The following is a 117,752-nucleotide window of genomic DNA, read 5'->3' as shown; positions in this document are numbered from 1 at the left end:
TGCAGGTTTTTCACAATGTCATGATCTTTTTATATATTTATGAGAAATAGATTGTTTGATTATATATTTGCACAAGATCATATTTATTTATTTAATTATGAACAGTTTGGGGCTCCATACTCTTCAGCCGCTGTTTATGGAAAAAAAGGGGTTATGCAGACACTGTTTTTTAAATTACTTTACATGCCACATGAAGGGATGTGGATGCTGCACCACCTCCAATACTTTTTGATACTTTTTGAGAGCAGAAGAAAATCTTGGCTGACACGGAACTGTGCAAAACATCCTCATTATGTAAAACCAAAACTGCAAAATACAAATAAGAAAGAAATGTACCTATTTATAAATAATAAATGTGAATAATAATTTGAGTATAAATGGAAATATAAGAATTTATACACTTCTTATTCTATTATTTTGTATGTTCATAATTTTAAAATGAGTACATTTATTTTATTTGTCATTAATAAATTAGAACCTTTATTTCCTATGTATTTGGCAGTTTTGATTCTCCATATTTCATGCCAATGCAAGATTTTAAGACACATTGTTGAAAAAGTCAGACTACCAGACTGTCTATAACAGATAAACAGCAGTTTCTATACTGACATAAACCGGAAAATGCAGAACGCACTAAATATGTGTTAGCAAAACAATTAAACAATACAATAACGTGAGTTAAACATTTATCAGCCATCACCGTTGTCGTTATTTAATCTTCTCTTCGCCGTTTTGGAAGGTCCTGTCTGACCTCATCCAGGAAACTTGGGTATCAGAATTATTTCAGAGTTTTCCATTGGAAATTACGACAAACAGGGTCGTTTATGTGCAAACTTCACCTGTCTTTCTAACTTTACCGAACTTCGGATCAATTAGTAAATCGCGAATGCACAGAAATACTGGATAATGTAAAAAATATGGCCCCATCATCCTCCAAACTTACCTGGTGATTGATGCTGAAGTTGTTCATCTTTTTTCAGCTCCTGATGGTTAAAGTCTATGTGGCATGAAGTGCTCTTGTTGTCGCTTTGATCAGCGTGACAAAATGCGCTCGTTTTTTTTCTTTTCTCAACTTTATTGAAACAAAATGCGCTCGTAAATGCACACTGTGCCAGGATCAGATGCAGTGATGTTGACCAATCGTTGCTGAGAGTGGCGTAACGTCATTATTTGGGTTGCCAGATTGGTTCAGGTGTGTTGACGGGGGGATCACAAAAGTGCAGGCAATATTCTTTTGCACAACATTCACAGCTATGAAAAAGGTTGCCAGATTTGGGTCTTTTTTTAATTTTATTTTTTCGCCACTTCGGGGCCCTGGTGGTGACGGGGGCCCTACGCGGCTGCGTAATTCGCGTATAGGGAGGGCCGGCCATGTTTGCCAGCAAGTCTTCTTGCTGTCTAAAGATGCGTTCACTCCTTTAGAATTCTTCCATTTGCCTCATCTTCTAGGAGCGCAAGATCAGCCATTGTGCATCATTACGCATTGTGATGGGGCATTTTATTTCCATCCATTTAATTACATCTGACAAGCTACAATTGTCGGTAATAATCGACGTGGAAAAGGGAAATTGATCAGCGCAAATGTAATTTCTTGTTGCTTTCTGAATGGTTGAGACATACACCATGCATTGTTTTATTAAAAATACAACAAACTAAAGGCATATGCATGAATACCATAATTCCGTGGCTTATGAAGAAATGTTTTAATATGTAAACATCTTTCCCCAGTGGACAATTAATGCATATCTCTCTATCTATCCATCTGTCTGTCTAATTGCACCTTTATCTGCTCCGCCAGACGGACACATCGACGGGAATGTCAGTTTTGTACATTATTTCGTTCTGTTAACTATATTATTTGTGAGGATGAATTGCACAACATGCCAATATTGCAGAACATGTTTCACTTTTCTTTTTGCAAATATGTGTTCATTTGAATTTCTGTTGTAATTTTCGTTTGATTTTTTTTGTTTGTTTCACTGCTGATGGATCAAACGGGTGTTTGTGTAGGCTGGTAATTGTAAGACTTGCTTTGTGAAGTCTTCATGTTATTTCTGAGAGGCAGTATCTTCATTTTCACTTTCACGTGTTTCTTCCATCTGCCGACGGCGTCGCCGTTTCTCATTTCACCCGTTTTTGTGCGTACGCCTGGGTCAGAGCTTGCGCGAAGGACCGCACATTTTCCCGTCAAGTTTGCTTTTTATAAATCTCAATTATTGCGTAGAGAGTGGCGTACGCCTTCTTTTGTGCGTACGCAACGTTTATAAATGAGGCCCCAGGGGCTTTACATCAGGGGTGTCAAACTCATTTTCACCGAGGGCCACATCAATATAGTGGTTGTCCCCAAAGGGCCAGATATAACTTATACATGTAACTAAATGTAATGAAAAATAAATATACCTACTCCTGAATGTTAAATTACTCATTTATTTATTTATTAGAACGTTTTAAAGTGACAATTACAGTTCCATAGAAAACATCTGTTTGCTTGTTACTCTAGCATAAATCCCTCTAAATTTGATTCTGTCAGGCTAAGTTATATGGACAGTGTTTAAGTCCAATCCGATATTTCAAGTGAGATTCCCCCAATATATGAATAAATACACACCAATTTAAATTTTTATTGTAAGAAATTAAAAACTTTTATGCTCTCACAGGCCACATAAAATGACATGGCGGGCCACATTTGGCCCACGGGCCTTGAGTTTGACATGTGCTTTACATGCTGATGTTTATTAATTATGCTTCTTCCAGTATTCTTGTTGTATGTTATAAATCACATAGTATCCACGTAGGTGGAAACTATAGTGATATTTTTAAAATGAACAAACAGTCAAAAGGCTTTTACCAAAACTTTACAAGGGGGATCCTTTATATCAGATGCGCTGCAAGAATCTCAGGAAAACTTCATTCTGCTTTAATACAACATTTAATCTATTATTGTATTTTATATTTTTTTTAGGAATTATTTAGCACATGAAAATTGTTTGATACAAAATTTAATGAATTTTACTTCAGAAAGAACAACAAAAAACAATTTGATATTACATTTTCCACTCCAAATGAATTGATTGTAGAACCATTCCATATTTTTAATGGCAAAAAAAAGATCAGTGACTCAGAAAAGTTAACGTTGATAAAGGTAATTTAACGCAGTAGAGTTCTGCATACCATATTTTTTGTGCCTTATGACCAAAAATACAGGAAATACTTTACACAGAAATATCACAGATGTGATTCCAAAAAGGATCAAAAAATTTCTTTTATCTCTTCTTTTAAAGGCTTTGACTGAAATGCAGTCTGGATAATGAGGTCTGCAAGCTTAACACGCTTATTGATGTGAGAAAAAAGAACCATATAGTCCAAGCATTAAATAGAGGAAAAAGTGCAAATCACCAAAGTGCAATTTAAAAGTATTGGCCTATTGTCCTAAAAATGTATTATTATTAACATAATTAAAATCTAAATTAGCTGAAAAAACTGTGAAACCTCAAAAACTGAGGAGACAATGTCTGTTGTATTTACTTGGGATTATGTATTTCCGACACAAATCAGAGATGATTTCATGAACAAGAAATTTCAAAAGGTAAATATTTTCACTCCACTGTCTTGTATTGAAGGGGATTGGCACCATAGAAGAAGAAAAAAGTTAAGAGCAATTATATTTTTTTTTTTTCATTTTTATTCTTCAAAGAACTCTGACCTTGTTCTTTGATCTCTGAATTAAAAAATATCTGAATTCTGAGAATAAAGTCAGAATTCTCACTTTGTTATTTGTTTAGATTGTTTATTTATTTTGTACTTTGTGGATATGGAGTCCTATACTGTTCATAATTAAATAAATAAATATTTAATTCAATAAATAAATATGACGTCATGCAAATACACAATCAACCAATAAATCTCTTATAAATATATAAAAAGATCATGAAATTGTGAAAAACCTGCACACTGATTTTAAATTAACCATTGTATTATTCAATATATTTCATTTTGCTTTAAAAACATGTTCATTATTTTAAAACAGCATTTTAAAAATATTCATTTTAATCATGTGGAATATATTATAATTTTACGTCTTTTTTCAGAACCTCGGATTTCAAAATCAATATTTTCCAAAGTAGCTTTGTTTTTATTTAATGTTGCTGTTTTTCACAATGGCTGATTTATTTCATGAAGAGCTTTTTCAGGAGAATGAGTCTATCTGTCAATCAAACTAGACAAGGCGGAGACACTTTTGTGATTGGCTAATCCTTTACCCAGACATGAGCAGCAGCACCCTAACTCCCCTGACTATATCGATCGAAGATGCGTCAGCAAACGTGATGGCGCAATGCACACCCCTCAACACTAGGGGGAGTATGCACCTCAACACATCCACAGTGTTACAAGAAATTGGGCAGTTTTGGTTCTAAATTTGCGGATAAAAGTGGCTTTGGGCGAGTGTGCATAATTCAGGTGATTTTGTGGTCGGTTTGGCAATTTTCATCTTCTCATGAACGTATAGTAGTGGTCTAAGTTAGGCTGAGTGGTTGTTGGAGTTCCACTAAGCTTCTATGAACTGGAGTTTCCATGAACGCACCATGCCGCGTGTGGGAGGGGCAACAAGCTAATGTTTTTAGCCTTATAGCCACATGGAGCGGTTGCTTGTGCTTATCTCAGTAACAATGCATGGAAGCACAATGAACATGGAGTGTGTTAAGATGTCAGAAACGTCATCGCAGGAAAGGTTAAACATTTTTCTTGAGAGGGAAAAATAAAACCAGAGGACCTGATTATAATCATTGTCTCATTGAAAATAGAAAAATATCATAAGGTTCAGGAGGCCCGAGCAGGCTTGTCCCGCTTTGCACAGCTGCCTGGTCTCACTCTGTCGATCCTCCTGCGAGCCGACATATGTCACGATGTGAGCTGTGAGTGAATGGCGTAAGAATGAGGAGTGTGAAAGATGTTGACGACCGGAGCTCCTTTGTGGTTTGGTCCACACAAACCCTCAAACTACAAAAACAGAGTTGTGGATGTTTGCATCTTCTGCAGCAGACAGATAGTTTGTCTCTATTTGATCCTCTAATGTCGGCAAAGCCTCGCGGATATCGCTGAAATGTGTCATCTCTCTGACTGGCACACCGCTGAGCGGGTATCGAGGAATATGAGTCGATTTCCATGGATCAGCCAATGAGCGTTTAGATCCCGCCCACTTTCACTGATTGACAGAAGGACCCATTCTGCTGAAAAAGCTCTTCATGAAATAAATACGCCATTGTGAAAAACAGCAACATGAAATAAAAACAAAGCTACTTTGGAAAATATTCGATTTTGAAATATCAGCTTCTGAAAAAAGACAGAATTATAGTAAAATTCAACATGATTAAAAATGAATATTTTAAAATGCTGTTTTAAAATAATGAACATGTTTTTAAAGCAAAATGAAATATATTGAATAATACAATGGCTAATTTAAAATCAGTGTGCTGGTTTTTCACAATTTCATGATCTTTTTATGTATTTATGAGAGATTTATTGGTTGATTGTGTATTTGCATGGGGTCATATTTATTTATTGAATTAAATATTTATTTATTTAATTATGAACAGTATAGGACTCCATATGTGGATGACTGGAGGAAAAGGAAATGTTTAGAGCAAGAAGACACAAAAAACTTTGGGGACAATGGAAAAGAAAAAATGAAGAAGGCAGCGGGAAATACTGTTTGACACTCCATTCCACTTGGTGGCGGTAATGAGCCACTTACTATTTACCAACACCAAACCCACCACAGATAAAAGAAATAGACCAATCAGATGTCTCAGAAAGAAAACAACAAGGAAGGCGCCAATTTAACTTTCGGTTGGTGTAGACATTTTTGTATTTTCTTTTTCCGGAGGTTTGCAAATTGTTTTGGGAATTTTATCTGAACTGCGACGATGACTGAAAACACTTTTCCGGTTTGCAACGCGGAGGCCATCGTGAACTTTTATCGAACAGAGATTCTAACCGGCCAGGAGGCGAAACAGTTGACTAAAGGAGACCTGACTCCGGTTCCCAAGGTATCCTCCTGCTGCAAAACTACAACAATGTCCTCGGATGGGAAACAGAATACCACAACACATATGTTACATTCAAATAAGTCATGGAATTTAGCAAGCCAAGTTTTTCAACACTTCCATGTATTAAAGAGCGTTGAATTGACAAAATAAGCCCCTCATGAATTTCTGACATTGACAAGACAAGAGACGAGGAAAACTAATCAAAATATTTCCCGATTTTAGTTTAGTACGATATCAAAAATCCGGATTTGTCTTCAGATTAAAGGTGTGCTTTTGCTTGTTGTCTTTAGAAAAAAAATTATGTAGCACATTTTGCTACGAGTCGACATAAGTTTTTTTAAAACTTATTTTCTGTTTCCCTTGTGTTGTAATGTAAGGAAAAACATTACCATATTGCACATTTAATTGCATTTTTAAAAACTTAAACTCTATGTTTCCTATTTTTTCATACTAAGTGAGACCCTGTTTTAATTAAATTCTGCACATTTATGTAATGTAAGCTTGTTATGGTCACTTTGTACACTAAGGTGCTTTTAAATGCCATAAATTTAACCTATTAAACAGGGGGGAAAAACTGTTAAAACTGCATGGTTTACTTGTGTAAACCCAAACACTTTAATGTTCAACAGGTTTATAAAAGCTTTAAACGGTTTATGTGACCAAATATTCTCTGCAAAGCATCATGTGACCCAGTCAGTAGTTATTGACCTACAGTCTTTTCAGACAATCCGGGTCTTTTCCTGTGCTGCTCATAAAAAGCCTTTTAAACCACACATATTTGTCAGGGTCATCTCTAAACCTCCTTTAAAGAATAATTCATGATTTATTCATATTTTTAAGAAAACACAAATCTCCTTTGTCACATTAGATGTAAAATTGAAGCATTTTTCTCTTTTCTTCAGTTAGCTAAAGCGATGAGCTAAATTCAGAAGTTTTGGAGTCGGCTGTGATTTCCAAATGATTTAATTATATATATAAAAAAGTCTGTTTAAACAATAAACAGCAGAATATGATTTGTTAGTTGAAGTTAACTTTTATCATTAGGCTGATATTAAAGAATTTCAGTATAAGATGTCTTGCACCCTAATATGGTTCTTTAATGTAGTCATTATATAAAGACTGTTTTTACAACTATATGAAATTCTCTTTGAGCTAATAATGTATTGATAATAAACCACATTGGGAATTTTTTAGACAAGTTTATGAATTTGGGAATCCTTATGATCTTTAAATTAAAAATGTCTTTAAAAGAGGATCTTTTAACGAAGGAAATGACTTTCAAAAGACAGCAGCTCTTTCTCCTTACAAACTAAAAATAATAATAATAATAATAATAGGACATAGTTGCATACTTATACTGACTCAGACTAAAGACCTTTTGCTTTTGTTTCTTTCAGCCAGAAACAGTCCAGACTTTATACATGAGAGTTCTGCACCTGCTGTACCGTTTCAGGCCCGAGTGTCATTCCATGGTAAGGTCACATCTTTCCCTGTTTTGGACTTCCATCTTTCATCCTTTGGAAACATGAATGACTAATAAACAGCATAAACCCTGCGCTGTTTCTTCCATTTGTATTCAGCCTCCTTAAGTTGATGACACATGTGTCAAACTCAAGGCCCGGGGGCCACATGCGGCCCGCCATGCTATTTTTATGTGGCCCGCGAGAGCATAAAAGTTTTTAATCTCTTAAAATAAAAATTTTCTTACGTTGATTACATATTATTCATGTGTAGTTGCTGTAATTATTCAATATTTGCAGCTCTTATGTCTTTATGCAGACAAAATGTTACGTTTAATACATTTTCTTTCTAGCTCATTTTAATGTTATTTTTCTTTATTCACTTGGACAGTTTGATCTTTCATTAATGGAGTTATGTGGGTTTTAATAAGCGGACAAAATTTAACATGATTTATGCTAGAGTAACAAGCAAACATGTTTTCTATGCAACTGTAATTCTCACTTTAAAACATTCTAATGAATAAATAATGAGTTGTTTAACATTAAGGAGTAGTTACATTTGTTTTTCATTACATCTAGTTTTAATGTATAAGTAATGTATAAGCCCTTTGAGGACAGCCATTATGCTGATCCCGTGGCCCTCTGTGAAAATGAGTTTGACACCCCTGGTTTATGATCAGGACAATGTTCAGATCGTCTTGTTTTGCACGTGGTGTTGTTTTTCCTCAGGATGTTTCAAAACCTGCATGAAAATAACACATTCAGTTACAAACTTAAACATTATACTAAGGGGAAGACAATTTTCTGAAAAATACAAATAAAATGTAAAAAATGAAAAATTTGTTGCTTTTGGGCTTTAAAACCTTTCAGAAGAAGCATCTGAACAGTTTCTTAAATTAATTAAGTACCTCAATGTTCTTGAATTTGGATTTCAGATACTATTGTGTAAATACGGTGGCCCTGAAGTGCAAAGCATTCAACAAATCACTCGATACAAAAACATTTTTAAGATCACAACAACAATTAAAAAAAAAAAAAAATTTAAAAAGCAGCATTACATTTTAGAAAACAAAACAAAATTTCAGAAACCAAAACTTGAAAAACAAAAATGACAACAAAAAAGATTTCAGAAAAAAATATTAATTTCCAGGAAAAAAAAGAAATATTAAAAAATGAAAACATTTCAGAAAAAAAAAATCCAGAAAAAAATGAAATATTAAAAAATGAAAAACATTTCAGAAAAAAAAAATTCCAGAAAAAAAATGAAATATTAAAAAATGAAAAACATTTCAGAAAAAAAATGAAATATTAAAAAATGAAAAACATTTCAGAAAAAAAATGAAATATTAAAAAATGAAAAACATTTCAGAACACAGAATGAATTTCCAGAAAACAAAACGAAATCTTCAAAAATGAAAAACATTTCCAAACCGGAAGAGGCAGGTACTATGGGACAACGCTGATTGGATGATGATTTTTGTCAATCATTTGAACTGAAAAGTATTTTAAATGAAGCGATGACGGATTTTATCGTCCAAACAACAATGTACTATAATAATCCACGTATTTCCCATTTATATATCAAATAAAAAATGCAGCAAACTGTTAATGAACTTTAAAATTATTTTTTTAACATTTCGCCTGACACACGGTCACCCGGAAGTAGTTTGTGAGCACTTTTACTTTGAACGCTGTGCGCTAATGTCTACGGCTGCGAGGTTCACGCTGTCAATCATCTTTAGGTAAGAATCAATTCTGTGATCTTTTCTTTTGTCAGTCACATGTCTCTAGGGATGTTAATTTTAGGATGTTAAAGTGCTGCTTTGAAAAGATAATTTCTTTTTATCTTGCGCATGCGCAAAAAGAACCCGATGGAGACGAATCGTCTTCACATGATAGCCGTTCCCGTTTTCGGTGACAACATGAGAGAAAAAGCTCCGAGCCAGCCTGATTCTGTGATTTATACAGTAATTATATGGCATCAGTGTTGCTAAAAATCGACTTTAAGACTGAAATCAGTAAACAAGTTCTTATGGTAAATAATATTAAAGTGCATTGTATATTTTTGAACCATGCATGTACACATATACTGAAACTTAAAAATGAACTTTAAAAGTTTATAAAATACTTAATTGAATTAACATGTGATATTTCTGCAGGTGAAGTTTCTCAAAGCGAAGTTCCAGAAAGGTTTGTGCTGCAGAAGAACAGATGGCAGCTCTACATGGGAATACAAGAAGACTAAAGTCATTCATATCATTGTGCAGTGTACAGGCAAGTCACCATGATTTATGTGAAATGTAATCAATAAATATTATTTAACCTTAATATCTATTTTTTTTTTTTTTTAAATTGCAGGTCCTTTAAAAAACGTCTTTAACCTGCTGCATAAGCCTGATTAGTTGTAAATGATGCAGTGGGGAGTGAAAAACGAAGCACAATTCCTGGCTTTAGCGTCGGGCTGATGATCTGGAAATCACATCTATGAGGAATCGCATCAAACACTTGTACAACTCCAAACAACTTAATGTTCCTTTAAGCAAAACTCCAGTTTAAAATGTTCATATTAGGCTTGCTTCATTTAGGAGTTTTTCCATGTTTACCATTTTAGGTTTTAAAGCTTTATTAACAAAGATGATGTTTGATTTTCAAAGCTGTTGTTTAGAAATGTTTTTTTGTCAATGAAAAAACTGAATGCTGACGTGAGGATTGTAATAATGGATATGAAAATAAACAAATCTGTTTCATAGCAATGCAGTATATTTATTGAAAACTTAACATGAATACGTCATTCAATAACAGAAACAAAGAAACAGTTGTGGATTTTCCTTTATGGGCTTCTTCATGCAGTCAATCAAATGTTGTGCTTACAATCAGCATTTACTCAGCGTACCTGTCAGTCACATTTATTAGAGGAAAAGATGCATCTGGGAAAAGTCTGTTTGTGCTTAACAACTATATCAAAAAGAGTCATGTCAGGGAAGTTTTGTCCACATTGCTGCTCAGCATCACATCCAGAGGAAGATGCACAGGTAAAGGACCCCAGTTCCTGCTCGTACATGCTTGCAGCTTCCTCTGCACTGGACTCCAGCTCCAGCTCTTGAAATCCCTGACAGAAATAAATTAATAAATTAAAAATCCCTGACAGAAAAACATCGGCTGCCGTTCATCTTTCATTCAGGAAAAAGTTGAGTTCATCAAAATGAGGAGAAAATGGGTTAAACCAGAAATTCATTAGGGAGGGGTCAAAACACCAAACTCAGAATAAAATACATTATTTCAGTCTTATAAAAAATACATTCTAAAACAATTTGGTATTCCTCCTCTGCCTGAAAGACTAAAACGTTTTTTTTAAAGATTTATTTTACACTACAGACTTTGCCACCTTTAGTTACACACCTGGACGTGTCTGATGATGAGCACATCCAGTCATTTACTGTCATGTTTCTGTGCACTGACACACTCTAAAGTCACAGATCTTAATAGTGTGAATGAGACGCATTCATAAATGTTATTCTGAGACACAAACTGCTGCAGTTTACCTGACAGCTTTGCTGATTTATGCGGCTGGTACACCTGTCTGAGAATCCTGCCCACGTGACCCCCCCCCCCCCCCCCTCTCCAGCTGATGAGGTAACCTGTCATTAACGTATGACTGAAGGATCTTGGATCTGTCTGTAAACACCCACCTAGAAATCACGTTTAACGCTACATTTATTAGATCAAATAAATGTGCCTCCATACCTTATCTGTGGATGGCGGGACTGCATTTCCTGAAGTGCGCCGTCTTTAACGCCCGTTTCTTCGCAGCTGCTGCTTTAGACAGAATCCTCTCACGACATTTTGAAACATTTGTAAACCTGGTTGGTGTTGATATTTCTGCGTGCGTTCTGTCATCACATCCGCTAAATATTCAAAGATTAACGTTTATGTTAACGTTTTACCGTCCCTTTCTTTGTTTACCTGCAGAACGGACGTCATCCACACAAACTACTTCCGGGTGACCGTTCTGCTTCAGACGAAATATTCAAAAAATAATTTAAACCTTCATTATCTGTTTGCTGCATTTTTGATTTAATATGTAAATGGGAAATACGGGAATTATCATGGTACATTGTTGTTTGGACGATAAAATCCGTCGTCGCTTCATTTAAAATACTTTTCAGTTCAAATGATTGACAAACTTCATCATCCAATCAGCGTTGTCCCATAGTACCTGCTTCTTCCGGTTTGGAAATGTTTTTCATTTTTGAAGATTTCGTTTTGTTTTCTGGAAATTCATTTTGTGTTCTGAAATGTTTTTCATTTTTTAATATTTTATTTTTTTTCTGAAATGTTTTTCATTTTTTAATATTTCATTTTGTTTTTCTGAAATGTTTTCATTTTTTTTATTTCATTTTGTTTTCTGGAAATTATTTTTTTTTCTGAAATGTTTTCATTTTGTAATATTTCTTTTTTTTCTGGAAATTAATTTTGTTTTCTGAAATCTTTTTTTCTTTTTTTTCTTTTTTCTTTTTTATGTTTTGGTTTCTGAAATTTTGTTTTGTTTTCTAAAATGTAATACGCTTTTTAAATTGTTGCTGTGATCTTAAAAATGTTTTTGTATCGAGTGATTTGTTGAATGGTTTGCACTTCAGGGCCACCGTATGTAAATGTTCTTTAAAAAAACATGAAGGAACTCGAACATAAAAATAAAAAGCAAATAAAAATGATTTCAAAAGGTCATAAATTTGAATTTTACTCAGCAAAGAGAATAAGACATTTTACCAACTAAGGAAAAATGTCTGTATGTTATGAAGTTGAAGTACAGTAATGGCAGCTGAGCAGTCTGAAGAGGTGGCGTGTTTAGCTGCTGGAAGCGGCGATCTGTGAGCAACGATGAGAGCTCCGTCTCTCTCAGCTTCAGCCCTTTTGTCTTGAACAGGTTCCAATGTTGGAGAACATTCAGTATCCAGAGTACCATGAAGGCGCCACCGTCATCATGAGCGTGTACACACGCATGTGAGTCTCTGCTTCTCATTTTGTCAGGCTGTGGGAGCGTGAACGTTCATGTGGTTCTTCTGTGTGTGTTCTCAGGCGACAGTTCCTGCCCGTGTGCCTGGTGTACGATTTCTCTCTGAATGACCTGCTGGCTCCCAGTAAGTCTGGTTGATGGGATCTCAGCTCTCACAGCTAAGTTCTTTGGCTCTCATCGTGTTTGTTCAGCGCGCTGAGGGGTTTGAAAAAGAACATTCAATTTTCCAACCCATGGATTGATTTTATTTGAATTTTTTTTTCTTTTTTCTTTTCTTTTTTAAAGAACTGATCCTTTTCATCAAGAAAAGTTTCACCTTTGTTCAATGCAAACTCATGTAAAACAAGCATTTATTGATTCTTAAAAGACATTTTAAAATGATAAAGATTCTACATAATAAATAGTAAAAAGAGTGTCTGTTCCTTTCTCTCAAAGAGGGTTTCTTTGGAAAGTTTCCACGGTTAAAAATATTCTTAGACAATTAGTTCGTTTTTTTAAATGAGCCTTTGTTTTCAGTTTTTTGTTTTTTCTTTGATAAAAGGCCATCTGTTGTTTTTACAGAAAAGCAGAGGACCCTGACCATCCTAAGTGCCATCATGAACTTTCTGCACTTCAGGAAGCAGCGGATGGAGATGATCATGGAGAAACAAGCCAAGTTTGTACGTCATTTTCAGAATCATTTGATTTTATGTGCAACTCAATCCTGGAAAAGTGGGTCAACTGTTTAAATTTCAATAGGAACGCAAACTAAAAGACTTTTTAACTATGTTTGGCAATCATTAATTCACTAGAATGGGTATGCCAGTACAAACGTTTAGTTTTCTCCATAATTAAAGGGGGGTGGTGCTGTGTCTCTCAGTATTTGGACATTAGCACGGTGCAGCATCTTGTCTGTTTTTCCTAACGCTCAGAAGAAATTTTGGGTGTCAAGCTTCTTGGTTTCCTTGGAAACCCTTTTTTTCAGTCTTGTTTGTTTTTGTGTAAAAGTTTGTCCCATGCTTGTCTGTTTTGGGTTTGTGACGTATTTTTGTCTTTAATATTTGATGTACACACATAGTCACAGGGCCCCAGTTGAGCAGAATGAACTACTGTGGTAATATAACCCATAGTGTGATGTCCACACACGTGGACACCAGGTCTTATGAGGTTAAAGAAGCTATAAATCTTCTACATAGCTCTCACTGCAGGAGAACACTGACAACATGCTGGAAGGTCTCTGCCTTTTAGCCCAGAGTACACAATGTCCCAAATAACAAACAAGAACATCACTTTTGGATTCGTCGCATCACAGAACAAAGTTTTGCTTTGAAACAGTCTATTTTATGTGAGGCTGGGTCTCAGAACCCTTTTCTTTTGCTTGTTGCCTGTTTTTATTTATTTATTTATTTTTGCAGTGGCTTTTCCAGGTACATGAGAGCTGCTTCTCAATTAGGTTTTCTGGATAAATGTTCATTTCTGTTTTTTTCAAATAAATCATGTTCTGCAGGCACGTTTGTAAAGTGCTAAACTCTGTTCAATTCTGATTGTTTTATAAAGGAGAATAATCGTTTAAACAAATGTTGTTGTTTCCTCATCAGAGGGCAGACTTGGACAAACTGCAGACTTACACCAAAGGCAACCTGGAAGCTGAGAAGAAGATTGAGATGTTGACGTAAGCCTTTGATGAGTTTCTTTCAAATCAGTGCTGGAGTTAAACACACGGCTTCAAAGGCTCACAGGTTCCTCGCCTGCTCCTACAGGACCATTCCACCCGAGCAGCAGGCTGAGGCTGACGAGTTGGCGGCCGCTCTGTCCGAACTGCAGACCACCACCATGCACGAGTATCAGGAAGTGGTAGGTGGCGAGGAATCGCTGTCAGAACCATGAAGCCTGTGCTTGTCAGACCAAGCAAATACTGGTTTCCTTTTCAGAACGCTAAAAATGACAGCATCACAGAGTGGAAATCCAAGATTGCAGAGAAGACGCAGAAGCTGGTACGTGAAACTAGAACATCTCTGGTATGTGCGTCTCTGTCCTCATCCTGTTTTCATCCGTGTTTGCGTGTGATCAGGCTCAGGTGAAGGTGGAAATCACCAACCTGAAGGAAGACATCAGCAGCCTGAAGTCTCAGATTGTGGAGTCTCCGGAGGAGCTGAAGAGCCAGATGGAGAAGATGAAGGAGAACGTGAAAAACATAAAGAACAGCATTGTGAGTCACAAAGAAGATGCGCCCCCTTCAGGCTGACGTGGGGAAGGGTGACGCATAGTTTTGTGCGTGCAGGAAGAGACGGATGAGCGCATTGTCGAGCTGCAGAACATGATGCAAGGTGTGACCCAGACCGAGGCTGAGATCCAGCAGATGCTGAGCCTCCTTCAGGACCTGGAAACCAGCATGAACAACACCAAGCAGCGGCAGGAGGAGGTACAATACAGACCAATCGTAATGACCTTCATCACTTTGCTCTGGCGTTCATTAAGTTTTGACGACTGAAACCCAGGGCCAGGAGCTGATGGCTCAGTATGAGAAAAAGCAGAAGGAGCTGAAAAACCTCTGCGTGGAGGAGAGCCAGCTAAAGCGAGCTCATGCCATGAAGCTGGATAAAGAACACAAGCAGAACATTAGGAGGCAGAAGAAGAGGGAGATGAAGGAGCAGCACGTTCAAGAAGTGTTGGGGTACAACTTCAACATCTTTGCATGCAGGAACCATACAAGTAATTGCTATGTTCATGTATTTGGATCTGAAATAATTGAAATGTTCTCCAGGGAGTGCAACCAGATCCACCAGAAGCGCGAGGAGATGGCTGACAAAATCCAGGAAATTTCCGGAGAAACACAGCAGCTGAAGGCCAAGATGAAGAGCCTGAGAGACGTGTGCAGCAAGGAGACCGAGAAAGCTCAGGTGAGCGATCAAAATGCTCCCCACTGTGAGCGCCTTCCTAGATCCTGGCTGACATGTGTGTGCATGCAGGCGCTGTACGACACGCTGTCCACCTCCATGGAGGAGCTGCACAGGAGGATTGAGGTGCACATCGCAGAGCTGAAGCTGAACGCCACCAACATCTCTGCAGATTTCTAACCGTCTTGTTTGCCCACGTTTTACCTGTATTGTTCTTTATATTCGTCAACCTTCATAGTATGTGGAAAAAGTTCTAATAAAGTTGTAACTAAAGTGTGGTTTGTCATGTGTCAGTCCTCTGTGCATATGAAGTCCCATATATCTGTATACATTTGTCTTTTTTTCTAAATGAATCACCATGCAGTTTGGGTGTATGTAAAACAAATCGCATTGTTTAGGAAGCTTTAATCATACACACACACACACGTGTTCTGGTTACTTTAAGAAAATTTTTAGAGCCATGTCATTTTGTTTCATTAAAAAACATTGGTCTTCACGGTGTTAATTATGGAAACTTAAAATTGCAGCTCTCTTCAAGTTTTGACTGAATTTGTTCTGGTCCGAACAGCCTTCTGTGAGCTTTCACAAACCTAAACACACCTTCATCTTTTTAAATTGAAAAAGTTTTGCTTTCAAAGCAGGACACCAGACGCACTTATGTATTTCACTGAGTGAATACTGATACCTAACCCAGATGTTAAGTCATTTGAGAGAGACACTGTAGCAAGGTCATACTCAGAAACCCGGATAACTTTAAGAACAGTGAGAGATTTAAATTGAAAACATTCTTTTTCTGTTCTTTGACTAAACCCTGAGAGTTAAAATGTTACAGGTTTAGGTTTTGAGGATTGTGGAGGTGGAGACTCGGGTAGGAGGTTGTGTTTCCATGATCACTTGTCCAGTCAGACGGAACCTCAATGGTCTGTGTTTGAATCGGAGAGGAAGGTAAAGTGCAACTCAGTAATGGGTGACTTATTACGTAGATATGAATTGTCAGAGGTCAGAGAGAACCGCTAGCTCTCCTGTCCAGCTACAGGAAACAGCAAGTTCACCAGGAAATCAACATCTCCAGCAATCACAACCACCTCCAATATCTGTTCTGTCCTCATTCTGAGAGATGAAAAAAGGCGGTTCTGAATAAACGCCTTAGACTGAGCCCAGGAAAGTGGAGCAGAGGGGAAAGACGGCGGGAAGGTCAGCCCGGGTGAGTGTTGAACAACAGAAACATGGGAATCCAGGTGCATGTGTGGTTTCTGGTCTGGTGGTTCTGCAGTTCAAATAATCTTAATATTACCCACATGACTGAGAAGATGAATTCAGTTACAGGGAAGTTGAAGGTTTAAAACTTTCCAGCTGTGATCCTTCAGGGGTTCTGTTTGTTTTGGCCAATACCTGTCCTTTACATATATTTGGATCATAAATTGTCTACAAATATGAGCACAGAACCCATTTTTTTATCGGTACAAGTGGATCGTGGTTTGGTTATGTAGAAAGCTGAAAGCAGCTGTTGGGAGTTTTTCATGCCTTTCCTTAGCTGTCTTACCCATTAAAGACAAGTTAACTAATATGCGATGGGACTGTGACTGGTTCCAGTTAGTGTCTGTGAAGATCAGGATCTGAGGTTGTTGGGTTTTCTGGTTTAAAGGATTAAATGAGATGCAGAACTGAAAGTGGCTTTAAAGATTTTTGTTGTCAGAACGCAGGAATCAAGGGTTTCTCATTGATGTTTGCTCTGGTTCCCATCCAAACCAGCCTCTTCTCCTCGGGTTCCACTGATTCTGTTGGGCCGTCATGTTGGGAAGAACAGGAACCTCCAGGAAACGCTGCAGATTCAAATTCCAGCAGCACCAATCCCTTTCCTCCTCTCCTATTCTTCCCAAACTTCCCAGTCTGCAATTCCCAGCAGGCACTGGGAGCAGGTGGTCTCAGGTGAGGCAGGAGGCAGGGCAGATGAGTTCAGCTCAGATCAATAGAATCTTAAAGGTAAGACTAATGCAAATTTCAGAATTTCTACATTTCAGCCACAGATGACATGATGCTCCATGTATCCCCAGGCCAATGAGTACAGTCATACCTTCCCTAAAGGCCCCGCCTCTCATGGAGTCCTCAGCTTCCATAGTAACATGCTGCCATCTAACAACCCTTGCGAAGACAGTCGAAGCAGCGCCACCTTTCTGCCGGCTCCGGGCGGCACTCTTTTTGCCGTGTTTGACGGTCACGCGGGGCCAGCTTGTGCACAGGCCATCAGCCAGCGACTTTTCTACTACATCACCATGGCAATGCTGCCACTGAAGATGCTGGAAGAGCTGGAGTGGGCAGTGGAGAATGAGCGGGCCGTGCCACAGCTGCTGGAGTGGCATAAGCACCCTCAGGACCACAGCTTCCAAGACGGAGGCTCAATTTCCTTCCACAGTCTTAGAAACTTCTGGCAGGAGAGGCTGGAGGATGGCGAGGACCAGGAGGTAATCAGGCATAGAGCTCCCAGAACAAAGACAACAAAGTGTGTAAAAGACACACCGTCAGTAAACCTAAACACTAAAGAGAGCTTTTTTATGTCTGTACCAGTTACTTTCTTAAGCACAGCTGCCCAACTTAAGCACCTCGGCTTAACAATCCTTGTTTTCCAGTTGTCTTTGCTCTCCTACTGGTGGTTTTAAATAGTTTTGTTTTCTCCTGATTCAGGGGAAGTCGATCTAAGAGTCCAGGGATAGGCAGTCCCTGTCAAATGTTTCCATTCGCAGCAAACTGAATACAGGAGGACATCAATGCCAGTTCCTTAGGTGTCTATTGTTCAAACACTATCACTCGAAGTGTCCAACGATGGCATTGTGCTAAAACTTGCAAACACTAACAAAGGCATGTTCAAAGTCCGGCATGTGGGTCCAATGCGGCCCGTATTCAAATTTTTACCGTCCCGCAGGCTTCAGTATTAAAATCAACAAGAACCCCCCCCCACACACACACACAGACACCACCACTTTCTAAGAACTATGATTTCTTCATTGTGGTTGGCTGAATCCTGTTAGAAGCCAATGTAAACCTGTGGTAGCAACCTGTGGCTACTCAACCTTCAGAGCCTGGGGCCAAACGAGAAGACCAAATGTATTTGTTTCTGTAATTTTGAAAAAGATAACTGTGTTATTTTCCTGTTTACATGACTGAAATTGAGAAGTTTACAGTGAGCATTTAATATTGAATATGTATTTCGTCAGTGACTAACAAGATACTCTGCTTTAGTACCAGATAAAGGTGTCACAGCACATAGAGCCTCTGCCTGCTCAGCTTCAAATATTCTCTCTGGTAATGACACACTTTCATCTATCATCTGATTGAATACAGGATGAAGGCAAAGTGACATCGGCTTTGTTCAGCGCTTTCCGTCGCCTTGACTATGATCTGTCTGTAGAGGCCCAGGTGCACTTATCCCTCTCCTCACCCAGGTGATCCTTCCGTTCTCTCTTCTGAGGTTAGGCTCCAACTTAAGTCCTGGTTCTCTTTCAACCACCACTGCCCTCGCACCATCTGGTTGGAGGTAATCATCCTTTGGTAGGAAAAAAGCAGTGGACAACAGCCTTCAGAAACTGTAAACCCTTCTGATCTCAGGCGCTCATGTGGTAACCTGGTACACACAACCCCAAAGGGATCAAACCCTTAGCCTTCACAAGCAGTGCAACTTAAAAAACTTGAGCTCATAACCTGGAGCAGAAAGGCAAGTTGGTAAATTTTTCCTGAAATGCAGCCTTTTAATGTCTCACTGTCTGTTCGCAGACGGGTGTCTGTCCCGGGAGAAGGACTGTCTTCGTCTTCCCCCCTCCGGGTGGCGCTGTCTGGTTCTACTGCGTGTGTTGTCCACGTCTCTAATGGTGTCCTGCATGTGGCCAACCTGGGTGATAGTCGGGCTGTTCTGGGTGTCCTGGATGAAGATGGGCGCTGGTCTGCAGTCAGCCTCACAAATGACCACAATGCCCAAAACCCAGATGAACTGCAAAGGATTCTGGAAGAGCATCCGCCCTCGGAGCATAAAACTGTGATCCGGCATGACCGCCTACTGGGTCTGCTGCTGCCCTTCAGGGCGTTTGGCGATGTTCGCTTCAAATGGAGCGCAGAGATGCTGAGACAAGTCTACAAGAGTCGGCCGGATGTCATGTCTGCAGTCGACGATGCCGTCCGAACTCTACCCCAACACTACATGACTCCACCCTACCTGAGCGCCCTCCCAGAGGTCACCCAACACCACATCAGACCTACAGACAAGTTCCTGGTCTTGGCGACGGATGGACTCTGGGAGCTGATGCACCGACAAACCGTCATCCAGCGGGTGGCAGAACAACTGACAGGTAAATAAAGCTACTTTTCCTCATTATTTTAAATGATCCACTTTAGTCCAAATTACTTTGTGTCTGTGTATCTCACATCATGTCACGAGGTACTCTGGTGACATCCACTATACCAGCTTTGGTCCTGGTTTAATCCAGAGCTGGTTTCTTCCATTAGTTTAACCATTCCATTAGGTTAAACCCTTGTGCTATCCTAAGCACTTCAACATTGGGAGTTGGGTCATCTAGACCCACTAGACAGTGCGCTGAACCTTTTTTCTTCAATGATTTGTGATCTTCACTGGTGTCCATGGATTACATGAAATCTTTCCACCTTTATCCACCTTTGTCATGGTAGGGAGAACACGTCAATGTAAGGGTGGGGTCATTTAAGATAGCACAAGGGTTAATGGATGTGAAAGCTCACCTGATCTCTGGTTTGGATCAGACCAGAGAACTTTGGTCCTCATTCAAATGAACAATTTCTTTCAGTGTGAAGGTAGATGGACTTTCCATTGAATGCAGAGAAGAAAAAAAACAGGAAAGTAAGCTCTTTGTGTCAGAAGGAAATGCATTTTCCTGTCTGGTCAAACCTCCTTCCAGGCAAAACTGTACCTGAATGATCAGTCGTCGTTGGTGCTGCATGAATTTGGATTAGGTTCACTTTAATGTTTGTTATTTCCTGAGAGTGCTGTGAAACATTTAAAATCATATTTGATGAAGATGAGTTTTGTCTCATTCTATTAGGAGTACTGCCTGCGTGGCTTTTAGATTTCTCTGCAGGGTTGATGAAAGGAATTATGTCACACATCAATATCGACATTAAACAGGATGTAGAAAGTCCTCATGACATCTAACCAAACTTGTCTCCATTTCCTCCCATTATTAGAGTAGGCAGGTGGGAAGTGCAACACCCGCGTCTCTGAGGGAGATTTGAGTGTATTTTGTGAATCTGCTGCTGTTACAGCATTGTTTCTTTGTCCTGCAGGTCTTCAACAGCAGAGGCCCATTGTTCCCAGTGAAAACATGACGCTGGGCAGCCTGCAGCGCCTCCTTCTGGAGAGGAAGGGCAAAGTACTGTCTGTGCTGGAGGACCAGAATGCTGCCACTCATCTGCTTCGGCATGCTCTGGGGGACGATGGCTATGGGAGCGTGTCCCCAAACCGCCTGGCCAAGATGCTCAGCCTGCCGACAGAGCTGGCTCGCAGGTACCGTGATGACATCACCATCACCGTCATCCACCTGAACGAGCTCTAACAACTGCTGAGCAGCATGTGAGCTGCAAAAAGCATCAAGGGTCCGCACTGAGGTCTTTTACCCTTCAGGCATTCTCCCTACAACATCTTCAGCGTATTTGAAGCCGAGGCAGGAGTCTCCAGAGGTCAAGGTTTCATCCTGATGCCTTCAAGGGCTTTAGGCTTTACTTTGAGACATTCAGTAGCATTGATGCCCCTGCTAGGACACTTTGATGGATTTGAAGGCATATGTTGAAGTAATTTTTTACATTATGTCGTTTTATTTCCACACTGACACGTGGATCTTCTGTTTTTAAAGAGTTAAATCCAAAATGATAAATCTTTCAAGAAGACTGAGCTCTCACAGAAGTGTGACTATCTGAAGAGTAATATACTGTTCTACATTACAGAATGTCATTATTAGGAACTCAAGTCACGACATTGAATCCATCAAATTCTGGCTAGTTACTGAATTATACCAACTTAAAGACACACTCCAATAAAAGTTGTGTTTTGGGTGTTTTTAACATAGTCTTGTGGCATTTTTCTGATGATGGAGGACATGTATACGGTATATATAAAGAAATTTAACCTCAAAAATTGCATTTCTGAGTATTTCTTCAATTGTTGTGAAACATGAGCAAATGAAAAATATAATTATGTAAAAAGATGTTTAAAGAAATACGTAAGCCGGGCCACAAGCTCCCTTTTCCGATCTCTCAGCAACGGGGAGGAGAAGAGGGGGTGGAGTTACTTTGTGCAAACAGTCCTGCCCGACAAATTTCGAATGAACTACAGCCACTCTGTAACTAACTGAAACTATGTCCTATAAAAGGGCCCAGGCATCTTTTATTTTGGCAAAAAACTGCAAATTGTGATAAAAAGACCATTTTTAAAATGGATCAAAAGATGATTAAAGTGAGTTACAGTTTGAAGTCCAACAGGCTGAACAGTTTCGATATTTTAAATGCTTGAACAGTTAATACTTTTAGTATTAAAAAAAGTGAGAATCAAATCTGTGCTCATCTTTTCATGATTAATTCTGCACCCTACCGTTTTTTTCTAAACCTCAGAGCTGCCAGGTAAAAATCTGCAGAAGAAACTAAACAAACAGTCCCATCCTGGCAGCTTCTGAGTGGGAAACCCACCTGACCTAGAAAAACATCATTAGATAGAGTAGGGTCATCCAAATCTTTTTTATAAGAAGCGGGAAATTGACTTTTGCTCTAGCAGTTCTAAAAACAACACCTCACTAAGATAGCTTTTCTCTTTTTTTGTGTCATTTTTTTAAAATACAAAATCTATCTCTAAAACACAGCTGACATTGGCCATGAAGTTTCACTTTTAAAGTTTGAACATGTTACACATTTTAGCTGATATCAACTGTGAATCTACATACATGACAACTAGTTAGGTGAAGGATGGATCTTGGGTATGAGGCCCTTTTGGAGTCAGATTTACAACTTCAAGCTCTAAAACACAACAACTCTACAACTATAATTGGCAGAAGTGGCGATGTGATTCCGTCCCTTCCAGTTTGCCTAAGTAAAGTTTTTTTATTTTATTTAAAGTTTGAAACTCAAATGAATTAGTTCCACAAGTAAGTAACAAAAAGACATAAATTACTTATGGTCAAATATTTTTTCAGATACCCGATTTAAAAAAAAATGTCCAGTTTTTTAAAAAATGTATAAAAATGTTCTCGATATGAACACTAGTCACATTTAACATGGATTAAAGTGTTAACACGCATGCATCATGTGATTTCCATTTGGAGAAGATGCCTCACATGACTGATGTTATGACTTGGGGGTTTTGAACAGAAATTAAAAACGAAGATAGAATTTTCCAGATAACCCAGTTAAACTTATTCTTGACTCAGGAATCACTGGAGCTTAATTCAGTTACCATGGAGATTTGTCTTGTGATTGTGTCTTAGATTATTTTCAGCTCAGATTTTCACAAAAGGAGATTGAATCAAAACTATGTGAAGTATTTAAGTTCCTATGAAGATAAATCAATTCCAATTGACGGTCACTTTACTGGATACAATCAACGTTGAAGAACGACAATCTGCAGACATGTTACTAAAAACGTATTTCATTTTACCCTGTTCAAAAGAGGGGTGCTGGTCAGAATTACTGTGCTTGATGCAGCCAATGAGAAACAGACGCAGAGACTCGCATGAAAATAAAATTTAATCATCAGTTTTACAAAATCAAATCTGTTTACAAAAACAGTTAAATACCAAACACCCCTAAATTAACCAATCAGATGACAGCCTCCCATCAGTCCCCCCCCCTCCCTCCCACAGCTCACAGAGCTCATCATTGGACAAAAGTCAGATGGTGTAGGCCTCTCTGAAACCACGCGCAAAAGCTCGAAGACAGGAAGCATGGTGATCACATGACCAAAGGATCATGAAATAACACCAGCAAGAGGGCGTGGCCTTTGAGTCCAGCAGAAGAAAACAAAACAGAAAAAATCTGAACTGGCTGAACTGACTCACTGGTTGACCAATAGGAGAAAAGAAAACTGAAAGAGTCGACGGGCTCTAATGTTCAGTCACAGAAGAATATTGTTGAGTCATCGTCGCAAAGGAGGGACCAGCAGCTGTGTGGCAGTGACCGACTCCGGGAAGAGTTTGTGGTAGGTGGGAAGGGGTACATACGCTGCCGTGATCATCTTACCTGAAAACACAGGTGAGGAAGTGAAGGCTGCGCTACCATTGGTGCAGAACAACACAGCTGTAAGGAAACACGACTCACCACCAAAGAATCTTCCGTGCAGGGCATTGACTGCAGACATGGCAGCAGGGATTGACGGACACTTGACATAAACGTTTCCCTGAAATGTAACACAAGTAAGACATCCTCTATGCAGGTAGTTGAGTCACTACATGCAGCAATTACAGTTACAGAGCTCTCTCTGTCAGACACACCAACAGCTACACTTAGATTTTAGAAAAGCTTGAAAGAATTTTACTGATTTGCTGTTGTAAAAAATGTTCTGCCAAAACCCATGCCCTGTTGAGGATCTGCTATGTTGTACATCTGTGTGTTGACAGTGCTCTTGGAAAAGGTGTACCTCTGCAGAGTTCTTGTCAACATAGATGTGAACCACTCCTCCATGCTTGTTGCACTCCTCAATCACATCACGCTGGATGTCCACCTCCCAGCCAAATGTGTTCTCACTGAAACACACACACACACACATTCAGATGAGCGACGTGAAGCCAAGTCTGGAGATCTGCCTTTTCAGACACTCTTTACCTGCTGGGGTTGAACATGTTTGACAGCTGGAAGCAGTGAGTGGCGAGCGGTTGAGAAGGAAGATTCAGAGCGCCAGAGTTCATGTTGACGTTGAGTGAGGGATTCATGGCAGCTGAAAAGCAGGACACCAGCTAAATTACAGATTTACACAGAGACAACCACACATAGGTGTGTGCATGTGTAAGTGCCAATCTGACACACACACACAATCTAAGAGTCACCATTATCAGCAGAAGCACTTTTGGAAACCAGTACTTGCTTTTACTTCAAACCTAAAGGTTCATTCCTAACTATATCATTACCGGAGACGGCAGCCATGGCCCCAATAGCGATGGCACCACTCATCTGGAGAGCTTGCTGAGCTGCAGGAGGGATCTGCAGGCCGGTGCCTGAAGACACACACACACAAATGAGGTCACTTGTGGTTGATGATGTACTCAAATAGATACCAGGAAATGTACCCTCACCCTCTGCCAGCCGGGCCATGAGCTGCAGCCTCCCCGTGGTTCCCAGGTCGATGCCGCTGCGCTCCAGTTCGTCGTTGTCCAGGATGGACGGAGCCGAGGAGGGGTCTGTCCGTTCGGTCACGTGACCAACCTTCATAGGCCGACCTGCCAGCTCAAAGCCGTTCAGTTGCTCCAGAGCTTTTTTGGCGCATTCTGCGTCTGAAAACTAACATTACAACATTTAGGCTTCTGTGTTGATGGGACCAGTTTCAGGCTGCAGCTCAACTGATGAACGATCAGAAAAAGTCCCAATGAGAAACTCACTGTGATGAAGCCGTAGCCTTTAGAGCGCCCGGTCTCACTGTCCATCATCAGCTGGATGTTCTCAATCTGACAAAAACAACAGCTGTCACACACAAGTCCGGGTCTGTGTGTGTGCACAAGAATGAGAGTAAATTACCCGTCCAAATGGTTCAAAGATTCCTCGCAGCATATCCTCTGTGATGTTGAAGTGCAGCGAGCCCACGTACAGCCTCATAGGTCCAGTCAAGCCCCGCTGCAGGTTATTAGCTGCAGCAGCAGCAGCAGCTCTGTTCTTTTCTGCCTGTAAATATGCACACACATTAATTCAACTATTTAACTACTTGTGTGAAATGTGTGGAAAAAGCTGTACCTGGGAAGCCTGAACGATAATGGGGACTCCCAGCAGCCTTTGCCCGGTCAGTCCAATGGCCAAAGGAACGGAGCTGGCCTCTACAAACTCAATGTAAGCGATTCCCTTCGACCTGCGGGAGTTTCTGTCAGAGATCATTCGCACATCCCGCACCTGCAGGATGTTGCAGCTGTTACCAGAGTAGCAAACGAATGGAATGACCAACATCAACAGAAATCTGCAGTACTTTTCCCACTGCCGAAAAAAACTCCTCCAGGTCCCGTGGTCGGATCCGTGCCGCCAGCTGCATGCAGAAGACGGTTCGGCCATCGCGCTCCTCTGGGGTTAAGTTGTCGTTTGGCATCCTGCAAACAACAACCAGGTTCAAACCGGTTGTCAAAGTCCACAGAAAAGACATAACCCTTGGTGCGCCTACCTGATTGGACTTTTTTCCTTCTTGACTGGACTCTTACTCTTTGACCACCTACGGCTTAAACACAAACAGTCATTAGTGTGGTTTAAACTCTCAAACATCAGTGTAGCAATTCCGCTACACAAACAGTCACTGTAAACTTTTATTCTGAAAACAGGAGGAAGCGAGTCACTCACTGCTTGTGATGGTCCTTGTAGCGGCCCCCCCGCTCTCTGCTGCGCCGGCGCTCTCGGCTGCGGCTTCTTCTCCTGTCTTTGCTCCGGCTGCGTTTGCGCTCCCGGCTGCGACTCCTTTTCCTTTCTCGGCTGCGGCTCCGCTTCTTGTCCCGGCTGCGACTGCGGCTGCGCCTTTTCTTCTCTGGCCTGCAAGGGACAATAAGGTAAAGCTCCAGCTGCAGGAAAATTATTTCAAACAATAATACAAACTTTCTGTAAAAAGCTCAGATCAGCTGATGCGGAAACTGTGAAAAGTGATCTTCTACTAACTGAAATTGTTGAGTTTATCTATCTTTATTCTTACTTTTCTCTGTGGATCTTTCTTCTATATATTTATCCGTGCATGTAGTCTGGAAAGTTGCATGCCGTACATCAGTGGTACTGAAGCTCATTTAAACTGTTTCCCTCTGTTTGACCAGCAGCAGAAATAAGTCTTTAAGTAGGAACTGCAGGTTGTGATCGTGTCAAGTCCTGCAGTATTAACTTCAAAGGAACATGGAAGGATGTAAAGCTGTTTTGGTCTGATGACCAAAGTGACTCATCAGTAGAAGATTCAATACATTTTTTTCTACCGAGTTCCTAACCAACCCACTTTAACAGCAACTAACTAGCTGATATTGGAAGCTGCAGGTATCTAATCTCACAAAAAGAGAATTTTCTAAACATAATTTTGCAGCATCCCTGCTTATTTTTTAATCGCCATTAAAGATTTTCCATCATGGTTTAATATGATCCAGCAATAACGTGCAAAGAGTGGGGTGGGTTTACCTCTTGCTACGATCCTCCTGTCCATTGGGACTCTGGCTCTTGTCCTCCTAAGCAGGTCGACAGAGAAGAGCGTGAGGATGCAGAGGCATCATTCAGGGAGGGGCAAAGAGAATACAACAGTTAATGTTTAATGAGACAAAAAAAGCAGTTCTGTTGGCACGGGGCAGTCTGAGTCAATCTTTGGTTGCTTGGGCAGCTTAAAGACAAGCCAGAGCGAGTTCTAATCTTCAAGGAAAGGGGGTCACTCGACTGTCTATGTGCTGTTCTTTGTGTGGCCTCCTCTGAAGAACCACACAGCAAACAGGAACCCTTCTTGGAGCCCAGAATCCATCCAAATCCATCACAAACCCAGGGTCCATACTTTTACCCGGGTTTAGAACTGTTATGGAGTTTAAGTTAGTTCTAATCATGTTCTAGAGTTCCTGCAGGAGTCCAGACCTCAGCAGGATCTGTGTTACAGCAGATTATCACCACCATCAACCTAATTTAACCTAATCCCCATTATGTTCACTAGGGCTGCACGATATGAGGAAAACTCGCGATATGCGATATTGGTAATTAATATTGCGATAACGATATAAATTGCGGTATATAAACAAATAGCAAAAAAACCCAAAAACATAATTTCCATTTCACTGCAACAGTTTAAAAATTATACTCCAAATGACCCTTGTCGACGTAGGAGGCAAACATCAAAACATAAAAAATCTGATTGGTCAAAAACGTAAACGGGTCCTTCTGATTGGTTAAATGCATAAAGGGATTTATTTTATTTGTTCAATATTTCAAGCTGCCATGAGATTGTTTTAGCACATTTAAGGTAACCATTTATTGCGATTTTCGCCGTCTTTTGCGGTAAGCATATTGCACAGCTTGATGTCGCGATAACGATAAATTTGCGGTATATTGTGCAGGCCTAATGTTCACAAATTTTAACCCCAAATCTTGCAGTTCCTTAAATGACCTACAGAGGCTGGTTTCAGACGGAAGCAATTTTCCATAAACTCCATCTTAAAAAGTCAAACTTTGCACTAAGAAAAACAAACATATAAATATAGACAGGTTTGGTATGTTTGTTTTCATGAATATCCAGTGATTTCTTTTGTGGACATTTTTTGGTGTATCAGCATATTTGACTCTATAAAAGCTCAAATATCTGTATAATTAAGGATGTGTTTTTTTATTGTCAGCTCGGTGGGCCTGTATGCATTCTGGTACTTTGTCTTGCCCATTTCTGGTGCTTTATTGACCTGGGTGCAGTATGCCTGACCCACTTCAGGCTTCACATTCAGAATCCAATAAGTGACATCATAGATTAAGCATCTAGTTAATCTATGTGAGTGGTTTAGACAAATAAACTTGAACAAGTTACCTCTTTTAACCTGATCAATATTTCCCGATTGGCAAACTGTTACTGGGCATACAAACCTGCCTTGTACCTACCTCAGGAATGTCTCACCTTCAAGAGCTTAACTCGACTACAATACTCAGCCTAGGTAAGCCTCCGCTACAGCTTTGAACTCAGAACTCACCTGGACCCAGACTGACCAAAACAAACTCACAGTTCCCACTTGTCCTCTAATCTTTGACCAGTCCCTCATGTCTCAATTAACCCACCCACAACTCTCAGCTCTTCTTGATTATGGCGGAAGGGGTTGGCCGGGGCCTATGTGACATTACCCAGGGAACTACAGTCATGTTACCATGGGGACCACAGAACAGCAAAGCATAATGGGGCTTTTTGTTTTACTACCTTGGTGTCTGTGACAGATCACACTGGCATTCAGGGGAGTACAGATGAGAAATCGTTAGGCAAGTCTAAAAGAGAGATACATGTGCATTTATTTATGACAGTCTGACAGGGTGCCACCGCCCCCACAGCATCATCATCACGTGTCAGCCCCACCCTACTGCTCACAGGAACCACTCAGGGAAAAGTTTAGAACGTCTGATCTGACATTGTTTCTAGTCCAATGTTACTCTATTCAGCAACAGATGAGCACAGAGTGAGCTTTGGATGAAACTTGACCATGTCTTTGCTCCTTTTCAGGGCACAATTAAAACATTGATCATGAAAACATTGTAACCATCTCTGGAAGTTGCAGATATGAAGCAGGGTGTCTCTGCTGACAGTGTTTGGGCCAAAAAGATCTGACAATCCCATAGGGTCTGTTGGCATAAGTGGAAATTCTGAAAAATATGCCCTGTTCATCTTGTTTAGATTTGCTTTCACACGCGACACACTCTGGAAATAACTAAAAACAGACGTGGATCAATCTAGCAGGAAAAGACAACAATTCTATTTGGGGGTTGCTTTTGCCCAGTACTGGTAAAAAGGCAGAAAGAATGAGAACCAAACTTTAGCACAGGGCAGGGGTCGGGAACCTATGGCTCGCAAGCCATATCCGGCTCTCTTGATGGCCACATATATATATATATATATATATATATATAAAGTTTCATTAGACCAGTCCTTCTCTGGCGCAATGCCAGTTTGTAACGTATTGTGTCAATTCAGCGCCTAATGTATTGCGCATCAAAACCGCGTATCAAACTCCAAATATGTAACGGCCTGAAACCTGTGAATTGCAGTTGCGGTGTAGGTACCATAACCGTTCGGCCTGGAACTTCTGTTCGGGGTCTTTTCGACTGAAGATAACGTCACACTACAGTAACCCCACTTGGACAAACTACGTACGTCGAGATCTGCTCGGGCTCTACAAATGTTCCTTTTATGTTCTCTTTTGTAACCTAAAGTTATTTTCCCTTATAAATTGTGTCTGACAAAATTCCTTGTAATTTTCATTAAGGGATTTTGCCACAATCCGTTTGTAATACAGTTTAAGTTCAGCTGGGGGTGAAAATGTTGTTAGCACGGCTAAATGTTGTTCTGCCGGGTCCGTTCTGCCAATAATAAAGCACTAGGTGCACAGATTAAAAAAACTATAAGCGAACATGCATTTAATAATAATCATAACAATAATAAAGGCACGTTTAGAAGATAATCTCGCTCTGTGTCGGAGCTCTGCTTGTTTACAACAGACTTCATAATTTCTACTTCTATGACAGTATTGTAATTTGTCCAGACCAATCACTATCTGACACGTCATCGGACCAACGGACAGCCACTCACATAATGTGATGTCGGCACTAGTCCCAGGACCCCGAACGGAAGTTCCAGGCCAAACGGTTGTGGTACCTACACCGGCAGATGCGCGCTTCCGTCTTTGAATTGGGGAGGGGTAGTGGGCTCAGGCAGCGAGGTGAACCACGCTCTGATTAGAACACGCTGCCCGTCACATACCACACTGCATCATGTGAGTATTGCTGTACTGACAATGTTTGGCTCCACGTCTGAATGTGGGCAGTCTTTCTCACATCTAAAGAACATTCAGACCATCCTATGATCACGTTTAACGAATGAAAGTCTCAACGCCCGCATGAAGCTTAAACTCACCACGTATCAACCATACAAGACCATCAGCAAAACCACGGTGCAGCACCAGAAGTCACATTAATGCTAAGAAATCATCATTTATTAGCAATAGCATAATGTAGCCTCCCTTTCCCACATTGAGTCACAGAGACTTAACCTATTTTAAGGTTCTTTATTCCGGTTACTGCAGGCCGTAACCAACGCCGCACAACTTATTCAGCAACTCCTGAATCTCTCCCCCCGAGAGCGCTCCCCCAACTTTTTATACCCCTGCTCCCGCATTAGCCCTCCTATTTCTGCCCATAGCTGAACCCCATTGGTCGAAACCCCCTACGACAGGCTGAGCGACAGAACTGAGGGCTAATCAGCATCTCTTCTTGATGCGGTCAATGAACTCCGGAACTTAGAACGCGACCCAACAGCCGCCAAATTCAACTCAGTCCGCTACAATAACAATGTTATTAAAACTGAATCCACACTTATTATACTTTAAAAGTGTTAAAATGACATAAAATCCACACATTAACTGGGTGTAGGCCCCATGGAAGACCCAGGACACGTTGGAGAGACTATGTCTGTCGGTTGGCCGGGGAACGCCTCGGAGCCCCCCCAGGGGAGCTGGAGGAAGTTGCTGGGGCGAGGGAAGTCTGAGCATCTCTTCTTAGACTGCTGTCCCCGCGACCCGGTCCCAGGTAAGCGGAGGAAGATGGATGGATGGCCCACATTATCTTGTATTTTTACTTTTAAACATATTGTATGGCTCTCACGAAATTACATTTAAAAATATGTGGCGTTTATGGCTCTCTAAAAAATATTCCCGACCCCTGCTTTAGCAGCTCAACTTCAAACTGTTTATCATTACATCCTGCTCTGGTCCAGCAGAAAGGGGAAAAATAAACCGTAAAAAATGAACGAATAAGTGAACAACCTTCTGGATGGAAGTCACACAAAAAAAAGACTGATGTTTCTCTTGAACCCTAAGCTGAAGGGGAACAACTGTGTGTTGATGGCTGTGTAAGGAGCAGTAGGGTCCGGCTGACGATCGACACATCAGTGGACAAGCTCACTCACCTTCCTAAACGGAGCATCCAGCAGGGCCTCGATGTCCAGGTCATCCGCCATTGTGGTCCTTCACAAACACAAAAACACAGCGTCACTTTTATCAGGAATTCTTGACAGTAAAACAAGAATGGTGATGGTCCACACATGGCAAAAACTAGCAGCTGAGCACACGAGGCTAGGGAGGTAAGAGATATAGAAACATCATTACCCACTTCTAAATCCTGGATTTGTAAAGTGATTGTTGTAATTTTTGATAAGACCATTTTAAAAACTGAGCAGATCAAGCAACAAAACCTAGAACTGCACCAACAAGAGTCTATGTATTAAGCACAAGTTTACTCTGTCAAAACACAACATCACATCACATCATTCAGACAGGAACAAAATAAAGGTCTACTGTGTTATGGAAACCTGATGAATTACGATGATCACAAGCAAAGCAGTGAAGGTGAAATCGATTAGTTTCTAGGCAAAAACATCCCGTCATAGTGTATGTGGGTGTTGTGGTGGGGAGTTTGGACCCTGACCGATCCCCAGGTGACCCACACACTGACCTGCAGCAATGTCGAGGTTCAGACTTTCGAGGGTTTCATTGGCGTCACGAATCACATATCATCGCGGTGTTAACCTCGTTACTGAGTCAATTAGAACAGTATCAGAACAAGTTAACATGTGGCATCTGCTCTTGACTTGTCGGCCAAAGATCTATCCGATCCGCCGTATTTTTTCGTCCCTTTCTTAAAAACAAAAAACATACTATGTTCAACAGGCGCAATAACAACTGGGTCAAAGTGCTACGGCACTGACAGAATGGTAATGTATCAAAATTTAATTTAAAATGACTATTTTTCCGGCTTTAGTTCTGCAGAAATAACAGTTACTCGCATGTGACATGCCATGATGGTCCTAGAGCGCGAGCCCCGTCCTTCTAGGCTAGCAGCTAAAGGCTAACGGGCCTCTCGCGATACGTGTCTGCTTTTACCGGAACCTTCCAGGGTAGGACGGTCGAAGTGCGCTTGTTATCGACAGTAGAATACCCCTGTACCTGAATATTCGGTAGCTCCTGGGGTAAATATCTGCACACCGTCACTCTGTCCGTCCGAGGCAAGTTTTCCAACCTGCAGCTCGAGGATTCGAGGTCCAAACAGAGAGCGCGAATATTCTCGCGAGATTTTGATTTCACGGAGTTGACCCCTGAACGCGGCTAAAACGTAGAACAATGATTTTAAAGGTATACTGAACAATAATACACCAGCTGTATAAGATTTTGGCGAGCAAAATGCGAAAATGAGTAAAAAGTATTTTGGGAGTACTACACATAAAGCACTGTAAATGTAAGCATTTTATTACAACAAAATAAAGTGACGTTTTTATTTCGAGGCACAAAATGTGTTTAACATATCTCTCCAATTCCTTAATATTAGCCACTATTTAAAAGAAATATTTTCAACTATTATAAATCTTTTATCCTTCATTAACCATTGTGCTATCCTAGGCACTTTAACATTGGGAGTGGGGTCATATAGACCCACTAGACAGTGCGCTGAACCTTTTTTCTTCAATGATTTGTGATCTTCACTGGTGTCCATGGATTACATGAAATCTTTCCACCTTTATCCACCTTTGTCACGGTAGGGAGAACATGTCAATGTAAGGGTGGGGTCATAAGATAGCACAAGGGTTAACAAGGACAGTGGTGTGTCCATACCGTTTCTACTGGTTGAGCCAAAACGACAAATGTTTAATAAATATGAAAAACCTTTTTTCAATGCACAAATAAAAATAAAACATACGCTTTTGAAATAATATTTATATTTTACATTTCTTTTTTTGGTTGCAGGAATTCAGCAAAAATAAAAATCGTTTTTTTTTACAGTATTTACAAAGGTACACACTATTTAAGAGATGTGAAGCCATGTTAGATTGAAAACAGCATATTTGAGAAGGAAGACTGTTCAGAAGAGTTAGATTTTAAAGTCATGGTTGTTCTGCTTCATTTTAAACTTACACTACAATACAGAGAGGAGCATCCTTCAGTCTGTCCTTTTCTAAAGGAGAGTGGTCATATTTCTTTGTGTTCAAGCTGTCAGGCTTACTAACCTTTAAGTCCTCATTTGATGAAAGATGATTTCCGTTCTCTGTAGTTTGTCATAGTTGCTCTGATCATATTTGAAAGGAAATAAGATTTTTTCTACATTTCTCTCCTTGTTTTTCTTCCCACTCCTGTTTGAGGAAGAAGGCATATTCTATATACTCCACACACGAGAAAGTTCATGAGCTCAATATGATCCACGTCCCTGATTGGCTCCAAACTGTTCTTTGCGAATTCATTTGAATCAGTCGTCATCTTGCTCGGCTCGCTCCTTGGAGGAAACCCACCTGCTAATGATGACTTCCTGTAGAGACAAAATGTAGAAGATCATGCTCACTGATATGGTGTGCTGGGCTCCAGTTTTATTTCTGGAGCCCAAGGAGACAAACAGAAAGCTGTGAAATCTACAAACCAACTAGACCCAGATGGGGAGGGATGAGGAACAGCAGATAGCTAAAACTAGAAAACTGGCAGCAACGCTGAACAAACATCACAGCTCCACACCTGAACCTTCAGCTTGCTCAGGCAAACAGGTGAATCAAGCTCCTCCTTCAGTAGCTCACCAGGATACACGATGTAACACAGCATCAGCTCCTGTGAGATAAAAACCAATCAGAGGGACATGGCAGGCCAAGTGTACCTCCTCCCGATGAATCTGTACCTTGGAGACACTGGCGGTAATTCTGCTAAGGGCAGCAAAAGAACGCCATGAAAACGGACGCAGAGTTGAGCCCCTGAACTCATCATCAGTTTGTTCTACAACCACAGAGTAACTACAGGCAGAGGACAGGCATGATTAGACACTCATAAAACCGTGGCTGATCAGAGTAAAGTCACCTGTGTGAGCGTCACCTGGCGTGGTAGAAAGGGGGTCCCTTCCTGTAAAGCACTGCAAAAAAACACATTATAGTTATCAAGCTTCTCTTGTCCCCTCAGTGTGAGGAAAATTCTTTCACAAACACAGGTAAAAGGTCTCAGCTCTGTGTGTGATCTTACTGAAGTCCACACCATATTTGGCCCCGCTGCCTCCTTTGGGGACCCAGCCCCTGCTTCGGAAATGATGATATGCAGCGTAAGAGCTGGTGAAGTCCGGACGTAGAGACCTAAACCTTCGCCACAGCTGAATGACTGACTGTGGCTCCTGACCAACCACAATGCACAACAGGGTTTACTTCTTCATATATAGCAATGCAACAAATATAACAGCCAAAACAATCATAACTCACCTGGTCCAGGTACACAGATAAGCAGCCCAAGCTGTAGACAAGGAAGAAGGCCTGCAGAGTTCAGGGACATAAAGGTGAGAAGGCCACTTAAATGTCCCAACTGTGGATGCAGGTGCCAGGTGGGTTACCTCCTCCAGGCTGAGCTGCAGGTACTCAGTTAGAGACAATGGGCTCCGCTTCACTTCTCTAACCCCACCTTCATTCTGTAGAAACACAAACCTAATTAACAGCTCATCAAACACTTAACAACATGCAGATTCATATAGGGACTTGCCTGGTTCTCAGAGACTACCAGCACAAAACCAGGACCTGGAACCTGAAAGCCAAGATCTGGTTCAGAGTCTTGATCGGAGTCAAAACTGGGTTCAGAGTTCTGGTCAAAGTTTAGGTCCTGTATGTCCGACCTGAGTGTTGAAACAAAACACAGTTAAGTTAACCCCCATGTCTTGTTTCTGAGTTTAAAATATACCAAGAGGTATCAAAATGTTATAGTTCCTTAAATGAACTCTAGAGTTGGGTTTATAAAAGGGGCAGTTTCCAACTCCAGAGTTGTTGTTGTTTCTCTCTCGGCTTTTCCCATCAGGGGTCGCCACAGCGAACGAGTCGCATGGTAAACCTGGCAATGTTTTACGCCGGATGCCCTTCCTGACGCAACCCTCTCAAAGCAACCGGGCTTGGGACCGGCACAGAAGTTGAGAAGGGAAGGTTTCCCACTCCAGAGTAATGAGAGGAAAAGAAAATCCCACTTCACACCAAAATGGGAGTGTATGTACAGGCTGAATACAAAACCTTTTTGTTTTCTATTTCTTTATGAACTCTTCTCGACAGCTTGCTGTTTTGATTTTATTAGTGTTTCACCTTTCAACACTGGAGCTTTAGCTCCGGTGTTTGTTGATTCCCCTTTGAATTACAGTAACTCTTTGACCATTCAGAATGTCAGAATTCCAACAGATTCTGACACTGAAGCTGATTCTTTGCAACACTTTTCAGTAATGAAGTGCTGCATATCAGCACAAAGCTGCTTTTCTCAATAATTCCGTAAACGATTGAAGAGTTAGAATAAGTCAAAGAGCATGTTATTTCCTGTTGTCTGTGACACCTCTGGTTTTAAAGAACTTGTGCCATTTTTGACTGGGAAGAGCATACTCCAGTCAACTTGGCAGACCCATTTCACCTCTATTTTGGTGTTTTGAATTTGGGTGACATCAGAGATTATCTGTCCATTTAGTAAATGTCTATGGATGAAACAAGCACTTCACCTGCATGGTCTCTTGGCCTCAGGCTCCGCCTCAGATTCCCTTCCCAGACTTTTTGTGTTGTCACAAACTCCATCCTCAGTCTTTGCCCCCTCAGCCTCCCTCAGTTCACTCTTCACATCCTCTATCTCCAATTTCTGCGTTAGTTTGTGAAATATTTGATCCACAGCCTCTGCAGACATTCCCTGAGCACACAGACTTGCCTTTGCCCATCCAAGTAGTTCCTCATACCTGTAAAAGACTGAAATGTAAGGCAGGAAGTGATGTCATCAGCCAGACAGAACAAGATGCTGCTAACCTGGCCTGAGAGACAACGGGAAGGTACAAATCTTCGAAATCTGTAAGACAAACAAACCAGCTGACTGCACAGAGCTGTGTGGGTTAGACCAGATCAATGATGATCTCATGCAGGTGCAGGTGTAGACTCACCCTCCCATTTTTCTGAAATGCTGTGATCTGGTCTGGCTCTGGACAAGATGCCTTTTCCAAAATAACCCTGAAAAATCAAACCTAGTTAGATAAAACTGAAGTAAATCTCCTTAGTTTTTACTTGGTTCTTTCCATCACTGCTAGTCCTTGTAGTCAGAGGCATAGAGCAGCAATAGTGTCACCATAGGACCAAGGTGGGAAAGAAGACAATAATGAAAACACAAACTGACATGTTTCTTCCCGTTTTAAGAGCTTTCCATCCAGGAAACTAAAGGGTTTACATTCAGTTTGATTTGATCAGTTTTGATTTATTGATCATTATCATTTGGCATGATGATGAAGTCCTCTCGTTGATTATTTATTATGGTAAAAGAAAGACGGGATGCAATAGATTGTTTTCATCAGAGAAATACAAAATTTACGCCCAGCTTTAACAGTTATCTGAGTCCAGCACATTTAACTGTTGCTGCAGATGCACCTATAATGTATCAGTGCGACGGCATTAAACGAACAAAAATAGTATTCATGTAATTAAGGCATTCTAAACTAAATCCTATAATCTACACTGGATCTTTTCAGTAACATTTTGCAGGATTGCTTTGCTGTCAGTGAGTCGGAACTGGCAACCCTGACCTGGTTGTGTATCTTCCTGACATGGTCGGGGTGGCAGACAAGCACGTGCTGGTTGATGAGCTCAGCCCGGTACACGCACTTCTCCCCGGCACTACGGATGACCGGCAGCGGAGCCTCCAGTTCTTCGTAAACACGCGCGCGCCGCCGGGGAGCGCGGAAGTCGGCCTGCATTGCTGTGGACCCGTTACTAAACGGCTGACCTCTTTGTGGGATTCTGACCTGGAAATTTGTGTACTGTTTTCTGAACCAGAATAAATGTGGGTTTTGCCGTGCACGTGGGTCCTCTCTAATCAAACTGGTCCTTTCGAATTTTTTTCTCTGTAGTTACTCATACTTTTACAAAATTGCTCAAGAGAGCCACCTATTGGCATGGAGGTAAACTACAATCCACCTTTAAAGCGACATACAAACAGTCCATGATTCCCTAAAGTTTGCTTGTCTACAATAATGACTATGAATGAAATTGAAAGGAAACTATACAGGTTTCCTAGTTGGTTTTATTTAGTTTTTACCACAAACTAATTTAAAAACAACAATAAATGCTCCACTGAACATGGGATAAGTGTAATACATCACACCAAACTGAAACAAAAATATTCATTTCCAGAATTTGTCAAAAATGTAAAATTATTACTAGTTCCATCCTCTATGTTACACATTAATAAACCAGCAGAGGTCAGACAATTTTGCACATCCTTCAAGAAAATTTTACTGTGCCTTAATAAATGCCTCATGAAATCTTTTAAATCAGCCATGTGTTTGCTTGAACTTGTATTTTGTCATTTCTGCTCATGTTTGTGTATACATGTCTTTATCTCCTGTGTTGTTTTGTCAGACATAAAAATGAGCAGAAAAATCCTGCTCATTTTCAATAAACCGAAAGGTGAACAACAATACAAGATAAATGTTTAAATATTGTGCAAAATAAAATTAAAAAAACAAGAAAAAACAAAACAAAACAAAAGGCAAAATGATCTTTAGCAACAATAAAACCACTCTGAGGAATCCCTCCACACTTACTGTATCTGCACAGTTCTGATACATGTTTGTTTTGTTATTGCTTCATTGAACGAATAAATAAAACAGACATCCATCAACATTTAGTTTTAAACACCAATAAAAAAGAAACATGTTGGAGAAAAAAAAAAAATCCCAATTATGTTTACGACTTTATGTTTTATGTCGGGGTGTCGTCTCTGCAGATGGAGACAAACTGGGTGAAAATCTTCTGGTTTAAGAAGTGCGTTTTAAAAGAATAAAGTTTATGTACTGAATGGTTTATGAGCCAGTTTTGATTTGTTCTGATCCGTACTGCTGCTGGAAAGCAATATATCATTCAGAACTTGTGTCAGTGTGACCGCTAAGGGTGTATTCAGATTCAAATCCTTTGTTCTTGTTGGGAAAACAGTATAAGAAGCAATGTGTGTCACGTTGAAAAGTGTTTTAATGAGCCTGCATACATCCAACCAAATTTCAATGAGTGCTGTGTCTCATTGTTCTGGTTTCATGGCATAGTTTTAAAGTAAATTCTGTTAAGGAATTACAAGGTATTTTTTATGGTGACGTTACAGCACCGCCGGGTGCATGCCGCGTAACCACACAGAAAAGCATGTAAGACGCATTTTCAGCTGAGTTAAAACAAACGTAACAAGTAAACAGTTGGACTCTTTTTTTCCCTCTTTGATAACATGACAATCATTGCTTCACATTTCTTCGCAGCTCATCGGTTCCTTCATTCCTACTCTGTTTACGTCAGCTATGGGGGCTGTTTTGGTTCAGTTGTTCCGCTCAGAGGACGGATTGTATTCAGACTGAGGAATCCCAGAGCAAACCAAAGCTTGGTCCGATTGGAAATGAACCAAGACCCCCTCCAAAGATGGGTCAGAGAGCGGTGTCTGGTCCTGGACCAGGGTCCACCTGGGTGTATTCAGACTGAAAATTTGTTCCGGATTATCCAGGAATGAAATCTGGTTCACTTAAAACAAACCAAATGTGTCCAGTCTGAATTCACCCTTAGTCTAGTGGGTCTGTTTTCATTGGGTCAAAGGTCAGGCCACTTTAGCTACTGGGTTCTGCTGCCTGCGGTCGGTCCACCATGTAGAACTGGTGTTTCTCGATGTGTTGGACCAGTGTGGTATATTTTGACACCCTCTTCATCCTTGGCAAGATGAAGCAGCGAGTGAAATCCTCTTTGCTCAGGGAGCTGCAACCCTCCACTGTCAGGACGGTATTTAGAAACTGCAGGCAGAAGCTGAAGCAGTTGTGGTCGTCTTCATGGAATCTGGAAGACAAAGGTGGGTAGGGGCTTTGACTGGCATCACCTGTGTTGACTGTGTCACCTGTGAGTTACCTGTGCCACACAGGGTCCCACATGGGTCCCTCTGAGAAGCGCTCCAAGTACTGATCCCACTGAGCCAACAGGTGGAACATGTCTGGTCGGACCAAAGGGATGTTGATGCAGCGCTCCCAGCCTCTCTGTTCTTTCTGCACCCCATTCTGGGTGTAGTTGTACACCACTCCTGCACACAGGTACCCAAAGGTGAGCTGCAGGCATGAGGGACAGCTTCCAAAACAATTTAACTGTGCTCTTGTCTTCACAGCAGCCAGCAGAATTCCAGAGAAGAGAAGTTGGACTCCCCAAAAACAAGTTTTACCTTTTGTATTGGAGATCCCAGTGTGCAGATCTGAAGTCCCATTGAAGTCGCTATATAACACACAGTAGGATGAACTGGTTATATACATGTGTCAGATTGGTTCTGTTAGATGGGGCTGTATGTTTTTCCAGTCTTGTCCTCACCATTTCTGTGGTTTCCGCAGTGGGGATGTAGATCAGAAGGGCTGACACATCATAGCAGACCACGGTGTCATCTGTGTTACTTGATACCAACTTGATATAATGCACCTTGCTAACAAAGCTCTGGATGCTGGGGTGTAAGGTGTTGTCCAGCAATGAAGTTGAAAGGATTGTGAGGTGTTTGGTGATGTTGTAGGTGGGTTACAGTACACACATTTATTTTTGCCCATTTGATAGATGAAATCCAGTTAGTAAACCAAGTGCAAGAAGCTTTTGTTTCAAAACTTGCTGCCTTTTTTACACATACAAACATTTAAAGAAAGTAACCCCTAAACAGACTCAATGAAAACAGGTGTGTTGAAACAAATACTGAAAAGGATAATGGGGAAATGGGTTAGCCTACAACAGGGGAATGGAGAGGGTTCTTTTCTTATAAACAGTATGTTTGTGTGTATGACATGGTTTTCGAATCGGCTGCATGATTTGTGTCTTTTTTGTTGAAAAATATTGTATATAAACCCCCCCCCCACACAAAATATAGCATCTATTTAAAAGGAGATTTAAACTCCTTTTTCACAGTGAGAGTTAAGGAAACACAGCCACACGTACAAGTGGTTCTTCACAACTCCAACCTTGTCTTCAAATCTTTAAAAAGAAACAAAAAACCTTGTATCCTCCCTTGTGCTCATACAGCATTGGTAAATGTTAGTGTTGGTCTTTACCAGTTGAGCTCTGACTCACGGACAGTCACCTTAGTAAGGTCTGCCTTTTTAATCTTAAGCAGGTGTGCAGGTGACATCTGAACCTCCGGTGGCTCAGGTTGCACCTTGGCATGTCTTAGAATCTGCTAAAGCAAAATACTTGCAACCAGTTTCACTTCTTCCGCTCCTATCCCTCCTATCGAATGATGTTTAAAGGCTAGTTTCCGAGCAGGTCTCTGATTTCTGATCTTGATCCAGATCGTTCTGGTTTCTGCATTGAGACGCCAACGTCTTCACTTACCTGAGTTCTCTGCACAGTCTGACACAATAAACCACATCCTTTACTCGCTGACATGGATATTCAAGTCTAAAAAACGGAGCTTATCTGAGCCAAGCATCACTGAACTTCATTTTATAGAGTCAATGGGGATACTGGTTCCCCAAGGCTGAATTTTGGGACATTGTGTCTATTAACACACAATCCTTTTCCTAAGGTTTAGTCATCAACTCTTGTTGTTTTTTTTGTTTTATATTATCACAGATGATGACTACTGGACCTAGGAAGTGGCCTGTCTTTATTTGTCTTCCACACCAATCCCACATGTTTCTGTCTAAACTGCTTCTGAATGACCCTCTGGGTAAACACATCAGTTCTCTGTATGCTTCTTTATTCATGATCGCTCTTACCTGGTGTGGTTGTCATGTGCAGGTGCAATCAGGAGGCAGCAGGAGCTCTTGTGGCCATTGGTAAAGGGGGAGGGCAGGCTGACCGGTGCCTCCTGCAGTCTGCTCCCCCTCAGCTCATCACCGCAGCTCGGGCACTGTTCCGGAACAGAGAAGCAGAAGATGTCCTTCTGGCAGTGACTCAGTCGGATCACACTGGGCTCCATCTCCTCTCCTTTTTCTTCTCGACTCAACTGCTTCTGTCAGACTCATCTACCCTCAGCTCTTTTTGCCCCCACCCTTGACTCCCAATTCTTTCTTCCTTACTTGGCTCCTCCCCCTCACACAGTTGCTTGGTCACAGCCTTTCATACGATAGCTTTGTACCTGGCTCCAGCCAATCAGGTGCCAAACTACTATAAAACGGTCATGTGATCTGCCCCACCTGTGTCTGTTTACCTCTGAACATTGACCTTTGGAATGTGTGCCTATTGTTGTCATGGAAACCAACAGTGTTGGTCTGGAGGAAAGTGTCTGACAAAATAGGATGTCAACTGAGAAAACAAATGAAACTAATACAAAAAAATCTGAAAAGTCTGAACTAGGTTTTAAAATGTGTACGTTTACATTAAAACTTTCTTTTTGTTTTTATCTGTGGAGGAGCTACATCTCCTAATGGTGCAGAGTCATGATTAAAGATTGAATTATTAAAACAATTTTCAGGTAAATTTTAAAATGAAAACCTGTATGAGTAGTAGAACAGAGATGTGACTGGTCAGTGGACACTTTTTCCATCTCACAAGAGATCTGATCTGACAGCTCAGGTGAGTCTGAGACAGACTTTCTTTTGTGGACAAATGTCACAGAATCTCCCCAGGAAGGTTTCAGGAAGGTAGTTTATGCTGAAACCAAAATGACCAATTTTACTGAATTTGTTATTTATTTATTTTTTTAACACTGGAACTTGCTTATAAAAAAAGAGAGAAGAAAAATAATATAATAGCAGCACCATCCTCATCTTCTATGTTTGAACCAGAAATAGGCTATGTTTGAAAAATATTTCTGAAGGAATAGTCAAGACATATTAAACGTTTTTTTTTATGGATGAAAGATGTCATAAAAAATTAACTTGAAAAAGAAGAAACAGTTTTTATTCAAAACTATGCTTCAAATTAGACCCTTACCATCTTGTCCCACAGCTAAAATGTAAGTATGATGGAGTCAGTGTCCTTGTCAGAGCACACATTGTTTAATCTCACCAGATAATAAACATATAAGACTTTGATGAAAGTAGTATGCAATCGGGTTGCATTTAGTTGTTTTATTTTTGCTATCACAGAAAAAAGCTTCCCTGTGCAACCCCATTCCTAATGTCACAAGAAACACAGTTGGTATGGAAATAATCAAGCACACATGCAAAAACTTCTGCAACAAAGTGATCTCTGTCTGTCAAAAAGGATTTCCTGTTTTTCCCACAAGATCATAAAGGCAGCATTTGTTCCTCAAATAGGACTTAAATAGCAAGATAGCAGGAAAAATGAAGATGAAAAAAAAAGAGAAATTATTCAGTTTAGTCATTATCTGTTAAAAATACTATAGTCCCGTGAGCAAAAGTTGTTTAACTAAACACAGATATCCATTAAATTTCAAATGCAACATATGCTACACATGGATCATTTTTAGCTAAACAGAGCATCTATTTGGCCACAAAACTCCTCTCTCTTCTTGTCATTATTCTGGTCAGCAAGAAACATCAGAAACAATAAAATAGGACAGGGCATAATAAGCAGTAATAGACAAAAAGTGTTTTTCTGACTCCAAATGCCACTGATCTCACGGAAATTGACAAGATAAGAAAAAAGGTTTTGTTGAGCATATTTTGGTCTTCTTTATTGTCCATCGTATTTTTTGTCTCTCTGAATGACTCTGTCACACGATGACATCATTTTCATGGTCAGGTCGTCCACATGGGGTGCTGATGCTCCATGGCAGCCGGAACTGACCTTCGTTGTCTGCTGCTCCCTATCGGAGTGTTTAGAAGGGAACACCAAACACAACTCCGACTGCAAAGTCTGAAGACCGCGAGGAAGATGAGCACCAGACAGGTGACATGTAGGTAAGTGTGCGGTTCTCTGCCCGTCTGTCGGTCACTCGTCCGTTCGGCTTGCTGTCCGGACCTGACTCAGGGTACTGCGCACGCGCTTTCTTCTTCGTGCTAATGTTTTTAGCTGTTAGCTCCGAGGTTCGAACTAGTTTGGACTCACCTGGTTGGTTGACCTGATAAAAATCAGAGGAGCGCCACAGCTCAAGTGGGAGGACACTTCACGAATCTATTGGTGATGATGATGCCAGTTTTTGTGTGGTTTTAGGGTGAGGCTCACGCGTTACCATAGCAACGGTCAGCAGGTGAGGCGCTGCCTTCTGGATGTTCAAATGTATACATCAATGGTCCATTATTATTTATGACTACAGGGAATGAATCCCCCAATATTTAACGAAAGTCCAAAAATATTTAGGTAAACTCAAGGAAGAAATGAGTTTACCAGACTGAAAAAGTGAAAATCCTGTTACATTTTATAAATAACATGTTTCTGATTTGTGAAAACGGAAAAAAGTGTAATTTCATTGCTCACAGTATCATTCCTATGAGACAAAGCGAGACACATTTTAATCTGTAACCACATTTTTTGTAAACTCTTAAACTTTACATAGAATTGATTTTCAATAGAACCTTATTTGTTGTTGGTCACCTTTTGGCATATCCCCCCAGGGGTCGCCACAGTGAATCAGCCTTCGCTGAATCAAACAGGTGTTTTGGCCGACTTTTTACGCTGGAAGCCCTTCCTGACGCAGCTTACCCTGCCTGACATAGCTTTTAATTGCAAAAAAATCATCCCCACAGGTGTAAAATAGAAATATATTTATCTTTTATGGAGACGATTATTGCAAACAAACAATATGAATGTTTACTTTTAATATATGGCACAAAATAAACACTCTTAAAACAACACTGGAAAAAAAAAAACTCATGCCGGTTGATCCTGAAAGTAATCATAGTTGCTTTCACAGAGCAAAAGACAAAGCAAAACATTAATTGGGTGAATAAGCAATAATATAAAGACAGTGAGAAAGACAAGGATACATCTGATTTTTAGCTAAATACAGTATACTTTCAAGAATAAAAAGACAAACTGCTTGGTTTGATCTGATCGCTTTTTTCAGAAACTCAAATTGTTCTGACAGATGTATAGAGAAAAGCAGATGTTATTTGCATGTGTTTACATGCGACCAAGCGCAAAAAATGATGGAAGATGCACATGCATTGCCTGCACGTATTATTAGTGCGTCGTAGGCTAAATGCTGTTGTTGGTTGCACGTATTAACCTGACCCTAATCGTAAAACTTCTTGAGAGAGCAAAAGAATAGAGGATCAAAAAGATGGAGAAGAAGACGATTCATCGCTATGGTTACTTGCTGCTAAACTAAACATGTCAGCAGGGTTCATTGTTGTTTTTTGTTGCAGATATTTTATCCATGGTGTATGCAGAGAGGGCAGCAGGTGTCTGTTTTCTCATGACTTAACCAACAGTAAACCCTCCACCATCTGCAAGTTCTACCAGAGAGGAGTTTGTGCCTATGGGGAGCGCTGCAGGTGAGACCGCACCCACCTGTTTCTTCTAAAAAGTTTTGTTCAGCCGGCAAGCCAAAGATCGTCTTCGGGACACAAGCACAATTTGTGTGTTTTATTTTTAGGTATGATCACATCAAACCTTCATCCAGAGGGGGGAGTACTTCAGAGGAGACCCCCAGTGGAAGCAGAGCTGGCCGAGGAGAAGGGAGGAGGGCGCTTGTCTTGAGGGACAGAGGTGGGGTGCCAGCTGCTTTGCCCTAAAACACGAACAGATGAACTCAGGGTGCAGACATCTTCCTCACCTCAAATGCCACCTCTTCCTGCAGCTCTGGGTCCTGATGGTGCGTTTGGAGGCTCAGCAGACGGTCTAGATTTCTTGGCAGCAGCGGCAGCTCCACAGTCTTACGTGGATGCTATCAGAACTGGGCTTGACACCTCCACACAGGATCAAGGTGAGGCACAAACACACTCATTTGTTTGGCTGGTGGTTTTGTGCAATGCCATCAGTAACAGATTTTTTCCTGTGTTTTTAGCGTCTCAGCCGACAATGGCTAATGCTTTGCGAGAGTTCGCCCCTCTGTGCCCATATGCCGCAAATGGACATTGCTTTTATGAAGATACTTGTACATATCTCCATGGCGACCAGTGTGATGTGTGTGGACTGCAGGCGCTACATCCCTATGACCCTGAGCAGAGGAGAGCACACGAGAAGGTGTGCATGTTAGTTTTTGTTTTTCTTCATCCTGTCTGACTGTCTGTTTTGAAACTGCTTCATTTTTTGTTCCTGTCTGCAGACATGTCTCCTTGCATTTGAGGCTGACATGGAAAAAGCCTTTGCAGCTCAGCTTAGCCAGGACAAGGTGGGTGCACTCAGTCCCAGAAATGGTTTCTGTGATGGTGGCAGCCCTGACCCTCGCTGTTTTTATCCAGGTGTGCTCGATCTGCATGGAGGTGGTGGTACAGAAGGCGAATCCGTCAGACCGGAGGTTCGGCATCTTGTCCTCCTGCTGTCACGTCTTCTGCCTGGGTTGCATCCGACAGTGGCGCTGCACCAGAAGCTTCTGTAACAAGATCATAAAGTGAGAATGGCATGCAGGTTTCAGGAAAGGGTCTGGGGTCGTCTGTTATGATTCTGATTCACAGTAAAACCGAGAAAATATATTCTACTTTACAATGTACAGTATTTATTTGTGAAACCTATAGATCCAAATCATTTCAAAGTAGATTCAGTTAAATTTTGTTTTATAAATGATAGTCCACAATTGTTTTAACAATTTGATTAAAAAAAGTCAAACTTGTTTCATTATAACAAAATAAAATTGCTTTTAAATTTTAATTTTGACCTGAACAGTATATGATTGTAAAATCATGATTATATGAATCTAAACTGAACTGGAAAGAAAATTGAGAATAACATTCAGCCCGCTATTCTACCAAGGTTCTAAAGAATTCTAATCAAATATTTAGTGTCTTTATTATTGAAAATGTTTCACCTTTTAACAAAAAAAATCTCATGTTTATGTCTATAGTTTTTAGGGGCACATTCACACTGGCAGGTGATTCGCACCAGGCTTCATTTCATCCCATGTTCCTCTTGGTTTAGCAGATTTAAAAGCTCCCCCAAACTTTAGTGTGACTCAAACAGGTAAACCCTTTTTCTCTTTAGAAAAAAAGACCCTAGTTTGCCCGAGTGTGAATGATCCACTGACAAAAAACAAACATGAGCCAAAGTTAGGAGTTGTCAGAAGTGCTGACAAATTAAAAAAAAAATCATAACAGCTTAAATATTGAGAAAATGCAGAAATCATGAGTACGTTAGACAACTTCTGCTCTGTAAGTAGGGTGTAGCTAGGAGATACAGGTATGAATTAATACATTATTGTTTGGGGGCTATCCAGTTTTCTTATTTTTGCTTCCTTTAATTTCCAGTTTGATTACTGACCTCAAACGAGCAGCTCTTGGAACTGCAGATTTTTTTCATGCATTTAGTCTGCTTCTCTCTTAATTTTTCTTTACCAAGTGTGCCATGTGAATGTAAACTAAGTTAAATTGGTTGAAACTTTATTGCATTACCTGCACATCTGAACCAAGGTGAGAGGGTATATCCTTGTGTGAAAGAAACACACTTTTTAAAGTTTGAAGTTCAAAAAAATCTAAAATAATGAAAAAACCCTGAGAACATTTATGTTAGCATGCTAAGTCCACCAGGCGCTACACCAGCTACAGCTACAACGACGAAGTCTGTTGTGCCATCTTCAGAAGCAGATACATTAGTTCAAGTTGACTTTGATGAGAAGCCCACTCATTGGACTTACTAGTTGTCATGTTGTCATGATTGTGTCTGTTTGAATCTTTTACGTTTAGCTGGTACTAGACTGGTAGCATGGTCCTAGATCTGAGGCTGGAGTTCAGGAGGCGATTTGATTAGTTGGGTCTTACAACTTTTCAACTTTGACAGAAGTATGGTTGCCCAGTCTTAGTTATTTACAACTACCACCTTGCTTGTTACCCACTTCTTCCTGCTTCACTCACTGCTAAATACTCTTTTCGAATGTGTTTGATCAGTCATAACTTGGAAGTATCAACACAAGTGTATCCTACAGTTTCAACCAGCTGACATACTGTAGCTACATCTTCAAACATGGCCCATCATCAGGTTTCTGTTGCATCAGTGGTTTGATGTGATCTTGACCTATTCTGATGGGTTCTGGGTCTCATTCAAGTTGTCGATCTAAGTAAAGTCTTGGTTCTAAATAATCACTCATAGCTTCATCAGCCTTTCAGAACTGCAGGGTGTATTGAAGTCTTGAGAGGTTTGCATGTTTTGACCATTGCTTCACTCTGCACATTAGATCTTGTCCAGAATGTCGGGTGGTCTCAGAGTTTGTAATTCCTTCGGTGTACTGGGTGGAAGACCAAGACGAGAAGGATCACCTAATAGAGCTCTTCAAGTCCGGTGTCAGGTAAGCTTCTTGCCTGTGCCACGCTCACTTCATGTAAGCCATTGATCTTTGATGACTGTGTCTTTGCAGCAAAAAGGCCTGTAAGTACTTTGATCAGGGCCGCGGCTCGTGTCCCTTTGGGGGAAAGTGCTTGTATCTTCACGCCTTCCCAGACGGAACCCGAGCAGAACCGGATCGGCCTCGGAAACAGCTGAGCTCTGAAGGGAACATCCGGGTAACAAGCTGCTCCTGTGTGCTCTTAGCTTCTGGGGTTTGTAGTCTATTAATGTAGCTTTGGTTCCTTGTGTTTAGTTCATGAATAACGTCCGCCTTTGGGATTTCATCGAAGAGCGCGAACAGCATTCAGGCCCACCTTTGCCCCCCATGGATGATGACATCGCTGAGCTGCAAGAGCTTTTCATGCAGATGTCAGGGCCAGGCCAGGAGGGACCAGACCCTCCAGCCCCGTCACACCAGTAAAGGCTGCCTTTCCTTGTCACCATGGAAACCTGTGGCACATCAGGACTAATGCTTTAAAAAATTAGGCTGTGTGAGCTTGTTTATGACATAAAATGTTTTATGTATTGTACTTACAAGTTAACACAGAATCATTGTGCCGTGGGACTTTGGTGTGAAATTTATACATTTATTCCCATGCCTGAGTGAAAGCTGTACCTGCAACAAGTGCAGTGAGCACAACCATGCTGTAGCCACCTGTTTATGAATTTATCCTTCAGACTGCATTGATGTTCACTTGAGTAGCTCCTTACTGCCCCTTGTGGCTCTAGAAGAAACATTAGCAGCTGTTCCACCATCTGGCCACATAGGATAGTGATGAATCTGAATGTGAATATCTGAAAAGATTGAGATATACCTGAACAACAATACATTATCATAAACTGGCTTTCTATTGGCACCAGCCATTTGCTGGGTCAAGGCAAAAACCACTCCATACCTGTTTGGTCAACAGGAGCTGTAAACTGGAACCAGAAGGTAGTTTATGTTTGGTAGGAGAGGGGCACCTTTTTTCATGCACAATTTTAGTTGAAAATTAGATTATTTTAGCTTCACAAACCTCCAGCATATCCTGAAGTCTTTAAACTATATTTTGATATTTGATCTGATGAGAAGAACCAGAACCATGTGGGCAGGTTTTCATGTCAGAAATATTAACTTCTGGACAGAGATTTGGAATGATTCTAGAATGTGGTGGGACATCTCAAATTCAGGGTCAGATTCCCAGTTTCTTCATTGCATTGTTACCGTTGCAGTTAGCATCTTTTCTCCTCCCTTTGTCAGATTCGATTTGTTTTTCTCTGATTGCACCAGACAAACGCATCATGCTCCCTGACATGAGATCTACTGTTTATTGTCAATTATGTTTTAGGACATGAAGCTAAAGAACCTTTTAGAGGATAATAAAAGAAAAAAATCATCAGTTATAGAACATTTTAAGAACCATGTTGATTTATTTGTGGTTCACCATCTGTACTTTCAAGCTTATTTACCCACAATTTAATGGTGTATTTTTAAATATAGCTCCTGTTTGAACAACCTGACTGCCGAAACTGTAAAAAGAAATGGAATGTACCTTTTCACCGTCACTGTTCATCTTCCTTGTGCTCATTCTGCAAAGTCTGCAGCAATAAAAGTTTTTCAGAGTCCTTAAAATGGACTTAGGAGGAAAAAAAAGGGAATTTAAAATGTGGGACATGTACTATTCAGGTTCTCCTAAACATGGGGATAAAACAAATCTGTAAATGCAGGTCAGCTATAGAGTTACACCCCAGTCTGGAGAATTTTAAATGTATGTAACATGATGGAAAGAAAAACAAATTAAATGCCTCAACGGTTCAAAAACTCTCACAATAATCCCAGGAATAAAAATTATTAGTAATAAATATACCAAAAAAAGAAAAAAGAACGAACTATTTAGCCTATATAAACTGTATAGAAAAACCAGTTCTCTGTTCTTTTGCTGCTTGCTGGGGGTGTGTTCCAACATTTGCACGTTGCCTTCGCAGATCTTTACCCAATCAGGTGCTCCAGACAATTAAGGAAAAATCGACCAAGAGAAATAGACAGACAGCCTCCCACTCCTACAGAAAATAATAAATAAACGGAGACAGAAAATGCCATCAAGAAAAAAGAATGGACTCATATATAGTCATTGACTGGTTTGTTTGACAACCCTCCATTTATTGTTTCATGATTGACCTCAATCAAATAAAACCTTCATGCCAACCTGTTTAGTTTTTGAAGTTTGAAAAGTTCATTTCGGAGTTCAGTTGTTCTCAAGCAATTGAGAAGAATCAAAGTAAGCAGCTGACAATGACATTAACATGTCACCCACCGCTACAACAAATGAACACAAACTGTCATTTGGAAATAACACGACATCACACAACCTTTATTTCCACCCATTTATAACAAGATTTTCCTTTAACTTCCCTCCACATGCAGACCATCCATCCATCCATCCATCCATCCATCCATCCATCCATCCATCCATCCATCCATCCATCCATCCATCCATCCATCCATCCATCCATCCATCCATCCATCCATCCATCCATCTTCTAAACTCACTTTATCTCTTTAAAATGCCACTGAGGTTTGTGAAGGAGGATTGTGTTTTACTGACGGGATGCTTTTGAGACTTTGCTATAAAGCAAACATAAACTTAGCAATTAAACAGGATTGTTCTTTGTTTACTGCCTTTTGGAAAGTAGCAGGAGAATAACTTTTAACTCTGATGTTTTCTACCTTTTATGTTTTTAAGAAGCTTAACATAAAGACTTCATGTTTTGTCAGCATGAAGATTTTGAGTTTATCTTCTCTAGTAGAGGTCAGGGACAGTATGTTGAGGTGGACTAATTTGCTGCTCTCACAGAGTTCCTTTGTTGATCTCCAGTGGTATTGTGAATGGGTTTATGGATGCTAACAGGTGTCTGGTGCACCTCAATCCTGGCATCGGACACATCCCTTTTGTTGTCACGAGTGAATAAATCGAACATCTGTTTTTTCATGGGAGACCATTTCTCAGTGTGGAAGAAGAGAACCAAATCCGATTCAAGGATTGTGTCTTAAGGAGAAAGTCAATTTTTCTGGCATAGAGATTTTTGGCAGATAGGATCTCAAGTTTTATAAATTGATACTTTTGTTAAAACCTGGGCTATGAATAATGTGCTCTGTGAGGGAAATATATTTAAAGTTGAACTTTTTATTTGGATTCATTAAATTGTTCTAGACTGTGTCATTTTTGTTATTGGTTACTGGGAATTAATCACTTGTTATCAAAAGATGTTTGAAGTTGAAACCTTTTCTTTGCTTTTTCATCCTTTGGCATTCTCTCTCTGCTCTCCGGATACGTGTCACCTTCAGTCAGATTAATCCCTTCAGATCAACTTAACTCTTCGCTGTTGAGAGCTGAGAGTCAGGCTGGAACAGGTGGCAGAGACGCCTCCTCCTCCTCCTCCTTTTCCTTTTCCTCCTCACAGTTGGACTCCCGGACTGTGTCAGGTCGCACCGGCTGCTCTGTTTTTTGTTTAGCTGGTGTGGAGCTGGCCTGGCTGCTGGGGTTGCTCAGACTGTGCGCTGAATTAAAAAGAAATCCCAGAAAGTGGACCGTCAAGCTTCAGGAGGGGGACAAGGGGGAAGAGCAGAAGAAAGGGGACACCTCTGCTGATCTTGAAGTCTTGAACAGGAAATTAGGACAGGAAGGTTGCTAGACTGTGAACCTGCTGCCACAAACAAACCAGGGAGGCCCAGCAAAGGCAGAATGGGAGCTTCTTATGGAAAGAAGGTCAGTGCTTGTTTCTCGTCCACACTGCTCTGTTGTAGTTTTTTTTACAATCGGTGCTTCTTTTAAGGTTTTGGTTTGTTCCTGAATTGTCAGGTGATGATGTGAATGTGGGTTCACCTGCTGCTGGACTCACGTTCAGGCAGGAATCACAAATATTTTACTTTTCTGCTTCCTGCCCTGTTTGGTTTTGATATCAGAACACATTGAAGCAAAAATATAAACCTGGGGTTGTCAGACTTCACCAGACTGATAAATCACAGAACACACCGGATGACATTCTGCTCTAACAAGCCTGATGACCTTTGCTTGCTCAGGAGGCCCGACAGAGAAACATCAAGAGTATGTCTTTAATAGACTCGGATGGTCCCTCACAGATGTTCATTACTTGTACATCCATGACCAGTTTGTGCTAAAACTAGCCTTAGTTTCAATGGGGAGTCAAGCATTGACAGAGTAAATATGTGAATCACATCCAAAGTCTATCGTGCTCAGTTGATCAAACTGTGGTTCAAATGAATTCCACTTTTTATTTTATTTTGAAGCTGCTTGTTCTGCAGAGTTCTGCTTCCTGTCTGTTTCACAGCTGAATTCTGTTTCCAATGGCCTCAACTGTTGCTTGTTTGTCATATGATGCTTGAAAAGTCAACTACTCTCAAGGTTTCTTTAATTTAAACTTTTTTGATGAATCACAACTACTAATTTCTTTAAATGTTGTGTCTTTTTCTGCCCTGCACACATTTTTGCACAATCCTTTTGTTTGTTAAACCATTTTAAGGCTGTCTAGCTGTAACCCTCGTGAAAAAAAAAAACTGAAGTCCATTTTATAGGATTTGAGAGGATGCCTGCCTCCTGAAGCGTTTAGTGGAGCAGTAGAAACTAGAGATACTACACCAAAATGTGTCAATGAAACAACACATTTGTGGTCTTTGCTGCCACAATAAGAAAGCCTCAGAAACTTGCCTCAAAAGCTTCTGAGGTAGAACAATGCATGGCAGGGCGTTCCGACCACGGTCCTCTCCCTTTTCAGTGTAAAATGTTGTTACTAAATGTTTGTTAAATTATTATTACAAGGGTCAAACGTTTTCAGGATATTAGAATCTGGACTCACTGATACAGCTGAGGGAAAAGTGGATTGTTGGTCCCTAAGCTTTGCTTAGCTTTGAAAAGATGGAGAGAATGCTATGCTCTGATTTGAAGTCCGATTGAGACTATAAATCCTCATTTTCCCCGCATTCAGTCTCTTCCATCTTTTCAATGTTTATAGTGAAACCACTGTGACTCCAATTGTGAGAGTAGATGTCAAAGACTTCATCTGCTGGTCATGGTGATGAATTTTATTATTTTTTTTGAAGAGGAAAGTGCTTTCTTTGCCTCCCTTGGAGTTTCAACCAAGCGTTGGAAACCTGAGTGCAGACAAATATTTGAGTTATGAGGTGCGCCTGAGGTGCACCTGCTGGGTGGGGGTGTGGGGAGGGGTTGTGTTGGGGTGCGCCGGTTTCTACAGCAACCAGCAGCTGACAGGAGGCTAGCCAGGAATGTAGCCTCATGTGCTGAGAGGGTTATTTTGAGTTTCCCGTCAGTGTTATCTCACACCAGAAGCATGCGTGTCTTACATAAGCCTGAGACACAGAGAGGAATGTCTGTAAACAGATCCAGGGGGTTAAAAGCCCCCCTCCCCTCATGGAAACAGGTGAGTTGAACCCCAGCCAGAGGACACCTTTGGGTCGTTGATTATTAGAGATGCTCACAAGTCCCATATGCTCACTTTTTGTGAGTCAAAGTGACAAGCCTCTGGTCTCTGGTCTTAAAGTAAGTTTTTTTGGGTCACAATTTCTCTTTAAAACAACCAATGGATGTAGGAATGGCAGCATGCTTACAAAACAGCTAGAATTTAATATAAAGAGCTTGTTTGTTTATGCCTAAAGTGATGTACTGAAAGAAACAATTAAGATAAACCTCTGGTAATCCTACTAAGAACCAAGTCTTTCTCAGTTTTTTGGCTCAAACACAAGTGAAAGAGTTTTATGACCATTTTGTTGAACTTCAAAGGAAGTTTAGGGCAGGAGTAGAACCTGTCTTCACAAGCCTCCCTTGTGGAGCTTGTCTGGATGTAAAGGGTATGACAGCATAAAAAAAAGACTGATTTAAATGGCGTATACACATTTCTACCTTCTTAGAAGGCCCAAAGCGCTTTACAGTCACAGTCCCATTCACCCACCCACCCACATTCACATACTGATGATGGCTTCACTGCCCAACACTGGCGCCAACCTATAACCACTGGACCAATTTGGGGCTCAGTGTCTTGCTCAAGGTCACCTCAACACACAGGTGGGCAGGGAGGGAACCAAACCTGCAATCTTCCAATCAGAGGTCGACCACTCTACTTCCACACAACGGACGTAACTAGCCATTTATAATGACTGATTTTCACAAAATGACATCTGGACAAATGAGGTACAAAAAACAAAGATGTAAACATTCAATATCAACTGTTAAACATGGTGGTGGAAGTTTTATGATATGGGTTTGTTTTACGGTTACAAGATTTTGATATTTTTTGGTCAGATTAGTTGTTGTCATTATCTTGTTGCATGACCTAGTTTTATCTAAGCACAGTAACACATCTACAACAGGAAAACTTCAGTTTTATGGTCTTTTGTTTTGACCCAGGAGCTTAGCGTCTGACACACGGGCTAAACCCTGAGTTAAGCTAGTCACAGTGGGATTTAGAAATAAGACTCAAACACAGGGAGCAGGCTGGTGTGAAGACAACTTCCGCATAGAACAAAAAATTGCAACAAAAAGGGACTCAAGGGCAGAGCAACCAACAGGTGACTGGGAAAAACTAAGACAGAGTGAGAAGAAGGAGAGATAAATGTTGCAAGTAGACAACAAAAAGAACTCAAAGTATTAACTTAAAGTTAAAGTGAGGCAACAAAATGGCTGTCAGTTGTGCCCCTGAAATAGTGTGATTGTGTCAGTGGAACCTATTGTACTGTTCATGGAAGTGTACAAAACCCTAAGAAGAAAATGAGAACAAACAGCTTCAGTTGTAATAAGAAGAGAAAATAATCTTCCTGTAAATGTCTGAGCAGTGAAGCGAGTGGAGTTTGTTGTTTGTGCCATTCACACAGAAACAAGAGTGTGTTGTTTCAGTCAGAGCTGCTGAGAAGGCCAGCATGAGCCTCTCAGCGTCTTTGAGTAGACACAATCAGGGCCTGCTGCTGACCAATCACAGCTCAGATTCTCTTTCTGTGAACAAGTTCATGAACCAGAGTGGGAATGAGGCCTGTGGAACCAAACAGTATTTTCAGCTGCACTTATGCAACAGCCCTCATTAACTAGGAGGATTTGTGACCGAGGGCTCCGCTGACCCGGGCTCAGATTGCTGACAGGTCACTGGTTTGTGGTTGGTGTGTTTAACCCGTCTGTGCTGTGGGTCTGTGTGTCGTGACTGTTGTCAGCAGACTGAAGCCAGATAAACAGATATAAGGCGCTGAAGCAGCCAAAGAGGCAGAAATAACAGATGATGTTATAAAGCTGTAGGCATTCCTGAAGTCCACAGCCAAAGCACATCATGCAACATGAGTTGATATATCCAAGAACACCAGTCAAATGAGATCACATTATGTTACTGTGACCGAAACTTGGTAATATCAATATTTTCTTGTTATTGTTCAGTTAAATACAGTAAGCTGGGGTTGAATTTAATTTAATGAAAGTTTAATGAAGCCAACATTTAGATTACAGCATCTGAGGTCCTGTTTAAAGGGGCAGTTAAAATGAGTTTATGGTAAATCAACAATAATCCAAAGGAGATAAACTGCTGAGATTGAAGGCCTGGATTCATGGTTGCAGGTGGCTGACTGCAGTAACAGGGAAGCCCACAGAAGGTGGCAGCAACTTTCCGTTGTCTGTTTTTGAGGTGCTCATCATGCAGCATCAGTTTACCGTTGAAGAGAGAAAGGTTTTTCAAATCTGAACATCTGACTGAAGATCAGACTGTTTAACTGTTTTGAAGACATCCATGTCCTTCAGTTTTCAAGCAGAAGGGTCACTCTTTGTGTCTTACAGATAAAAGTCCGCTCTCACATCCTTCCTCCAGTTTTTTTTTCCTCCCAAGCCAGATATGCCATTGTCTCCTCCTTTTTTCCCCTCTTTCACACTTAAGGGACTTTGTTTTAGTTGCTAGGAGCGACTTCATCCGGCGGCAGCATGGTGACAAGGCTCCCACTGTCTCTGGACCACACTGCATGCCCCCCTCTTTTTTTCTTTGGTGGTGCAGATGAATGTTGTTTACAGGATGGCAACTGCTGCTTTAAGTATGATCTGCATTCAGCTTTCACAGAGATTTGAGATTCAGGGATGAACCACCCGCCTAGAAGGAGGTAAAGTGTCATACATAATCAGTCTTACTGGCAGCAGATAAACTAGGTTATATTTTAAAATAAAACATAAATAAAACACATATGTCTTCACTATAGTAGCTGGATGGCTCAGTGGCCTGCATGTAGGACTTGTGCATGGGAAATCAGGGTTTGTTTCTCAGAGGGTGCAATGAGCTTCATCCAGTCTGGGTCCTTGGGCAAGACCCGTCACGCTATTGCCTAACTATGTAGCCACAAGGGGCCCAAGTCTGGGTCTCCCTGCGCCGGTCCCCAGCCCTGACAAATGCAGGGTTTTGTCAGGGGGAGCATCAGGTGTAAAACTCTGTGCTAAACCACCCGTGCGAATCAGTAAAAGCTGATTTGCAGTGGCAACCCCCAAAAGGGATAGGCTGTATATAAGGTGAACAACAACAACACATCTCTTCTCTGTCACATGCAACATGTTTAGCTTCTTTTTGAATTCCTCTGTATTACATGGATAAAACCATTCATTATTTCATAGTAAAGAGCTTCTGCATATATATGGAGACTGGTGCCCCCACAACCCAAACCCTCGGAAAGGGTTAAAGTAAAAAACTATTTTGATTTTATTTGAGTCAATCAATGATTAAATTCTAAAAAGCAGAACTCCTTGAATCTCTTTTGGTTCTGTTGCAGAGGAAAATGATCTGAATCTTATCCTTTCCAAACTTCTCCTGGAATGAGAGTTTTCCCTCAGAAGTCACTGTAAATGAGATGCCTATTCTGTACAATAGCTTGGTCTCTAAAGTAAGACACGCCACAACCAGATCGCCTTGCTTCCCAAGAGGCTTACATTTGCCCCGAAGATGCACATGGACCCTCACGCTAGGTCTATTTTCAGGGTTTGCTGTCAGACTTGGACAGAGACAAACTTAACTTTTACAGATGCAACAGTTTGGAACAGTAGAATCATTCGGGACTTCACAAACCAAGCTTTACATTCTTACATTGTTTGTCTGGTGTTTTCAAAAAAATCATGAATCTGCCAGAATTTTTTCTTGTTAGTCTGAAACTCGGTGTCTCACCATAACTTTACTGTCTGTTTTCAGAAGTCGTACAGCATTGATCATGAGCCTCCACCGAAGCAGCAGTGTGTGAAGAACGGGAAGCATGCAAAGGGCAGAGGTAGGTTTCTCAGGTTCCTGAAAACAAAGAAGCTCTGACCTGTGAACGCTACAGTTGGTGTGTAGCAGCCTGTAATGGGCCTGTTTACTAGAGACCAGCTCTGACATGGCTGATTGCTCTTATTGCACCACAGGAGCAGATAAAAGCTCTGAAATCAGACCGGATCCAAGCTGCAGAGCAGTTAGGTGACCTTTAGGCAACACACATAAAAATAACCCTTTTACAGTTTAGGAGCATAAATATTGGTATTGCAATCGACTTTTGACTCAAAACCTTGATTTCACACGTAAAATCAACCCTTGAAGTACCACATAAAAATGTGGTCTAAAAGTTAAATAATACTGCTTACATTTGCTGGCTTCTGTGACACCACAGATCCAGATGACAATGGAAGAACTCCTGACCTATGATGTTTTCATGACAGAAAACCAGCTGTTATGTGCAGAACTGTGAATGCTTGGACTTATCGATAGAAACTGTTGAGGAACACCTGACCTTATGAGGAAGATGCTTCCATCTGTGTTCCTGAAAGCAGCTTCCCCTTGTTAGATTTTGACTTTAGGTTCCAACGGCTAAGTCTTTTGTGCATCTCTGTCCTACTGGGTTTGTGGACCACCGGGAGATGGTCAGTGTTAAGGTTCTCGGATGATTATTTTTTTCCTTGAAATCCAGCGTTCTAACTTTGTTTTTGTTTTTTAAGGAAGAGCAGACATAAAACTGTTTTTAGACTGCAGAAAATGAAGGATTCTCCAAATCCGGACATGAGATTTCTGAATCTCTTTGTCTGTCTGAGATGGCAAAAAACCTAAGTTTTGGCCTTAATTGACTTCTGGTATTTGTTCCTAAAAAATGCTCATAGTTTTTAGGATGTCACATGCATCTCTACTTTCCATAACATCAAAGACCCCAAGTCTTTTCTAAAATGGACTAACAGGTGGTCCATTGGAACAGTTGTTGGAACATGGCCATTAAACCTGCACTAGAAATAAAGATTTGACTCTAACCTATCAATAAAATACACATCTGTTAAAAAATAATTTTGATTTCAAACAGTAGCTAATTATGGGCTTCATTCAGTAGACCATTCTTATGTTATTATGCATATCTAATCCAATAAAAGCATTTTAACCAGATTTTTTATTTCTGATAAACGACTTTACATGAAATGGATTAGGGCTTGACATGCTTAATAAACCAGTTGATGTGGACCCTGTTAAATGATGTGGTTCCAGCTATTTTTATATTTGGTCCACAGCAGATCTGAGATAAGTTGTCACACCTGCCAAACAAATAGAACCAAAGGAAACACATTTTAAAAGGCCAAAACCTTTCAGGGTGAAAGCTCAAAGTGTCAGATCTACAAAATCATGTAGCAGTTAGCTACATGATTTTTTAATTTACCTGCAATTGAAATAAGACATTATTCACACTGGAAAATCCATCAAGTCTGAGAAATGAAACTCACTGATGTGAAACAAGTTATTTCATTTTAAAACACCTTCATAAATGTTGAAACCCATTTTTAAAGTCTGAATTACAGGCTTTTATTTTATTCATCCATTTTCCGACTCTACAACATCCCTTTTGGTTTCATGGTGTTGCTGGAGCCTATCCAAGCTACTGTCGGGCAAAGCCAAAGTAGATCTGGAAGAGGTTGCCAGTCTGTCATAGGTTTTTAATTTTATTTTCATTTAATTTACAAAAATGGAAATATTGTTAGTGCTCTAAAAAAGTGTTTTTCAACCTTTTTTGACACAAGGTACACTTTATCTTGGACAAAAATCACAAGGCACAGTAGGAACTAGAAATTTGAAAAAAGATAAACTGTTGTCTGTATTGATCTACAGTCCCTCTTCGATCTCGCGTGCCCTCTTATCAATAATTGAGGCACAAAAAATTGAAGTTGCAGCTGTTTTTCCTAGAAGTTGCGATGGTTTTCAATAATAATTTTCAATTAAATTAGTTGAAAAATTGCCAAGGTAGTTGTTTTTTCTACCATTTATCAAAATGCAATTTCATGTAACCTCACAAAAGCCAAATAAAATAGCATTTGTTTCTAAATGGTGACTAATTTTTTACAAGAGCAATTTTTAAACAAATATATAATCACAGTATTCTTAATACATTTTACTCCAAAAATTCATATAATTTATTCATGTAAGTTTCATTTAATATTTGTATTCTTTATTGCTTTATTATTTATTTGCAAGGTTCAGACTGACAATGCCAATAAGCAATGTGCAACCACCTCTGATAAAAAAGTTTGAAAAAGCTTTAATGAATGATTTCAAGAGGAAAAAAACAGAAGTAAAGTAAAAGATTAATCTTTTTGGGGGGATTTTTTTGCTGGATCTGAAACTGGAAGCTACGCTTTTATTGAAGCCTGTTTCAGTTGGAAAAAGACTGGAGGTTCACATTTAAATGGATGTTTTGGTTCATCAGCTAATCCCGACTGAGACTCAGAAGAAATTTCGAGGAGTTTTCAGAAGCTTTTTAAGCAATTATGAACACGCCTTCAGAAGATGCTGATGATATTTTGCATGAAACATTCATGAATATGTCGTTTTTTGCACAAAAACATTGATTTTTTTTGCAGAGTATTTTAACCTTGTGGAAATCTGCTCCTAACGTTAGCAACAGAAGATCCTGATAGAATAAGGCAAATATGTCATGTCATCATAACCAGTTACGGTACTCTAGAAAGATTTATCAGAGAGAGGCATCGTCCCTCTTCCAGCCTCAGTGGGAGTGATCGTTCACCATCAGGGCTGCAGATTAAACTCTAAAGGGAAGGCCTTCCACCTTGCTTGTTTAGATGTTGCTTGTTTAGATGTTTCTTTTAAAACACACAACTGTTCACTGCTGTGATTTATAGAACAGGAGTTCACTTCCTGCCGGCCAGTGCCGTGACGCTGCTCGCCTGTAATCTTGTGAGATTAGGCTCCGTTAATCCTGCCAGCTGGACTCGGATCACATGGAGAAATATGTTTCTGACACGGACAAGTTTCTACATCGGACCTTGCTGTTATTCCCCACTCTTCCAGACAACATGAACTTCTGGCAGATTCATGTTTGAATCCTTCACTATTGGTTCCAACTTAATGGATTGACACTGCTTTACCCATAATGCCCTGCTGCAGCACGCAGAATCAATTTAGGTTTTTTTTTAAACCCAGAATGAGCTTCTTCTGCAGATTGTGGAGCTGCTCCTATGGCCTGAGATAAAGCCCAGATTATTTACGTCTGAGCTCACTTCACAGTTTTGGGTCAGAAAAGGATGAAAAGATGATGATTCAGCCACCGTGCTACCATCATGATACCATGACTGTTTACTGGAAACCTGGACTTCACCACTGTGTAGTTCAGGTTTTGTTTCTTGCTGATGGATGTGTTGAAAAAAGTGAGGCAGCGTGGGAAAAAGCTGTGAACTGAAAGGGGGGCTGGAACTTCACAAAGAAAAGGAGGAGGAGGAAGGGGAGCACATAGGATCATGTGATCGCTGTTTTACATATGACATGACTGAGGCAGGAGGAGGTGAACATTGCTGCTGCAGGGAGCATGAAAGTCCCCACATACTGAAATACAACAGGAGCAGAACACATCATCAGGCGATCTGATGGACTACATGGACCACAGGATGCCCAGGAGCCCCCCACATCACACCACAACCACTGAAAGGATGCTGAAGTCTGGTAAGGTTGAAGCTCGTGCAGTCTCCACTCATCTGTGCTGTTTTGTATTTTTCGACTGTTACCTGTAGTTTGTTCAGTTGCGGTGTTCCCAAATCCTGTCAGACACTGTGCAGCTGCAAAGCAGCTGTCTTCAGTGTCATCTTCTGCCCAAAATGACTGTATACTGTTTTATAAATCTGCTTTGAGAATAAACTTTTGTTGAACTGTGGTTTGTCACTTAAACCTGAAAATGCACAAGTAAAATTCTCTTTTGGACAAAAATTTCAGCAGATTTTAAAAAAGACCAGCTGGAACGATTGTTTATCATTGAGACCGTTGTACAGCCTTGAACCAGATAACTGAACCTGTGTAAAGCAGGTGAGGTGTTTTTATTTTGTTCTGTAGCACAGAAAAGATAAAAATAACGGACACATTTCTGGGTTTCAGTGCATAAACTCCCTTTTTGTTGCTGCTGCAGCACCTGTCGATGTAGCCTCTCTCATTTTCACACCTTTAACCCATGAATTATTCAGGATGTGAGTCATAAAATGAAGAGTGGCTAACTGTTATTAAAGCAGCTTCAAGTTGTTCTGGACAAAGTGAGCGTGGGATGATGGAGATGAAGTCACTGCTGGCATGAGCACCTACTCGGAGTGGGAGCGCAGATCGTGAATGATGCTGGGATGTTGCATAACCAATGCCAGAAAAATAACAAATGTAAATTTTTTGTTCTGTCCAGTCTCCAGTAGAAGCTTTAATCATTTTTGTCTTGTTGATGATCCCAGGATCCCAGTTTGGTCTTGTTTTTTCTTTTTAAAAAAGCCACCTCCATTTTATTCAGTCGTTCTTTACTATTTTTACAGGTGTTTTAATATGCACCTGCACCAGAGTTAATTTTTATCTTTATTGTAGAAGGCATAGATATGTAGAAAGATTAACTGCATCATAAGATACTGGATTGTCTGTCAATGTCATCGCCATCTTGGAAAGGTTAACATTTAATTCTAGCAAAAAAAGATGAGATAATGCCTTCGTTTTGCTCTGTACAAACCACTGAACAGTTTAAAATTAGTCTCTGGGAATTCCTTTACATTGATGAGTGTAAAAACTCTTGTTTCTGGCTGTAGTTAGTGATTTGTTGGTGACACTTATTGGCCATCAGCATCAGGACTATTAACTGCTAACATTAGGGACAAGGGTATTGAGCTGCCTGCAACACAAAACTTTATATGAAATCAAAAAGCCAACATAGTTAAACTCAATAGTTAATTTATTGTAGATAAAACATTATTGTAAAAAATTACACATAGTAAATGTGAGCTGCTCATTGAATATTTAGACTTCATCCTAACCATCATTTGTGCACCACTTGGATCACAAACCACAGATATTAGTTAAAAACTAATAAATAAATTGTCATAATCATAACTTACTAATAAAAACTTGTGTCTTAAAGTTTCATCTGCCCCAAACATATGACAAATCCATAAGAAAATTACAGAGAATTAGATGTCTATGCTTAAGAGGACCTAAATTCTGTAACCCTTGTGCTATCCTAGGCACTTTAACATTGGGAGTTGGGTCCTCTTGACCCACTAGACAGTGCGCTGAACCTTTTTTCTTAAATGATTTGTGATCTTCACTGGTGTCCATGGATTACATGAAATCTTTCCACCTTTATCCACCTTTGTCATGGTAGGGAGAACACGTCAATGTAAGGGTGGGGTCATCTAAGATAGCACAAGGGTTTTTAATGCAGAATGAAGATTTTTTTTTTTATCATAATGGTCCAAATCTGTGAGGATCTGAGTAACTGACCACTCCATTAACCTTTTAGTCATTCTAAAGCCAAAAACCAGAGACCCAAAGCTGAGGCTGATGTCAAGCTCTTTTCTGAGACAGTTGTTGATGTGCTGCTTTATTCTTGCTTTAAAAAAAAGTCCAGTCTGCTGCAGAGCAGGCATCTCCTGACCTTCTATGCAAAGATCCTTAAATCCTGCACAAGCTCACTGGGACAACCTTTGACACTTAAAATCAGTGTGTTCACTCCACAGCATACTCTGACAGGAACAGCTGGTCCCTCCTTAGGATGTCAAGAAAAGGAGAGAAACGTTTGTTTAGGAGCTTTGATGCTTGACAGTTCCTCAGCTGACCGGCTGTCTTTGTAAATGTTTGATAAGCTAAATCCTGCATCAGTGTTGCTGAAGCTTTGCATAACATTGTGACACCTTTCTCAATTATTTTTGTTAAAGTAGAGCTGTGTGGACATTTCAGCAGACAGAGTCAGACCTTCTAATGATAGCGACTTGACCTTTTTCGTGTTGCATGGTTGTAGTTGGAGCGCGTCAGCAGCAGATTTGATCCGACTCAGTAACCTGGAAGGTTAACGTTGGGATAACAGGATGGTGGGAGATAGGGCGATTCTGTGCCACATGATCACGTTTCCAGCCTCTGAGGTGGAGTCAGACTGATGTCTTCAGCCTCCTCATGTAACCAGAGAACATGCTCTCAGAGACGTCGATGAAGACTCAGACACGGTTTGGGTCGATATGATATCTCAAGGCTTCCTGGACATGGGAGAACCAGTGCAGCCATCATCCTTTGACCCCCAACCAATGAGAAGACAGTTGAGAGTTGTATTTTATATTCTATGGGCCACTCATCTTCTACTGGGAACCAGCACTTGATTTTATGATTGCACTATTTGCTTTTAAGGTTTTAAATAGGTTCTTTTTTTTAAACGCTGGAGTGATCATTTAGGTCAGATGTCAGTCCCAGGTTACTAAGACATAAACTTTAACCTGAGAAGATCATGTCTTCTCTAAAATAATTTCTCATCTCTTGATTTTTAACGTTCTTTTTTTTAAGTCAGGGGAACATTCCGATTTTTAAAACTTTACTGTGTCTAGTTTTGAGTCAGATACTAGCTCAGATGAGGAAAATTACGACGTACATGGATCAATTTGTTTGCAAGTGGATGCCTCAGAATGGAGCAGGGCAGGAGGCTTTTTTTAAAATGGCATTTTTTTGTCTGCTCCTGATTCAAACATTTTTTAATAAAGAAATACACAAAAATACCACTTTGAGCTTAATTTTCTTTATGTATATATATATATATATATATATATATATATATATATATATATATATATATATATATATATATATATATATATATATATATATATATATATATATATATATATGTGTGTGTGTGTGTATACAGCTGGGTAGCTCAGTTGGTAAGGTGCAGGACTGTCACGCAGGAAAAACAGGGTTTGACACATGTCATGCCGGATCAGACGTCACCCGGCCAAACAAGGTCTGTGTCAGGTGCTGGGGGACCAGAGCACCCTGATGGAAAGTGGGCTACTGGAACAAGACGGAAATGGACTAGATGTGAGAACAAGGTTCTGTTAAAATGCTACTACTCAAGTAACCCCTTGCATGGAGGGTTCCATCCCAAATCCAGCACCCTGAGACTGTATGCTAGCCGCAAGGAAGGAGGCCGAGGACTAGTGAGTGTAGAAGCCACTATCCAGGATTAAACATCCAAGATGCATGAGTACATCAAGCTCAAGGCCCCAACTGACAGTGTGCTCAGTGAATGTCTCAGGCAATGGAGAGCAGAGGATACAGTGCTGGAGGACAGATCCTCATGGGAGGACAAACCCCTGCATGGGATGTACCACCGGACCATAACTGATGGTGGGTGATATCAAGAAGTCCTACCAATGGCTAGAAAGGGCTGGCCTACAGGACAGCACTGAACCGCTCATCCTGGCAGCTCAGGTACAAGGCCTGAGCACCAGAGCAATAAAGACTCAGATCTACCACACCAGACAAGACCCAAGGTGTAGGCTGTGCAAAGTGGCGCCTGAAACAATCCAGCACATAACTGCAGGGTGTAAGATGCTGGCAGGGAAAGCATACATGGAGCACCACAATCAAGTGACTGGAATAATATACAGGAACATGTGTTCAGAATATGGACTGGAAACCCCAAGGTCAAAATGGGAAACACCTCCGAAGGTGGTAGAGAATGAGAGGGCAAAGATCCTGTGGGACTTCCAGATCCAGACTGATAGAATGGTAATGGGGAACCAACCAGACATTGTAGTGGTGGATAAAGAACAGAGGAAAGCCGTCGTGGTGGATGTGGTAGTGCCAAGCGAAGGGAACATCAGGAAGAAGGAACATGAGAAACTGGAGAAATACCAGGGACTCAGAGAAGAACTGGAGAAAGCCTGGAAAGTTGATGGTGACAGTGGTGCCTGTGGTAATTGGAGCACTCGGGGCAGTAACCCCCAAGCTGGAGGAGTGGCTACAACAGATACCTGGAAAGACCTCAGACCTCTTAGTCCAGAAAGGTGCAGTGCTAGGAACAGCTAAGATACTGCACAGGTCTCTCAAGCTCCCAGGCTTTTGGTAGAGGAGCCGAGCTTGGAGGAGAAACCACCCGCAGAGGGTGAGAGGGGCGTTTTTTTTTTTAATGTCTTCCATCATGAGAAAAATGTCACAAGAACATGTTAAAAACACCAAAAACACATTTTTCATCAGACTGGGTCTGTAAACAATTGAAGCCTGTACTTCTTTGTTTCTCTGTTTTCTTTTAAATGACCTTGAATGAGTCCTTGAGTGATTGGTTTCATTTTGGTTGCTAAATCCATGGAGGTTCTCCACTTATCAGTTTTCTGCCCATGTGGATAATGAGCCTTAGTGTGGTTCTCTGGAGCCCCATAGCTGCAAACATTTATTGAGTTTTTTTTAAAGCAGCATGAACATGATCTTGAATCTTGAAAGAGTTTCAGTTTTAGATCAACTTCAGATGCTTTCAGAAACCTCTTGATGCAATATCTGGATTTAGCAGGTCCAAAAATGATTCACTTAGAGTACGAGATTGGACTGCACGTGGCAGAATGGGTCAACTCTTCCCCGTAATATTAGGAAAATGTGTTTTTGTGTGTGATTATAAAATTTGCAACAAGGCCTGAATCAGTTTAGTGTGACTGACCTCAGAACAAAGCAGTTAAGTCCTGCAGCAGCTCATTTCATTTTTCCGAAATATGACGCAGGCGTGCATGTGGGTCTCTGGTTGCACCACAGAGGAAAGAAGTTATTGTGCGAAAATGACTGGAGACATTCGATCTGTGTCCCAGAATATCTGAGGGAGATAATCACATAGCCAAGAATCTGTCCTCCGGCACAGAGTTTCCCTATGCTGGTCCTTGAGGCTCACTATCCTGCATGTTTTCAAAGCTACTCTGCTCAAACACACTTCATTTAGCTCATCATTAACCTTTGTAGAGGCTTTACAATGATAGTCATTAAAGCCATCTGTGTTTAGGGAAAGTAGGTTAGAAAATGAATAGGACAGTGTATGCTGAAGACCAGGATTTAGTGACTGAATACCTAAGCGGCGCCCCCTGCAGGAGAAGGAGGTTTCATCTGAGATTTTTGAGGTTGACATCTTCATGGCTCTATCTTCTGTCCTCCTGTTTTAGCTTCGGCACATGCAGAGCTGCACCAGCACCACTCAGAGAGCCTCCCGCGGAGGGCGGCTCCGGTCTCCAGCGGGATTCCCCCACCTGATTACCTGGACAGAGACGAGGATGGAGAACTGATCAAACCCAGGAAGCTGGTAAATCCAGTGAAGTCCTCCAGAAGCCACCAGGAGCTTCATCGTGAACTACTAAGCAGCTGCAAACGGTGAGGAGAGTTAGACTTGAGACACTGGGGAGCCACCTTTTCTCTGCAATCACTCACAGCCTGGTTAGAAAGCCATCATGTGGTAGATAATGTTGTTTTTTTAAAGACAATCTTTTTAGTTTTATAAATTAGACACAGCAGCAACCTTAAACAGGTAAGAACCCTGAGAGTTTCATGTCTTTGATGAAAACATGTTAGGACTCAGACGTTGGATTCAATTGACTATTCAAACCACGAGAAGAGACAGAAACATGCTGCTAAGCTACAACTTCCCACCTCTGAGGAATTCAGCTTAGAGGATGCTGGGTAGCTTTTTACCCCCACTGTTTCACCCCCTCACATTTGTTTCTGTTGCTTTAATCAGTAGAAATGTGAAGCAAAACCCTCGGAACATGTTTTAATTCTGACCAAAACGACATAAAGAGCAGACAGATAACAAACAAATAATTTATCTGTGACTCAGACAACCTTCAGTCAGTAAGCAGCATCTGCCTCCCCAAAAAGAAACGAAATTTAGACAGAAAAGGAGCCTGAAATTGTCCTGAAAACTGTATGATCATTAAATGGAATTTCCGGGGAGGATGGGATGATTTACTGTCATGGGTTTTTATAGAACTTCAAAACAGAGACATCACTGAATACGTTTGTGTGATTCTAAGGAGAGTCACCACCACCATCAGGACAGGACTCCTAAGTCTATAGGCATCCTGTCAAAATTCAGTGCTTAAACTCCCATAATGCATTACGTTTGAGTCTTTTACCTGCTAAAACCCCTGCAAGAAAGCCTCTGTAGTGTACTTTCATAGGTAGGAAACCCTATAAATGCAATTTTTGAGTGATATTCACATAATAGTCAAAAACCTGGTCACACAATCCAAAACTGATTAGACACAGAAAGTGAATGACCTGTGTGAAACAGCGCCCTCTGCTGCACGAAACACCGATTTACTCACAAAGATTCAGGCCAAATACCTAAAAACCAGAGAAGCAGCAGAAGATTTTAAAACATTTTAATAATTCTGACAGAACACATTCACAGAGCTTACATGCTAATATACACAATGTGTGTGTTTGTGTAGCAGTGGGACGAGTGTGGAGACAAAGCCGGAGCTGCAGAGAGTTCTGGAGTCCAGGAAGAGAGAGCAGCTGATCCGACAGAGAAAGCAGGAGGAAGAAGCCCACCGCAAGGTTTCCCCTCTGGAGGCTGAGCTGCTGAAGAGACACAAGAAGCTGGAGGAGGTCACACAACAACACACAAAACTGACACACAACACTACGAGGAAACACAACATCAAAGAATTACAACACACAACAGCACACCATAGCAACAACCCCAAAAAAAGCACAGCAACACACACTTTTCACACTATAGTTACTGGAGCTTCACACTGTTGCACAACAGCAGCTAAACACAACAAAACACCAATTTCAAGACAACGCCCAGCATTTAACAACAATTTAACATCAAGGACACACAACCACACACAAAACAAACAAGAATGCATAACAGCACAATAATTTTAGAAAATAGAAACACAACTAGAACACCCAACAACGCAACAATGATGCACAACATACAAACAAAAATACAGCAGCAGAACAATTCAAAACCACACTATAACCAATGACAGAGTAACAACAAAATGACACACAACAGAGATAGACAACAATATACACACTAACACTAAACACAGCAAAGAACAATGATACAAAATAACACATGCAATAAAAAGCACAGACACACACATTTACACACTACCAGCAAAAAAGCAAAATGAACAGAAATGCCTTTTTTTAAATGAATGCAGAGAAAGTTTAGTCCAAAAAATGAGAATAATAAATTGAAACGACAGACTTAACAATAGGTCAATAAAAGCTCACAAAACAACAACTCACAGCATCAGCCCCTAAGGAGGTTTTCAGGTTCTTGTTGTGATCTGTCTCTGCAGCTGGAACGACAGCAGGAGCAGCAGCAGCAGGAAAACCTGAAAGCTCCAGAGTTCGTCAAAGTCAGGGAGAACCTGAGACGGACGTCCTGTCATGGCAAAGAGGAGAAGGAGGTCTAGCAGATACAGAAGATGTCCACCGGAGGACATCGCGTTGATGAGTTAACAGGCCACTAACACACTGAGAGAAGACTGTGATGAGGAGCAGCAAGAGAAGAAGATATGCTCCTCAGGCTCACGGTGTGAGTAGACTCTGAGGACATGCTGGCACGATGAGGAGCACAGACAGAGCTGGAGACACCATCAATGTGCCTACAAGACAATCAGAGAGAGGGTAGAGGCTGCTGATCATAGATTGATCAACCATGGATGAATACATCCTACAGCAAAACCATCAGCAGTTTGATTCTCCAGACAAAAACATTTGATGATGTGAAACCACAGGACACGGTTATGTGTGCTTCAGTTCAGCTGTGCAGAGTTCAAACTAACAAATCAAGATTCTTGGAGTAGATCAAGTGCGGTCCACATTGAGTGGAACAGTCTAAAGATAGAGGCAGACCGGAGGCTGAACTGAAATCAGTGGTTGAAGTTCTGATGGTACCCATATTCAGAGTACTTATGCTAATGAAGGTCCACAAATGGAAAAACAGGGATGTAGGATCAGAAAGCACAGAGTGAAGAAACACTTTGTAAGTACCGGTCAGCATCTTCTGAAAAATGCAGTGGTTCTGCAGGACACATGCTGTGTTCAGGGTGTTCTTGAGCACAGTCAGTTTGATCCAACTCCTACAAATTCTGAGAATTAGCTGGAGAAGGACATCAGGAGGTTTCAGTCCTAGTTTCAAAATAAACCAGGAACATGAGATTAGTGGTATTTATTAGAAATGAACCAGTTTAAAATCCATCAACACCATACTTCCTCTTTCGTCTGCCTTCAAAATAAGGTGAAAAATTGTATCCAGCAGATCCAGCAGATGTGTCACAATTTGAACAGGTAGTGAGCTTTGATGCTGTGTGAGAACATTTATTTGCATGATCATATGTGTACTGAAAAACAAGAGCAAAATTAGGACTTTTGAAACTATTGTCCCACTGTTCCGACTCTTCCCTCTTCTGCACTCACTTTGTCAAAAATAAGCTGGCCACGAGCAAGGATGCTGCTGTTCTGGGTCCCAGACAGCAGGCGGCGGTATGCACTTTTTTTCATTGGTTTACCAACCACCAACAAAGGAAAGGTACTTGTGGAAACACACACACACAAAAAAGTTTTTTTAGAATATTTTCTTTTACACTATGGTCAGTCTTATTTAGCATAATGTTGTTTTCAGTTCAGTTCACGTTGTTGTTTTACGCTGAGTTGTTTGAAGCGATTGACATGCAGCACTGGGTTAATTATTATCTCAACGGTAATATCAGAAAAATCTTATTATGTTTTGTTTACAACTAAATGACACTCAGCTATTTCTGAACCTTTCATTGTGTTATGGTACTGTGTTAAAGAAAACAAAACTTTTTTCGTTTTCTTTTTGTCAGTCACATTGTTTGTAGAGTGCCATATTTAATAATATAACAAATCACAAATAAATGATTTATATTTGGCTTTTTCTTTTATTTTACTTTTTTTCAGAATGGGCATTTACTTGCTTTGTACACAGTTGGAGTTGACTGCAACGTTTTTTTTTCATTTATTTATTCATTCATCTTCTTCTTCCGTTTGTCCCTTTCGGGGTCACTGGGCTGTTGGAGCTTATCCCGGCAACTTATGGGCGAAGGCAGGGGACACCCTGGACAGGTCGCCAGTCTGTCGCAGGGTCACACATCACACACCCATGCACACTCACATTCACACTTATGGACAATTTGGAGTGACCAACTAACCTGTGAAGCATGTTTTTGGACGGTGGGAGGAAGCTGGAGTCCCCGGAGAAAACCCACGCATGCACGGGGGGAACATGCAAACTGCACACTGAAAGGTCCCCCATTCATGTTCTGTTTCAGGTCCCCCAGCTGGGACTTGAACCGGGACCTTCTTGCTGTGAGGCAAGAGCGCTTTGAAAGTATCAGACACCGGACAGTTTTGAACGGTATCGGGATTTTTCAATGTTAAAAAAAAAAAAAAATCAATATTACAGAATGTAAAATATCTTCAAGCATATTAATACATTTTACTTTGCAATAAATGCCTTTTTAATCATTTTTGCTACTGGAATTTCATGGTCAGACAAGTAGTTTGCTAGTTTACAACAACTATTTAAGCTTTCTTTATTACTGTATACGTTTTTGTTTTTATTCTGATCCGTTTCAGCTTTTCTGTAAAATTCTGTTTATTGAGTCGTTATTTTCCGTCTTGAGCCTGGTAACCCTTCTGCTATCTTAGATGACCCCACCCCATTGATGTGGTCTCCCTACCAAGACAAAGGTGGATAAAGGTGGAAAGATTTCATGTAATCCATGGACAGTGAAGATCACAAATCATTGAAGAAAAAAGGTTCAGAGCACTGTCTAGTGGGTCTAGATGACCCAACTCCCAACGGTAAAGTGCCTAGGATAGCACAAGGGGTAAAAAGCAACTCAGGTTATTGCAGTGCTTGGGACATGAGTACATTTCTGCCCCAATTCTTCGCAAATTGTAGTTTATTTAAGCATACTGCAAATAAACTTAGTCTATACTATAAAGTTAGGCAGTATTGTTGAAGTTTCCATTTTATAAACTTAAATAGCTCCAATTTAGTTTGAAGAAGTATTTAGTTAGTACTTGGTAGCCATACTTTTACTCAATTATACCTAATCAAATTCAATTGGACTACATTTTGCTAAGGGAAGGCTTGAACCTCTTATGTGAGCTGACAAACTTTATGGAACATCTAGTGAGGTTTGTGGGATTATTAGCAGAGCTTTACATGCTCATGGGTTCTAGGTTGTGCTTGGGGGGTTGACACCTGCTGCGCCACAACTTCCGCACCCGTTTGATGGTCGCAACAACATTATCTTCTTCCTGTTTTGTGGGCCTGTACAAAAAATGTCACATTGACTATGCACTGTTCCACAGCTCTGTGATGCAGCTATGAAGCAAAGACCTGCTGCTGGGTCAGGCTGCAGTTTGTTGGAGAGACCCAGCTGTAAGTGTTGGAAAAACGTTGTTTGGTCAAGGCGAAGGCACTTTAAAAATAACCCGGCCAGACCTAAACAAACTTTGAATATAAATGTTATTATTCTGCTGAAATAGACATTACAGTGGCTTCCCAGTTTTGTATTATCCGGCTGCTGGGTTGTTGCGTTGGGGAAAGTTAGCTAGATGAAGGTTGCCAGGTGTTTAGTGGCTCTGGTGTGGATGAGATCCAGAGACATCACTGATATGGCAAGTTTCTTATAATATAAAATATACATTCCCCTTTTTTCCTAATGTGCCCCTTTTGGGGTCACAGGGCTGCCAGAGTCTACTGTTGGGCAAAGGTGGGGTGCACCCTGGACAGTACACCACCCTGTCACATGGCCACACAATCATTTATCTCTAAATATTTGAACATTTTGGAATAATTCTAAATTAAAGAAAATAATCTTTTTTTTCAATTCTAAAAAATGTTTTTAGTTTTTTTCCTTTTAATATAAATTAGGAATTCTTTATAGAATGCGTTCCACAAGAAAAACATTGGTCCAAATGACCATCCTACCCTTGTTTGATTATTGTGATGTCATTTACAGATCAGCAAATAAACATTTGCTGAAATAATTGGACCCTCTTTACCATTCTGCCATTCAATTTATAACAAATGCTCCCTTCAAAACCTACCGGCTGTTCCCGATACTCTTCATTAAATTGGACTTCCTTATTCACTTGACATACAATCCACTGGTTGCTGTTAATTTGTAAAACCTTGGCCTTAATTTGTAAAACCTTGGCTTTTCTCCTCCTTTTTGTGAGCCAGCTTTTGGACACTTCATCTCCCATGTACAACACCCAGCCTGCAAAGTGATTCTGTTAACAGTCCCTAAATCAAAGTCCTCTTTGGGTTTGTTATCCTTTCAGTCTGCAGCACCTAGAGACTGGAATAATTTACAAAAAAACCTTAGAATGGACATTTTTATTTCAAAGAAGCTTTTAAAAGGAATCTTAGTGATCATTTTAAAGAAAAATGTTTTTTTAACTTAGTTTTATAATTTTAATGATTGTAATAGTTTTATTATTTTAATTATTTTAATGATTGTCTGATGTTCCTGCTGTTTTATCCTGATTTTTGTTCTATGTCTCTCCTGTAACTCGTATTTTTTTGTTATCAAACTTGTTTTGTTTCTCAAAATTTCTTGCCTTTTGCCAGACCACAGCTGAAAATATAAATCTCTATTCTTAACCTGTTTTGCCTGGATAAATAAAAGTACTAAATAATAATAATAAAAAAAAGAAAAGTCTGGGTTTTGTGATTGCAATGCCCACCTAAATGTAAGTTGTTTTTTCTTTGATCAACTATAAGTCTGCTGTCCAACTTAAAGATATGGACAAAGCCATAATTACAATGCAAAAATGAAAACTAAGTGATGCTGACCTCTGCTGCTCAACAACACAAGGTGCAAGAGAAAACCACCATTTACTCTTAAGATGCAAAACCTCAAAATTATGTGTAAAAATATAAAGGAAATGGTTCAAGTGCCTCTGTCTGACTTCAATTTGAAGTTTTTTTTAAATTTACAGTCAATAACAAATCAACATTTGAAGATGTTCTACATACTACATAAGGAGTAAATTTCTGAGAGGGAAAACATAAAGACTTTATTTTATTTATTTTTTGTTTTTTTTGTTTTAAGCTTGTATTGTACAATCCAATAAAAAGTCACACAGATTTATCAAACTCATTACAGAAATGATGAAATGCATAGATTAAAAAAACAGACAAACAAAAACAAAGAGACGCTTAAGTCACATTTGCTTAATTAAATATAGTGATCATTAACCAATGTCAACTCGAGCTTTATTGATTGCTTGAAAAGGAGTGAGAAGATAACTTAAAAAATGCTTAAAAAAGATAAAGAATCTTTATCTTAGACAATGGCCTTTAATACCAAACTGTCATATACTTTTTGCACATAACACAAAGTAAAGGTGGAAGGTGTCCAGCAGATGGCAGTGTTTTTTTGAATATTGCACCACTCCAACAATGAGTTACATTCATTCTTCTGGGACCTCCTGTCTTCAACTGTCAATCCTCATCCACCCTCTGTTTTGCATGGAAGGAATTTTTGAGTAAAGTCCACATTTTTGTGACAGAAACTCCAAAGCCCTTTAATCTTTGTTGGGTTTTCACCATCTCACAGCAACAAGATGAATCAATGTGTAAGATGCATTGCCGACATTTATGAACATATAAATCCATAAGCATAAAATGAAATTTCAATTTGCAGGTCGTGTCATCAAATAAACATTAGATACAACTACATTTTAAAGTTTGTCCAGTCATTTATACGACGGTGGCCGAGAGGTGCAAGACACGCTTACATTTCAGATACAGCAACAGCAAATCCCAGTACAAATGAACAAATCACGAAACACAACAGCAAATCATGAAACACAACAGCAAATCACGAAACACAACTGCAAATCACGAAACACAACAACAAATCATGAAACACAACAGCAACTACTGAAACACAACAGCAAATCACGAAATACACTGATGTAGAAAAACAACAGTGAGCTGAATTTTTTAAATACAAATGTTCATGGATTTGCTATTAATTCTTGTTTTCTTGTATGTTGGTACACATATTTATTTTACACTTGATTATTTTGCAAGAAATACAAGGAAACTGGAAAACTTCACCTGCATTTTTCCGTACCCAGGTATATCTCTTCATTTCAAAATGAAGCAATATCGATTGTCAATTGGATCATCAAGCACAAATTATGATATTAATAAGTCCTGCAAGGACTTCTCTGTTGGCATGAACCTATTAAGGAAAAAAAGCACTTTTAATATAAATGGGTAATTACAAATTCTTTACATGAAAAACTGAAGATATTGCTTATCCTCTGTTCTCTTCATGTTAATGTAGCCCATGTTAAACTGCTGACGGCAACCTACATTATAGTAGGATTTTTCTTCTACCATATTCTAAGTAATTTGTGTTTTTTAGAACTTTCAGGACTCCACAATTATTTGGTTCTGTTGTTTTTGTGAAATTGCTCAAATGTAAAAAGTTGTAAATGAGGCCAATGTTATAAAATGATTTTCCTCCATTTTGTTTTTGAAAGATAAGAGATCTTTGCACCAGGTGAAGTAATTTCATAGTCATTGTAATTCATCAAGAACCCCATTAACCCCATGCAGATGCAGTCAATAGTAATTTTTATTGCACACTGATTAAATAAATAAGCAAAAAGCAAAAACTGAGTTGAAGGAACAGAAATAGAGCTATCCTAAAGTCCTGAAGCAGCACAAGACTCGCAAGAATAAAAGAAAAGGCTCATCGAGACCCCTGCAGGACAGATGAGGTTTCTAGGATGCCTTTTAGACAAAAAACAAAAAAAGTGGTAACATGAAGCCACTGAGCTTTTGTTTCTACTTGAGTTCTGCGTGTGAAAGTAAATTATGTTAAGTTAATTAACTACTTGAGTAAGTAGAGCAAGCAGATTGGAACCAAATCAATTATCTATTGGCAAGGGAGACAGAACTGGGGAGATGTGTGTGTTGGGGGGCAATAGAGATGGGACTAGCAAAAGGCAACACATTTAGACATGCCACACACTCAGCAAATGCACAGGCTTTACAAAAATGAGTATGGTTGGGCAGCTTTACATTAAATCAGTCAACATGCAACAACACAAGAGAAAAATAGTTGCATACACTCTTTCAGGGTAGATTTAATAGATATTTTAGGTATTCCAGGATGATTATGGGGGGAAACAAGCAACAAGAAGGCACGTACATAAATGAAATGGAGAAAACTGCAGGCAGGTGAAGTCTTCATTAACTGTGCAACAGTCTGTATTTCACACTCCACTGAACTTCTCGGAAGCAGGTCATGTTATCCTAGTATGCAAACAGAAACACACACAGACACAAATGCACACATGTGGGAGTCATTCACATATTTTAATCTCATTACTTATTTTTTTGCCAACCACAGTATTAAAGGATTAAATGAGATTTCATTGTTTTTTTGTAGCAGGTAAAATAAAATTGACAGCAGCTTTTGAGCTATATTTTACCACGTCTTTGCGTGTTTAAAAGATTGGTTCCAGTACTGGAGGACCTAAAATACTAATGTTTTTGTGGATGTCATAATATTCACTCACCCGCGTGTTAAAGAGCAAGCACTTGGGAGGCGCTTCATGTGTACTGCTTCACATCACATATTCCTTCCTGCAAAAACTTTCACACATCTAACCCACCAAAGGACCCCTCGACATGTGGGATCAGCTGGAATCAAACCATCAACCATTCAGCTGGGAGATGACTGCTCTAAATCCAAGCCCCAGCCTCCCTATATTTTCCTAGTTATTCTCTCCTGTCAGGTAAAAAGCTGCTAATCCAAAAAAAGAAGAAAAAAAACACAAACAAAAATATTTTGTTAGAATTTGCTTGATTAGCTTTCTTCAGTTTTGTCCTTTTCTTGTGTTTCTGTGCAGGCTGTCTATGACTCCGCCCATGCACCTGTGGATCCTGTGGAGCAGTCACAGCTGCCTACACCTTGTTAAAGAGCCACAGCGAATTTAAGGGACTCTCCCTCAGCCGCACTTGAACAGAGTATGAGAGAGAGATGGAGAGAGCGCAATGGGGAAACAACAAGAAACCACAGCAACACAAAAGCATAGAGTAAGGGAGAATCGGTGACAGTACTGGGAAAAGAAGCAAAATACTTGCTTATTTAGGCCACACTTCAAGCAGAATGGTATCACACAGTCCATTAAAAAATTATTGACAATTCCTTTAACATTTGACCTTTCCTTAGAAGATTTGAGCATTGGAGTGGAAAGCATGTAGGAAAATTCACCTCCTGAACATAATTGAAGAAACATGTTGAGGAGAAACATCAACCTGCTCAAAGATGGACACCAAGTGGTGATGAACTTTTTTGTGGTAAGAACTCCATCTTACTCTCTTCTGGCTGAAACCAGTTCGCTTTCAGGACAAATCCAAATCAAAAGACTGGCTCACTGGCTCTCCCCTCTGCCATGTTTCACAAAAAAACATACAACTGGATTCAAATTCATTGACAGTGATTTATTGCCTTGACCTTCAGCTCCATATCTGCTCGCAAACTGACCAACAAACTGGACTTTTAATAAAAAACGTTTAGGTTTTAAACCTATTTTGAAGTGGATTGCAGTGTAGAGCGTGTTTGAATTTAATCAGCTTTAGAAAATGCTGAAGCAGACAAACTTCTTCAGCTGTTGTGCTGAGAGAGTGATTGCAAAAGACCAGTAGTGCTACCAATGGGCAGAAAATGGACAAACAACTCGTATGAAGTGTTCTTCAGCAAAGTGCACAGCCCAAGCAGTCCAAGCACCTTAAATCTTTGAAAGAAAAACATTAGACACCATTGGGTTTGTTTACAGCAAGGTGATTAGAGGTGTGAAAACAACTAAATTGGCTATAGGGATGTCATTGTGTACAGAAGTGGCAATACAGCTACAGTGATAATGAATTCCCTGTGATACTTCAGAGGATGGATGCTGAATTCTTATCATTTCCACATTTTTTAACTTTGGGTTAAAACAGTTTTTTTGGGTAAGATACCAAGGTTTTGATCAAATAAAATTATTTAAATATTAAATGCTATTCTATGGTTCTCCAGGCCAGTTTATCCTGAGCAGCCATCATACAAAGCCCATTTCCCAAAACAATTTTTGTTTAAATCTTGCTCAAATTTTGACACCCTTATGCATGTTTTCATGAGTTGTTTGTGAACGTTAAATGACCTTTAAAGGGGCTAAAACCATTTGTATCAATATAATGGGAAATCATCCATTTCTGACTGTATTACCTTCTGTATGGCACACTTCCTGCCTGTGTCTCACACTCTGGAGTGTGTTTTCCTGAGTGTAAACCCAGTAGTGTGAAAGTCAGCTCAGCCAAACAGCCCGGCTCACAGGATCAGCTGCTAATCCTTTATCTCCTTAGCCATGGAGGTGGCAGTGTGTGCGTTTGCATGAACTTGAAAGATTGCGGCTCATGCAGCAGCTTTTGTGTGTGTGCCTAAGTGTGTATGTGTCTTTCTGTGTGTGGGTGCATGACTTAATTAATGACTCTTGGGAGCTCAGAGAGTGGGAGATGCTCTATTAACCTCCTAAAACGTGAACACACTCCTGCTCTCTTCATTTCTTCACATTGGATGTTCCAGCTCATGAGGCTTTTACCGAGACGTTGTAACTGATGCGATGCAGGCTGTCGAGGAATCTGTCAGGTTCTGATGAGCTGGGACTTTTAAAGGATTTCCCTATATATGGCACAGATTAGGATATTTATTTTTCCACCTTCAAGTTACATACTTTGTCAAAAACATAACTGAATTATTATAACAAAGTAGTTTTAGAAGAAAAAGGCAGAGCTGGCTAAGTTTTAAGAGGTTTGTAAATAAAAGGACAAAATATCCCATGACCTGGTGAGAGTGTGTTGTCATGTATCACTCTGAAAAGGTTATGGCCTCTGACTTCATTGACCATGTGACCTTAATTCTGCTGTGTGTGTTATATTTTTGAGTTGTAACCTTGAGGTAGACGACATTTCTGCAGTTTACTTAAATGTTCAAACCATCTGTATGCACTTATGCATTCACACTTGTCTTCTTCTGTTAGGCATTATTACTCCTGATCTTTCACATTGCTAGTCTCATCCAAGGTCACTTTAACTGGGAACTAAAAACTTAGTTACAAGAATTCAGTTATTTTAACAATCTATAAATATATTTTAAAGTTTGAAGACTAAGGAAAAGGTTTCACTACATTTTATTTAATTACATCGGGATTCAATTCAAAGTATTTAATGTTTTAGTCACAACAGCTCTTCTGAGTGGACATGGGCTGTCAGTGGGTAAAAAATGAGCAAACCTGTACGAGGCACACAGGTGGAGCGCAGGAAATGTTAAGATTGTAGACCACTTGTGAGTCCTGAAAAGGGAAAATGCTGATGTCGTTTTTTCTACGGGCAGGTCACAGGCCGTAGTGAACACTTAAGCAACATGCAAGGGTAAGAGCGTTCTACAGGTTTTTTTTTTTTTTTTAACTTCACTGAAACCTGCGCCCATCAGTACTGTTCAAGTGATCAGTACGTGCTCCTTTTCGCACTTGTTGTGCACTCCGTGCTTGCAGCCTGACTGTTAGGAAATGAGGAAATAAGACAATCAGAGCCTCATTTGTCTTGGCATTCTACAGGCACTTATGTGTTACCTGCACACCCCGTGCGAGCAGCATTTGCGGGCAGTCAGTAAAGAGCCAGTGTGCGCACCTTACTAATGACCAGAGTCATGTGTAAAGAGCACCATGCAAGAACATCATGCGTACGTCATAACTGCGTATAACTTACATTATCCTTACAAACGTTTTACTATACATTTACCAACAATGGTACATTCTATGTCCCTTAAGGTGGCCGCACGAGCCAGAAAGGAACTGCAAGACACACGTGTGCTCCCCTTAAGATGCGGCTGCACCTGTCAACAACCTTCACGGCCCTGAAGAACCCAAAAACCAGCAGCAGCCATACGGGTCAACCCCATACAGGTATGTATGACTAAGGTATTATGATTCCAATGTTCAGTCTTTAGCACAAGTAAGAGCAGGGGTGGGCAGTACCAGCCCTCAGGGGTCTGTGTGTCTGCATGATATCCAGATATCCCTGCTCTTTTCATAGCTGATTACCTGGTAAATGGCGTATACTTATATAGCGCTTTTCTACCTACAAGACCCAAAGCGCTTTACAGTCACAGACCCATTCACCCAGTCACACACACATTCACACACTGGTGGTGGCTCCGCTGCCGAACACAGGCGCCTGCCTACCACCAGCGGCAAGGTGGGGTTCAGTGTCTTGCCCAAGGACACATCGACTCATGGACGTGCAAGGCGGGAATCTAACCTGCAATATTAAGATCATGGGTCGACCACCCTATCGCTGCACCACGGCTGCCCCAGGATACACCTGGTGCAGGTGTATCCGACAGACTGGCAACTTGTTCTGGGTGTACCCCACCTTCACCTAACAGTTGCAGGGACAGTCTCCAGCAACCCAGTGACCCAAAAAGGGATATAGCAGGTTAAGACAGTGGGTGGATGGATGGATGGATGGATGGATGGATGGATGGATGGATGGATGGATGGATGGATGGATGGACAGCATGTGGTGAGTGTTGTCACTGTACATCTTCACACTTTAGGCTTGTCACATGTTACTTGTGGCATTGCTGGGCAGCTGCTTGATTTATGTGGAAGCATGTCCAGGATACCTATGAAGGGAAACAGAATCGAGGATAAAAAACCTAGAGCAAAGAAATACATCTCAATGTTTTTTATAAGGTTTTAGTACAGACAATGTGGATAAATTGATGAAGAGTTTTAGACAGGTAAATTACAAAATGCAAATTATTGTCCCAAAGACAGTCATTATGTTTTTCACTAGAAAACTCTACTTATGTTTTATTGCTTTGTGAAATTGCATTGGCAAAAATAAAAAATATTTATTTTAAAAAAAAACCTTTAAAGATATTTACAGGTTCTAAAAGTCTAATGAAGACATTGAAGGCAACATTGATTCAGTACATTACCCAAAGACACTTCAGTGAATGATGGACCCACAAAAAGTTCACATTATTACATTTTTTTCCCTTGTTTGTTCTTGTTTGTAATCAGCTCAGGTGTACATCACTGTTTTCTGTCGTAGCAAAACACACACACTGATAAAAGGACTGGAAAAGAGATGTGTTAGTGGAACTAAGTGAGAGGGTACGGATGTGTGAGCAGAGATTAGTATTAGAGGAGAGGATAATCCAGTGGAAGGAAGTGCCTGTCTGGAAGTGCTTCTCTTTGTCTGTCTGTCCTCCATCACTGAAGAGTCTTTAGGATGATAAAAAGAAATACCAACTGTGAAAAATTCATTTAAACACACATCTTCATCTGTGGCAGGTTCACACCCCGCCCACCCCCTTCTGCACCTCAAACTGTCATTGTCATTGCTTCTGAATTCCCCATCTTCTTAAAAGACATTTCCCTCTTGAACTTTACTTTTTCTCTCATTCCTGTCCAGCATAATTTCTTTCTTTCTTTTTCTTAACACCTTCCTGTGCTTCTCCTTTGCGTCTGTAACAAATCAAAGCCACAAATACTATTCATGTCAGCCCACAGCAGCAACAGCTTAGCTGATCAGCATAAAAAGACGCAAAGGACATAAAAGCTGCTGCACCCTTTGGTTATTTCTGCTCTCCATTTTGCCAGCTGCATCATGCTTTGCTGTCATAATAGCTTATGTAAAATGTTGGCATGCTTCCCTCTGCAGTTAACAGGCTTAGACACCTTGTGATCCTCCTCTGGCTTAACTTCTGACACTGACACTTTGTGTACTTCTGCATGTCCGGGCTCTCAGTGGCATCTCAAAAGGATTCACCTGCCATGACAAACAAATGCAGGAACAAAGAAGTGTCTAATGGAGCTGTCTGGGGAAAAAAAAAATCCCATGGGCTGTTTTTACAATGTTTACCTCACATTTTACTGAGGTTGCTGCATCTGAAGCCAAACAGAAAACATTGAATTATTATTATTTTTTATTTATTTTTTGCTTCAAAGTAATCATATGTCTCACCTTGTACTTTAAAAAACAAACAACAAAAAATAGTGTTAAGTTCATCATTATTCCTTGATAGCTAAAAAATCTGACAAAAAGTATTCAGCCATTAACGGCAGGAAGATCAGCAATGGGTGCATCTATCAGGCTAAAAAGGTTGTCCCGTTCAAGCCATCAAAGCTTTTAAATAGATTACCCTACAATGTGATGCTGTGTGGGACACATGGGTAATCTGACATTATTTATATAATTAATCTTCTTAACCCCTTGACGCCTATTGATGCAAATGTGCATCAAACCCTTTCGACTCCAAAATTACCATAATTTAGCATCTGGCTGAAAGCAAAAACGTAAGTGAAATGTTTTTATAGCTGAAAATAAATGGAGCTGTCTAGGGTTTAAACATTTCCAAGTTATTTTCCTTGTAGAATAACAAATTGTATTCCAGTTTTTGTTTCATCTGTAAAGATCTAAACTTTGAAACTCCTTGGAAATTATTTATGATTCGATTATTTATGAATCCACTATTTGGGTGACTTTCATAACGTTATATCTAGTGCTGGCTGAATGAGTTGAAAGTCAGTGTTATCACTCCCTGTAAGTTGTTGTTTTTTTCCATTGAACCAATTTAAATAAACTTTAAGAAAGTGAGGAAAATTGCACAAAAATAAAGTGTAAAGTGGTTACAGTGGTTACAATAAGAAATGCAAACATACACAATCCCCTTCTCCTAATTTACATGCATAAAAAGAAGATGGACATCAACTTTTATCAGCTCTTTTTCTCAGTAGCTTCAGGTGTTGTCTGGATGTCTGGAAAGTGTAGGCTGTGTTGATTGCGTTCTGTTGTTGTTCCCTTTCAGAAGGTTTTCACCAGCTCCACCCAACAGGTCACCAAGGTCATTGTGTGAACAGTGTAGGCTTAATAGTTATTCGGTTGGGCTTCTGTATTTACACATCAAGGGAATAACAGCACCGCTAATGCACATCAGCTCACCTTAAATTAAAATATAGCCATGAGACGGATCTATCAAATATTGGCAAGAAGAACCAAGTAAAGCCTTGGCGTAATTTCAGTAAGAAGGATCTGTTGTTGCGGTTTTCACAACAACTTGGGCTGCTGTCACTTTCACTCTCATGCTCTTTCATTATTTCATTCTAATGGTCTACCTCAATGTTGTTTCCAGCAAATCAGTGTTCATTTGCTTTACTCTAAATATTTACCATTGTGTGTGCATGCTCTCCTCCACCCTTTTTCTCCACCGTATTCTATTTTTGGGATATCATCCACCTTATGGCCACCATCAGCATCTACACTCAAGAGTTTCTTCAGCTAAGATCCAGAGGCCTGATTCCTGTCTGTCAATGTCCCTTTTTTTATCATTAGGGTTTATCTAACATTCCACCACTTGTTGTTATAATACATCTTGTGTCATTACTCAAAGTTGATACTTTTTGCAACTCCTGTTATACAAACAGTAAAGCCAAAGCTGCAGTACAATGAAAACAAAAGCAGATTTTTACTGGATTGGCATCTATAGGTATTTTTCTGACCTCCTGTTTGGTGAATTTGGTTGACTTGTCACTAATGGGATTGTCCTTCTGTGACTCGGTCTCGCTGGGGTCAAACTGCTTTAAGCATCAACACATTGTTGATAATGGCTGGTCTCCTCATTTTCACAGTTAACTCTGACTGAAGCTGCAATCTCTAAAGTCTGGTTAAATTTGTTTGTGTGAATGGAAGAGTTTTGCGTTTCTTTCAGATTTTCACAAAGAAAAAAATCTTATATTCATGAACACGTTAGGGGCCCTTTACAAACAGAAAATCTGTTAAGTAGCCTTTAGGTTTTTTGCTCCACTGTTTGTTTCTTTTTACATATTCATTTATGTCACATTAGAACCACTAAAGTGTGGCTGTTACAGACTGTGAAATATTTAGATTAGTGAGAGGGTTCTGTCCATGAAGAAGCATCAGCACAGTTTAGGTTTTTAGATTATTGCATTTTCTCATTTTGGATGCAAAAACATTCCCTTTATGACATGACTACAGGGCCCAAATTTTGCTGACATATCATGACTTTAAAAACAGCAAAACTGTACAAACAATGAAGGGAACAGGAGGTGATCAATGTGTTTGATCAAGAGCAACATAACAGAAGGTAGGTTTTTAAAATGTTTTTGAGCTTGTTGGGACTTCTGTTGTTTGCCATGTATTTTGTGGCTTGGTTTTAACTTCAATATTTCACATTTAAAGTTTTCTTCTTGTCCAGAAAGTTTTCATCTTTCTTATTTTATTTGGTTGTCTATTTTATTGGATTTTGTTCGCTTGCTTTTTTGCTTTTAGATGTTTATGTTTTGCCAGATCTTCACTTTGCATTGGTTGGCCAGGTTCTGGAAAGGACACTGAGGATCTGTATCTGCACGAATTGATCCTGATCCTTCTGGCAGTGCTGTGGCTCTTTTTTCCTTCAAGCTGTTGTTTATACTATATAAATGCAACACAGTTGCTCTTTTGACCCTCCGAGGAAATTTTTCCTATAAACTATAAAAAGCAAATCAAATAAAGTGTTAAATGATTGTGCCTTTATGGAAATAACTGCACAATGTTAAAGATGGCAACCAAAAACTTATTTTGTGTTCACGATTTTTTAGGGGAAGAACTGAATCAGTTTCTATAACTCGTTGAAATTGTGCATCTTTCCCACATCTTATGGTCATAAATAAACTGGTAAGTGGTTTTACTCTTACCTTTCAGGGCGACACTTTTATGTAAGTATGGATACGTGCTCTTCAGGAATCCATTAAACAAGTTGTGGGGTTCCCCAAGGGTCGATTTTAGGGCCAATACTTTTTAATTTATATATGTTGCCTCTTGGGGAGGTCATCAGGAGACATGGCGTTGACTTTCACAGCTATGCTGATGATACACAGCTTTACATCGCCGTGTCTCCTGATGACCTTGAACCTGTTAACACTCTTTTAAACTATATTTTAGATATAAAGTCATGGTTGGCAGAAAACTTCTTACAGCTCACTCAACGGAAGTTTTAATCATCGGTTCTGAAGACAAGAGAGAGATGATTTTACCACATCTTCCTATTTTTAAACCTTCTCAATGTGTGAGAAACCTGGGCGTACTTTTTGACTGAGCTAAATTTTATCCCACACATTAAAAACGTTGTTAAGACAGGATTTTATCATCTTATAAACATTGCCAGAGTTCGCCCGTTCCTCTCTCTTGCCAGCAGAGGTGCTGATGCATGCTTTTATTTTCAGTCGTTTAGATTATTGTAATGCCCTGCTCTCTGGTTTACCCAAAAAGTCTATTTCAAATCTACAGCTATTGCAGAACTCAGCGGCACGAGTTCTGACAAGGACCAGAGGGCAGGAACACATTACACCGGTTTTAAAATCACTGCATTGGCTCCCTGTGTGTTTCAGGATTGATTTTAAAATTCTTTTAATGCTTTATAAATGTTTTATGGTCTTGGACCTTCTTATTTAAATGATATTCTTTTAAAGTATGAGCCCTCGCAGACCCTGAGGTCCTCCGGTGCGGGCCTTGTAGTTATTCCTAAGGTGAGGACCAAAACTTATGGTGAGGCTTCGTTCTGCCATTACGGTCCTCGCCTCTGGAACAGTCTGCCGGAGAACCTCAGGGCCGCAGAGACTGTAGAGGTTTTTAAGAAGAGGCTCAAGACCCACCTTTTTAATTTAGCTTTTAGTTCATTTTAACTACTAATTTATTCTATTAGTTTTAGTATAGGCTATTTTATGTATTTATTTTCATTTTATGCATCTTATTCTCAATTTTATGTTTTTATATACATCTTATGTCTTTAATTTTAGTATCTTATCATGATAAGATACTGTTTCCTCACAGCAGAGCCAAGCCATACTTGTTGTTTGTTTGCTTATTTATTTATTTATTTAAATTTACATAGTCATTATTCTTTGTACATGGGGGCCATGGGTCATATGTTTTAACGGAGGGGATTGGGAAGGGTGAAGGGTGGGTTGGGTTTTTACTGTTTTTACTGTGTGTTTTCTGTTTTTAATGTTAAAGTGCTTCGAGCTGCGCAAAATGCATGAGAAGCACTATTTTATAAATAAAGTTTGATTTGATTTGATTTGATTTAAAACCATTATGAAAAAACATTTAAGAGAACAAGGACCAAAGAATAGGTCTCAACAAGCTAAACCGAACCCAAACCACCAGAAGTAGTTAGGTTGGAACAAAAATTGCATTGCATAAAAACACTTTTGTTTGGTATCTACGTATATAATTTAAATAAAACAAAAATTTTAAATCTTAATAATAAAGTGAAATTTTACTTTAGTTTTAATTTCTTCACTCCCAATAAGATTGCATAAAAAATACAAAATCAAATAGTTTTTGGGGGGTCACAAGACCTCGTAAATTCCTAAATTCCTAATAAACCTGATCAAAAAAATCCCAGTCCTTCATCACTGCAATCATTAACAGGTATGTGTCGGAACCAAATTGGAACACTGCTCCTAAACTATGTGGTCTTTGCTGCTTGTGATATCATCCAGACTTTCGGGGTAGTAATGATGGAGAATGACTATGAAATCTTGTCTTTTTTTAAATAACCTTTAGTCTTTCGACCTTATTGTTCCTTTTGGGGTTAATTGTTAAGTAGTCATTGCAGAAATGGAGGACACTGAGTACTCAGTGGTAAATGACGGTTAAGCACTCTAAGGAGAACCACATGTAAACAAGTTCAATAAAATCAAGAAGGAATTATGTTTTTGTGCAACGTTTTTAAAATTAATTACAAATAGTTAGCCATCTGGCATGTCACTGAGCATGTTGACTTATCTAATGGAGTCAGTCAAATACAGTTTTGTTCCTACTCCTGATGAGGATAAAGCAAGGCTCAACAAGAGAACAAGCAGCACCTGACCCCCATTAACCTCCAGTCTGTCAGTTGGTCGTGGAAGGGCAGAGTTGGGCTCTTTTTCTGCTCAGTTGAGATGATCAGTGTTGTGTGGGAAATAAAACAAATATTTTAGTTGCATTTTGTCCATGAGAGACTGTAACATTGAACCGCTGACCTTTACAGGGAGATCAGTTAAAAATGGCTGTGAGAAAGTCAGTTTTAGAAAGTTATCAAAGAGAAGAAAAAACATCTATAGTGAATGTGAACCCGTAGATTTTCTGTGACATTTTACCTGCACTGTGTACTGTGTTTCCTCCAGTCATTTTGTATATCAACTGTTTGCAGCTTCACTAAATTTAGTATTTATCAACTCCAGATCTAAGTTTGACTTGCTAATCTGTGGTGATAGTTTTAAGATGAGGGCACCGCAGGAGACTGCTAGCGTTTAGATGGAGTCCATCCTAAAAGATTTTGCTCCATCTGAACTTCAGCAAGATGAAGAACTTTGGAGACGCTGATTGCTTTCCAAATATTCTAGCTCTACCGTTGATAACCTGGACCAGGTATGTCCAGCCTATCAAAAGTGGCAAAGACAGGAGGAGTATTCAACTCGCACTAGTGAGAACCCAGGGGATTTGCTGATATGTATTGTTGCGTGTATACATTAGAATGTGCCAAATTTGTTGACTGTATTTAACCCATCCCCAGACAAACAAGTAAGTAGCAACTAAGCCCATAATTAGAAACTGTTTAATGAAAAACTCAAAAATCCAAACTCTTGAAAGTAAAATCTAAGCACATTAAGAGCCATATTTTGTCTTTAGTTTGACATCCTTTTAGGATGTCAGTTCCAGTGTCTATTAGGATTGACAATGCGCCCCTTTGATGTTAAGAAAAAATTGTAATAAATAAAAGAATGGAGAAACCAGAAGAGAGTTCAACTGCGGAACATGGTAAATACTCAAACTTAAAGAATGTCCTTTCTTACAACAGAAGCACAAGAAGTTTTGTATCATAATCTGTTCACATTTTGCTCTTTTGTCATCGCGTCTTTCTATGACTGGTTGGGGCCAACAACAATCCCTCCACATTCATGTAGCACAGGTGTAAAACTCCAGACCTCAAGGGCCGGCCGGTGTCCTGCATGTTTTCTAACCAACCTGCCATAGATAGTAGTAGGTTTAGGGGCTGTCATCTGGACTTAGTTATAAAAATTAGAAGATGTTTCACCTCTTATCCAAAAGGCTTTGTCCCTTCTGAATTAGCTGGTAAAAGAGCTGGTATATATGCGCTCATGGGGGAGGAGTCAGACCTGAAACTGAATGGTATTGTCAACTTAGCCTACATGTTTTCGGGTCGTTAAGAGTCCTTTGTCCTCAGCTGGGGAGCCAGTGAATCCCTCCCCAAACTGGTCATCTCTTTCAGCTGTTAATGACCCAGGTGGAACTGGCTTGGTTTTTATGGGTTTCAGAACACTGCCGTAGATGGATAGAAGAATAAACCTGAGACCACCATAGACCATAGACAACCTGCCATTGAAGCTCCTTATTGGCTAAACACACCTGATCCAGGTAATCAACAGCAGTTGAGGCAGGATTTCTGAAAAACCAGGAGGAGGTCGGCCCTTGAGGCCTGGAGTTTGACACCCCTAAATGAATCCCTGATCAAAGTCATTAAATTAGCTTTTGAATGTACATACAAGTCAAATTTACTGGTGTATTCTTTAACAACTTTAACTCCTTACCCAGTTTAATAAAATAGTTAGTATTTACTCAACAGTTATGTCAGACCACAGATGATGGTTAAACCAAGTTCACTGTTCTTGTTGATTGAGCCAGCTGATGCTGCAGATTAGAATACTTTTAAATGGAGAAAGATCAGCCAAAATGTTACTTGTAATTACAAACAACAGTCATGACAAATTGGTCAGTAAACTGCTGTTGACACTAAGCCACAGGGTTACTAAAAGGATCAACACCTCTATGTTAGCAGGATCAGAAGACAAAGCAAGTTGATGGGCAATCGCCTTTTGACTCTTTGGTCTCTGTGATATCTTTTTAATTCCCATTGTTGTTATAAGCTAAGTTGGAATGCTTTCTAATGTGATGTAAGTGCAACACCTCTTTGAAGAAGCAAGCGAGGGTTTGTGTGACAGTCAGCTGATGGCCAGATAAATGGATTGACCTTTTGAGTCACGTCACGCTGGTCAGCAAACTGATCCAATAAAGCTTGACCAAAGAACATAAGAGTTTTAAAGGCCAGACACAAGGAACCTTAATCATGTTGCTGCCTGGTCCTTCACAGAACAGTTCACATAGAACTTCTTTTTTTCAAATGCCACTCGTTCACGCTTACATCTTGTGCACATCACTAAAATTGCACAGGTTTAAGAAGGAATGCACAAATGCAATAAAAACCTACACAAATATTAAAGAATTATACCACTGAGTGACAGCAGAAGGCGACCTAACAGATGAACCATGTTTTCTTTCTCATCATTCAAAAGGCAGGGTTCATGGTTGTTTCTTACCATGGAACTTATAGTTCCAGAATGCATCATGGGAAGAAGGCAAGCCCCTAGCGGGTGGTGTGATGCTTAACTCTCTAAAGTTAGAGGTTTAGCTCCTGTGTTGACATTCTTTTAACTATTGTAACACTTCAACTGATACGCAATCAATGCAATTCCAATGGATTCTGAAGCAGAGAAAAGTGGCTTTGCACCACTTTGCATTAGTAATGTGTTTCATGTGCAAAGCCCATATGAAGAGCTGCTTCTTTCCTCATCGGAATCAGCTGATTCACATTGATGGCGTGAATTGTTGAGGACTTACGATATGTCAGAGCGTGTGTTATTTAGATTTCGACAATGACATCTCCGGAGTTAAAGGGTTAAGCAGTTTTCTCCTGGAAAACCTCTAGTCTAGCCACGCATATAATGGTACATTCACCACCTATTTAAACCTTGTGATGGACCATTACCATTCACTGATTTGTGGTCCCTGATGGATTTTTTTCTGCAGGATAATATGTCCTGGAACAAGACTAAAATGGTTCAAGGGTGCTTTATGGAGCACAGTAGCTAGACTGATGTGACATCATCAGATCTTAATTCAAACAAGTATCTGGGACGATCTGAACAAAGGTGTGCAGTTCCATGAAAGCCCCACTTCTAACTAAACTAACTTGAAAGGTCTTCTGCTAATACTTTGTAATATATCCTTCAATGTGGTGGAGTAGGTAGATAGTCATGATATTTTATTTATTGTGTGGGTTTGGAAATTTTTAAAACTACACCTTTAATTTACTTTGCATTTTGCTAAAATGTTAAATTTAAATTGACCTTTTATATTTAGATTTTGTAGCACACATTTTGACAGTTTTTTTGTGTGCAATTGTCCAGAGTTTGTTGAGGATTTTTTGTTATTTCTCTGTTGTCTTTTCTTGCAAGTCAACAGTAAATCAGCAGATATAAGAAATAAATTGCATTTCTATCTGATTTCTTCCCAATATCCATTTAAGCAAAGAGGAGCAAGCAATATTTCTGTGACAGCCGCTTCTTGCAGTTTAAAAAAAAGGGGGAAAGCAGATGAAAAGCGCTGAGAAGAAAAAAAGCACTGAGTAATCACTTTCTGCCCTCTAACTGTTATTTTGTTGATCATTTTGGCGCGTGTGTTTATGTGTATGAGAGACAGAGGAGGATAAGATGTCTGGAAATGTGTTTATTCCAGTAAGCAGGTAAACAGAGCTGAGGGAGTGATGGTGTCCCAGCAGGGCAAACCTGAAATTCAATGGTGTTCATTGTTCAGGGATGTTTGAAAATGATACAAGACATTAACTTGAACTGTTCTGCTCAGGATAGGTGAAAGAACTTACAGTTTTTCCCAATTGCTAAAACATGAAGTGCCATTCTCAAAACCACCCAAACAATTGCTTTAACTATTTTCTCAAAAACAGCACTCTTGGGTCTAAACTTAAAACACAATTTGTAGTTAACACACAATTTGCAAAACTCTAATCTACTCTTTGCTAAACACATGACATATTCTTACTTTTGAGACACAGTTGGGATTTACAAGGAGTATTTACAGAAAAACTCAAACTCTGTTTCAACACAACAGTCACCATCAACACACAGCTGAGCAAAACTGAAGACATAAATATAAGGACAGTTCTTGAACAACTGAGCAGCTTTTAAAGATGAATAACAGAACAAGACCCACACTAAGACCCGAACCTGCACCAAGACCTGGATCCAGACAGAGGACAAGAATTTCTGATTAGATCCAGGCCACAGTTATTGACCATTTGTTGGTTTATGAAATGGCCATGAGGGACGCAGGTCAAAAGGTCAGCCCTTAACTTAGCAGGTTCAAGTTGTTACTCTGCATCATTCATATAATCAGTCAACAGAAACATCTTTCTGTGATATTGTCAGTTTTCACAAAAGTTTGCTCATCAGACATTAGTTTAACACAAATCCCAAATTTGTCAGATGGCTAGAAGAGTCTTCATTTTGACTTCAAATTGAGCTATTGACTCAAGAGTTAAGTATTTTGTATATTTAGCTTATATTTTGTAAATTGTCTTTGGTGTTTGGTTAAATTGGTCTAATGTTACAGAAAATGCGATTTAGCCATTGGGAAAAACTGTTATAGAAATATATTTGGAATTGAAACAGTCTTCTGTTTTTGTAAAATTTGAGACTTCCTGTTTTGATGTTTTCCATTATAAGACAACTTTAGAAGAAGACAACCTCTGCAAAGAAGCTTTATATAAGTAAATAAAAAAATTAATAAAAGTAAGTAAATCAAAAAATTAATAGCATAAATACTGGTTAAAATTTTTTTTTTACATTTTATTTTTCTGTTGAAAGGGAAGAATTTTTTTTGATGAGCTCTAAAAGTACTCGTGTTTCCATCAGTTAAATGGCGGTGGTTTTAACCGAATGCTTTTAAAGATTTTGCGTCCATTGATTGGAGACCAACTCTGGACATACGTGACGTGCTGACTTGGTGTGCCACTTTGGATGTTTGACCATGACCATTTGGAAGTCAATATGCAGTTCAAAAGTTGATGGTTAGACAAAGAGATATTTTTGGAGATTATCTTGACAATGAAAACAAGTGCAGGAAACTGACATGAATTGTAATATTTTTTGAAAGTGCTTTTACATTCCTTATTATTAGTTATTTGCATATTGAGAATGTTTTAAGTTTTTGTCAGCTCTTTTATTACCTCCTTTTGAAGAGGTGTACTTCTTTAAAAAGAGGTAATAAAAGAGCAAATGTTCACACATTTATTATGAAAGCTGATTCTGTAGTGGAGAAAAGCGGCTTTGCATATCGGCAGTTCAACGATAGTCATTGATTAGGCTACATAATAATAATAATAAACTTTATTTGTAAAGCATCTATCAAGATAAAAATCACAAAGTGCTTCACAATAAAAGACGATAAAACACAGTCAAACACGATAAAACACAGTCAACAGTCACAAGCTATTTTAGAGATAGGTTTTTAGCTGTTTTTTTTAAAGAAAACACTGAGTCTGCAGTTCTGAGGCTGAGAGGAAGGGAGTTCCAGAGGGATGGAGCCCCTGCAGCAAAAGCTCTGTCACCTTTAGTCTTTAACCGAGTTTTCTTTACAACCAGCAGACCCTGGTCACATGATCTCAGGGACCTGTTGGGAGTGTTCGGCTGCAAAAAGTCTTTTATTTAGACTGGTGCTTGGGCTTTAAGAGCTGTGTATGTTAAAACCAGGACTTTAAAATGAACCCGGTAGCTGATAGGGAGCCAGTGCAGCTAGATTAACAACGGGGTGACGTGTGAAAGCTTGGATGAATTTGTTAAAAGCCTTGCAGCAGCGTTCTGGACAACCTGGAGCTGTTCTAGAGATTCTTTGCTTAAACATGTGAAGCTGGAGTTGCAGTAATCAAGACGAGATGATATAAAAGCGATGAGCATCTCAATCTCAGAACGTGACACAATTGGACTCAGTTTAGCAACATATTTAAGATGATAAAAACAAGAGCGAACAAGTGACCCGACGTGAGAGTCAAGGGATAAAATCAGGTCTAGAGTTACCCCAAGGTTCCTGACACACCATGATAAGGGAAGCAAGTGGACCATATATAAAATAAACAATAATGTTCCCAAAACTGAGCCTTGTGGGACACAAGAAGTGAGGGATGCAGAAGAGGACTTAAACTTGGAAAAAGCAACAGAAAAAGATCTACCAGTCAGATAAGAGGAGAACCAGTTTCAAGTGGAACCGGATACCCCAACCCAGTTTTTTAGCCTTTCCAAGAGGACGTAATGGTCAACAGTGTCAAAGGCTGCGGTCAGGTCCAGTAACAGCAGCCCTCAGCATCAGGATGTCATTAGTGACTCTGAGAAGGGCTGTTTCAGTGAAGTGAGAATGAATGAAAGATTAGAAATAGGTCTAAAACAGCTCAAGAGGGAGGAGTCAAGCCCAGGTTTTTTAAGGAGAGGAAGGACAGCAGCTTTCTTGACCAGACAGCAAAGACGAGTTCATTATTGACAGGACACAGGGACAGATGGACCGGAAGACATCTCTGAGCAGAGATGTTGGCAGCACGTCGAGAGAGCAAGAGGAGGACTTCATTGTGCCAACTAATCTGACAAGCTCAGAAAGGGAAACAGTACATAAGTACTTCACAGTACTGTATTTTCAAGTACATGAGTACTTCCCAGCTGTAAAGGCGTCGGGGTCGTCCCCGCACACCTGCTTGAGGATCCGGTCTCGCACACCTGTTCAGCATCCAATCGGGGAACCTATTTTAGTCCATCTTGCCCTCCAGCCAGTGTCGGTTCGCCTGCTCTAATGAAGGACTCGCCGATCCAAGCCAAAGCCTACGCTAAAGTCTACACTGAAGCCTACGCCAAAGCCAACGCCAACGCCAAAGCCAAAGTCTATGCTAAAGTCTATGCTAAAGCCTACGCCAAAGCCTACGCCCAGCCAAAGCCAAGCCAAAGCCGATGCCCAAAGCCAACACCAAGTCAAAGCCGACGCCCCAAGCCAACGCCAAAGCCAACACCAACGTCCACACCAAAGCCACCAGAACCCAAGCCACAAGAACCAAAGCCACCAGAACCAAAGCCTCCAGAACCCAAGCCTCCTGATCAAAAGCCACAAGAAACTCTGAATCCACCTCCAAAGAACAAAACCCAAAGAACCAAGACCAACGCCAAAGATCCAACGCCCAACCCCTTCTTTTTTATCCTCCAATAAAACTCACTAAATCATACCAAGTCCCTGTCTACCTTTTTGGGTCCAGCAACTCCAAACCTAACAAAAGTGGGGCATATAAGTGTGAAACCACTTTTTTTTTAACAAAAAACCCCCCAGTATTTTGTAAGATTTAACTCAGTTTAAAACAGATAAATATTGAGACACTAATCACAAAAGATAAACTTTTTAGATTATTTTAAATTACTTGATTTAAAGATGTTGAAGTCTTGGTGGATTTCCCTTGGATGAATATAGACTTACAAAAATGAAAAACTAAACTGATTTTAATGCAAAGAAGATAGAAAATGAAGATAGAAATGTTTTAGTTAATTATTTTTGGAGGTTAAATTTCCATTTTTTCTGTATTACCTCATTTATTTGAGTTTACTGATATTGAAGAAAAGAGTTTCAATAGAGATGGACTAAAGAGTAAAAAGGCCAAAATTTGTAGGTTTAGTTGGTCAACTAAGAATGGTCCAGCCTCAACGTTTCTGACTGATTTTTTAAGGAAAATAGACTTATGCACTGTGCTTTGTGTTTACTCTTAATCCCAGGAGTTTTAGATTTCCTGCAAATTTCATGGAAATAGTTAGGAAATAGTCACAATTTTAAAAGTGCACTCATCAAACAAAACTTTAACAGTATAAAGTGGTTTCACCTCCAAGCGGCGTCAACTTGGCAGGATCAAAAGGCTCAACAGACTTTTGAGCTCTATTCGTATCAAAAATAAGATATTTATTGATCTAAGTTAATCCAGTCATTAGTAGTGGGTTACATTTCATGAATTATGCAATAAAATAATACAGGGACTCATGAATTATACAGTATTTATGCAGAAACTTTAATCTGCATCTGATGTGAAAGATTCCGGAGAATCTTCTTGGATGAAATTGAATGAATATTTAAATGGGCTGTTTTCAAACACTGTTGGTTTATTTGATTTTGTGCCAGACTTGACCGGGAATTTTTCCTTAAAACATAGCCCTCGTGCACTTGCATTTACCCTCAACTCTTTGCTTAGAAAATGGTGAGTAGAAATACTAACTGAAGACTCTGTAACCTGAGTCCTTGACTTTCTGCTCTAAAAACACACATTTCGATAAATTCTTCACAACAATTGTTGTTGTTTTTTTTGGTAAAATATAGGCCTACATTTGTAACCCATTCAGGTTGGAATTCAAATTTTCTGAAGTTATGGAATAACCACAAAAAGCTGCTCATAAGTCGTACAGTGAGTGGTCTTATTAGGAGATCTAGCTGTTGTACCTGGTACTTTCACTGTTAAACCATAGGTCTCATATATACGTTCTTTTTAATCTGTGTTTAAAGACAGAAGCCAAACTATTTGATGAATTATTGGAGCATCATGGGTAGTATATAGATGGGAGCCTCGAGGAGTGACGTACTGTTCTTCAACTTTTTGTGAATGAGTTGAATAAAGTTTGAGTTGGTTTACCTTCCTTTTCTTTACTTTACTTTCTTACTTTAACTTTACAGTTACTTTTTTTAATTAAAAACTATTAATTTTTCTTCAACCAGAGAGCCACACTGGAGGGGGTAAAAGACCCACATGTGGCTCAGAAGCCTCAGCTTGCAGACACCTGTGTTAGTTGATTAGCACAAGATCCCTTTCCTGAATTATATTTGTTACCTTCTGTCTTCCATAGTTGAAGTCTATCTTTGATGAACATGACAGATCTCTCACATCTCACATATTTTAAGATGGGACATCATCTGTGACTCTCTTTGCCCCATTATATTTGTATAGATGATAATTGCAAAGCCATTCTCTTCATCTAACAGAATTCATAACATTATATGTTGACATGATAGGTGCTGTTTTCATTAAGCAAATGCTGTATATGGACATGCTGCAAAAATAGATCAGTGGGGATGGAAGAAGTTGTGGTAACATAACAGATGCAGGAAGTGGACATTTGTATTGCGACTGAAGGGTTTTCAGAGAAACCCCGATATCTGTTATTAATATTGTTAAAGTTTGTTCTCAATCTGAAAAAACAACAACATTGCTCTCGTTTAAAGAGCAAAATCTCAAGTCATAGGAAAATCTGTATCTACAAAGAGTTTATGATATATTTGTTTGTGGGTTCATCTACATGGCTTGTTTTAAATTATTGCTTTAATGTGTTTTATTTTGTCGTGTTACTTTATGCGTCTGTGTGAGCTCAATGAAGGATTCCAGGGACTTTAGCCTCATTAAAACTAACACACTATAATTAAATTTACATTCAAGGCTCTGGGATGGCTTACAGTTTATCTGGGTGTGTAATAGAGCAGGAGGAAGAAACAGTGTATACAGCTATAAGATCCTGAATATTAATGATGTGTGTGAATGTGTTTGGATGTAGGGTTATCTTTACACGCAACAATGACTCTGTCAGTCAAAATATTTAATTGTGCCACAAAGTCGCGTGTATGTGTTCTCAAATAGTGTGTGAGACAGACAGTGGTTGGTTAATTACTTTTGGACAGCAGGTGACATGAGAATTATTTGACTTTGTCTCACATTCTGTTCACGACTTTGCAACAGAATTTTTCCACAGCCAAATGGCAGAAATGTTTCTGCTGTGTTTCTGTTGTGCTAATGACCACCTGGGTTACACATGCCTGGAGTTTAACAAACTGGCTTATCTGTCGAGCGGGATCCTTCAGGATGTTTGTATTTTACCTCATTTGTTAGTATATGACAACCTTTTCTTTGATTATCTCTTTATTTTTTTCAACTTCCAATTAACTAGTGATTTTATATTCATGTCTAAATCTGTCCATCCATCCATCCGTCCATCCGTCCATCCGTCCATCCATCCATCCATCCATCCATCCATCCATCCATCCATCCATCCATCCATCCATCCGTCCGTCCGTCCGTCCGTCCATCCATCCGTCCGTCCGTCCGTCCGTCCGTCCGTCCGTCCGTCCGTCCGTCCGTCCGTCCGTCCGTCCGTCCGTCTTGTCAGGGTCAAATGGTTGCTGGAGCCTATCCTAGCTACTAATGGGCAAAAAAGTGTTTGAATCTAGTTAAAGCAATTTTGTAGGATCATAAATTTTTGATGAAGAAATTATTCTGCAATTTACGGCAGAACTACTGTAGAGACAAAGGCAACAATTGAACAGAACAGGATGTGAGGAATGACTGCAACTGTATGGAGGGATGAGGCCAACAAAAGAGAGGAGATGGTTGAAACAAGATTAGTGGCCAGCACCTCTCTAAGGACATCAGAAAAAGAGGTTAAAAGGTAAAATTGAACATTAGAGCCGAGTATCACTGCAAAAAGAAAATCAATTGAATTTTTAAATTCATTCGGATTTAATGCAAGTTGATTCAGCACTGATTTAACTACACTTGGTTAGGTTATGAAAAGCTGTTTCCACATAACTGATTCAAACTGAACAAAGGTGGAACGTTCATGAATAAAATGATACTCCAAAAGTTATCAGAATTTTTTTTTTAAACCAGCTCTGAAGGACAATTGACAAAAAGCCGGGCTGCTGCTTTTTGATTCAGGTGGTCTCCAAATAAATGTCACAATTCTTCCAACACTTTTTGCAAAATCAACCAAAAATAATTAAAAAAAACTCCTTCTGATACAAGGATGTAGTCAAAGCTTCTGTGAATCCATTCAATAAAAAATTCATTATGTAGAATTTTTTTATAAGCATATACTCTCACGTAAAGTTTTGGACATATCTGAGGCAGGTCACCATCATCTGTTTGGGAGTGTGCTTTTGTGTATTTATCTTTGTGTACATGAAAGCGGATGTTTGTTTTTTTAAAGTATTCCACACTAATAATTTGGTTTGCCTGCCCCTTTTTGTTGCAGTTTGCATGTTTTTCTTTCTGTTTGTCCTTTAACGCTCTGCTCGCCCACATGAGCGATGCGGGGTGTACACCTACAGCTGGCTGGCTATAAATCACAAAGACAAACTGGAGGTTTATACGTTTGGAAAATGGCTTGTTCCTGCTGAAATGTCGACAATCTCACCTTAGACCGCGTGTCCCTCTCTGCAGCACAACCTCTTAACGCCCTTGGAGGAGACACATGGGGGCTGGACATTCAGCATGTCACTGAGAGCACTTGCTTCTTCAGCAAAACATGCCAGAAAGTTTCTTTTGGAATGCTGGCATGACCAGGAAGGCATAATTAAAAGTATTATGTTATAATGTTTAGAATAACTGATTATACAATTTCGGGCAGAGTACAATCATGAAAGTAGTTTTACATGCAGGTAGCAGGGAGGAGACATGTTGTGAGGATATTTTAAGCATGAAGACTTAACTGTGAGAGGATGGAAATCGCTCCACCGATTTCAGGTTTCTTTGGACTAATTACCTTCTCAATTCATTAAGGAGAGATCTTAGAGGAATGAAACAAGGGGTATTTGAACAGTAGGATATAGAATGTGAAATGTATTCCTACAATATAAGTCTTTTGGCGGTCAGTCTCTGGAAAGAAGCTCGACAAGCTCAGATCAGGCTAGTGACCATCTGTGGCTGAGCTAGAACATAAAATAAGGGGTTGGAAGGAGGCAGCAAACAAAGAAAGGGTGGCAAATCAGAATGTATTATTTTAATTTAATGTGACTTTAATGGAATGTGTTGTTAATTTAATGATATTTCATCTTAATGGTTACTTTTGCAATCCTTAAAGACGCTTGTATTGATGATTTCTTAATATGTCTCAATAATGATACTACTATTGGCTCAAAAATTAGGGAGGCAAGTGTGTGTCTTTGTGTCGGGGGGGGGGCTTGTCCCCCCATAGCTCTGCACCTGGTAACTATAGAACTGATGGTGTATCCAAAGACCAGAGAGAAGTGGAGATTTTTTTTCTTTTTTGGACCCTTGTCCCCCAGCTCTACTAGTCCAAAGTCCCTCTATCTTCTGTACGGTTTATAAAAAAATTCATAAATCTTCTTCTTTCTCTTTCGGCTTTTCCCATCAGGGGTCGCCACAGCGAATCATCGTTTTCCACTTCACTCTATCATGGACATCTTCTACACTAACATTAGTCAACTTCATGTCCTCTGTTAAGACATCCATATATCTCCTCTTTGGCCGTCCTCTTGCCCTCCTGCCAGGCAGCTCCATCTCCAACATCCTTCTACCAATATATCCACTATCCCTCCTCTGAACATGTCCAAACCATCTCAGTCTGGCTTCTCTGACTTTGTCGCTAACACAGGCAACATGAGCCGTCCCTCTGATGTACTCGTTCCTTATCCTGTCTAACCTGGTCACTCCTAAGGAGAACCTCAACATCTTCATCTCCGCTACCTCCATATCAGCCTCTTGTCTCTGTCTCACTGCTACCGTCTCTAACCCATAGAGCAGAGCTGGTCTCACCACTGTCTTGTACACCTTTCCTTTGAGTCTTGCTGACACTCCTCTGTCACACAACACTCCTGACACTTTCCTCCACCCGCTTCAACCTGCCTGCACTCGCCTCTTCACTTCTTTTCCACACCCCCCATCACACTGAACTGTTGACCCCAAGTACTTAAACTCCTGCACCTTCTCCACCTCAGCCCCCTGTAACCTAACGCTTCTACCTTGATCCCTGATGAAAATAAAGTTTAGCCTAAAATACAAAATAAGTTAATGCAAATATACAACTTGTGTGTCCTCAACTATGTAACCCCCTATTGTTATAGTAAAATCTGTCCAACGCAAAAGGGCCCCAGTTCTTAACTGTTTGTTTTCAAGACAAGTAAAAGACAAACAAGCAAAAAAAAGTAAAAATGTAATCAAGTTCAATCACGTTGAACTTTGAATGTATCAAGACAATGAAGGCTAAAGTAGTATCGACAAAGCAGTTGGAAGCCATATTCAAGATTCAAGATTCTTTTATTTGTCACATACAAAGTTATATTTAGCAAATACAACTAGTAGTGAAATGTAACCCAGGTCCGCTCCATGGACAGTGCAATAATATGTAAAATTCGCTAAACATGTGGTGTTATGGTCAACTCTTCTCCCCTCTGTTATCGTGCTAATGTCAGAATTTCCGTTTTACCCACGGATTTGGCAGTAATGTTTCATTTTGACTTGATGTGGGTGGGTTTTTCTTTTTCAAGCAAGTGAATATTCTTAAAATTAGATGAACTTTGTTTGAATTGATGGTGTTTTGTGTCGAAATGGGAGCCAACTGGAGGTCATGAAGTCTACGCACCTTCTGATTTACTGCTATGTCAATGATAATATCCTGCTGGCGCTGTGATAATGTCCTTTCCACATCCTGCTCCCGCATTAGCATTTACTGTAGGCTTGTGCTTTCTTCAGATTCTATCAGGTGGTTTCTTCGTCATTTAAAAAAATAATTTACTCAATGTTTGGCCTGAAAAATGTCTCCCTGCATCATATCATTCTCTTGCTTTTTCTTGGCTTCTTTCAGAAAATGTTCTCTCCTTTGCTCAATTTAATTTTGTCCATGACACCATTTGTTTTATTTTCCTTTTTTTAGCCCCCTTTCCTTTGTTCGTTTTCCTCTTTCAGCCTCCTTGGTTTTTGCCTCTCAACTATTCTTCAACAATCATGAGCCACAGTGTCATTTTGATGCCAATTTCTTAGATAAAACTGTTAAAACATTGTTTGAAACAACTTTTCGTCCCAAAATAATTTCAGTGAAGTCCCTTTAAACTCTAAAAAAATCGATCAAAGTTCAATGTTTCATGATGATAAATGCCTCATTTTTGTAAGAGTTTTGATAGCTGCAAGGCTAAATTGAGTCCGATTAAACTAAAGTGACAATCAAAAATTTCAGGTGTGAAAACATTCAAGGCTTGCATGTGAACCTCCACATTTTTGAAAAATTGTAATGTCTCACCTTGATCCATTCTGTGCGGAAAACACTGGAACAATGGAAAAACAAAGTAATAACTTGGATTAAGTGAATTGAAAAAAAAACAATAATACAACTATTTAAATTAAGAAGTTAACCATAACCATGGCTTTATAAGAAACATTTGTTTTTTAAAGCAATTTAGTAAGTATTGTGCTAGAATGCCACTTATGTCTCCAGGGTATCTGGGTGTTTCACGTGAAGGTGAAATGCTAGCTTTGATTTGAATTACCTATCAGCCCCTGAGGCTTCAACTCGCACACAGAGAATTGGATATTAGATGCCTTCAATTACAGCCAATGCTGCTGTTAATCTATTTTTCCTGATTGTTTTCAGTTCCTTTTCGCAGCACGCTTCCTCTGATTGAAGGACATGAAGTTTATCAGGATACATAGACTCAGTCAGTAAAACTCTCAGGAAACAGAGTTAGCTAAAGAAGTTTGAAAATACATGATTTAGGGTTAATGTAAGGTTTGTTAGATAGAAAAAACATGTATTTATTTTCATGACAACATGCAAATCTAATTTAAAAACCTAAATACTTAAATGTAAAGCATGGCTATCTGATTTAATTCTTTGGTGGTTTAACAATGACAATTAGTTTCAGCACAGTTCTTTCATTTTCATTTAGGAGTATTGAAAATGTTAGGCTTTTGAGTAAAAACTGAAGATTTTCTAAATCTGTCTGAAGTCAAAAATGGTGGGAAATTAATTTTGAAGTTGTGCATTGTATTCATCCAGTATGCTGAGGACTTTCCTATTGAAATATCTATGTAATATATTACTTGTTGAAGGAAAATGATTAGGATTTTACACAACAGCCTAGTTACTTCCTTTATTGCATACATCCACTTCCAGGACACACAAATTCCTGTTAATGTATTATTTACTAGATGGACAGCTTGATTTATGTAGTGCCTTCTGGAAGAATATTGGGGCTCAGTGGAACCACTTAATAATTTAATCTTCACAGTATTGCTTACTGTCATTGCTGCTCGCTGCAGCTCATGCTACATCTATGTGCCGCAACAATGCTGAGCCAGCAAAACAAGCAAAGAAATGATTACTTTTTGGCTGGATAAAAGAAAAATACAATATCATCATCAAGCTGCATCAACAGCACTCTGATGTAGCTGTAATTTTAAAAATCATATTCTATGGAAACATTCTATATTTTATGTATATAAAATAAATTCACCGTCCTAAAACAGAGACCCCAAATGTTACTAATTACATTGCCTCTACAGGACTAAGGAATTAATGTAAACAGTCACTTAACTTTTTTAAATTAGGAATGGGCTGCACAGTGGGGCAGTGGTTAGCGCCCTTGCCTCATAGGGAGAAGGTTCAAGTCCCAGCTGAGAGCTTTCTGTGCGGAGCTTGCATGCTCTCCGTGTTCATGCAAGGGTTTTCTCCAGGTACTCTGGCTTTTTTCCACAGTTCCATAACATGATTCTAAGGTTAATTGATTATTCTAAATTGTCCCTAGGTGTGAGTGTGTATGGGTGTGTGATTGTGTGGTCCTGCAACAGACTGGTGACCTGTCCAGGGTGTACACTACCTTCGCCCTAACAGCAGCTGCTAGGCTCTGGTATCCACATGACCTCAAAAGGGATACAGTGGGTTAAGAAAATGGAAGGACAGATAAATTAGGAGCATTTTTAATGTCAATCACTTAATTACTGTGATTTTTAAATGTGGTTTATTTTAATGTAATATGTTGGATTGATTGATTGATTTGCTTATTTCAAGCAATTACAAAAAAAGACAATTAAAATAAAAGTAAATCTCTATTATATTTCAGATAGTAATTCATAAATTGATTAGAAAAGAAAAGAAATTAAAAATTCTATCTTCTTGACATTAGAATTTCTCCAAATAATAAATAGACATATTTGCACTTATGCATGCAGCACACCAATATGTTGCAATGAATCCAATGAATGGTTGTCAGATAGAGTTAGATTAATTGCTTGAAAGGGAGGGGGATGAAGCATACTATATAATCCCACTTTGATTATGATTTACTCAACTTTACCACTGGTGCAGAGGTAAAGCACTTCCCCTCTGATCGGAAGATTGCAGGTTCGGTTCTCGCTCTGCCCAGCCATGTGTTGAAATGTCCTTGGGCAAGACACTGAACCCCATGGTGGTTATAGGTTATTGCCAGTGTTCGGCAGCAGGGTTGCCATCACTGTGTGAATAGGTGAATGGAACTGTGACTGTAAAGTGCTTTGGGCCTTCTAAGAAGACAGTAAAGTGCTGTAGAAGCATACGTTATTTACCCATTTATTTTTACATAGTTGTCATAATCCAGTTTGTAACATCTATTTAAGGTGTTAATACTATCTCAGTATAAGTGCAGATTATTCAGATAACGAAGATAACGTTTTTAATTGGTTATCATCTATTCGAGAAATGTTTTTTCTGAATAAAAGAGGAGATAATCAACATTAGCATTAAGCAGCCAAGGAAACTCCCAGATAGATGGCACCCTAGATCACTGATCATATAAATAATAAACAAGTCTGCTTCCACGCATATGCAATGTGACACGTGTTGTGATTCACAATGTTCAATGTAAACATGTTTGAGTTTCAGGGTGGATTGCTTTGAAAAAGTTACATTGATATTATGTCTGATTTAAGATGGCAGAATCATGAACAAAAGAACAAAACAAAGCAAAACAAAAAACCCTGCAAAAAAGCAAAAATGTTATAATCCAGGTGATTTCTGTAACTATTTAGACTGAGACTGACTTTTTTACAATCAATTGATGAGACTTGATACATTTTAGGAACACAATTTCTCTGATTTCAAGTGATACTAAGACAGTCAAACAAACAATCTGCTTCAACTCTGCAAAGTAAATTTACATGAATAAGTGATGATGGAGAGGTGAAGAAGATACACGCCGAGGCTCTGAAAAACACAACCTCGTCTTAATAAGATGTCGACATCACTGAATAATGGAAATATTCATTAGCTGTCAGGGTAAAAATTCATAATGGAGGTGGGGCAGAAAAAAGGTACAAGGTCAATGAGATGTGGTCCTAGATTGTACATCATGGGTCAGAGAAGATAAGTGCAGATAAAAATATTTTAGCATGCTTTATTGCCGGGTGAAGATTATTGCCTTAATAACCCTATTCTTGGATTTTTTTTTTCACTCTATTAAAGTCATGATTTGTTTTTGGGTCGTGTTCTGCGATATCTGTTTTTGCTTGAGGTTTCAATGTATTGCTTTCTGTTCAATAATTAGTCTTAATGTCAAGATTTTCTACCATCAAGTCCATTGTTTTGTCACTTTTTGCTCCCTGGTGGTCCAACTACGTCTTGCTTTATTTTTGCCACAGTTTGCTTGATACTAAGTTACTGAATTTATTTAATCCTGTTTAGGTTTATTCGATAAATAATTTAGGTTTCCATTCCTCTGCATTTAAGTTCTCCAAAAATGTAGGAGATTGGTTTTGATTGCTTAGTCCACTTAATTTAGTGTTTCCTAGAAACAACATTTAGAATTTATGGAACACTGTCAGGAGGAAAAGAGATTATTTTTTCTAATATTTCCTACCAAAAGTTTTTAAACTTTTCATACTGCATGTTAAGTATTTCTCCATCAATGAATAGAATGGGGATCACATGTTAAGGTGCAATTGAGGTTTACAAAAACACAACCGAGCTACTAACTTATTATCATAGAAAACAAGCCTTCATCAGATTTTCCTGTAAGGAACCAGAATGGACGTCAATGTGTTACACTTTGACAGGAACTCGCTATATGACACCTAATGTGGGGATATTTACCTGAAAAAAATAATCTATTTGTCTTCAAGTGGATGGAGCGAAGAAAGTGCGACTTTGGCCCACACATCAAAGTTTCTACATCCCAACTCAGAGTTTTTTATATAGCATTTTTCATCTGCTTGATTCTGTGACAGTTCACAGCCAAAATCATCACCAGACACCATAAAGAGGAAGAGCAGAAAAAAACCCTCAAAGCAGAAACAACAATTTCAACCTAAAGCCGTTGGCTAACCCTGATCTTCGAGAGCTTGTTTTCCAGCTCTCCTCGCACCGCTTGCTGCTAATTACCTGGATGTTCAGTCAATCAGAATGTGAAATCACCTGACTCAGCTAATCAGCAGCAAGGAGCGCAAGGAGAGGTGAACATTAGCTGTGGTTGTCCATTCTATTCCAGACCAAAACATTCTAAAGACAAAAAGTCTGGGTGTAACAGCATTTACCATAGAAATGGAAGTTCATTTTCAGCGACAAGATGGAAGCAGTTTAAGGCTGGATTATGAGTAAGTTCAAATGACTGTCAAACACAAATGTGACATTTCTCATTTTCTTCCTTTGCTGGGATATTTGTAACACTTCTTACCTGGTAGATAGATGGTGGAACCCCCTGCTGATATGATTAAAGTTCTATGGATTATGATAAAAACCTTTTGATTGCAAACCAGACAGTGTCACAGCAGTTTTTGGATTTGTTCTGTTAAAAAAGTAGTGGAAGGCGAATTTTCTACTTTTTGACTTTAAACAGCACAAAACCTCTTGCTGTTATTGCTCTAAATCAATTAAACACAATATTTTAGTTTTAAAAGTGCCTATAGGTTGTTGTGGTGGGGGTGGGGGACCAGAAAGTGATTTTTTTTTTTCAAACAAAAATCTTTGAACTTCATGCAGTTGTAGAGCTTACCCCATCATCTAAACCTGAAAGCCACATCAATACAGTTTATGAATGATGACATTTGAGGAGCAATGTAAATCAATAGAGAAAGCAAACACTGCAGACTGGAAAGGATAACAGGGTAATTGTATTTGTGGCCATCTCAAATGTGTTTTCAGGAGCTCCCTCAATAGGTTTCCTGATAAAGAAAGCTGATGTACAGTGCAGCAGACAAGTGAATGCTGGGAGAGTTTGTGATCTTACAGCCTGAGAATCTGTTACTGAAGCCAGCAGAAAGAGCTGGAACTGTCTGAAAGTGGCAGATTACCATCTTTTAAGACTTATTCCAATAGTGAGCTGCACAAAACTGTCTCTCTTACAGAACAGACTCGAAGTGGGGGATACAAATTTTTCCTCTTTATTTTAACTACGCCCCTTAAGACGTCCCCCCCATCAGTTGTGAATGTTCTGGTACGAATGCAGTGTCTGATTCTAATGAGTTTATCAGTTGGGTAATGTAAGCTGCAGTGGTGTGTCTGGATGCATGAATAGCTTTAGGGAGGAGTCAAAGGGACGACCCTTGTTTACATAAAGCTGCAAAATTCAGATAAAAATACTTTATTTCAGCTTCATAAAACTACATTTATGTTTTTGCAGTTGTGTCTCATATGCTGGTTCTAAAATGAAACGTCACTTTCTAACAGGACAGTTTTTGTCCAATGTTGCACAAAATCTACCAGCTTTAGATTTCATTTGTTTGAGACAAAAACGCTTTTCAAGATGATTTGCAAAACTCTCTTTGCAATGCGGATCAAGCTTGGGTTTCTTTAAGGTTCATACTCCTGCCTCTATCGGACAGAACATAATATTTAACAGGACAAAGTTGAAGGCATGAACATTTATCCTCAAACAGGATCCAGGAGTAAACGGATTTTGCTGCTAACATTGTTAAATGTGTTATTTGATTGTCAAACAGGCGGAAATCCTTCCATAACACAATTTGCATATCCTTAACTTGCTAATCAGCTTCTCCTGGGTAAAAAACCCGCTTGTAAACTGATTTACTGAAGAAAATTGCAGCAATCTTAAAAATAAGTTTCAAACTGAGCATGCGCTATCAAGAAGTCTTTCTTTACCTTGGAATGTTTTCCTCTGAGTTTTGGAGTCTAATCCTCTAAACAGAAGACAGAAGTTCAGATTACATGCAGTAATGCATTTGTGACAGCGTGCGGCTCTGCAAAGCTCCTCGTGCCCAAAGGTCAGCTGGAGAGGCAGGCCCGGTCCTTGCAGAGTACAGGTATCTGAGGGTGCACGTGCGTTCGTGCATGTGGTGAGGTGATCGAGGTAACCCTGAAAACGGATACCCCTTGACCGTAAAATGAGTGCAGTGAGACGGATCTGATGACGGGCAGAGTGCGCGCGCACACAACACCGAGGGCGAAAGCTGTTCTTTAGCGGAGAGCGCAGGCGGCGGGACCCGGGGGAAGCCGGAGAAATGGGCTGCAGGACGGTCAAGCTGAAAGTAGACAGCAGGGAGAAGACGGTGTTGGAGTCTACAAAATAAACTCACTTACTATTGAACGAACAGTCAGGAAATTGGAACTCAAAAGGCAGAAATCTTAATCCACATGACTTAAAATTATAAATTGGATTTTTAAATCCGAATACAAGCGGCTAAAATGAGCTTCATCCGTAGCGTGACTGGGCACTCCCTTAGAATAGGGTGAGAAGCTCGGTCACCCGCAGAGAGCTCATAGTACAACCGCTTCTCATCTACATCGAGAGGAGTCAGTTGAGGTGGCTCGGGCCTCCTGGACGCCTCAATGGGGAGGTGTTCCGGGCATGTCGCACTGGACGGAGGCCCCGGGGAAGACCCAGGACACCCTGGAGAGACTACGTCTCTTGGCTGGCCGGGGAACGCTTCAGGGTCCTCCCAGAGGAGCTGGAGGAAGTGGCCAGGGAGAGGGAAGTCTGGGTATCTTTGCTTAGACTGCTGCCCCTGCAACCCGCTCCTGGATAAGTGGAGGAAGATGGATGGATTTTTTAATCCAGATGGGTTTTTCTCTGGAGTCAGTAGTCATGAGAATGTACTAATGTTTTCTTTTAAATAGCTTTATTTATGACTACTGTAATTATTCTGCACTCCTTATTTTATCCTCATTGAATTTATGATGTCAGAACAACAGAAAGGTGACTGTACAGTTGAACAAGTCCTTGTGATGGAGGGCTGCTTCATCATCACATTTGATCTCAGCTGGTTTGGGTCATCTTTTTACATTTTCCTTTAAGACAAAACAAAAAAACAAACACTATAGGGAATGTTACAGTTGTTTTTCCTTGAAAACACAAACTAAACTTTTTTTAACGAGTTGCAACGAAAACTAAAGTAAACGGCTGCAATCCTCCTAAGGTTAAAGATATAAAACGGACAGCGCTCCTTAGCTCTATCTAGTGTCTCTTTTTTTGGAGTCTAAATGGATCTTTCTTGAGGGTGATCTTTTGTTAAATCTCGGCAGTAACGAACCTTACTTTGAAACTCGTCACCGGAAGATCCGTGCGCGTAGCCCCACTATGTTTGGCACCCAGGAATGTAGCGCACCGCTCTCCATTCCTCTCCAACTCCGTGTAAGCCAGTCAGAGAGCGTCTGAGCACGCACACGTGCACACCGCGCCTCCCTTCACTGGCCTCATGGTTCACGCGCGCAGCCACGCGCACACACCTTCTCAGACCCGAAAAGAGGAGAGGAGAGGAAAGGTGTGGAGCGCGCTCTAACTTCTCTGTGCGCTCCAACTTGACTTTCGGCTTGCTGTTCTGCAACAGCACGCGGATTTTTATTCACGTTTGTTTTTTCCCCGTCCTAAACTGAGGAGAATCACTTTGATGAACAGACTGGAGTCTCTTAAATAGTTTGTTCCATATATTTATCCCGCGTAAACAGAAGAGGAGGAAAGAAAGAAAGATGGATGAACGGAGTTATTCTTGCGTTTTACTGACGGCTTTCTTATTACTTTTGGGATTTACTGAAGGACAATTCTTTCCAGGTAAGCATGCAATATGTCGTGTCAGCCTTTAAGATGCTTTGTTAACTCCCGAGAAGGACTCGAGAGTCCACAGCAGATGCGTGTTTGGTAAAAATACCGCCAAAGTCAGCTGTTATGTGCGCAAAGAGTACTGCCGAGAGGCGCTGCGGGTTTGGTCAGATTTGGTCTTGGTTCAGGTTCTCCGTCTGCTTTTGTTGCGAGCTGGAGGTCCCGAAAAAGTCTATATTTTGCGAATGTCTGCGACAGATGGAATATGTTTCAAGGTTTACCCGTGACTCGGTTTGCTGTTCTGGCGGGTTATTTTACATACTTCTCGCGCTGGACTCAGGTGACTGACGGCGACGCGCCGTCTGGGCGCCAAAAACAAACAAAAGAAAAAAAACGTTAAAACGTTGTGGAAGTTGTCAAAGCAGCAGTGGATAGAAAACTCATAGATGTTTGCGTCCGGGAGCAACTTATATCTGAGTCCGTTAATCCGATACATTACTTACTAATTTGGCTTTTTCCAACCTTTGCCGCTTTGCTTTTAGGGTTCATTTGTTTTATTTTTGACCTTGCACCGCACTCAATTTGTCCCTGCACAATCCTGTAAGACGCAGGCTGTAAAGCCACGGACCCACGCAGTCCTCAGCTGGGTCTGCGCGCTTAAGACGGAACTCTCTGGCACTTGTTACGCGTAGGGGGCTTCAAAAAGTGTCAATTTATTGAATGTTTCTTGCCGAATCGGTGATTTAAAACAGTCAGAAGCTGGAGATGAAAATCCATAGATTAAATGAATGGATCACGTCAGATCGCTCCCGAATGGCAAGTAAACTCTACATCAAGATGACATTTAAAGAAAAGATGCATCAACCGCATCCTCACGCGTTTATTCATCGCTTCTCTTCCACCCTGTTGCCGCAGCTGTATTCCTATTCTTATTGTTCATCTAAAGTCAATAGAAATACAACTATCAAAGGGGTGAAATCCTTCCTGCTGCCGCGTCTGTTAAGGTTTGCTGGATTTAAAAGAATCTCTTGAGGCTGGCGATCCACACTCTTGGTCTGCTTGGTATTCAGAGAGCGTAAGGCTCCAAAAAGAGGCTGCTTTGACGGAGAGACTGTCCCTTATGACCGAAGCCCTTCCTCTGGAGCAGCAGACTGTGCGTCATGTCGCAGGAACGAACAAATAAATCTAAAAGTCCCATCGTTCTTACTCTAAAATAACAAATATATAACAGCGGTTTTATTATTATTATTTTTTTCAAAATAGAAAACTCAGGAAAAAAAACTTCGAAACGTTTGAATTTCGTGATATGTTCGCACTAAAGTGAGGAAAGAACCACTCTGATCAGACCTACAATAACACGGAAGTGAATATTCAATTTCAAAATAATCAGCAAAATATATGGAAGTAAAAATATGTTCGAAGATAATTTGTTTTAAGTCCCAACAGCTTTTTTTGGGTCAAAGTTACTGTTAAAGTGGGTGAGAGCGTGCGAGTCTGGAGCAAAGAGCTGCGAATATTTTATTTCCCCAGACTGCTGTTTTGCTTTAAGCCGTTAGAGGGCGATGTCTGTGCGCCTGATCCCACAGTCACCAGCGCGCTTGAAGTTAGGGCGCAAGCAGACAGAGCAGTGTTCCGGATCAGGATTCTTCCTTTCCCATTTTGACCTGCCTGGTTTTGGCTTTAGAGAGCATGAATCTCCACTCAGCTGCAGCAGGAGTAGCCTGACTGTTGGTTTTCAACCACTGTCTGTCTTATAAAGTCAGCTGTCCTCTAATTCATCCTCATGTTGTGCAAATGGGATTTACTGTTTAAAAAGTTAAACTTCATTTATTTAGATATTTTAGGCTTCACGTCAAGATTGTCTTGCAATCTTTAGCCAGAAGTCCAGTTTTCTCTAAAAGCTATAGTGAGCAGATCCTTTTGAAGGTGCTGCATCTGTTTGAAGCCGTCCTTCTAATCTTGTGTGCTCAGAGCTGCTGTGCTCTTTGAGTTACAGCGGCCACTAATCGCTCTGCCTTGATGTGAAGGTGATGAGCATTCAAGTGCGTTTTAGAGGAAACACGTTTACAATTTACGTTCTACTTAATCGGATTTCTTCGACAGCAAGGACAAAAAGAGGAGAGAGCAGCAGAAAGAGGCTGAAGGAGAAAAAGGAGTGACCGTGCATCACTGTCTCGTTTTCTCCTTGAGCTGTTTGATGTGGAGACATGGAGGGGACGAGGACAAGTCTGTGGCTGAGATCAAGTCATATCTTTTGGTTGTTCAATTAGAGAAGCTTTTACATGAGGAATGGGTGACACAGAGGAAGGCGGGATGGAGAAGGAACCAAGATGAAGAGGGCTTTCTGAGCAGAGACCCGAAGATGCAGCAATGAATGAAGGTTAAAACAAAGATGTAGGAAGTTGAAGGAAGAAGGGCAGAATACATATGCAGGTGAGGGGTGATTCCCCGAGAGGAAAGAGAGAAGCAGAAAGAGGGAGAATAAAAGACCTGGAAAAGATGGAGCGAGTAGGAATAGGTGTGAAAGAAAAACGAAAAGGAGGGGAAATGACAAAACAAACAACCTGTGATCCTCATGTTTTTGCCCCTTTATTTTAGAAGAAAAAAACAGAAGGGCGTTTAGAGAAATGTCCAGAAAGTCCAAGAAAGGAAGAAAAAAAACACGAAGTTAATCATGTTTCAGTTATTGATTGCCTGAGTGGTTATAATAGTTGTGTACTGTGTGTGTGTCCTAAGGAGGGAGACAGCTTCATGACAGGATGTCTGTCACCTCATGCCACGCTCTGTTTAGTATGCTGTCCATTCTCCCTCTCTGTGTGTGTCTGTCTCAGCCTAATCCATGGCACTTATTCTATTGGCCTGACTAACTGACAGCCTAATGGCAGGCCATGTTAAGTGCTGCTGGTGTGTATGTGTGTGTGTGTGGTAGGGACACACAGAGTGAATTCTGCGGGTGCTTAAGTAAAAGAACAGTGAAAGTCCACTGTCTGGATTGTGTCATTGTTTGTGCAAAGTAAATTAGTTGCAGTCAATAGTTCGTAAAAACCTTTGAGGATTAAGAAAAACGTGCATCATTTTTGCCAATCCTACTGGGTAATGCACTGAGCAAAGCATGTCTGCAATCCTTTTTCTTGCAGAAAGATGACTTCCTTCTTGGTGATTATCTAGTCTTCTTCTTCTTCTTCTTCTTTCTCTTTCGGCTTTTCCCATCAGGGGTCGCCACAGCGAATCATCCTTTTCCACCTCACTCTATCATGGACATCTTCTACCCTAACATTAGCCAACTTCATGTCCTCTGTTAAGACATCCATGTATCTCCTCTTTGGCCGTCCTCTTGCCCTCCTGCCAGGCAGCTCCATCTTTAACATCCTTCTACCAATATATCCACTATCCCTCCTCTGAACATGTCCAAACCATCTCAGTCTGGCTTCTCTGACTTTGTCGCTAACACAGGCAACATGAGCCGTCCCTCTGATGTACTCGTTCCTTATCCTGTCTAACCTGGTCACTCCTAAGGAGAACCTCAACATCTTCATCTCCGCTACCTCCATATCAGCCTCTTGTCTCTGTCTCACTGCTACCGTCTCTAACCCATAGAGCAGAGCTGGTCTCACCACTGTCTTGTACACCTTTCCTTTGAGTCTTGCTGACACTCTTCTGTCACACAACACTCCTGACACTTTCCTCCACCCGCTCCAACCTGCCTGCACTCGCCTCTTCACCTCTTTTCCACACTCCCCATCACACTGAACTGTTGACCCCAAGTACTTAAACTCCTGCACCTTCTTCACCTCAGCCCCCTGTAACCTAACGCTTCTACCTTGATCCCTCTCGTTCAGGCACATGTATTCTGTCTTACTACGACTGACCTTCATGCCTCTTCTTTCCAGAGCAAACCTCCACCTCTCTAGCTGTTCCTCCACCTGCTCTCTACTCTCACTGAAAATTACAATGTCATCCGCAAACATCATTGTCCAGGGAGATTCCTGTCTTACCTCGTCTGTCATCCTGTCCATCAGCATAGCAAACAAAAAAGGACTCAAAGCTGATCCTTGGTGTAGTCCCACCTCCACCTTGAACTCCTCTGTCTGACCTACAGCACATCTCACCACCGTCATACTTCTCTCATACATGTCCTGAACTACTCTGACATACTTCTCTGCCACTCCAGACGACCTCATACAGTACCACAGCTCCTCCCTCGGCACCCTGTCATACGCCTTCTCTAAATCTACGAACACACAATGCAGCTCCTTCTGACCTTCTCTGTACTTTTCCATCAACATTCTCAAAGCAAAAATGGCATCAGTGGTGCTCTTACGGGGCATGAAACCATACTGCTGCTCACAGATCTCCACCTTCTTCCTAAGCCTGGCTTCCACTACTCTTTCCCACAGCTTCATTGTGTGGCTCATCAACTTTATTCCTCTATAGTTGCTGCAGTTCTGCGTGTCACCCTTGTTCTTAAAGATCGGAACCAGAACGCTTCTCCTCCATTCCTCAGGCATCTTCTCACTCTCTAAAATCCTATTGAACAACCTTGTTAGAAATTCCACTGCTGTCTCTCCTAGGCACTTCCATACCTCCACAGGTACGTCATCAGGACCAACGGCCTTTCCGCTCTTCATCCTTTTCAGAGCCTTCCTAACCTCCTCCTTTCCAATCTCTGCTACTTCCTGCTCCACAACAACCACATCTTCCTCCCTTCTTTCCCTGTCATTTTCCACGTTCATCAGCTCCTCAAAATACTCCTTCCATCTTTTCTGTACACTCTCCTGGGTTGTTAGCACCTTTCCATCTCTGTCCTTAATCACCCTTATCTGTTGCACGTCCTTCCCATCTCTGTCTCTCTGTCTGGCTAGCCTGTACAAGTCCTTCTCTCCTTCCTTTGTGTCTAACCTGTCATATAGCTCATCGTAAGCCTTTCTGTTTGGCCTTTGCCACCTCTCTCTTCACTCTACGCTGCGCTTCCTTGTACTCCTGTCTACCTTCCTCAGTCCTTTCTACATCCCACTTCCTTTTAGCCAACCTCTTCCTCTGGACGCATTCCTGTACTTCCTCATTCCACCACCAAGTCTCTTTACCGTCTTTCCTCTTTCCAGATGACACACCTAGCACCTTCCTACCTGTTTCCCTGATAATCTCTGCTGTAGTTTCCCAGTCATCTGGAAGCTCATCCTGACCACCCAGGACCTGTCTCAACTTCTGCCTAAATTCCTCACAAGTTTCTTCATTCTGTAGCTTCCACCACTTGGTCTTCTTTTCTGTTTTCCCTCTCTTCTTCTTCCTGGCCTCCAGAGTCATCTTACACACCACCATGCCGGTGCTGTCTGGCTACACTCTCTCCTACCACCACTTTGCAGTCAATAACCTCTCTCAAATGACCTCGTCTACATAGGATGTAGTCCACCTGAGTACTCCTACCTCCACTTCTGTATGTCACTCTATGTTCCTCTCTCTTCTGAAGTAAGTGTTGACTACAGCCATTTCCATCCTCTTCGCAAAGTCCACCACCATCTGTCCCTCCAGATTCCTTTCCTTCACACCAAACCTGCCCATCACCTCCTCATCACCTCTATTGCCCTCACCAACATGCCCATTAAAGTCTGCTCCAATAACAACTCTCTCTCCTCTGGGGAAACTCTCTATGACCTCATCCAACTCACTCCAGAATCTCTCCTTCACTTCTAACTCACAGCCAACCTGTGGCGCATACCCACTGACTACATTCACCATCACCCCTTCAATTTCTAACTTTAAGCTCATCATCCTGTCTGAGACTCTTTTCACCTCTAGAACACTGTTTACAAACTCCCCCTTCAGAATCACACCTACCCCATTTCTCTTCCTATCAACACCATGATAGAACAGTTTGTATCCTCCTCCAATACTACGTGCCTTGCTGCCCTTCCACCTTGTCTCCTGCACACACAGTACATCTACCTTCCTTCTCTCCATCATGTCTGCCAGCTCTCTGCCTTTCCCTGTCATTGTGCCAACGTTAAGAGTCCCTATTCTCAAACCTATGTTCCTGCCTTTTCCCTTCTCTCTCTGGCCACGTGCCCTTCTGCCTCCCCTCTTTCTTCGACCAACAGTAGTCAAATTTCCACCGACACCCTGTAGGTTAACAGCAATCGGTGGCGGTCGTTGTTAACCCGGGCCTCGACCGATCCGGTATGTCTAAAGTGTTGTGGATGATTCGCATGGTTATTTTGGCAATTTTTACGCCGGATGCCCTTCCTGACGCAACCCTCTCTATTTATCCGGGCTTGGGACCGGCACAGAGGCAACTGGCTTGCAACCCCTGTGGCTAGATTTCTTGGTGATTATCTAGTGTTTTCTCTTTTTCTTCCCCATGACGTCACCTACCTTTTAAATCTGAAAGTTTAAAATCAATGATACTTGAATGTAGAGTCAAATTTTTTTCTGGTAGTCATTTAGAGAACATAAATTTCATTATAATTGATTGTTGTGTCAACTGCACACTGCCAATGACTGAAAGTTTCCTGCTGTAATCAGAAACTGAAAGATTTTGCACTGATAGGCAAAAATCGAAGTGAGGCGCCAATGGTTTAGTCTTTTGCTTTAAGTGGTTATCTCTGCATTTGCTTCTATTGCACAGAAGCATCCTAATAGCTATTAAGTTGGGTCTATTTTTTGTTTCTTTTACCCACAAAAATTTAGATGTAGTGTCACTTTCTGAAAAGTAAGAGGGAACATTCTCTGATAGGTTTTTGTTTAACCAAGTTTAAAGGAGGACATGAATTCAAAAGTACCAGTATGTTTAAAAAAAAAAAGAAGTCACAAACTGAGAAGCAAACAAGAAAATTCACCTTAAAGTCTACTTGGGTTTTTATTGAGGAAAATTAGTCCCAGTATTTTAGTTCCTGACGAACATTTTGGACTGATTTCTCATGAAATAAAAAAAAATTTTGAACCCAAACTAAGGTTCCGTTTTGACAAAAAGTAAAGTGTCAGACATGGCGAGGATTGGTGCCTAGTGCCCCCCCCCCCCCATCACTGCAAACCAAGTTTACACTGGCATTACTCAGCTGTTTCTTATTGTCATTATCTTATTTGTCTTCACCAAGTTTTCTTGACTTTTTTTTTTTCATTTAGGTTTATTCACTAAAGTTTTAGATTCCACGTTTGTCTAGCTTGGTTTCCATTTCCGGTCCTCTATAAACCACCTACACCACTCATACATGACAGTCCTCTTAAATAGAAACCAAAATAATCCCTGGTCCCACAAACAGTGTTCCAGGAGCTAAGTGCCAGCTATGACGCAAGTGATCTGCCCTGGTTCTATTTCTCTGAACAGCTGCATCTGAGCCGCTTCAATTCAAACAGGATCTAATGTGAATATGTTAAATTATTAGGCTTAAATGTTACCGTTAAATACTAAACTAAATTCAGTTTAGAAATTCACAATCCACTTGATTTACAATTTGACGTAAATCAGTAAAGTTATTGTTCTTGAAATTTGCTTTTGTTTAATCGAAGTACGGTAGTTATGTTAACCGCATAAACGTTTTAATTTCATTATTGAACAGAAAGGAAGCTCTGTTTTTTTTGCCTTTAAAAATTAAATAAATTTCTCTAAAGTTAAATTGATCAAGTCTTCAAGTCAAGACTTATTCTTTCATGTTTAATGGCAATTATGTGCATTTATTAGTCAGCACGTAACCATTTTGTGCAACACTGTAGCATTTTTGCTATCACAGTTTAAACAAAACTTCAACGCTTTTCCAAAGTTTGACGTCCTTCACTTAGATTACCAAGATTTTGTACAAAGTACAAAAGTTCAATAACGAATCCAGTAATTGGCTGGATTGTTGAACGATTACGGTGTCATGCCTTGGAAAATCCAGGTCATGGTGTTACGACTTAAAGCACTGGTTTAATTTAGGAAATTAATCTGAAAGAAAAACAGGAATGTACTTAAATGTTGGCAATTGTTTTATCGTGCAGAAAACACCAAAGCAAGATCCTGCCCAAATGATCCAACAATAAACTGAAAAGGATTTAAGAAATTTATGCATGCCAGGTCAACAAAAATTAATACAAGCCATCTTTTTGTATTCTATACTTATATTTTCAGGCACCTCAATAGAACTAATTCATTTTATGAGCCCTAATAATACCTAATGGACATTTTTTTTAGGAAACATCTTATACCACAAAGTGAGTAATGCAGCAATCAGAAATAACTGTGTTTTTCTTTTTCCTTATGAGAAACTTTAGGCTCAGTTTGGGATGACTGCTTTCTTTTAATGTTCAGCAGCTTAATGCAAATTAACAGATGTAAGCTTGGAAATGTCTTTTTTTCTTCAAAAGCTGTGGGCTTCAGTCCTGGGATGTTGTGGATTCTTATCTCTCATGTGCTTTGACCCACATTTAGGCAGAAATGCTCTCCTAAACTTGATTGTTTTTCTTCTTCATTTTTTGGGTGAAATGCTAACTTCAAAAAGTTAGAGGAAAAGATTATGTATGACATATTCTCAGTGAAAACGAGATGAAAGTGTATCTGCTTATACATATTGAAGAGTCGGCTGACTAACAAGTAAATCAACACGTTCAGAACATGTGCTTCTGGATGTAAAGGGGATACATTTTTGAAGGGTTACTTTCCTTCATATCAGAAGCTTACAGTTGTAGATGATCAAACAGAGAAGTTGGATGGTCCCTAACTGATTTTGGTGTGGTGGGCATAAACTGCCGGAATGAATTTATCAAGGCAGTGATGAAGATGAGGATGTATGTCTTACATGGTGGAACCCAGCTGGAGACAAATGAAGTTGTGTTTAAACTAATTATAATGTTGGAGGGTAAAACATGCAGCACATTGAAACCTTCTTTTCCTCTAATTAAAACAACTGCTTATTAATGCAAGAAGTCCTAACGAAGCATAACAAGGTTTCGCTGTAATTAATCCATATTTAATAAATGATCTGAGGCGAGCAAGGCTGAGAGGCTGCTTAGTTAGATGAATCAACAAGCATGCAGGGGGGAGGGGGTGCAGAAGGGCTGTGGATGACATAGAATAAGAGGACAAATAAGATAAAAAAGTGTAGGTGTCAGTGGGAATTTGATAAAGAGTGCTGTAAAATGAAAGGAAGTAAACACGTTGGAGGACCTCTGCATCTCCCACTTTTAAAAAAAATCCATTGCGTCTGAAGGTGTGGACGTCTAACCTACATGATTGAAAACCACACCAAGTTTAAAAGCGACTAAAAAGCCTCAACAGTGGAATATTTCCACTGATAAACATGACTGTCATTCCGTTCCTGATGAATTCCAGAATGCATGTCTTTCTAATTGATGAATTAAATCTAAATAATAAGGGAAAACCTAAAAAGCACAGCTGTGTTCAGGTTTTTCTTCAACCCCCCCTTTAGTCTCCTAAATTGATTCGGACCAGGAAGTGCAAAATGTTGTAGTTCCTCCAAGCACTGCTAGAGGCGGGTTACTAAAGGGAGCATTTATCTTTTGACCTTCATGGTAAAGAGTCCAACTTTAAACTAAAAAAAAACATTTAAAAAAAAAATATATATATATATATTCATTCATTCATTCAGGTTTTTGAAGCTATTTGAAGCAATTTTTTGAAGTTTATTGCTTTGCATTCTCATCTGTGGGGGGATAACAAAAAACATCCAGGCACTTAGACCTCATGAGCGCTTAAATTTGTACATACTTTGGAGGATGGTTTTTGTAGACCATTGATTGTATACAAGAACTAGACTCATTGACCCATGCTGACCCAAGCCTGTTTGCTCCAAAAAGCCAAAATCCCATTCACTTCTACTGAGAGATATTTATTACTCAGTCATTAATTTTGTCAGCATAACCATTTTTACCTCTTTTTTAAAAAGGCTTATCCATTTTTTCCTGTGGTATTTTTTCTGTAGTGGAAGTTATTTATATTATAAACAGACCAATCAGGTTTTTGGGTAAAAGTATGTGGTCTCACAATGAACGTTTGAAATGCTTGAGAG

The 117,752-nt window shown here is 40.1% G+C and overlaps 7 protein-coding genes across 9 annotated transcripts; 4 read left to right on the top strand and 3 right to left on the bottom strand.

Annotated features, from left to right (window-relative positions):
- Nucleotides 1-5,797: 5,797 nt before the first annotated feature.
- On the top strand, nt 5,798-15,673 carry nuf2 (NUF2, NDC80 kinetochore complex component). Its single transcript, XM_023955050.1, has 13 exons — nt 5,798-6,047; nt 7,445-7,519; nt 12,432-12,508; nt 12,584-12,645; nt 13,083-13,180; nt 14,099-14,172; nt 14,261-14,354; nt 14,432-14,494; nt 14,572-14,709; nt 14,782-14,922; nt 14,999-15,174; nt 15,265-15,400; nt 15,470-15,673. The coding sequence occupies exons 1-13, from the start codon at nt 5,925-5,927 to the stop codon at nt 15,575-15,577; spliced, it is 1,365 nt and encodes a 454-aa protein (XP_023810818.1). The 5' UTR covers nt 5,798-5,924; the 3' UTR covers nt 15,578-15,673.
- Nucleotides 15,674-16,298: 625 nt separating this feature from the next.
- On the top strand, nt 16,299-21,531 carry LOC101155506 (pyruvate dehydrogenase [acetyl-transferring]-phosphatase 1, mitochondrial). The gene is made up of 6 exons (XM_011475199.3): nt 16,299-16,601; nt 17,150-17,380; nt 17,452-17,859; nt 18,737-18,837; nt 19,166-19,734; nt 20,702-21,531. The coding sequence occupies exons 2-6, from the start codon at nt 17,189-17,191 to the stop codon at nt 20,968-20,970; spliced, it is 1,539 nt and encodes a 512-aa protein (XP_011473501.1). The 5' UTR covers nt 16,299-16,601; nt 17,150-17,188; the 3' UTR covers nt 20,971-21,531.
- A 1,597-nt stretch (nt 21,532-23,128) lies between these two features.
- Nucleotides 23,129-32,409, bottom strand: LOC101155103 (RNA-binding protein 39). 2 transcript variants are annotated; one of them, XM_011475195.2, is made up of 15 exons: nt 32,278-32,409; nt 31,242-31,299; nt 26,735-26,781; nt 25,928-26,113; nt 25,755-25,808; nt 25,566-25,683; nt 25,340-25,492; nt 25,127-25,270; nt 24,991-25,056; nt 24,688-24,892; nt 24,523-24,609; nt 24,221-24,332; nt 24,036-24,141; nt 23,717-23,795; nt 23,129-23,638 (listed from the first exon to the last, which is right to left on the bottom strand). In XM_011475195.2, exons 2-15 carry the CDS (start codon nt 31,290-31,292, stop codon nt 23,535-23,537), a joined length of 1,512 nt encoding a protein of 503 aa, XP_011473497.1. In that variant the 5' UTR covers nt 31,293-31,299; nt 32,278-32,409; the 3' UTR covers nt 23,129-23,534. The 2 variants fall into 2 exon arrangements, with proteins under 2 accessions (XP_011473497.1, XP_011473499.1); XM_011475197.2 differs by having other exon boundaries at nt 25,755-25,802.
- Nucleotides 32,410-33,031: 622 nt separating this feature from the next.
- tsen2 (tRNA splicing endonuclease subunit 2) lies at nt 33,032-37,211 on the bottom strand. The gene is made up of 12 exons (XM_004068998.4): nt 36,869-37,211; nt 36,236-36,302; nt 36,105-36,144; nt 35,810-36,037; nt 34,825-34,954; nt 34,679-34,753; nt 34,551-34,601; nt 34,321-34,465; nt 34,177-34,213; nt 33,986-34,097; nt 33,829-33,918; nt 33,032-33,628 (listed from the first exon to the last, which is right to left on the bottom strand). The coding sequence occupies exons 1-12, from the start codon at nt 37,037-37,039 to the stop codon at nt 33,569-33,571; spliced, it is 1,206 nt and encodes a 401-aa protein (XP_004069046.1). The 5' UTR covers nt 37,040-37,211; the 3' UTR covers nt 33,032-33,568.
- Nucleotides 37,212-37,347: 136 nt separating this feature from the next.
- Nucleotides 37,348-41,440, bottom strand: mkrn2os (MKRN2 opposite strand). The gene is made up of 4 exons (XM_004068997.4): nt 41,051-41,440; nt 39,523-39,572; nt 39,219-39,387; nt 37,348-39,149 (listed from the first exon to the last, which is right to left on the bottom strand). The coding sequence occupies exons 1-4, from the start codon at nt 41,251-41,253 to the stop codon at nt 38,927-38,929; spliced, it is 645 nt and encodes a 214-aa protein (XP_004069045.1). The 5' UTR covers nt 41,254-41,440; the 3' UTR covers nt 37,348-38,926.
- A 1,578-nt stretch (nt 41,441-43,018) lies between these two features.
- On the top strand, nt 43,019-49,846 carry mkrn2 (makorin ring finger protein 2). The gene is made up of 10 exons (XM_004068996.4): nt 43,019-43,141; nt 44,549-44,677; nt 44,779-44,891; nt 44,983-45,108; nt 45,190-45,368; nt 45,451-45,516; nt 45,587-45,735; nt 47,509-47,619; nt 47,689-47,833; nt 47,911-49,846. The coding sequence occupies exons 1-10, from the start codon at nt 43,116-43,118 to the stop codon at nt 48,076-48,078; spliced, it is 1,212 nt and encodes a 403-aa protein (XP_004069044.3). The 5' UTR covers nt 43,019-43,115; the 3' UTR covers nt 48,079-49,846.
- Nucleotides 49,847-51,079: 1,233 nt separating this feature from the next.
- LOC101154860 (protein FAM107B) lies at nt 51,080-69,761 on the top strand. 2 transcript variants are annotated; one of them, XM_011475194.3, is made up of 5 exons: nt 51,080-51,403; nt 56,865-56,940; nt 66,116-66,320; nt 67,400-67,559; nt 68,270-69,761. In XM_011475194.3, exons 1-5 carry the CDS (start codon nt 51,380-51,382, stop codon nt 68,384-68,386), a joined length of 582 nt encoding a protein of 193 aa, XP_011473496.1. In that variant the 5' UTR covers nt 51,080-51,379; the 3' UTR covers nt 68,387-69,761. The 2 variants fall into 2 exon arrangements, with proteins under 2 accessions (XP_011473496.1, XP_004068951.1); XM_004068903.4 differs by lacking the exons at nt 51,080-51,403; nt 56,865-56,940 and adding an exon at nt 60,418-60,632.
- Nucleotides 69,762-117,752: the final 47,991 nt, after the last annotated feature.

Source organism: Oryzias latipes, chromosome 5 (assembly GCF_002234675.1).
Source record: "Oryzias latipes chromosome 5, ASM223467v1".
NCBI lineage: Eukaryota > Metazoa > Chordata > Actinopteri > Beloniformes > Adrianichthyidae > Oryzias > Oryzias latipes.
This window is presented reverse-complemented; position numbering and strand designations above follow the sequence as displayed.

What these genes read in the sequence shown, in the direction of transcription:
- nuf2 (XM_023955050.1), top strand. Translation starts at nt 5,925, where the DNA reads ATGACTGAAAACACTTTTCCGGTTTGCAACGCGGAGGCCATCGTGAAC. An exon ending in AAGAAGATTGAGATGTTGAC is followed by an intron (nt 14,173 to 14,260) that starts GTAAGCCTTTGA and finishes CTGCTCCTACAG; the next exon opens with GACCATTCCACCCGAGCAGC. An exon ending in CACGTTCAAGAAGTGTTGGG is followed by an intron (nt 15,175 to 15,264) that starts GTACAACTTCAA and finishes AATGTTCTCCAG; the next exon opens with GGAGTGCAACCAGATCCACC.
- LOC101155506 (XM_011475199.3), top strand. Translation starts at nt 17,189, where the DNA reads ATGTTGGGAAGAACAGGAACCTCCAGGAAACGCTGCAGATTCAAATTC. An exon ending in AGGATGGCGAGGACCAGGAG is followed by an intron (nt 17,860 to 18,736) that starts GTAATCAGGCAT and finishes GATTGAATACAG; the next exon opens with GATGAAGGCAAAGTGACATC. An exon ending in TTATCCCTCTCCTCACCCAG is followed by an intron (nt 18,838 to 19,165) that starts GTGATCCTTCCG and finishes GTCTGTTCGCAG; the next exon opens with ACGGGTGTCTGTCCCGGGAG.
- mkrn2 (XM_004068996.4), top strand. Translation starts at nt 43,116, where the DNA reads ATGAGCACCAGACAGGTGACATGTAG. An exon ending in GCTTGTCTTGAGGGACAGAG is followed by an intron (nt 44,892 to 44,982) that starts GTGGGGTGCCAG and finishes CTCTTCCTGCAG; the next exon opens with CTCTGGGTCCTGATGGTGCG. An exon ending in GCTCTGAAGGGAACATCCGG is followed by an intron (nt 47,834 to 47,910) that starts GTAACAAGCTGC and finishes CCTTGTGTTTAG; the next exon opens with TTCATGAATAACGTCCGCCT.
- LOC101155103 (XM_011475195.2), bottom strand. Translation starts at nt 31,292, where the DNA reads ATGGCGGATGACCTGGACATCGAGGCCCTGCTGGATGCTCCGTTTAGG. An exon ending in AAGGCTACGGCTTCATCACA is followed by an intron (nt 24,893 to 24,990) that starts GTGAGTTTCTCA and finishes TTGTAATGTTAG; the next exon opens with TTTTCAGACGCAGAATGCGC. An exon ending in GGCCATGGCTGCCGTCTCCG is followed by an intron (nt 24,333 to 24,522) that starts GTAATGATATAG and finishes CCTGCTTTTCAG; the next exon opens with CTGCCATGAATCCCTCACTC.
- tsen2 (XM_004068998.4), bottom strand. Translation starts at nt 37,039, where the DNA reads ATGCAGGCCGACTTCCGCGCTCCCCGGCGGCGCGCGCGTGTTTACGAA. An exon ending in CCCCCTTTCTACCACGCCAG is followed by an intron (nt 34,098 to 34,176) that starts GTGACGCTCACA and finishes CTCTGCCTGTAG; the next exon opens with TTACTCTGTGGTTGTAGAAC. An exon ending in TGAGCAAGCTGAAGGTTCAG is followed by an intron (nt 33,629 to 33,828) that starts GTGTGGAGCTGT and finishes TTGTCTCTACAG; the next exon opens with GAAGTCATCATTAGCAGGTG.
- LOC101154860 (XM_011475194.3), top strand. Translation starts at nt 51,380, where the DNA reads ATGGGAGCTTCTTATGGAAAGAAG. An exon ending in GAGCTTCTTATGGAAAGAAG is followed by an intron (nt 51,404 to 56,864) that starts GTCAGTGCTTGT and finishes GTCTGTTTTCAG; the next exon opens with AAGTCGTACAGCATTGATCA. An exon ending in GACACAAGAAGCTGGAGGAG is followed by an intron (nt 67,560 to 68,269) that starts GTCACACAACAA and finishes CTGTCTCTGCAG; the next exon opens with CTGGAACGACAGCAGGAGCA.
- mkrn2os (XM_004068997.4), bottom strand. Translation starts at nt 41,253, where the DNA reads ATGGAGCCCAGTGTGATCCGACTGAGTCACTGCCAGAAGGACATCTTC. An exon ending in GCACATGACAACCACACCAG is followed by an intron (nt 39,573 to 41,050) that starts GTAAGAGCGATC and finishes TGTGTTATATAG; the next exon opens with CGACTTCAATGGGACTTCAG. An exon ending in TGGGACCCTGTGTGGCACAG is followed by an intron (nt 39,150 to 39,218) that starts GTAACTCACAGG and finishes TTTGTCTTCCAG; the next exon opens with ATTCCATGAAGACGACCACA.